Genomic DNA, 141,357 nt, shown 5'->3' with positions numbered 1-141,357 from the left:
TGTTTTTAATGAGTTTTGCCTTTCACAGCATGAGTGTAGAAGATATACCCATTAAATAGATGGACAGAATGAGGCTAAAATGTTTTAGGGCTTTCTTTCAAAGTAGTTCATTCATTCATTCATTCATTCATTCATTTAGCATTCCTCAAAAGCCCACTAAAATCCAGGACAGTAGGCACAGAGATGCAATGCCCACATTCCCCTTCAAGGAAAGAATTGGTGCCCAGGAGAGGAGGAAAGTCAGGGTGAGGCAGTGGCAGATGCTGGATCTGGTCCGGGCTACCTGGTGGGGAGAAGACAAGGGGCCAGCAGGGAACAGGCACAGGATCATGGTCTTGAGATACCACCAAGTCATAAAATGTCAAGGCAGTCAGGAAGCTGTAAGACTCTTTCCTGCCCCGACACCAGACAAAGTGAAAGAAATGAGGTCTTCAGCAGAGGTACTTTCCTAAGATCCCACAGTGATGGGAGCAGAGTGGGGTCCCCTGAAGTGTGGATTCTTAGGTGCTAAAGATCAGCCTTGGGCAGAGGAGCACAACACAAGGCCCTCAAGGCCAGCAGAGAACTCTTGGAGAAGGCCCAAGGAGAGAGAAGGAGGGGACAGAAAGAAGTCCAGCTCTGGGACCTCTCTCTGGGACCTCTCCTGGGGCCTCAGCCTTCTCTCCCAACTGACCCTAGTGGACTACCTAGAGAAGGTGTCCATCACTAAGAGCAGGGCAGCAGCTGAAACAAGCCAGCCTTGTGGCAACTCCTGGAAATCATGTTGGAGAAATGCTGACATGGTGAGGGACAGGAGTAAAGAGTCCGAGGTGGGAAACAGCCTGTTCAAGGTTGTACTTGAACATTTTGATTGGTGAGGTTATTCTCTTGGAGCAGAGAAGCCATAAAAAGTGCTTTCCGTACCAGACTCCTTGGTTTTGAGCAAGGATGACTCATCACAGAGTGCACCATGGGCCCCACAATCTTCCACCCGCACAAGGAGGAGCAGCGGGAGGGGGCAGAAATGGACTGGGCACAGACTGTGGCTTTGAGCCTAGTCCAGGATGGAGGGAAACCACATTAGAGAGTTTAGCCAGGCCACAGCTCCACCAACTCTGCCCCTGAGACAGCACAGGAGAGGGATGGAACCCAGCCATCCATGTCTTCTAGGCCAGGCCCAACTCATGTTCAGTTGTAAACACAATTAAGGAAACTAGTAGCAAGGGCTGAGGGCTCAGTCTGCAACCAGCATCACGACTGTCTGTGACCAGGATCAGGGCTCAGCCTGCAATGGCATCAAGTGCCCTCACATTAAGGATCACACTCCAGGTGGGGCTCAGAGCCAGAGAAGTTGTAGACAGTGTCTGAAGGCAAGGGGCTGCCAGCTGGGGGAGAGGGCAGAGGAGGAAGCATGAGTGCTAAGACTTGGCTGGGCCTGAGGTCAGCTGAGGGAGAACAGGACAGGGGGTCAGAACTCCAGCTCGGCCACTACCTGGCTGTGTGATGGGGGGTGGGGGTCTCTATTTTTGTGTTTGTAAAATGAGGCTATTTCCTTCTGTCATGCCTGATATCAATCATCTGAACAACATGCAACTTCCTATTTTGCAAAGCACCGTCTCCTGACTCTCACAAGAACCCTATCAAGGCCTACCTCCCAGGAACATTCACGAGGGCGAGAATGCACCTTACGGCACAACTGAAAAACTAGACAAAACTGTTTGCTCGGTCTTAAAAGGGGAATTGCTTCAGAGGACAGGAAACTCTCAGAAGGGAAGACCCTTATTGTTGTCATGGTTTCTCCTCATACATCTTTTAATTAATTTTTATTTTCCCAAAGTAATACAATCAAAACATTTACAGACTCAAACTGTGGTAAAGGGCTAAAACAAAAATAGCACTCTCCTACCCCACTCCATTCTGCTCTCCCAAAGCAACCACCCCAACTCATTTGGTTATTTCCTCTGGTTTTTAGCTCTGCAATAAAGTATTTATTGCTATTATTGCTATCTCCAGAGAGGTCTGATTTAGATACTGTCTCTTTGGTCTTCCTACCATGACAGGTGAAGTTCACTTACATCCTTCCACCTCTCGTTTCAGTATCACAACACCACATTTCTTAGTCATATTCTCAATCAGTAAATAGTGTTCATTGCTGTCGACACAAAATGAACAAAGCTTTTTTTTTTTTTTTTTAAGATTTTATTTATTTGAGAGAAAGAGCATGAGCAGGAGGGGCAGAGGGAGAGGGAGAAGGTGAGCAGGGAGCCCAACAAGGGGCTCGATCCCAGGACCCTGGGACATGACCTGAGCTGAAGGCAGATGCCTAACCGACTGAGCCACCCAGGCGCCCTATGAACAAAGCTTTTAGAATTTCTAAAAAACAAAAGGAAGAGAGTTTTATTGGAGCCCAAGTTAGAACATCTGCCCAGGATACACAATCTTCACAAAACAGAGAGTGCTCCAGCAAAGGAACATTTGGTGTAGGGTTATAATTTTTTACATGAAAAGACAAAGGATGGGGGCGCCTGGGTGGCTCAGATGGTTAAGCGTCTGCCTTCAGCTCAGGTCATGATCCCAGGGTCCTGGGATCGAGCCCCACTTTCGGGCTCCTGGCTCAGCGGGGAGCCTGAGCCTGCTTCTCCCTCTCTGTCTGACTCTCCCTCTCCCTCTGCCTCTCCCCGTGCTCGTGCTCTCTCTTTCTGTCTGTATCTCTGTGTCTCAAATGAATAAATAAAATTTAAAAAAAAAAAGTTAAAAAAGAAAAGACAAAGGACGTTTCTGAAAGTTGCAGACCTTATCTTAAGTTTCTAGTATATGCAGGGCTATATGACTTTAATCTTATGGGGGCCAGAGAGATTGATTCCTTGTTCTTATTTTGTGTTCAGAATGCTCCTTTTTGGTTATTTTCTTTAATGAAGGAGATGTACAGAGTGTGCTCAGGGCAGATACAGAGCCCATGCTTGGAGGTTTGGCTGAGTCATTTTTGACCTTGGTAAATGTTAAAGTACAGTTTCTCTGGGAGCCCAGGGGCAGTGCCCACAAACATTAAATTTTGAAAATTTTCTTTATCACTGCTGAACAACTGATACACCATAACTACCTTTCCTTTCTTTGTAAAACTTCTTTTCCCCTTCAGAGTTAATCGACTCATTTTGTTTTTCATTTGCTTATATATATATTTTTGACTCATAGTTAAACCTTCCCACATCCTGCAAAAGCCCTACAAAATGACTGTCAATACACATTTTCACTATCAGTTCCAGTTCCTTTAATATATATATATATATATATATATATATATATTTTTTTTTTTTTTTTTTTTTTTTTTTTTTTTTTTCCTCTGATACACCCCTCCTGGAGCCTTTGGTTCTCCTGCCTCCACCTGAACTAAAGGCTCTCTAGATCAGCTACACAACTGTCATCCTGGAATTTTTCTTTGCCATATCCTGAAACTTTTTTTTCTTCTCTTTCCTTAATGGATCCCTGGGTTTTCTGGATTCCATTTCTTTTTCTTCATTTATGCACATCCTCCAATAGCTTCCTGAGGAACTTTTGCTTGGAAGATAATTTTTTCAAACCTTGCATATCTGAAAATATCTATATTCTACTTTCACGCTGTATTGATACTTTGGCTGGGTATAGAAGTCTCAGTTGAAAATTATTTTCCCTCAGCATCTTTAAGGCATTGTTTCACAGACTTCTAGCTTCTATGTTGCTATTGAGGGGTTTGATGCTGGTCTGATTCCTGATCATTTGTATAAGATCTGATGTCACTTTCTGGACTTTTCTAGGATCTACTTTCCATTTTTAAAAATAACTTTATTGAGGTACAATTTGCATACCATAAAATTCACTCATTTAAATTATACAATTTAATGGTTTTTAAGGTATTCATAGAGTTGTACAACTATCAACACAATTGATTTTAGAATATTTTCATTACCCATAAAGAAACTGTATCTATTACCAGTCACTTTCCACATCCCCCAAAATCATTCAGCCCTAGGTAACCTCTAATCTACTTTCTCTATATATAGATTTGTCTATTCTGGACATATATATAAATGAAATCATATAATATGTGGTCTTTTGTGACTGGCTACTTTCACTTAGCACGTTTTCAAGGTTCATTTACAATGTATCATGTATTGGTACTTCATTCCATTTTGTGGCTGAATAATATTGTATTGTATAGATATATCACATTTTATTTACCCATCTGTCATTTGATGAACTGGGTTTTTTAACTTTTTGACTATTATAAATAGAGCTGCTATGAGCATTCTTGTGCAAGTTTTTGTGTGGACATATGTTTTCATTTCTCTTGGGCATATACCTAGGAGTAGAATTGCTGTCATATGTGGTAACTCTATGTTTCACCTTTGGAGGAGCAGTCAAACTGTTTTTCAAAGCAAGTGTATAATTTTACATTCTCAGCAGCAATATATGAGGGTTCAAATTTCTCCAAAAGCATTGCCAATACTTGTCCTTTATATTATAGTGGATATGAAGTGGTATGTCATTGTGGTTTTGATTTGCATTTTCCTTCTTTTTTTTTTTTAAGATTTTATTTACTTATTTGACAGAGAGAGAGACAGCGAGAGCAGGAACACAAGCAGGGGGAGTGGGAGAGAGAGAAGTAGGCTTCCAGCCGAGCAGGGAGCCCGACGCGGGGCTCAATCCCAGGACCCTGGGATCATGACCTGAGCCGAAGGCAGATGCCTAACGACTGAGCCACCCAGGCGCCCCTTGATTTGCATTTTCCTAACGGTTAGTGATGTTGAGCATGTCTTCATGCACTTATTGGCTATTTGTATATCTTCTTTGCAGAAATGTCTATTCATATCATTTGCTCATTTTTAACTGGATTGAATTTGTCTTTTTATTATTGGGTTGAAAGAGTTCTTTATATATTCTAAATACACGTCCCTGATTAGATACATACCTTTTAAGTATTTTCTCCTATTCTATAGACTGTCTTTTCACTTTCTTGACAGTTTATGTTATGGGTTGAATTGTGTTCCCAAAAAGATATGTTGAAATCCTAACCCCCCAGCATCTCAGAATGTGGTGACCTTATTTGGAGAGAGTCATGGTAAATGTAATTAGTTAAGCCAAGATCAGACTGGAATAGAGTGGGCCTTAATCCAATATGAGTGGTGTCCTTATAAGATGATGTAAAGACACACATAGAATCCAAAGATACACACTATATCCATTACCAGTCACTGTGATGCCAGAGAATACCAGGTTATGACAGAGGCAGATTGGAATTCTGCAGTTGCAAGCCAAGGAATGCAAAAGATTGACAACTAGAAGCTAGGAATTGACAAGGAAGGATTCTCTTCTATAGGTTTCAGAGGGAATGGCTCTGTCAACACCTTGATTTTAGACTTCCAGACTCCAGAACTACAAGACGATAAATTTCTCTTGTTTTAAGCCACCTAGTTTGAGATACTTTTTTTATAGCAGCCCTGGGAAATTAATATAGTGTCCTTGTAGTGTAAATGCCTGACATTAAGCTTTTTTTTTATTGTAATATAAGTCTATGACATTAAGCTTTTGATGGCTGAGGCATCCATTTCAAAGACATCCATCTTGAATAAACACATTGCCAGCTGTATGATGCAGCTACTAGCTAAACAACTAGATATGGAGAGGCGCCTGGGGGGCTCAGTCGATTAAGCATCTGCCTTCCACTCAGGTCATGATCCCAGGGGCCTGGAATCAAGCCTGGAGTTGGGCTCCCTCCTCAGCGGGGAGTCTGCTTCTCCCTCTGCTTTCTCCCTGCTTGTGTGCATGCTCATGCACGCACTCTCTCTCTCAAATAAATAAGTAAAATCTTTAAAAAAAAAAAAAAAAAAAACTAGATAAGGAGCCAGGCCACCCCTACCTGTGAAGTTTCCCTTTCAGAAAGTCCTGAGTAGGGACACCTGGGTGGCTCAGTCCATTAAAGGGCTGTCTTTGCTTGGGTCATGATCCCAGGGTCCTGGGATTGAGCCCGCATCGGGGTCCCTGCTCTGAGGGGAGCCTGCTTCTCCCTCTCCCTCTGCCTGCTGCTCCCCCTGCTTGTGCTCTCTCTCTCCCTCTCTCTCTCTGTCAAATAAATAAAGTTTTAAAAAATTAAAGGAAAAAAAGTGAACCCATGAAACCCTAAGCACCCACTCTCAACCCCAAGGGCAGAACCCCAGGTCTGCACATTCTCTCTCTCTCTCTTTCTCTCTCTACCTGCAGCCTTGCTGTGTGACCTTCAGGGAGGCCACGTACCCTTAAAAGCCTGTAAGTTATAAACCTTGTTTTTTTCAAAGTTCCCTGATGGTTATTGCTGAGGTACATCTCAATATCATAAGACTCACAAAGGCCAGTCCAGTCTCAACACTGGCTCCAGATGGAGAAGTGTCTATGGGAGGGTCAGTACAGTAGTATCGGCTCAGGTAAGTGCCTTGGGCCTTTCTAGTCAATAGTATCACTACTGATAGACTGAAAGCAACAGAAAATGGCCCTTTGAAGCAAAAAGGATTTAATTTTGAAGGTCTAAAGTATATATTTTTTGTTTTGTTGCTCATGTTTTTAGTGTCATATCTAACAATACCAAATTCGTGGTCATGAAGATTTACCTTATATTTTCTTCTAAAAGTTTTTTAGTTTTAGCTCTTATATTTAGGTCTTTGACCCATTTTGAGTTAATTTTTATATAGGGTGTGAGGTAAGGATTCAACTCCATTCTTCACATGTGGATACCCAGATTCTCAGAACCACTTGTTGAAAAGACTATTCTTTCCCCATTGGATGGTCTTGGCACCCCTGTGGAAAATCCTGGACATATGGGTTTATTACTGGACTGTCAATTCTATTGCATTTATCCATATGTCTATTCTTGTGTCAGTACCACATTATCTTGATTATCATTGACTTGTGCTAAGTTTGAAAATCAGGAAATGTGAGTCTTCCAAGCTTGCTCTTTTTTCAAGGTGGTGTGGTCACTCTGGATTCCTTGAATTTCCATATGAATTTTATAATGAGCTTGTCAATTTCTTCAAAGTTGCCAACTGTATTAAACCTGCAGATCAGTTTGGGGAATACTGCTATCTTAATTAATATTAAGTCTTTGAATTCACAAACACAAGATGTTTTTCTATTTATTTAGGTCATCTTTATTTTTTTTTAAGATTTTATTTTTAAGTAATCTCTACACTCAACATGGGGCTCAAACTCACAACCCGGAGATTAAGAGTTGCATGCTCCAGCGACTGAACCAGCCAGGCACTCCTAAGATCATCTTTAATTTCTTTCAGCAATGTTTGTGTTTTCAGAGTATAAAATTTGCACTTTTTAAAAAAAATTTACTCTTAAAGAGGTGCCTGAGTGGCTCAGTCAGATAGGCATCTGACTCCTAATTTCCGCTCAGGTTATGATCTCAGGGTTGTGGGACCAAGCCCTACATTGGACTCCACACTCAGTGCAGAGTCTGCTTGTCCCTCTCCCTTTGTTCCTCCACCCACTCTCTCTCTCTCTAAAGTAAATACATTTTAAAAATCTTAAAAAATAATAATAATAATAGGGGCGCCTGGGTGGCTCAGTTGTTAAGCGTCTGCCTTCGGCTCAGGTCATGATCCCAGGGTCCTGGGATCGAGCCCCGTATCGGGCTACCTGCTCAGTGGGTAGCCTGCTTCTCCCTCTCCTACTCACCCTGCTTGTGTTCCCTCTCTCACTGTGTCTCTCTCTGTCAAATAAATAAATAAAATCTTTAAAAAAATAATAATAATAAAAATAAAATGTACTCCTAAATATTTTTTTTTTGTCCATTGAGGCATTTTATTTACACATACGTATTACATCCCTAGAAAAAGAATCCCAGGATTTTCCCTCCTGTGTATTTGCTTGCTTCTTGCTTCTTCATGGTCCATGATGCAAGCTGAGGTTGTCAGTACAATGAAACCACTTGTTGAAAAGACTATTCTTTTTGCTTCTTCATGGTCCATGATGCAAGCTGAGGTTGTCAGTACAATGAAACCAAACTGGCGGGCCGGGAGCAGATTATTCTGCCATTTTTCTAGATCTTTCAGTTGTACATCAGATCTGGGGCTGATCACTCCACACAATCAATCTGGCCCTTGCCACTAACCACAACTCATTTCTGGGCCTGTTTTCCCCTCATCTGTGTTGGACCACAAGATGTCAGGTTCCTTGTAAATATGAAAGCTAGAAACTTTGTTTAACCTGCCCGTGAGGTTCACAACAATTTTTCCCGCTCTGTAATCATCAGTGATTTCAAATTTGCCAATGTAACCATGCTTCATCATCACAGTGAGAAACCAGACGATGACTTTGGAGCACGGCCTAATAAGAATCCAGCGTTTGCCTCTCTTTTCAGCATTGTTAATGCTCTTGAGAGCATCTGCCAGGACATTCATGCACACCATTATAGCAACACAGAAAGATGGTGGAAAGAGACTCCTAAATATTTTATTCTTTTTAATGCTATAGTAAATAAGATTGTTTTCTTAATTTCACTTTTACATTGTTTATTGTTAATGTGTAAAAAGACAGTTGATTTTTGTATATTGTTATAATACTCTGCAAACTTACTGAACTTGTTTGTTAATTCTAGCAGTTTTTTGGTGGATTCCTTAAAATTTTCAGTATTCAAGATCATGTCCTCTGCAAATAGAAATTCCTTTCCAATTTCAATGTCTTATATTTCATTTTCTTGGCTAATTGCCCTGGGAAAACCTTCAGTACCATGTTGAATAGAAATGGTGAGAGTGAACATCCTTGTTTTGTTCCTGATCATAAGGGGAAGTTTTCAGACACTTACCATTAAGTATGATGTTAGCATTCATAGATGCCCTATATCGGGTTGAGGCAGTTCCCTCTCCCAGTTTACTGTTTTTTTAATCATGAAAGGTGTTGGATTTTGTCAAATGCTTTTTCTGCGTCTATTGAAATGATCGTGTGGTTTTTGTTCTTTATTCTATTAATATGGTGTATTTTATTGTTTTTTATATGTTGAGCAAACCTTGCATTCCAGGAAAAATTCCACTTGGTCATGGTGTTTCGAGATTTTTTTTTTAAAGAATCTACGAAAGAATCTAGACTCTTTCCATGTTTCTAGATTTAGTTTGCTAGTATTTTGATGTTGATTTTTTGCATCTGTATTCAAAGAGATATTAGTTTGTAATTTTATTTTCTCATAATGTCCTTGGTTTTGGTATCAGGGTAAGACTGGCTTCATAGAATGAGTTAGGAAGTTTTCCCTCTTCTATTTTTTGTAAGAGTTTGTGAAGAACTGGTGTTAATTCTTCTTCAAATGTTTGGTAGAATTCACCAGTGAAATCTGGGCCTGGGCTCTTCTTGTGGGAAGTTTTAAAATTATTGATTCAAATCTATTCATATTTTCTATTTCTTCTTGAATCAGTTTCAGTCATTTTTGTCTTTCTGATAGTTTTTCCATTTCATCTAAGTTATCCAATTTATTGGCATACAGTTGTTCATAATATTCACTTATAATCCTTTTTATGTTTCCAAGGTCAGTAGTGATGTTTCCTCTTTTATTCTTGATTTTAGAATTTTGAGCATTCTTTCTCTTTTCTTGGTCAGGCTAGCTAAAAGTTTGTTCAATTATGTTGGTCATTTCAAAGAACTGACTTTTTATTTCATTGGTTTTCTCTTTGTTTTTCTACTCTTTATTCCATTAATTTCCACTCTATATTATTTCCTTCCATCTGTTCTCTTTATGTTTAATTTTTTTTTTTTAAAGATTTTATTTATTTATTTGAGAGAGAGAGAATGAGAGAGAGCACAGGAGAGGGGGGAGGGTCAGAGGGAGAAGCAGACTCCCTGCCGAGCAGGGAGCCCGATGCGGGACTCGATCCAGGGACTCCAGGATCATGACCTGAGCCGAAGGCAGTCGCTTAACCAACTGAGCCACCCAGGCACCCCTCTTTATGTTTAATTTGTTCTCCTTTTTCTAGTGTTTTAAAGTAGAAAGTGGGGTTATGGATTTGTGATCTTTTTTGTTGTTTGTTTTTATTTATTTTTAGAGAGAGAACGCATAGGGGTGGGGGGTGGTAGGGGAGGTGGGGAGGAGAGAGAGAATCTTAAGCAGGCTCCACACTCAGTGTGGAGCTGGTCTGGGGCTTGATCTCATGACCCTGAGATCCATGACCTGAGCTGAAATCGAGTCGGACGCTTGACTGAGTCACCTAGATGCCCCTCTTGTTAACATAGGCATTTAAAGCTATAAATTTCTCTTTGAAGCATTGCCTAGCTGACTCCCAATTTTGATATGTTATGTCTTCATTTTTATTCACTTTAAAGTATTTTCTAATTTCCCTTGTGATTTCTGATTTGGTTCATAGGGGGTTTTTTAGGAGTATGTTCTTATTTTCCACATATATGTGAAATGCTCAAATTTCTTTCTGCCATTGATTTCTAATTGTATTCTATCATGGTCAGAGAACACACATTTTATAATTTTAATCTTTTTACAATTATTGAGGCTTGTTTAATGGCCTAGCATATGGTTTATATCAGAGAATGTTCCATATGCATTTGAGAAGAATATATATTCTGCTGTTTGGTGGACAGTTCCCTTAACATCTGTTAGATCTATGGGGTTTATAATGTTGTTCAACTCTTATTTCCTTGTTGATCTTATGCCTAATTGTCCTACCCATTATTTAGAGTGGGAGATTGAAGTCTCCAACTATTATTGCTGAATTGTCTATTTATCCCTTCAATTCTGTTAGTGTTTGCTTAATATATGTTGGTGCTCTGTTTCCAGGTGCATATATGTTTGTAAATGTTATATCTTCCTGATGGATTGGCCATTTTATCACTATAAAATGTCTAGTTACATGTTTTGTTTTGAAGTCTATTTTGTCTATTAACATGGGCACTCCAGCTGTTTGTTGTTGTTTTACATGGGATCTTTATCTATACTTTTACTTTCAATCTATTAGTACCTTTGATTCTGAAGTGTGTCTCTTATAGACAGAATAGAGTTCGGTGGAGCTTGCTTTTTTAGACCAGTGTGATCATCTCTGCCTTTTAATCAGATTGTGTAATCCACTCACATTTAGTGTAATTTTTTAAAAAATCAGTTTCATGCTGTATAGTTTACATACAGTAATAACTCCTTTTTAGATATACAATTCAATGACTTTTTTAAAATTTTGATTATAGCTGACACATTTAGTGTAATATTGACATAGCTGGATTTATGTCTAGTATTTTACTTTTTGTTTTCTCTACATTAACATCATTTTTATTTCTCTCTTCCTCCTTTAATACTTTGTTTTACATAAATGAATACTTTCTATTGTAACATTTTAATTTCTTTAATAATTTTTCACTATATTTTTACTATTTTTTTAGTTATTTTCTGAGTAGTTGCTCTAGGATCTTCATATACATCTTAACTTATCAGAATCTATTTCAAATTTGTTCTACCTTAATTACAGTGAGATATAAGAACATTACTCCTATACAGCTTTGTTCTCTTTTCCTTGTGCTATTATATATTATATATATTGTTATGTATATGTTAATATGTTTATAAATTATGTGTTTAAAAATGTCTATGTAAGTTACAAATTCATCACTACATTGTTGAGATTATTACATTTATGTATTTGTATGTCTTTTAAAGAAGCTGAGAGAAGGAGAACAAGTATATATTTATAGAGTTTGTTATTTACCAATTTTGATCTCTTCATTTGTTCCTGTGGATCCAAGTTACAACCTGTTGTCATTTTCTTACTCCAATACAGCTTTGTTTCCACCCACCTCCTTTCTGCTGTTATTGTCAAATTTATTTCATTTCTATATGTTATAGACCCAACAATACAATCATAGACATATTGTTCTATACAATTTTTTTTAAATCAGTTAAGAGAAGACAGAAGAAATATACACTCAGGCTGTCTTTTACAATTACATAATTACCTTTACCAGCACTCCAATTTTTCATATGGTTTCAAATTACTTTCTGGATTCACTTGCTTTCAGGCTGAAAGAACTTCCTTTAGTATATCTTATAAGATAGGTCTGTTAGCAACAAATTCTCTCAATTCTTATTTGTCTTTATTTCACTTTCATTTTTGAAAGCTAGTTTTGCTGAATATAAGATTCTTGGTTAACAGGTCTTTTTTTTTTTTTTTTTTTTTTTTTTTTTTACAGTTTTTTTTTTTTTTTTTTTTTTTTTTTTCTTTTAGCATTCTGAATATGTCATACCTCTGCCTTCTGACCTCCAATGCTTCTGATGAGAAGGCAGCTGTTATTTTTATTAGGGTTTCCTTGGACATGACGAGTTATTTTTCTCTTGCTGTTTTCAAGATTTTCTTCGTCTTTAACTTTCAAAAGTTACTACAATATATGTGTGTGGATCTCTTCATGTTTTTCCTACTTGGAATTCATTAAGCATCTTAGATGTGTAGATTATAATGTTTTTCATCAAATTTGGGAAGTCCTATTTCTTCAAATATTTTTTATGTTCTGTTCTTTTTCTCCTCTCTTTCTAATACTCCTATTATGCTTATGTTGTTGCACCTAACAGTATCCCACTTTTCTCTAAAGCTATGTTTGTTTTTCTTAAACCTTTTTTCTCTATTTCAGATTGCATGTTCTCTATCAATCTGTCTTGAAGTTTGCTGATTCTTTTTTCTGCCAGCTCAAATCTACTATTGAGCCTCTCTAATGGATTTTTCATTTCAGTTCTTATATTTTTCAACTTCAGAATTTCCATTTGGTCCTTTCTTATAATGTCTATCTCTTTATTGATATTATCTATTTGATGAGGTATTGTCATCATACCTTCTTTTACTTCTGTATAGATGGTTTCCTTTGGTTCTTTGAACATAATTTATAATGACTCCTGTGAAGTCTTTGCATGCTATGTCTGACACTGGACCCTCTAAGGGGCAGCTTTGTTGTTTGCTCTTTTTTTCTTGTGTATTGGTCACACTTTGCTGTTTCTTTGCATGTCTCATAATTTTTGTTGAAAACTGTAGTTTATTTTTTATTTACTATATAGTAACATAAATATATGATATATTGGGGCGCCTGGGTGGCTCAGATGGTTAAGTGTCTGCCTTCGGCTCAGGTCATGATCCCAGGGTCCTGGGATCGAGTCCCACATTTGGCTCCCTGCTAGGTGGGGAGGCTGCTTCTCCTTCTGCCTCTCTCTCTCTCTCTCTCTGTGACTCTCATGAATAAATAAATAAAACATTTTAAAAAATGTATGATATATTTGTAATATAAAAATATATTAACATTTTAGATAATATATTGCAGCAACTGGATACTAGCCTCGACTCCAACACAGAGTTTCCTCTTGTAGTTTGCTTGTTTATTTATTTATGATTTGGCTGGGTTATTTTGAAAAGTGTTTCTTTTGCAGTGTGCATGGTCTGATGTCACTCCTAAAAGGCACAGCCTTGGGCATGCGCACTGTCACCTTGGGATGACTGGTTTTAAGAGGGCTTTCTTTGTCTCTTTCCTTGACTTTTCTGTTAAGCTGTCTCTATTGGTATCACACCTAGCCATTAGTCTCCACTAATTGCTGACTATTGTTTTCAACAATGCCCTATGGCATAAATTGCTTCACAGTCTAATCCAATTAAATTAAGCCCCTTTGCAGGGGCAATCTTTAAGGGTAGACTTTGAGATTTGTTCTGAACCTGGAAGGGCTCTTCTCAAGGGTCTCTTTCCTTGCTTCTCTCTGGCAAACTTCTAGCTGGTTAAATAGTTTGTTTTTCTCATGGAGCTACCAGCTTTCTCTTTATTGCTTACCACCAATATCTCCATTGTTTTTGGCAGCACCCGCAGGCTTGAATTTCCCCACACTCTATTCCAAATAAAGTCAGTTCCCTTGGGGAGAGAATCAGAGTTCTGTTCTTAAGGCCTTCCTCCCTCCCTGTACAAAACCTCTATGCCACTGCTCTGAAGTGTGTGTCTTGGGGTAACACCCTACTTTATAAGGGTGCTGGGTTGGCACAGTAGCCTCTGGTTTTCTAAACTGACCTCTCCTTTTGTGGAAACCCCATTCTATGAGTGAACCAGGGTGAAGATCAGGGCCTCCATATTCTCAGCCTGCCATGCTTGGGGTAAAGGTTCCACCCTATGAGTGGGGATGTGTTGAGGAAGAAAGTCCCAGTCCTCTCAGCTACTCTTTTCTGGAATAGAACTTCTGCAACACAGGGGTGAGGGAAATGGAAATGCTGGTGGTCTGTCACCCCCAGGGAGATACAGTAGCCCTCAACTGGGAGCCAAGGGTAACAAGAACCCTGTGTTCTTGGTTGTCCCTGCCTAGGATGGACCTTCTCTTACAATGAGCTAGAAGGGGAGAGGAAGGAAGCAAGTCATAGCTCAAATGCCAGTCTCTTACTCTTCTTACCAAGTTTTAGTAGGTTTTCTTGAATAAATGTTTCTTTTTTGCTGTATGCCTTTAAGATAGTTTCTAGAGAATTTAATTTTTTAATTAAGTTTCATCAGTTATTGTTGTTTTATAGGGGAGACGATCTGCAGAGTGCTTGTCACCATTCCAGAAATCATGTCCCTAAGATTTCTTAAATCCTGGTGTTCTAAGATTGGTGAGAGGTTTAGCTTTGTTTTGTTTTCATTTATTGTGCTGGAGAGTCAGTGGACTCTTAATCTGAAAATGTTTACTGTGGGTTTTGATGGTATATAAATATAGATATTTGGTATCTATCTCTATATATAAGATATATATATCTTCCCCCACCCCGACATTGTCTCTGTCCTCTCTTTCAGGAAATAGAATCAGTCAGATGGTCAATCTCAGATTGATCTAATTTTCTTATCTCTTATATTCTATTATCTATCTCTGTTTCTTTCTGTTTAATTTTCTGAAAGATTTCCTTGACTATCTTTTTTATCACTTAAATTTACTTGTTCTCTGTTCCTTCTTTTGGCATCTTGTTCTTGTTTCAGGATGCAATATTTTTTTTAAAAGATTGTATTTATTTATTTTAGAAGAGAGAGAGGGGCGCCTGGGTGGCTCAGTCGTTAAGCGTCTGCCTTCGGCTCAGGTCATGATCCCAGGGTCCTGGGATCGAGCCCCGCATCGGGAGTAAACTGAGAGTAAATCCCCTGAGCATCCGTTTCTCTTTTAGTAAAATAAGGATAATAATACACCCTTGCAGATCCCAGCCTTTCCCATTCATAAATTGGTCTAAGGTACTTTAGTTAATCCTTATCATCTGCATTGAGCACTGATGTGCTCTTCTCTTCCTTTTCTCCCTCCTTTCCTATCTGAATTCATATGCTCATGATCACGCCTCTACCAATTATGGAGGGACAGGCCATCCCTGATAATAAGACTTTGCCATCATGCTGCCTTAAGCAGAGTGGTTAATAAGACAAATTTTGGTGTCAGGTGGACCTGGGATGCAAGCCCTGCACTGAGCCCTGAAGTAACAGATATGACGTAAAAGCCAAGATTCACCCAGTGTCCCCCAGCCTTATGTGAGACCTGTATTTACTACAGTCAAAAAGATGAGAGGAAATTGGAACAATACAGTCTGAGGGACACAGAGCCCACCCAAGGGGAAGACCCTCAATGACAATTGGCATCTGGACCCCAGAAAAGAGGTCCCTCTCTGCTCCCCAAAGAACTGGAGAGTTAGAACAAAGAGCACATCTTCAAGTCTCAACAGCCTGAAGACACAGTTCTCCAGGACAGCTGTTGGACTTCATGTACCACATACACATGCCGCCCTGCCTCCCCACTTCCCTCCAACTCCTTCCTGCTGTTCCCATTTTGCTGCTCAAGCCCAGACCTCAAGGTTCTATTTTCTTGCAGGTATGGTCTCCCAAGCAAGGTTATGAACTAAGAGGAGGGAAGGGACAAGCTCTCCCAGGGAAGGGCAGGGAACAGGGGTGGTCGTGGCCTCCAAGTGAGAATCTGTGCTCTCTGACCTCCCTCAGGGCATTCTGCACCAGGCATTCAAAGTCTCCTCTGAGTTGGGTCTGGCCCTATTACTTCAGGTCTCTGAACCAGCCATGGTGAGTGCTCAAACCAGTTCTCTGGGCCCAGGTTGGGAGCTTGACTAGCTCCATGCTGTAGCCAGTGCCCTCTGGGAAGGGCATTGCATACAAGGAGTTCCACACACCTGAGCCCTCTGTTGTGAATGTGTGCCTCCACACCTGTACCCATCGTCCTGGGGGTGGCAGGTCACCTGAACAGAACCAGCACACTCGGTGCTCAGGGATTCTCCTGCACTCCAGTGACCCCATCCTTCATCTCTGTCACCTCTCCCACATTTCTGAGGGACAATTGGGCACATAGTCTGAAACATATTTGGCAAACTCTACACCCATCCATCTAATGGGCCTCAAGGGGCACCTCCTATGGGCACTGCTCTGTGTTAGGCCAGGCAGGATGAGGCAAAAACAGTAAACAGGATGCATTCCTGTCCTCCAGTTAGTTGGAATAAAAGGCAACACTTGCCAAGTGTCCAATAATAATGCAGTAGGAGCCTAGAGGATGGATCTATTTTAAAAGGATGGACCTGGAAGTGTTCTCTAGCTTGATCTGGGTGGTAGTTACACAGGTGTATGCATACGCAAAAATCATCAAGCTGTACACTTAAGACATACACACTTCAATTACAAAAAATTGCAATTGGCCCCAACCCCAGAACTCAGCAGAGAGTAGACAGGCCAAGTGGGGAAGAGAAGGCAGGTGGCAGGCCATGGGAAAGAACAGGTCTGGAGGCTCTGGTGGCAATGGGAAGGAGCTAAGGGCATAGGTTGGAGCTCTTGTCAAGAAAGAAGACCAAGGCCTGGGGACTAACAGAAAGTCAGAGACAGAGGGGATCAAGAGTGAGAGTTCTGGGGTATGAGAGCCACAGCAGCCCTCTCTTTAGGGAAACAGGGAGTTCTGGGAAGTCTCAGTATGCACACAGTTGGTGGGGAAGCTGGGGAGGGATTTGTTGGCTTCTCTTAGATTCTGATTGAGTGGGGACCATATGACAGACAGCTGGAATATCCAGGGTGCCAGACAATATTCAAGATTCTGGAAGAGGTGCCCTGGGAAACGACTTTAGGTAGCAACCAGCAGCAGCCAGCCCACAGGCCTAGGACCATCACCATCCCCAGGGCCTGGTTTCCCCAAAGCAATCTAAACAGAACAAACCCAGAGCCCACCTGAGGCTAGCTAAGGTCAGCCCACCAACATCTTGGCCCAAGACCCTGTGTCCTGGGGACATGCGTGGTGGGTCTCCAACTCAGAGGTGGAAGGGAGAGGGCAGACAGTATGTGCAGAATCAGTGCTAAGAACCGAATCTAGGCCACCCATTAAGCTAAGCAGGGTCCCTCTCCACTTCTCTGATCCCCCAGAGCAGGAGGCTGAGTGCCTCACAGGAGCTCACTCCGTTTTTCATAAACCCTAAGTGCCAGGATGTTTTTCTCTCTATGGGGTTGAACTTTGTCTCAGGGAGATATCTTGGTGGTCTAGCACACTCTCCTGTCCCCTGGGGCTGCTTTTCTCTGCACATCCAGCTGTTTTTGTGCACCTGTTCAGTGTGCTGGCTCTTTTCCTGCAGGTATTGGGACAGTGAGGGCTGTGAAAGGATCACAACCCTTCAGATGCAGTCTGGGCCGAAAAGAGGAACAATCACCTCTTCTGATCTGCATGCTATGCCATATTAATGCAGCCCAAACTTCTGGGGAAGCTACAGGCTTTGTTTTGTGTTCTCATTTAGCTCACAACAAAGAGAGGAAGCTCTCATTTCACAGGCGCCTGCCTCAGTTTCCCACAGCTACTTGCTGTGGCCCCCCAGACCCTGCCCCATTGGGCCTCTACCCATCCTATCCACCTTTACCCACTACCCTCTGCCCTATTCATGACCCTTCTTTCAGTTTCCCAGCTAGCCCTCTCCTTCCTACCTTTGCACATGCAATAACTTTGGCCTGGAATGTTCTGGCTCATCTTCCCAGCTAACTACTGGTCATTCATTTTTCTTCTGCTCGTTTCCTCCAGGAAGTCTTCCCTGAAACCCCCCCTTCCGCCCTCGCGAAATTAGGCCCTGTGGTTACCACTCTCGTAGCGCGTTCTGTACTTTTCTTTCGTGATGCTTATCAGAGTGTTTCCTCTTCCTTATCTGATCAAGGTCTGTCTCTCCCACTAGATAGTTAGCCCCTGAGGGCAGGGAGCATACCTGCTTCTGCTCTTCACAGTGGCCCATCCCCAACACCGAGCACAGGGCCTGGCAGGAGGGGTAGGTACAATAAAGAGGGATCGAGCGAATGAATGAATGAGGCACGGTGTTATTTTATTTGATTAGGCCGAGCCCCTCCGTTGCCGCGCCACTCCATCCTGCCCAGGTGGAGCAAGAGGATGCAAGGTAGAGGGTGGGCTTTAGACACAGGAAGACCTGGGCCTGTATTCCAGCACGGCCACTGACCAGATTATGCCTTTGGTGAGTCACTTCACGTCTCTGAGCCTCAGTTTACTCACCAGCAGGATGACAGATGAAATAGTCATGGACGCAAAGAACCTGACACACGATGCTCAGAACATGAGTCTCCTTGCCAGGACGCTGGTGAGAGGGGCGTGTTCACAGCCTCGGACCTCCAACAGGTACGTCCCATCCCCCGTGCAGAGGTCCTCTGCGGCAGGCCCGAAGCAGGGGCGGCAGGGAAGAGGCTGCCCTCGTGGGGAGAATTGTTCTGGGAATTCTCTGGTTCGGGACCATCTTCGCTCTCAGATGGCCTCAGAGCCCCTTCGTCTTCGCCTCTCTTTCAGCACAGGGAAAGGGCACACCGGACTGTCTCCATTTGCTGACCAAGCAAGCAGAGGCTGAGCCCCGGCTGCGTGGGGCACCCTCACCTACTGCGGGCCTGGCCGATGCCCCTGGCAGGGGACTCCGGGGGCTAGGTGACTCTGGCTGTGCCTCAGGCTTGCTGGGGAGAGGGGTCCAAGTCCTTGCCCTCTACTGCCTTGTTGGCTCACTCTGTTAGAAAGAGGTTTTCCTTTTTCTTATGCCCCTTTCCTAAAACCACCACCAGGGATAAATAAATGGAGAAAAACTGACGTGATCCAGACTTGTGCCTGGTGGGTCTTAGCTGCTTCTCTGGGAGATGAGACTGTTGGTCAAGGCCCTTTCTGGGCAGAAGGGAAGGGGGCCTCGGCCCGTGGGCCATCAGAAGGATGACTCTGCCCTCAAGGGGCTGGCACTTGAGGCATCACTGGGAACTCCTGAAGCATCTTCAGGACACATTTAAAGCCACAAGTCGCACAGTCCAGTAGCTGAGTTTTCACAGACTCTTTCAAGGGTCGTCGCTGGCCCCACCCATACCAGTAAGCCCCTCCTGCCTGCTCCGACCCGCCGGGACCCTTTCTTCTCAAACCAAACCCCTGAGCTTTAGGCTCTGCAGGATGGCATTCCCCCTGCCTCCACTTACCACACCCAACCTCAAAGGCAGCCCCAAAGCCTGGGTCAGGTGTGCCAGCTGGCCCCAGGCCTCTGCACACACTGCGCCCCACTGCTGCCCTCCCTGCCCTCTTTGCTAATGCCTACACCTCTCTTAGAACTCAGCCCGCGGAGAGCCTCCTTACAAAGCTCCTCATTCATCAGAGCACCCCTGCAGGCCAGGTGGGTTGTTCTGCAGAGCCCCCTTGGCACCCTAGGATTACTTACCCCCACCCCTTACCCCCTCCCTGGGTGGTCTGTCTGCTCTCTGTCTACTTCATTAAACCAGAAGTGCCTTGAAGTCCGGGCTGGGTCTTGATCCAGGACAGTGTCTGGACACAGAGTTCGAGAGATGAATGAGTACGAGGAGGCTGTGCATGTGTTGGGGTTCAGGTATCCGGGAACTCACTATACTTTCCACTCAATTTTGCTGTGAACCTAGAAAGTAAAGTCTATTCATTTTTTTTTTTTAATTTTAAATGAATGAAGAAACATGATCAGCCTTTGATGACACAACATTGGCTTGCGGAGGCCTGAGGCATTGCACTTGTGTGAGGCACCCCAGACGGACTGGTCCTCCCTAAGGGAAAGGACTTCCCTTCCCTTGTCAGCCCGGCCAGCCTGCAACCCGCCCAGGCGTGGGTGCTACCAGATGGTGCGGTTGGCCCACCTGGACGACCGGCGGCCAACCCTGCCCATCCACCCGTGATGCAATATGCCGAGGGGCCCGCAAAGGCCATCTGACCTTTGCACCAGGCCCTCCATGTCTGCTGCCGACCCACTCCTGGAAGGCCAGCCCGGCTGGTGAATATAGGAGGAACTAACCAGGAGCCTCACAAACCCTCCACCCACGTATGATCTGACCCACCTTCTGCCCATAACCTAGAGTATCCCCGCATCCCAGACCACCACGTCTCTCCGGGAGTCCCAGAAGGACAGAGCTGGAGCCCTGGCAGGATCTGTAGCCCCGAGGGGCCAGTCCTGGCTCCAGGAGGCGTGCTGGGAGATTTCTCAGTGTTCCTGTTCACCAATTGTAGAAATGGGGCGACTCGGTGAAGACTTTTTTCCCCCAGAAATTCCCTGCCTTGGCCACTGTCCCCCTGGAGGTCCAGGATGATCAGGGAATGCTGAAGAAGGCTTTGGGGCCTCCACCCCGCCCCAGCCCCCCACCACACCCTCACTCACCTGCTGCTTCTCCAGCTGGTCTCGTCCTCTGGTCGTCCTCCAAAGGCTCTGGGCCTGAGAGGCAGCAAGGGCTTGGAGCTGACCCGTGCTTTCCCACTTCAAAGCCGTGGGTCCTTGAGGAAGTCAAGCCTCAGTGTGCTCATTTGCCCAATGGGGATAATAGCCACCTTAGGGATTGCCATGAGGGTTACAGTATAAACAGGGGCGGTTACTTCTGAGCAGTCTCCCCTCCACTGCTCTGCATGTAGGGTGACCACACATCCTGGTTTACCCAGGTCAGTCCCAGTTGATGTCTGTGATCCTGATGTGTTTATTGCCCCTTTTTACTCTCAGAAGTGCTCACTCTGGATGACAAAATACATGGTCAGCTTACCTGCCCCTCTTCTTATTCCCAATGCAGGCCCAGCCTGTGCGAGGAGCACCTCCCATTTCTGCTCTCCCCTCCAAGAGGCCTGGTCTTGGTTTGTAGGTCTCTCTGAGCCTCAGGTTCTTGATTTTAATGGGATAGCAATGCCTACCCTGAAGGATGGTGAGGAGGAGGAAATAAGGTAGGCAAAGCACACTCCAGGTGCCAGATAGAAGCATGAGTTCCCTTCTAGGGCCTTCTCTCCCCGGTTCCCATCATGCCAATTTCCCAAGAGCGGAGCTCCGGAGCTCAACTTCTCCCCTATCCAGAGAGTGATTTTTAGAAGTTGCAGGTGACATGTGAGCTGCCAAGCTGTGCTCTTTCCGGAGAGCAAGAAATGATCTTCACCCCCACTCCCAAGCTCCCCTGCAGGTTCTGGGGGGCACCCCAGCCTCTCCTCCCTGCATGCATGCCCGTGCTGTTGCTTCCAAGCCCACTGCTACAGCCGGAAACCCTCAGGCCTCAGCCACAGGGAGTGACGGCACCTTTGAACTCTCCCCGCTTTTCCAGGAATCCAGAGGCCCAAAAGGGAGTTTGTTGGGCCTCCAATCCCAGGGGACCTGCTATCTGGGTCAACAGGCAAAGGGTAACCATGTAACTTCAGCAGATAAAGCCACCATGCGGCCAGCCGGTTGCAGCAAGGGAGTAACATGCTCTCAGATCATAGCTGGATTAGCAGCATGTCCTCCGAAGGCCCCAAAGTCCCGATCTCCTGTGCCTCTTGCCCTCACACCCACCCACTCCTGACATTCCTTTGCTATTAGACAACTGGCAGTTCTTCTGGCCCGGTCTTTGCCTTGCCCCAGGTCGTACCAAACCTGCCTTGACTATTGTAGAAGATTTGGTTCCATCAGGAAGCTCTTGGTGTAAACAACGTGTCAGTCACTGGGATCGGATTCCAGGCCTCTTTGTTCAGAGGCATTTGCGTGACATTTCAGATTTTTGTGCTGCCCTAGAAACCGCAATGTATGTATGAAGGAAGCTATGGGACAAAAAAGGTAATGAGGCAGCTGCTAAACTGGGACTAAAAGAAACAGGTATCTGGTGGTAGTCGCGGTGTGTGGTAGACGGAGCGTTTCAAAGGACCCCAGCGCGGTAAATGCTCATGAGGGTGGAGCTCTGGTTCTGGGGCAAAGCCAGCGTGGAGGTGGCTCCCGGGCAGGGGGACCCTCACTTTCCCATCTGCGAGGTGGATGAGATACGCTAGCTGACTCCATGGCGCAGCTGTGGCGTCAGGAGGGTGGAATGAGACCGAGGACACGTACAGGGCGCACCCACCCCGGGACGTAACCCGAATGTCATTATAGGGCGCCGCGTGGCTCAGAGAAGCACACACTGGCCAAGGAATTTAAAAGGAACCCCAATCCTTACTTGGGTCTCTTGAAGAACCTTAACGTGTGTCCAACTCACAACCCTCAGCAACATTCCTCAAACACCCCTTTAGTCCCCACCTCCATCTACTTGAACCCCCAGCAGCTCAAAGACTATGAAGCCAACTCCCAGACTGTACCCCAACTCCTGGCCCACAGCCTGGCTCTGCTGCCCGCCCCCCCGCCCCACTCAGGCCTCTCTCAGCTCTTCATTATGGAGGTCATCGAGTCTCTCTCCACTCCTTGCTTTAATTTCCCTCCCCCTTCGCCCAGGACCAGAATTTACCACACAAAGGAGACACAATATAAAAAGTAAGACTCCCTTCCCCTTTCTTCCCATCTCCCCAGTTCCGTTAGCTTGGTCTGTTTTTTCTACTTCCACACCACAGAATGCCCAGGAACCATGAAGGCAGACTAAACAATCCTGAGAGAAAAAAACTGTGGTAAGCAAAGCAGAATTCTTTTTAGTGGGTGGCACTGGGGACTGTTAATAAATCTGCAGCAACACGGGGCGCCTGGGTGGCTCAGTCGGTTAAGCGACTGCCTTCGGCTCAGGTCATGATCCTGGAGTCCCGGGATCGAGTCCCGCATCGGGCTCCCTGCTGAACAGGGAGCCTGCTTCTCCCTCTGACCCTCCCCCCTCTCATGCTCTCTCTATCTCATTCTCTCTCTCAAATAAATAAATAAAATCTTTAAAATAAAATAAAATAAATCTGCAGCAACACACACACAATTGTCACTAAGTGCCCCCCCACCCGGCCCCCCACCCTCTAGCCACAGGACAGTGGTTCTTACGCTTTCTAACCATGCTGGGTCTTCGTCACATCGTCACTCACTTTTGCACCCCCTTCCTCTCCAGAACCACAGGTCTGGCCAAGGCCTTCAGCACAGCCTCGCTTCCCCCGCTTAGCATCTGGCTTCCTCCCCGACTCCAGGGTCTCAGTCCTCCAATCTGTCCCGAGAACCACACAGCTGACCTCTACCACACTCCACGCTCGCCTTGCTCCCCTGCTGAAGCTCCCCAGGTCCCTAGCCCCTGGAGCCCAAGTTCCTACCCAGGTGTCCCACATCAAGCACAGGGTAGCACATCTTCAGCCTTCCCATCCACTTCTCACTCCCCCGGTCCTCCAGGAAGCATCGGCGTGAGCTCTGCGCCCTCCGACAGGCCCACCCTTACTACTTCTCGATTCTGAGCCTCGCACTGAGTCTGTACTACACAGTCTCACGCTTGATTCTCATGGTCATTTGATTGTTTTAAGGCCTTGAGTCTTCTGCCCATAAGACCGTAAGCTGCTTGAGATCAGGGGCCTCAAAGGCTTCTAAGTAGCACCCAGTGGTAGTCAAAAGTCCTCCTCCTCTATTAGCTCATGACAAGAAAAACAGACCCATTTCTACTCCAAAGGCCTTGATGGAAATCTCCAGATGCCCCTGCCAAGCCCTTTGCATGTTCTCTGCCAGGTCATTTTTAGGAACTTCTGGATAAAGGACAGAAGAACCCTTTTTAAAATGTGTGTATTTACTGCCATTGTGGTAGATACTATACTCATCTGCCTCACAACTTAAAATGAAGTTGGTCGGGGCGCCTGGGTGGCTCAGTCGTTCAGCATCTGCCTTTGGCTCAGGTCATGATCCCAGGGTCCTGGGATCGAGCCCCGCATCGGGCTCCCTGCTCGGCAGGAAGCCTGCTTCTCCCTTTCCCACTCCCCCCTGCTTGTGTTCCCTCTCTCGCTGTCTCTGTGTGTCAAATAAATATAGAAAATCTTTAAAGAAAAAAAAAATGAAGTTGGTCTCCCACCTTTCTCAACCACCCAGTTCTGCTGCCAAGTGGCAAAAATGGACTGGTTTCTTGTTTATTTTTCAATAGGTATTTGATGCACCTACAAGGCAATGGGAACACATCCTCTTTTCCGCCCCTCACTTGTTTTGCACATAAACTAGGATGCAATAGACATCGTTCTTCGTCTCGCATTTTCTGTTTAGCAGCATTATCTCAGACAGCATCCCACACGGGCACCTAGAGGGCTTCCTCACGCTCATCTTGTGGCTGCATAGTGTCCGGGTGTAGGAGCGACCCTAACTGATGCAACCAGTCTCCGGTTGTGACATAGCGAGGGTGTTCCCAGCCTTTTACCGACACATACAATGCCACGATGAACAGCCTTATTCAGACATAATGCGCTCTATGCGAGTGTATCTGTGGGACGAATCCCTGGAAGTAGAATTGCTGGGTGAGAGGGTAAAGTACATACGTAATTTTCATAGATATTTCCAGATCGTTCTCCAGCGAGGTTGTATCAAACCTGCAGTCCTGCTGTCCAGGTAGCAGGTGCCCGTCCCCTTGCCCTCACCGAGCTAACAGACGAAAACCTGCCCTGAGGTGCAGTTTGCTTTGTGTCACTCTCCCCATGAATGTGGTTGAGTAGCTTTTTATGTTTAAGAGCCATGTGGAGCGTGTGTGTGTGCATGCGCATGCGCGTGCACATAAACATGTGGACTCGATTTTTTTTATCCTCTGCTCACCTTTCTTTTGTATTCTTGGTCTTTTTTGAATCAATGTATAGCTCTTAGGGGAATTAGTCCTTTTATTTATATTAGGGGAATTAGTCCTTTGTTATATGAGCTGCAGATAATTTCCCATTTATGTTTGTCTTTGACCTTGCCTCTGGGCTATTGCTAGGCGGAATTGTTTATTTTTCTGTAGGCAAATTTATCAGTCTTTGCTTTTATGGCTCCGAGGTTGTGTGTCTCGCTCAGAAAGGAGCAGGACTGCCCCTCCTCTCCCCACCACATACACACACACCTTTTTTTGTCAGTACAAGCTTGGAATGACATACCAGGCTTTGTGAGGAACAGGACAACTCCTGCCCTCCAGGAGATCCCTGTTTACAAAGTAAACAGGCAATTGCAATTCCGTGTTATAATAAATAAGAGGGGGCACAATGGGAACCTGGGCAAGGACCACCTGATCTAGCCTGAGTCGGCCTGGGAAGGCTTTCCAAAAGAGGTGGCACCCAGGTATGTCAGAGGCATGAGTCGGAGTCAGCCACATGAATAACAGGAGTCAGCCGGGTGAAGTGACAGCAAGTGCAAAGGTAAGAAGCAGCAGGGCTTTGTCAAGGCTGTCCAGTCTGGCAAGAAGATGGGGAGCCTGGCATGGTGACATGTAATAGGGGTGGAGCTGGAAAGGTAGACAGGGGCCAGCTCACGGAGGGCCAGGATGTGTACTGCCCAGGAATCAGGGCCTTACCCTGAGGCAGTGGGGAGAAATCAGAGGGTCACAGAAGAGCTAGACACAGCCAGTGTGGGGGTGGGCCCTGGCTTGGAGACTTGCACCTCTCACCCAGCAGTAGCCACAGCAGCCCGGAGAGGCTCCAGGCTGCCGAACAAGAGTGTGAATTTCAGACCCAAATGTTCAATTTTGTCAAACTTCCAGAATTTGATAAAAATAATGAGAGATGGGCGCCTGGGTGGCTCAGTCGGTTAAGCGTCTGCCTTTGGCTCAGGTCATGATCCCAGGGTCCTGGGATCGAGCCCCGCATCTGGCTCCCTGCTCAGCCGGGAGCCTGCTTCTCCCTCTCCCTCTGCCCACCCCCCCCAACTTGTGATCTCTCTCTGTGTCAAATAAATAAAATCTTTAAAAAAAAAATGAGAGAGACTAGCATCTTCTCTGAGAAATACTTCTAACTTCAATGCTGACCACTTTCAGAGTTTTGACTCTTGGTGGGGAGAGCTGTTGCTGCCACTCCCCTCCCCCTGCAGTTGGGGCCAGGTGGGTACAGCCTGATGCTAACTGCCCTCTCAACTCCAACCTCAGGGGCTCAGGGGACACCTGGGCTCTTCAGCCCCAGCCCATTCATCCAGAACCCCATTCAAAATGGGCAACAGGGATGCAGGATTGCAGTGACGGAGTGATGGACCCCAGGGATGGAGCCTCCAGCTGGCCTACATCCATGGGGGACATCTCTCCTTCCAGCCAACAAGCTCCTCAGTCCCGCTCTGAGGAGCCACAGCTGTTTGCAGAGGTATTGGGTAGAGTCCTATCAACCTCTCTGCTCCTGTGGCCTTCAAGAACCAGCATTGTGTAGCAGGTCTGAGCAGCTGTCTTTCCTAAAGTGCCCAGCACAAGGTCTTGCATACAGTAAGCACTCAGTAAATGGTAGCAGTTTCTATTAAAATTGGAGAGCCTCACTACTCATTAGCAGGTTGCTGAGGGAAAGAAAGGGCAATGCGGACACAAGGAGGGACGTTGGAAACCATGTAAGTGCAACTTTGGGATTGTCTCTGGATTTCAATGATCCAGGCCCTCCCCATCCCCCAACCCTCAAACCTGTCAGAGGTTGGTCTGTGATGCTACCATTTGAGGTAGATTTCCTTTATTGCCCTAAGGCAACTGTATCCCAAAGGGTCGCTTGATTAAGTCAAGTGCTGTAGAAAGAAAGGCTCTTGGAGGCCTGGAAGCCGTGGTCCCAGCCAGCAGGCTTACTGGTGCCCCTCAAAGGTAACCTCTACCCTCAGCGGTCCAAGGGCATGCGGGGAGTGCCCACACACCCCTGGCCTGTAAGGCAGGAAGCCAGCCCCAACCTCAGCTCCAAACAGGCCCACAAGCCCCTCACCACTGCAGCTGCCAAACAGCAATTAGGTCAAAGGCAGGGTGGTGGGGTATTCTAGGGCAGAACACGTGTCTCTCTGGAGTCTACTTCCTGAATTCCCGTGTGCCGTTGGGTGGGGTCGGAGGGGAGGCACAGACACCCAGGTCCCGGCCTCAGGTGCAGCACAGCTGATGAGGACATCAGGAAGCAAGGGGCCTAGGTTCCAACCCTGCTGGCTGTGTGCCTGTCATTTGCATAAAGGCCACGTCAGCTTAGGGCTGGGGATTTTACTTTTCCCAAAATGAGAGGGTCTATTTCAGTAAATGTTAGCAAAGCTCACTGGTATGAATACATACCTAGCTTTAACTTCCCTTTAGTTGACATTTATTACTATGTAAGAGGCAGGGAGGCAGGTACCTGGCACACATAACCTCATTTCATTCTCTCAACAACTCCATGAAGGTAGGATCATCCAGATGAGGAAAGCAAGAGTCAGAAAGGCTGAGAGCCCTGAGCCATGGTCCCACTGCTAGCACATGGCAGAGCTGGGATTTGAACTAGGGTCTGTCTTAACCACCACACGAGATTGGCAGGAAGACACGCCAGTCAGCTGTCAGCCCCGACCCTTCACCAGCCACACCAAGCAATGCCCCTGATCTCTGAGACCACAGACAGAGGGAAAGGAAGGACACGGACTCCTACAGGTCACTCTTCTTTATTCCCCATTACCCCCCGATCTCACCGCATGGTCTACAGAGAATCTCAGCGCCTTGCCAATCACAGGCTTCTCTGACTCTGCATGGTGCCGGGGCAGCCCACCAAGGAGCTGAAGCGGCTCCCAGGCACCAGGGAGAATCAAGGTTTCTCTGTCATCCCTCAGTCCCCCTCCCAGAGCACAGGGACATACAGCAGCCTGCTGTGCCAATCCCAGGGAAAGGGGAGGAGGGTTCTGGAAAGCAGGCATCTCTTAGCTGGAAAGAAGTCGGGACCTGGGCCTTTGTTCTAATTGAACCTGAGGCAAGTCAGGCCCCCAGCCCAGGACAGACTCCTCCCCAGTAAACGCAGAAGTCTTCAGCGTATTTTGCCAACATCCACCTTCTTCATAGACTTGGCCTGAAAACACGCTGAGTGCAGAGGGACACACATGACAGAAATCCTGGGTTCAACTCTGCTGAGAGCCACCGTGCCGGAAGAGGATTTCTTCCACTTTGCCCACAATGGTGCCCACCTCGGCCATGGCCCCTAGACCTAGGGAGCAAGGTTCTGCTGTGGCCTGCAGACTGAGGCAGGGGCCCAGCCCCCACCCACCCTGCTCAATGCTTCCGAGTGCTCCACCCAAAGCCCAACGCCTGGAAGGCCAGGACCATGTCTGCAGGAGCCAGACCCATCAAATCCCTTCCGAGGCACCCCCAGGTCAGGTCCCAGGAACAGTCACAATAACCATTGTGTACTCGGGCTGCCTGCCGGGGACACCAGGCACTTGACATATACTATCTCGTTTAATCCTACCAAGTCTGAGAGGAATTAGACTTCCATTTCCCAGACGAGAAAACCGAGCCCAGAGAACAGTTTTGCCTGAGGTCACGACAGGCTGGGATGTGGACCCAGATCTGACCCCGGAGCTGAGCCCTGCTGTGACTCTGGGCTGTGGGGATGGCCTATGAGCCTGGCCAGATGCCCACCTTGGTCTCCACACACCAACTTCTTGGCCACACAAGGTATCTCAACATAGCCGAAGGCCTTGAGCTGGCCCACCTGCTGCGCTGTGATGGGATGCTCCCACATGACGGTGTTCATCGCTGGGCAGAAGAGCAGGGGCTTGCGGCAGTCCCAGGCTCGGATGACACAGGTCTGTGAAGAAGGGCCCAGTGGGGTGAGTGGGTGCCTGCCGCTCTGCCTGCCACCCCTCCCCAGTGCTCCCAAATCCTACCCACCGTCCTCTGGGTCACAGCCAGAGGGCTTGGGATGACTGGGTGCGACTTGTCCGTGTCCCCCCGTCTCGTGTCTCCTCAGCCTCTCCACCTCCCCACAGGGCCTGACACACAGGAGGTCCTCCCCCAACACGCGCAATGGCCCCGCCACCTCCACACAGACCCCCACTCCTGTGCAGAACACGCTCTCTGAGCCAAAGCACAAGGCTTCTCCACTGTGGGACACACCTCACAGACAGAAGCCAGCCAGGGGAGCAGTTACCCCCAAAGCAAAGGCCCAGACCACTCATCGGGTGGGGCCCATCCACCCCAACCCCGGCTCTACTTTGAAGCCGGCTAAAGCTTGGCATGAGAACACCTTCCACATGACAAAAACCCTCTCCTCTGCAGTATCCCACACACCTCACTGCAACCCTGTAAAGAAGGTGCTGTCCGTGTCACATGGGACAGCTGCACTCCCCAAGCTCCCACGGAGACGATGATCCAGGGCATGAAGCCCTGCACGCCGCCCCGTGGGGTCTTCCACCGTCCCACACAGCCTCACTACCTCCCGAGTTCCAGGCCATCCCACCAAGTCACACACCAGAGGAGCTGTGAAAGAGACCCACCCGCCCAGTGGGTTGTGAAATCACATAGACCTGGGTTCAAATCCCGACTGTGCTATCTACTCTTACTCTTACTTCAAGCCGGGAGAACTTGGAGGAGTAATTTAATGTTGGGAGTCTTAGCTTCCTCTTTGCAAAAGCCCCCCTCAGCGGATGGTTGTGAGGACAGAGGCTGGAAATGCTTACAGCTCTTCCCACGGGGCCTGGCATCAAGGTCAGGCTCCCAAAACAGGAGCTCCTGGTACCACTAGAGTAGCACAGGCTCCCCAGGCCAGGGGCCGCCCCGAGGTTCCCCGACTGCTCTGGCACCTCCTTCCCAGCTGTGGGCCCCTTGGGGAGACAGTGGTCAGCACACCCCATCCCTGAAGTGCAGCCCGTGTGGGAAGAGAGGGGGCAATCCAGAAAACAATGCCGGGAGCAGGCCCGAGCCGATGCCTGGCGCTCTCGGTGCCCCTGCCCTCTCCTGGGGACAGGAAGGAAGTGGGACGGCCCACGGCCTCAGGACCTGGCTGCTTGTGTAGTCCCAGACACCAGCGTCTGTTTCCCACCGAGTCCTCTCAATGTGGCAACCAGGCTGAGTGGACAGTTTCAGTCACACTTCCTCTTGGCCCCATGCCACCTGCTGCTTCTGTAAGGGTCACGAACATACCTAGAAGCGGCCCCCTGACAGTGTGTGGAGTGTGGTGGGCGCTGGCTTGGGGTTTCTAAGCGTCTTCGAAGCACAGCACACCAACAACCAGAAGACAAACCCAATACCTCCGTGTCCCATGCCTCTCTAGCTCTTCCCACCTCACCTCGCAGCTCAGCCCTTCGCAGACAAACCACAGCTCCTCTGAACCTTCTGGCAGCAGGAGGGATGAGAGGAGGCCTCAGTTCCCACGGTCACGTCTGTTTGGTCAGTGCTCTGTTCAGTACCTCAAGCTCTGCCCCTGGGAAGCTGCCTGGGCAGAGAGAAGGCCTAGATCCAGATCAGGAGACCAGCTCCCAGCTAGACTGGCGACCCAGGGAAGTCACTCCTCTTTCTGGTTCTGCTTGGCTATTTTTTTTTTTTTTAAGTAATCTCCACACCCAACATGGGGCTCAAACTCATGACTCCGAGATCAAGAGTTGCATGCTCTACCAACTGAGCCAGCCAGGCACCCCTCTGCTTGGCTATTTAGCACAAAGAAGGGGCGAGGGCCCAAGTGGGCCAGAGGGCAGATGGTGATGCACCTCACCCAGGCCAAGGGCCCAGAGATCTGGCGCATAGGTTCACACTTAGCACGCTGCTCCTCTGGCACCCCAAGTTTTAGACACTAGAAAGGGAGATCTGAAGGAAGGGGGCAGCAGGGCGACATTTTCAGGGATAAAAGGACAAAACATCTTTTAAGTGAGTACAGAGCCATAGGGCAAGGATGATGACAATTTAAACTTTATGAGAGGGATGCCTGGGTGGCTCAGTCGGTTAAGCATCTGCCTTCGGCTCAGGTCATGATCCTAGAATTCCGGGATCGAGCCCCATGTTGGGCTCCCATTCAGCGGAGAGTCTGCTTCTCCCTCTACCTCTGCACCTCTCCTCGCTCCTGCTCTCTCTTGCTCACTCTAAAATAAAATAAACTATGAGATTTGTAATTCCTTGAAATATCTGTGCCTTCAAGTGAAACCTTTTGAGGCAAATGGCCTCAGTTCAGCCAATTCAGGAGGAGGGAACCCTGAAGATTTCAGGGAGTGAGGGCAGCTTTGAAGGAAAAAGGGAAGCAGAGTTTTGCAGGGGAAGAAAGGAGCCAGCCCAGCCTGGGGCATACCTCCTAGAGGTCAGTGTGCTTCATCACATCAGCTGGTGCTGGCCAGCCAGTGGGAAGCCTGGAGATCTGCTGAGATGGTGCAGGTCACATACCACTCAGGCCTACAGGGGTGAAAGTGGCCTGGAGCCTCACCTGCTCCAACTGCCCGGTCAGCCACACACCAGCCTCACTGGGAAGCCTTCTGAATAACACCGCCCCCAGGCTCGCCCTTCTCTGTACTCCCCTACCCCTGCTCCTGGCTACATCATCTGTGTGCCGCTCTTCCGGTCACCCTGTGCTCTTATTCAATCACTAGCAGATTCTTCAAGAAGTGCCTTACGCACCCATCAATAAGCATGCAAGGAGACTAACCTCCTATCTGACCCACCAACATTTTGACCCAGCTTCATTATTTACTTCTTCGTCCTATTAAACTCTGAAAATCTCCTTGCTCTTTGCCAAAGTAGAGTGACTAACGACCTCATACATACAGTTAAGTATTTATTGAACACTTACTATATGCCCAGCACTGTCCACTGTCAAAGGACCAACTGCGGTCACTGAAGACTTTACCACACACCAGAGCATACTTCCTTCTCACCTGTGTGGGTAACCAACAACCCTCTCCTTCCAGACTATGAGTTCCCCATATCCTGTGTGTCTCTCAGCATGGGGCTCGGTTCATGTTAGGGAAACGTTCAATGCATGAGGGACGTGGGGTAATAATGGAGAAGGAGGGAGGACAGAGATGACACACCTAGCTCTTCCCAGGAGGATCATATAAACAAGGCCTTTTAGGACAACAGCTCCCTGGAGGTCCCTTAGGCCGAGGACGATCCCCACTTTGTGCATCTGGACTTCTGTTCCTCTCCTCCACCAGCCATCGGCTGGCACCTCTCACCGTCTCTCCTCCCTTCCCCTCTAAGCTTTCCCTAACACACAGGAAAACCGCATTTCTGCCTTGTGGCCAATGCTACAGGAGAGATAAGTGTGCACAAGAGATCCATGAGGAAGTAAACACTCTTATCAGATCGCCCATGTGGATATCCAGATCCTGGGGAGAAGGCAGGGCTAAGGGGGGCAGGCAGTGGGGCTGGGCAGGGAGACCAACAGAAGAGCACATTAAGGGCAGCCCATGAATGAGGGACAAAGGGAGAAGAGCTGAGCATCAGGGGGGCAGGTGAGAGGTGGACACCCTCAGAGAGCACACACAAGCTGAATCCATCCATCTGTCCACTGGCCGGAACACAGGTGACACCAGGTGGAGGGGAGGGGGTCCAGGGGGACAGTGTTCCAGGCAAATCAGCCCACCATAAAAAGAATTCCAAGGCAAGAACCCCATACAAAGGCAGTCTGCAGCTCAGCAAACCAGGAGTGAGGCCCAGGGAGGGAGGAGGGTAGAGTCACTCACAAGCAAGTTGTCACATATGCCACTGGCCACCTTCCCCAGGGTGTTGGCATCGAGAGGAGCCACCAACATGAGGTCGGCCCACCTCCGCAGGTCAATGTGGAGAACTGGGTCGGATCGGCACTTCCACATCTGGCAGAGGGAAGGAAATGGGGTCATTAAGCTGGCTACTCTCTGAGTGCGGAGGGAGGTATACGTAAGTCAGAAACCAAGGGAGACCACCTGAGCAAGCCCTGTCCAAGTCCACTACTGTTCCCTCTCACAGCTAAGCTGGTGAGCACCAGCTGTGGAGCCGACAGCCTGAGAGAAACCAGGCCTGAGGAAACAAACACCCCTTGTCTCTCCAAGCTATTCCCTTTATGGTTTGGTTTTCAAGAGAACTGACATCTGGCACGGAACTCCTGGCCTGTCTGCTTGAGGCGGATGCTTGGGTTGTCCAAGCCCGTGGAAGGGCTCTGGGGCGGCGAGAATGGAGGGGGTGGGGTGGAGAAGACAGGCCAGCCAGAAATGTTCTAGGCTGAGAATGTTTCGAAATGCCTGGCAGGGCACCCCTGTGAGGCCCACACTCGATGTCTGGTGAATCGGCCGGTGCTTGCCCCGCTGCGGGAGAGCAGACGCAGAGCCTAGCGGCCGTGGGAAGCGAGGCGCCCTCCACAGCCCTGACACTGGGAGCCACATGGACAAGGGTGGTGGGAACGGAGCTCCTCTGTGGTTTCATCAGCCCAGATAAGTGCAAGGACACTCAACCTGAGGCACGGGGCCAGGGCCGAGCTCTGCCTGGGGTGGGAGGAGACTTCAGGCCTCCCGCAGGCCAGAAGCTACAGATGTTCTCCTCATCGCCTCTGCCCAGAGGGTCTTGACCACTGACTTGAGCCTAGCCCGTCTGCTCTGGCCTCCAGGACCACAGGCAGCAGCGAGGACACTGCTGTCCTGCTGGTAGAAACACGATGGAACTCAGCCCTGGGGCCCCCGTGCACTGACCTCCCATTCATCAGCGTCGCTGTAGAGAGTGACAGGAATGTCCTGGGGGCTGTAGAAATGTTTGGCTCTCTCGGTTGTGACCACTGCTACTTCCAGCTGTCACCGAGAAAACAATGGAGGTGGAGAGGGAGAGGGAAAGGAAACTGTTACCAGAGCCACTGGCCTGGAGGCCACACGGGGCCAGGCCAGGCAAGTGCTTTCTTCACAGTCTGGCTGTGGAAAAGACTTCTCTCTCCTCGGCAGTGAGCCCCATGTTTGCATAGCTACTTCCGATGTCACCCAAAGGTCAGGCCCCACCAGATGTGGCCGTTTCACTTCCCTATCTGAGAGGTTGTTGAGGAATGAGTCACCAACTGCCCAGTGCATATAAAGCTGCAGGCTCCTGCCACTCGGGCTGAGAGGCAGAGGCAGACAGGAAGGAATGCAGGGTAAGAGGAGCCACCCCAAAGAGCTCTAATCCACACCGCAACCCTGCCCTCTGCAGGCCAAGGTACTGGGGAGCTGGGGCCTGGCACGCGGTGGCTGCATCCATGCCCCAGCGAGAAAACAAGGCAGAGTCCTTTCTCGTACTTCTAGGAACAAGGCCTCGTGGGCTCTGGTTGCAGACAGACTCCAGGGAAAAAAAAAAACCTGTGTACCCTACACTCGTGGGGCAAGAATGAAGTTTACCTTCACACTCCTCATTCACAAGTAATTCATAATGCAAACAAGGGTAAGGTTAGTTGTGTGGACAGCACTAGACCCAGTTGCCATCCTTCGTAAAATGACGTGTTAAACCAATACACTGGCAGAGTAAACGAGCTCCAAAGAAGTGGCTGGGAGGGGAAGGGTGTAGAAAATCACATCTCTAGGGGACATTTATCCAGGAGACAGAAGAGTCAAGGGTGACAAGGACAGAATCATCAACTGGCTAGAACAGGAATCCCGTGTGGCATGTAGGCCAGATCCAGCCTGCAGACATGCTACTTGGCCTGCATGAGGTTATAAACATTCTTGAGCCAATATATACAGATTGGGAGATTTCACATAGAAAATCCAATTTCTTGGCTTCTCTTGAAAAACTAAAAGCTCTGGCACTCTGGGGCCCACATTCCTACTTGATAATGGTGGTGTTGCGTCACAGCTGCCTCTTGGGATGGAGCGTGCCCATGCCAACTCACAGAAGCCCCATCCCTCCCTCCCTGCGGCAGCGACAGCATTCCGCACAGCACGTAAGAGCAAAGCTGGGACCAGGAAGCAGACATCTCAGAGAAGCAAAATTCGGTACTTCAGAAGGTCTGCTATTTCTAGCTCTACTGGAGAGCTCTCAGACATGTCCACTCTCCCTCACTCTCCCTTAGAATCTACCATCCCCAGAACTCGCACAAGACCTCAGTGACCTTTTTAAAGGTCATTTAAACCAAACTCCCACTGAGCACTGGTGCTCCCTCCAGGGCAGCTCTGAACAAGATGGCGGAGGAACAGGGCCGCCTTCTCTCCACGGCACCGAGGCCTGGAGCCCACCCGGGACCAGCACAGGCACGGAGAGAGCAGAGGGAGGCAGGACAGTGCCAAGACTCTCAAGATACAAGACAGTGGCAAGGTAAGACAGGGGAACGGTAAGTTAGAGCTAACCAGAAGAATAGGTCACTTTCAAACCAGCAGAAAACTCAAGCTACACAATAAAGGATCGGAAAGGGAAAAAAAGCAGAGAGGACACATGACAAGTAAAAAGCATTGAGTAAGACAGCAGAAATTAAGTCCGAACATAATAGTAATTAGAGTAATAGATAATGAGCTAAATTCCCTGATCAAAATTCAGACTCTCATACTGGATTTTTAAAGCCCTTTATCACATCAAAATGTGTCTGAAAAGACACTTTTTTTTTTTTTTCAAGATTTTTTATTTATTTGACAGAGAGAAAGACAGCCAGAGAGGGAACACAAGCAGGGGGAGTGGGAGAGGGAGAAGCAGACTCCCCGCTGAGCGGGGAGCCCGATGCGGGGCTCGATCCCAGGACCCTGGGACCATGACCTGAGCCGAAGGCAGACGCTTAAGGACTGAGCCACCCAGGCGCCCCTGAAAAGACACTTTTAAAACAAAAGGATATATCGGGGCACCTGGCTGGTCAATTGGTGGAGCCTGTGACTCTTGATCTTGGGGGTTGTGAGTTCAAGCCCCAAGATGGGTGTAAAGATTACTTAAAAATAAAACATTAATGGGCGCCTGGGTGGCTCAGTTGGTTAAGCGACTGCCTTCGGCTCAGGTCATGGTCCTGGAGTCCCGGGATCGAGTCCCACATCGGGCTCCCTGCTCAGCAGGGAGTCTGCTTCTCCCTCTGACCCTCCTCCCTCTCATGCTGTCTGTCTCTCATTGTCTCTCTCGCAAATAAATAAAATCTTAAAAAAAAAAATAAATAAATAAAAAAATAAAACATTAACAAAAAAAAAGGTGGAGCGCCTGGGTGGCTGAGTCAGTTAAGCGTCTGCCTTTGGCTCAGGTCGTGATCTTGGGGTCCTGGGATCGAGCCCCACATCAGGCTCCCTGCTCAGTGGGTAGCCTGCTTCTCCCTCTGCCTCTGCCCCTCCCCCCGCTCACACTCTAATAAATAAATAAACCTTTTTTAAAAAGAAAAAAAAAAGGATATATAAATGTTAAAAGAATAAACTTTCAGTTAAATAAGGTACATTCAAACTCTGCTGCCCCCCAAAATAATCCCAGGACCCTGGAATCATGACCTGAGCCAAAGGCAGACGCTTAACGACTGAGCCACCCAGGCGCCCCAAAAGGGATTTTTTTTTTAATGATACGAACCAAGAACGGAGAGAAGAGGACCAAAAAATCAAATAAAGTGAAAACAAAAACAAACCAACCAACCCCAGAAACCAGCAGGTAAGACATGTCCACACATTTCTGGAAAATGGAAGTAGAAGGAAGCATTAGCAGATTAGATAAGATGCTCATGTTTTTTTATGAACATTCAGGGAATAAAAAAGAACTCCTGGACATCAAAATTATAAACAGTGAAATAAAAAACTCAGAATAAGTGTAGAAGAAATCTTGCAGAAAAAAGAAGACAAAGATAAAAAAGATGGATAATGTTAGCAAAATAGATGAGAAAATCAGAAGATCAATTCAAGAGGTCCAAAATCTGCCTGAGTTGCAGAAAGCAGAAAAATGGAGGTGAGAAAAATCACGAAAGAAATGGAATGGAATCTCCCAGAACTGAAGAACTCAGAGACAGGAGGCATCTCTTCTGCCTGCCTGCTGTCGCTGGGTCAGGCTCAGGGCACCCGGAGCATCACGTCCCTGGCACCCACTGAGCGTCTGTCTGTGGAGCCTGAGCCCGCAGCCCCTCTTCCGGAAGCCACGTCCTCCTGCTGACACATCTGTGGTTTGCAGTCAGCAGGCTCAGGAGTCCTTCTCACCACGTTGCTGCTAAGCCGCAAACCCCAGCCTGTACCTGCACAGCAACTCTTCTGGTCCCAAACGCAGTCTGTCACACTTGCCTGGTAAGTTCTGTTTTCCAGAGGTGGCCCACAGAGTTCCTCAGATCTGAGTCCTGCTCTTAGCCAGCACCACCATCAGGAGCCCGCTACCCCCACCCCGAGACAAGAACCAAATCATGAACAGAACAAGGTCAAGAGCAGAGCTCTTCCCTAAGGTCCACGGGGTGGGGGTGGGAGGTGGGAAGGAATCAAGAAGAGTCCTTTCAAAGTGGGATCTTTCACTGTTTATAAACATGCTGACATCACTGTCAGGTGGTCCAGGGGGATGTCCTAAGACTCTATTAAAGGCCTCACCTCCATCCAGAAGTACTTTGAGGTCCAAAAAAATAAACTGAAATTGTTAGGCCTTGTTCCCAATGAGCCTGATCAAGCCCCAGTGACAACCACTTTCTGAGAGCTTTTCTAAGTGTTTGCAGACCTCGTCTATGGTAATTTGCCTTTTTGATAAACAGACATTAGTCATCTCTAGCCCCCAGGCCCTCTGCTGTTTCCCACCCATCCTGTAGGCAGCCAGACAGACAGAAATTTGCCCAGGAGATGAATCACCCAACTTGGGTTCAAGTCCCTTCTATCACCATTTGTCCTGCTTTTTCAAGCTCAAAAGATGGAAACAAAATGGGACACAAGAGTCTCTCTGGTTTCTTTCTGTTCCCTCCTAATATTATACCATTGGCCTCCAAGACCAGGCCCTGTTTCCCCGTTCCTCTCCCAAATATATGTAACAGCCCTGTTGGTCGTCCTGAGTTTCAGGGCAAGGTTCAGCTCACTCTGGTGGCCTCTGGGCCACGCTCTTACCTCCGTCTTTGGTTACATGTCCTCCTTTCCATTTAACTGTTTTCCAATCTCCTTCAACAGAGAGCTTCCCAGGTAGACATACTGGTTTCTGGATACTGCCTTCTTTTCCTCATGGGGACCACTGTCTTTCATCTCTAAGAGCTTCCCAGCCACCCTGAACAATGTGCCACGTAAGAATATCCCAGTTCAGGGGTGACTGGGTGGCTCAGTTGGTTAAGCGTCTGCCTTCGGCTTAGGTCATGACCTCAGGGTCCTGGGATTGAGCTCCGCTTGCTCAGCAGGGAGCCTGCTTCTCCCTCTCCCTCCTGCTCCCCCTGCTTGTGCTCTATCAAATAGATAAATAAAATCTTAAAAAAAAAAAAAAAAGAATATCCTAGTTCAGGGTAGGGGCAGAAAAAAATAAAAAAGAACACCCCAGTTCATCCTCTATTCTGAAACCTAGAAAGCTACTTCCTGAAGATCTAGTTCCCCTACTTTCCCTAACTCCCAAACTGCCTGTCAGTTCTCATAAGGACTGTGCCTAGGGCTAGTCAGAAACATTCCCAGTTTGGTAATGGCCCTGTTCTGGGGCTCCCTCCTCCCTCTCAGCTCTTGGCCTGAGCCTCCCCTGGCTCCTAGGGAGTTCGAACCAGGGATCCAGGTGAGCCTCCCACCCTGGGCCCCTGCTTGAACTCTTCCGTCTGAGCTCCTCCCCCAGTCTCGAAGTCCATCCTTCTCTGGCTATCCTCCCAGGTTATACAGTCATCGTTAGGGAGCTTCCTGGGGCCAATATCTTTACCTCAAGAGTAATGTGAAGAGTATGTGATGAGCCAATCCTTCCCGATGCCCGTCCCCTGACCCCACTGAAGCAGCTACCTCTCCTTGATCCTCATGCTGTCCAGCAGGCCCAAGCCCGTTTTTCTGGTTTTAGAGGGATGTCACTTGATCTAATTCATCAGCCCTATGGGCTTTGTTCTTTCATTTTCATTCACTCTGCCAAATGTCCTGGGAGCCAAGGACTAGGCCCTAGGTCTGCACACTTTAAAAAAAAAAAAAAAAAAGGAAACAAAAAAAAAGGACATGTTGTGTTACCTTCTGAGATACTAAATAACTCAGACTATTCACTCATTCACCCTGATCTTTCCCCTAGCAAATGTCAAAAAGCCCTGGCGGGGCAGAAAACTCTTAAGGACAGGAACCCACCTTGGCTTTCTTACACCCCTCGTGGGTCCTGGTAGAAGCAGAGCTAGGATTAAAACAATCTCCCACACACTGGAGAGTTCCTGAAAAGCAGCCAGAGCTTGGTCCCCTGGTGAGGCCCCTGCCAGGAGTTTTTATATCTAATATTTAAAACCTGAACTTCTCGGGGCACCTGGGTGGCTCAGTTGTTAAAAGTGTCTGCCTTCGACTCAGGTCATGATCCCAGAGTCCCGGGATCGAGCCCCACATTGGGCTCTTTGCTCCGCGGGAAGCCTCCTTCTCCCTCTCCCACTGTCCCTGCTTGTATTCCCTCTCTCACTGTGTGTCTCTCTGTCAAATAAATAAAATCTTAAAACAAAACAAAACCTGAACTTCTCTGTGTGATGTGACCAAGGCTTGGCCAGACCTTATTATATAAGCTGTCTGCATTTTGCCTGGCATTTAGAGAGGTTCCTTCCTGAAACCAGTTGGCAAGTCTAGTTTCCTTTTCTCTACTGAAGGTACATTAGCAATCCCATCTGAGGTTCCTGGAGAGTCAGGGAGGGGGAAATGGAAACAGATTTGGGAGTGATACCTCCACATCTACTTTTAGGCCTAGTCTGGCCCAGGCTGCCTCTGGGGCAGACTACCAAAGGGACTTGGGGAGAAGCACTTTCACAGCCATAGGATGAGATAAATCCCATGGCCTGCATTTCCCCCTCCCATCCTATCTCTGGCCTCTACTTACTATCACCAGGAGCCAATAGCACCCCCTGCCCAAGTTTGACGACCAAAAAGGTCCCCGAACATAGTCCAGTGTCCCCTGGGAGGCAAAGCTGCCCGGGGTGAGAACCAGTTCTCTACAGGACCACCCAACAGAGCTCTCCAGTGACAGAAACATGTCACACCTGTGCCGTTCAGCGCAGCAGCCCCTTGCCATAGGCAGGCTACTGAACCCTTGAGGTGTGGCTAGTGTGACCGAGGGACTCAAGTTTTGGTTTAATTTAATTTTAATAATTTAAATTTAAATGTGGCTAGTGGCTACTGTATTAGATAGCACAGCTCTGGCATATACAAGTAAAGGAGAGACCCAGCCAGAACCCCCAGCTGAGTGGCCCGAAAAGAGCAGGTGTTCCTAGCAGGGCAGGCGATGATAGCTTCACAGGAGGCTGCTGAGGAGTCTAAAGAGGAACACCTGCCATGCCTTACGCTGCCACAGAGCAAGGACCCCAGCGCTTTGGTGGCTCGCGCCTCTGGGCTGGCACACCCAGCAGAGGCCCGACACTAAGCTGACCAGTGTTGACACTGGTTGCGCCCAAAGCCTGGGAACCAGCCAATAAGCTGACACGAATCTGAGCGTGGGGGTGGTGGGTATACTCTAGGAAAAAGTACTCTTGGTGCCCAGGGCAGTCAGCACATAGGGTGGGGAGCTGTGGAGGAGGTGGCCTCATTAACAAACCCCTGAGGGTGTTCCGGTTGGCTGGGTGGCTGTCCCAACTCATAATGTTCCAGCTCATAATGATATCTTGACTTTTTTAAAAAAGATTTTATTTATTTGAGAAAGAGCAAAAGTGGGGGCAGGGGTAGACAAAGGGAAGGGGAGAGCAGACTCCCCGCTGAGCAGGGAGCCCCACATGGGGCTCGATCCCAGGACCCAGAGACCATGACCTTAGCCGAAGGCAGATGCTTAACCGACTGAGCCACCCAGGTGCCCGGTATCTTGACTTGTCAAACATTTACTGAGCCTACATATACATGGGGGCCGCAGCTGGTAAGATACGAGATCTGCCCTCAGCAAAGACTCAGTCTAACAAGTAGGTGCGGTATATATGACCTTGACCATGAAGCAAGGCAGACCAGGTAAGAGTCCACAATGTCCTGGGAATTCTCATCCTCACAGCCATGGTTAGCTTGAGCAGAGAATGCCTATGCTCAAGATCTGAGCTCCTCAAGTTCACTTGCTGACAGGAGTCAAGAAACCTGGCCCCAAGCACCAGTTCTGCCAGCTCACTGGCTGGGGGGTGGGGGGGGGGCAGGTCTTGGGCAAATCCCTCTTCCTCGCTGGTCCTGGTTTCCTCCTCTGAGCCATGAGCCATTTAAACCACATGGCCTTCAGGGGCCCATCCAGCTCACTACGCCATCCCAGCCCTCTTGCCCTTTCCCACCAGGCTCTCTGGGGAAAGCCATTCTCCATCAGCCTCCCAGTGGGCCTCCTGGGGGAGCTGGTGTTCTGGTCTCAACAGCCCTTCCTGCCATTCAAGCAGGACTGAGCTGCCAGTCCCTCTGTGCCCTTCCCCAGCTAGAGAAAATTCTCAAGAAAGGAACTCGAAAGGCAGACCACAGCGCTCACTCCCTGGAGGAACTGGCCAGGGCGGAAGGGGCCGGCCAAACCAGCAGAAACCTAAATAAATGCCTCAGAGCGGTACAGCTGGACAGACCAGTTTCCACAACGGGACCATAGGGCAGGCAGGTAGCGCCGCCCCCCCCGCCCCGCCCATCCGCCGAAAGAAAGGAAAACCTCAAACCAGGCCTCGTTTCTCCCGCTTCCTTTTCTCAGCGAGCATTAAAAAAAAAAAGCATAAAGTTGCAAAGAATGTTCCATCATTTTCCCACCAAGAGTCCCACTGACTTTAAAAATAAATATACACAGAGGTTAAAAAATGAAGATTGAACAGAATGATACAAAATGCAAGCCTCCCTTCCTGCCCCCATTTCTGCACAAAGGTGACTACCTCCAGAGGAAAATTTGCAGGCTCAGATATGTGAACATATAAAAGGAACCATACAATATACCAGCGGTCAGCAAACTTTTTCTCTAAAGGGCCTGATACTATTTTCAGTTTTGTCACAACTACTCAGCTCTGTAGTAGCGAGACTGCAGTCATGGGCAATACTTAGATGATCGTGTGGCTGTGTTCCAATAAAATGTTATGGACACAGAAACTTGAATTTTCACGTAATTTTATGTGTCTCAAAATATTGTTTTTAATTTTGCAACCACTTAAAAATGTAATAACCATTTTTAGCTCACAGACCATACAAAAAGAGGTAACGAGACCAGATGTGGCCTGCGGGCCCGTCTGCCAACTCCTGCAGCAGGCTCACTTCATCTACATCTTGAGGACTGTCCCACATCGACACGGAGATCCAGCCACTCTTCTGAACCGCTGCCTTTATCCATCTCGAGGCTGGACCCAAACTGCACCAGAGCGCTCTTTATCCTTGGATGTTTTGTTTCCAGTTTTGGTTTTGTTTTGAAATGATAAACAATGCTTTAATGAACTTCCTTGTACATACAGTGAATCTCTATACCCTACAGGATTCAATCCTACAGGTGAATAAGGGCTATGAACACTTTCTCTCTCCAGACATTGCCAAATGGTCCTCCAGAGAGGCAGAATTTACTTCATATTGCATGAGAGTGGGACCATCTTTCCCCCATCCTTGACAGTAGTCAATGTCCTGACAGGCATTCTAGAAACTTAACCTTTGGGGTGCCTGGGTGGCTCAGTCTGTTAAGCATCTACCTTCGGCTCAGGTCATGATCCCAGGATCCTGGGATCAAGGCCCACATCAGGCTCCCTGCTCAGCGGGGCCTCTGTTTCTCCCTCTCCCTCTGGTCCTCCCTCCCCCAGCTTGTGCTCACTCCTCTCTCGCTCACTCTCTCTCAAATAAATAAAATCTTTTTAAAAAGACAGAAAATGGGGTGCCTGGGTGGCTCAGTCGTTAGGCGTCTGCCCTCGCCTCGGGTCATGATCCCAGGGTTCTGGGATCGAGCCCCGCATCGGGCTCCCTGCTCTTCTCCCTCTCCCACTTCCCCTGCTTGTGTTCCCTCTTTGGCTGTCTCTCTCTGTCAAATAAATAAATAAAATCTGAAAGAAAAGAAAAGAATGGAAACTTAACCTTGTCCTGCCAGCTCTCCAAATGGGAGACTTTCTCCACCTTTCGAAATGCCCCTCTGGCTGCAGCCCTGCTGACGCCTGCCCGGGCAAAAGCTAGAGAGCCGTCTGTCTCCTCCATCCAAGTGAGGGGGTGCTCAGACAGAACTTCCACCCAATTACATGACAATTGTGGAACTGCAAACACCCTGAAGCTCCCGCATCCCAGGACCTTCCCCCAGGCTGCCTTTGGGTCCTATTCCTTTATGCCCTTATCTCTAGAATCTTTGACCACTAGTGCCAGAAGAGGCCTTGAAGACAGATCATTCTAGTACCTGCTGCCCCCCCTCTTCATCGCAGGGCTAAGAAGACCGAGGCCATAAAGAAGACCTGAGCTGCCCAGAATCCCAGCATGAGAAATCCTCTAGGCTTGGCTGCCTCTCTTGAGGTACAGCCGGCCCCCACTAACCAACTCCCCCCCACCACAGAAAGTATCCCAGGATTCTTGGCAGTGGCACTCTGCCTGACTGCTGGTGTGTGAGTCATGAGGCCAAATCCACCCCTCTCCTGCACCCCTCCACAGTCTCCCTGGTCTGGCTCTAGCCAGTGGCTCTCCTGGGATGCCTGGACACACCTGTGAGTCAGGAATAGAGGCCTACCTTGGGACATAGCGAGTTTGGTTCCAGAACACTGCAATAAAGCAAATATCACAATAAAACTAGCCAAGTAAGTTTTTTGGTTTCCCAGCACATATAAAAGTCACGTTTACGCCATACTGTAGTCTCTTAGGTGTGCAATAGTATTATGTCTAAAAAAAGCAACCCGCGTACCTGGAGGAGTGCAAACAACACTGACCCCATACTGGACTCTCCATCTTGTTCGTGCCCGAGCAATGACCTCCCTCCAGACTGCATGTGGCCTTGTGGTGGTTAATGTCCGCCCTGACCAGAATGTGAGAAGGGTTGTTCTGACCTTCCCTGAGGTGGTACACAGACAGCACCACGTTAGAGAACGACTCGTTGACCTCATCACAATGCCTCAGTCTATAAAAGCTGTAGACTGAGGTGCGGACTCGGCAGAGCATAGCTGCGCAGCGCCTCGACCCTCACCCACCCAACCTGCCTGCCCTCCCACTCATCGGCAAGTCCCCTGCATAAGTCTCTGTAATGGAATGGACTGGCTCATTTCTCAGTCTCAAAGTGCCTTCTCAGGCTGGAGGATACCTTACTCTCCCTCCCCCCACTTCTAACAATACCTCAATTAAAAGTGGTTTATTGTGGGGCACCTGGGTGGTGCAGTCAGTTGAGCATCCAACTCTTGGTCGTGATCTCAGGGTTGTGAGATCCAGCCCCGTGGTCTTGAGACTCTCTCCCTCTGCCCCTCCCCCCCTCTAAAATAAATAAAAATAAATCTTTAATAAATAAAGTAGTTTATTGCTAAAAAAAAAAAAAGGCTAACCATCATCTGAACCTTCAGCAAGTTGTAATTGCTGATCATAGGTCACCATAACAAATACAATAATCAAAAAGTTTGAAATATTATGAGAATTACCAAAAGGTGACACAAAGTGAGCAAAGGCTGTTGGAAAAATGGCACCGATAGACTTGCTCAATGCAGGGTTGGCACAAATCTTCAATTTGTAAGAAAACTCAGTATCTGCAAAGCACAATAAAATGAGGTACACCTGCAGTTATGAGCCAGATCTGTAGAATCACCCAGCTCCCTGCAGCCCACGCTTCAGCTGCTTGTCTGCTGGCCAAAATCTAGAAATGCCTCGGGAGCTCAGGAAAGCCCTGAGCATGCGAATCCATGATGTAGGCAAGCAGCTGAGAAGGACCGTTCCAAGGGACAGACTGCTCCTGGGGGTGACCCAGAAAGAGGGCAATGGGGAGATCAGTACCATCAGGGAGTGTGGGGAGGCCACGGCATCAGGCCAAGCAAGGGTCCCCCTCTGGTTGTCTCACAAGGACTCCACCAAGGAAACCCAGGCTCCTCGGAGAGCCGTTCTACCTGCGGGATGAGCTGGCCAAGAAATGAGAGGGCAGCGGGCCCCTCCATGGGAGCAGCTGGACTGTGGATCCCACAGCTCTTCCCACATGGGCTATCTCGCCAACCCCAACAACCCCACCGCGTGGCTGGCCCAAAGGACATGACAAGGGGAGAGGAGAGGGTGAAGGACAGGAAACAAACATTGTTAAGCAGCTAAGCACAGCTCCTGGCACAGGACGACAAACTTTCATTGGTGTCCCCTCCCCAAGCCTTGACAAGAGCCTGAGGGGATGGGTGGTTGTAATCCCCTTTATTTTAAATGAGAAAGGCAGGCTCCAAGTCCTCCCTCCTAGGTCAGTGCCCTTCTGGCTGCCTAACTTTCAGCTGGGCTCCAGCCAACAAGAGAGAGCCAAGTTCCTGTTCCAGACAAGGCCTGTCCCTGTCAGAGGGCCAGGGCCTGGGGTGGGCTGGAGAGCCTCCCTACTTCACGCAACCCTTTCCTCACACCCCTGTAAATGCTGGCTGCACGGGTCGGCAGGAAGCGGGGGAGTTGCCATTTCCCCCAGCTCTGAGGCTGCCCATCTGTTTCCTGGGATAGGACGCCCTGCCCCCCCTCCCCCAGTCCGGAAATCCACTTGCTCTGGGGCTATGGGAAAAGGGAACTGCATGGCTCCCTGCCTCCCAAGGGGATAGAGGCTGTCACTGCTGCAACAACCCCTTCCAGGCCTCCAGGCCTCCAGGCTTCCCGCCCTCACAGGTCTAGCGAGCCAGCTCCTACCAACGGTTCTGGGCCTATGGGGGAGAGGGGGCAGGCCACAGGTGGGGCAGGCCACAGGTGGTACTGCCCAGCAGCACCAGTGCCCAGCAGCCACGAGACTCACCTCCCTTCCCCCTTCTAGCCTGGCTGGCATCTCTGGCTGCCTGCTTCACTGCTTGTCCCAGCACGAGGGGTCAGGTGAGGGGGTGACTTTCCGGGTAGAAAGTTTGTGGAAAGTAAGGGGAAAAAAAAGATTTCTCACCCCTGCCTTCAGTCCTGACATAGTCATCTGCAAGTGAGCACTGCCCCCTGCTGGACACACTGGGTACATGCACCTGTGCCACTGCGAAAGGTACCGCGTAGATACAGGGAAAAAGCACAGCCTGGGGCCCAGCGGCGCACCCAACAAAAGTAATGTGCAACATGAGCAATGTCAAAGACAACCTAAGATTCCCCACACCTTGGTCAAGATTCTCTCCCAGACCAAACTCTCCTCTGGCTCCTCTGCACCACTTTTTTGACTAAGCCTATCCTGGGGCCTAGTCCTTAAGTTCCTGTTAAGTGGGTTTAGCCAGAATCCCCCACTCTCGATATCCGATCAGCCTGGATATCTCATCAGGCTCCTCATCCCTCAACAACCCCCATGTGATGATTGATCACCTTGGCCTGCCTGCACTAAGAATCCTGTCAGGACAGTTTAGCCAGAAACCCCTAAGTCCTGGTATTTCCTCTTAGTAATTTTCCATCCACCGCCCTCCACCTGCTCCTTGCCTATAAACCCCCACTTTTCCCTGTTGTATTTGGAATCAAGCCCAGTTCTCTGCTGAGGTCTCTTTTCCCTTATTGTGGTAGTTTTACTTAAAAAAACATGTTTTTACCACTTTACTGCCCATCTCAGGTTTTTCTTTAATACATCAAATGAGGGCACCTGGGTGGCTCAGTCAGTTAAGCTTCTGCTTTCGGCTCAGGTCATGATCTCAGGGTCCTGGGATCAAGTCCCACATCAGGCTCTCTGCTCCGTGGGGAGCCTGCTTCTCCCTCTGTGCGCTCTCTCTCTCTCTGAAATAAATAAATAAAATCTTTAAAAAATAATAATACATCAAATGAGTTTTATTTTGTTTTTTTTTTTTTAGGTATTTTATTTAAGTAAATTCTATGCCCAATGTGGGGCTCGAACTCACAACCTGGAGATCAAGAGTCGCATGCTCTACCAACTGAGCCAGCCAGGTGCCCCTCATCAAATGAGTTTTAAAAGGAAGGGAGCAATGCCACATGGGCTGAAGCAGGCCAGGAAGGCTTTCTTGTAAAGTGTTTGTGCAGAATTTAGAGAGGCAGAGGAATAGGAGGGCAGCACAGCCTGGCAGGGGCCAGGCCAAAGCAAAGGCCATTAGGGTGGAGTGTAGGCAGTGGGAGTTCAACAGACCTTAGAGACCAGACAAGGAAATGAGGTCAGTACCTGCTGGATTTCACATTGTTTAAAGCCTTGAACTTTTCCCGAAGAAGAATCTGCCCCAGGACCCTACTATATAAAAATATATATAAATATATAAAATTGATCAAAATGGGGGTACATTTTGATGTATACACTGTGGAGGCCCCTGGGCATCTCTGAACACCTGAAGGAGCAGTTTGAAACCAGAGCCGCAGGCAATGGGGTACCCCTGACGTTCCAGTGCATCTGGACAGACAGGACAGCCACGGTGTCTAACAAGGGGGGAAAACAGCCGCAGTGTTCAAGATGAAATGGGGGTGGGGTGCCCAAGGCAGCAAGGGGACACCGCAACTGTGCTGCATTTCTCCGGCCAGCCCTCCTCCCACACCAGCACCTCAGGGAACCAGGATCAGTATATGGGAACCCAAACCCTCTATTCAGCAAAGCGTTCCTTTCCCAGTCTCCCCTCACACTGTCCACACCCTCTCATCTAGTTCCCGGTTATACTGAACTGTCTCCTGCCTCCCCTACACACTAATGCACACAGAGGGCTTCCACAAACACCACCATTAACAAAAAACCCCATGCACTGCATAAAAATGGGCCGGCCCCAGAAGCAGCAGCTCTCCACCATCAGACTGCTACGCTGTCTAATAAGCATACTCACACCAGGAATGTCCAAAAGCCTAGACACCAGAAGAGGCAACTTCAGGGCTGCAACACTCCCAGTGACACCCACGAGAACATGGAACTGTCTCTTCACCAAGGGTGCAGCAGCCGGACTTGAGGCACTGGATTCCATGTGGGGTCTAATGGCTTCGAATCCCGGGAGCCTGCCAGGACGGCCTCCACAAAGCTCTGTCAGGACTTAAAATCAAAAAGCAGAATAAGGGGCACCCACTTCATTCATATGTTCGACCAGACTGTCTTGAGTACCCTGGGCCAGATACTCAGGTTACTGAGGGGTGAGCAGTCCCAGCGGCTGGGGGCACACAATTTGATGAGAAGGTCAGGTACCATGTAATATGGCCCAGTGCTGTGAGGAAGGTGTGCACTGGGGGCTTTGGCTGCCCAGGAGTAACTGTCTGAGGAAGTCAGAGACCCAAACAAGGACATTCAGCTTGAGTCCTGAAGGACCAGTACGCTTCCCAGAGAAAGAAGGAAATAACCATGCAAGAAGGAATAATCCCACAAAGGTGAAGAGGCCTAAGGAGGGTGGCAGGTTTGGGGAACAAGGAGCAGCTTAGGAGTGAGGCTAAAGGGTGGTGGGAGGTAGGGGGTGGCAGGAGGTAAGGTTGCAATCAGGTCAAGGGCAGTGTCAAGAGCAGTGAGGGCCAAGGTGAGTTTTCATTTTAGAAAGATAGTCCTGGTGCCAAATGTGGACAGGACCCTGGAGGTGGAGATGGGAGGAGGCTGGACTGACTGAAGGGAGTAGCAGGATGGCACGGGTTCAGGGACGCCTGAGAGGTGGTAAACCCTAGGCAACAGGAGGACTTGGGTGATCCAGGGAGTGGAGACATTTGCCTCTCTGTCACTGTCCCTTTAGATCAAACCAGACACCACTCTGCAAATCTAAGCCCAGGAAGAAACAAGCATTAAAGGGGATGTTGGGCACCCCCATGGGACCAGATGCTTGGTTTCTTCCTCTGGCCCTCAGATGTCGCTAGGAGTGAGTGCCCAAGATAATATAGCTGACGGACACACCAAAACCTACACTCTGCAAGCTGGGTCAGCAAAACGTACCCACTCCATCAGCAACAATCACTGAGAGCCAATGACATCTAGCACTGGGCAAAGGAATTGTGCAAGACATGCCGCTGTCTTTGGGGAATCTGTAGATGAGTTGAGAAGACAAGAGTCACACCTGAAATCATTTGAGATGGGCCCTTCTCTGGGATGCACCTGTCTGGTAATAAGTGATTCCACTGTTCCTGTTTCCTTGCCTCTCCCTCTCCACCTCCCCACCACCACCACTGCCACCAGCAAGCTCCCTTGAATGTGGGACCAGGTCTGATCACCAAGAGCCAGGCACCTGGTGGGCCCTGAACCTCTGCTGGAGGAATAATAAACTGTACCTTCTGAAGCAGAGTGAGGTGTGGGGCACAGGACACTGGCACAGAAGCCTGGCTGGTGCATCAGGAGCCCTGGGCCCTGTCCATGGTTGTTTTCCTGAGCTCGTGTGTGACCCTGGCCCAGGGTACTTCTCTCCCTGGACCTGTCTCTTCATCTGAAAAATACAGAGGTAGGACCAGGTGATCTTTGAAGCTCCTTCCAGTAGAAACTTCTGAGTCAATGTATGAAAGACACCAGTAAGAGCTCTCTGTACAAGAGTCCTGGAAGAGGCGCCTGGGTGGCTCAGTTGGTTAAGCGACTGCCTTCGGCTCAGGTCATGATCCTGGGGTCCCGGGATCGAGTCCCGCATCGGACTCCCTGCTCGGCAGGGAGTCTGCTTCTCCCTCTGACCCTCCCCCCTCTCATGTGCTCTCTCTCTCAAATAAATAAATAAAATCTTTAAAAAAAACAAAAACAAAAAACAAGAGTCCTGGAAGATGCACTCAAAATGGGCAGAATCAGCAGTGGGAGGGGAAACCAAGGCAAACCCCAAGGAGGAAGTTATCTGTGAATCACCCAGTGGCTAAATCTGTGGCTGCACACCCACAGGGGCTTCCTCTTCACTCCAGAGGCTCCTTGGTTTCCGAGGGCCTCTTTGCCCAGTATTTGCCTTCAAGACTCAGGCACACACCCACATGAGCTGAGGATCCTATTTGGATCTATTATCCCACTCCTACCTGGAAAGATCCTAGATGCCCAGACCCAGGAATTAATAAGCAGGAGTTAAGCACAGACCAGTTCCCTAGAGCAAGACTCCCCCAAAGTTCCGTTTGCCAGCTCCGTTTCAGTCTCTGCTCTACATCAGGGCCTCAGCCGGGGCCATGCTTGCCCAGGGCAGAAATGAGTCTACTCCAGGGCTTGGGGAGCCCTGTTAGCAACTGGCAGGATCTAGAGGGCCTATCAGCCAGCACCTTCCCAGATCAGCATGCTGATTAGCACCCTCAGTAGGTGAGGGAGGCATATTCTTGATTCTCCAGGGAAACCTACCTGCCAGAGCTCAAACCCTGACCCTGTCCCACCCCAGCTAACTGGTGCCAGGACAGGGAGATTCCTGCCAAATCAGAGGCTGAACTTCATCTCTGCAGCCCCTAAATCTCCTCTACATTCAAGCTGATATCATTCCTAAGGAACTGGTTACTGAAAGCAATCAGTTAAACTGAGGGCACGGGGCGCCTGGGTGGCTCAGCTAAGCGGCCAACTCTTGATTTCAGCTCAGGGCATGATCTCAGGGTCCTGGGATCGAACCCCGAGTCAGGCTCCACACTCAGCAGGGAGTCTGCTTGAGGATTCTCTCTCATCCTCTCCCTCTGCTCCTACCCCTGTTCATGCACTCTATTAAATAAATCAATCTTAAAAAAAAAAAAAAAAACCAACCTAGGGCATGAAGCCATGTTGGGGATTTCAATTACTTCCCCACAGTAGGTGATACAGCCCAAGATTTACAACTTAGCCTGCTGAGCAAGACTTGCTAAGGACCAAAGCCTACCTACCTTTAGAGAAAAGTGAGTGTGGGCTGGGTGTTGAGGGTGGGGGACATAGGTAGTTGAGTAACAGAAAGTGGTTAATTTAACAAACATTTGAAAGTAAGGTCAAATTGGGTCAACCTAACAGTCTTGTGAAGTGTGATAGCTGGCAGTTCTTCATGTTTACGTTCAAAAAAGATCAAATCCCAAACCAGTAAGTCTGTTACTCTAGCCCATTCCTGTTAGAACCACCTACTTGCACAGCCAAGGTGCTGTAGATAGTGCCTGATTTTTCTGGGCTTTGCTGGACTCATAGGAACTCTTGAGCAGCAGAAAGAGTTAGCATGCAGAGAGGTTATAAGGGCTGAAGGCTATGATTACTGAGCCTCAAGCTCCCAGGACACCAGTCATGCAGGTAAGTCACAGCCAGAAAAATGGCAGGTTCTCTACCCCTTATAAAGACAGGACCAGACAGTGGCGCCTGGGTGGCTCAGTAGGTTAAGTGTGGGACTCTTGGTTTTGGCTCAGGTCATGATCTCAGGGCCGTGAGATCAAGCCCCACGTCAAGTCCTGCATCATGCTACACGCTGAGCATAAACTGCTTAAGATTCTCTCCCTCTGTCCCTCCCCTGCCTGCTCATGCGCGCGCTCTCTCAAAAAAAAAAAAAAAGAAAAAAAAAAGGCAGAGCCAGAGCTTGCTTGTGGCAAGCTTGCGATGTGTAAACCGCCTCTGATGAGTTTAATTAGGGCAGAGTTAAGGTTTCAGGAATACCTGCCAGTCACAATAGGGGCATGTGTGGAGCCACACAGAACCAGGGCTAAAAAAGGGCCAGACAGTACAAACGCTGCCCAACACAGGAACAGTGAGGGGCTGGGGCCTAGGACAAAGCAGAACCAAACATGGGGGGTTGGGGGAACAGGGATCCAGGATCCATTAAGAGCTTATAATCTTTAGCCTAACGTTAAAGCCCCTCACTCCTGGCCCCAAGCTTTTGCTCTGGCCCTATCTCCCACCAGTCAACACACTCTATTCTGCCCTCCTAATAATGAGCAACTTCTAGCTCCCCAAAATGTCACCTTGCCCCCAAATCCAAAGACATTAAAAGGCCAACAGGGTACTTTAAATCCCTGTCCCCAAGGTAAGGCAAGGAACTCAGGAGAGAGCTCAAGGCCTTAGCATTCTGCTAAAACTGCTCTTCTCTCACTAGAGGCAGGCATGCTTGACTCTGCAGCTTCTGCGATCCAATTTAGGCACTCCTCCTCAAGCCCACATGTTGGGGATATATACATATATTATACATATTCTATACATATTTGTATTATATATATTGTATATAATATATATTATGTATTTATATATATTGTATAAAATATTAACTAAGTATCATATTCACACACACACACATGCACACACACTGGCTACTAGCAAGGTAGTTACAGCCACTGCGAGAGACGTGGGGAAAACACCCTACTCCCAAAACATTCACCAATTCTCCAACTATAGCAATCTCTCCTGCTTATCGCCTGGTACAGGCCTCTAAAGGACAGGAGAAAGTTTTTCTCTGGTAAAATTTAGCCTCATTCTAATTTTTAAAAACCATCAGCACTTTTAGGCGGATCTAGAGGATATAATTCCAACATACCAAGGCTTTCCTTTTTCTATTTTACCGATTTTTAAAATAAGGGGAACTGATGGGGCCACCTTTTAAACTAGTTTAAAAAGCACTGAACAATCGCAGTGCAGCACAAAGCAGGGGTGGGAACACACAGATACAAATCCCCCACTCCAGACTCGAGCCAGGAAGAGGTCCCAAAGGCGCCGGCAGACAGGTAAGTACAGTCCCAAAGGCGCGACAGTCCCCACACAGACACGGCCGCCAACCCACAGTGGCGAGCTGAGCTTCACGGGCACAGATAGGAAACTGAGGTCACACACCCCCGCGGACCCACAACCTTCACACACATACACACGCGCGCGCGGGTCAAAGTGAGGTCACGCATAAACAGTCGCGGACCGACAGTCGGCGTAGCTCCCAGGTCCTCCCTACCGCCGGGCCGAGAGGACACAGCCTCCAAGGACCCCTAGCCTCCTCACCCACGCCTGGCGCGTCTCGGGCAGCCCCAAATATCGCGATATCTCAGCCGCCCCTTCCTGTTTCCGCCTAGCACGTAGTCTCACGAGGGCGCCCGGCTGCCTACATGTCGCGCAGCCTTCTGGGAGCTGTAGTCCATGTATCTGCCTCCTGGTAGTTGTAGTCCACTCGGGAGAATCCTGCCGCGAACAACCCGGTTGCCGTTCTTAGTGCTGGTGCCCTCTTCTGGGTCTAGCCTAATTGTCTCACCTCCTCACCCCACACCCTCATCCCACATGTACACACTGCCCATCATTGGGACACTTTATACTGAACATTTGCCGAGCCTCTCCTATGTTTTAAATGCACAGGATACGGAGCTAAATCAGACTCCTCCCTGCTCTTCAGACTGGCAGGGGGACAGGAAATTACAGAATAAGATCCTCCATGAGGAAGCAGAGGGACCAAACAACGAGAGGCAGGGAAGCCCTCTCAGAGGAGTCACTCAAGCTGAATCTTGAAGGATGACCAGAAGCTTAGATAAAGTGTCAGCACAGCAATACAAATGGAGGGCACAGCATTGGCAAAAGGAAAGCAGCAGGAGAAAACATATTGGGTACACTTTGCTGCCTTCTTCATTCTCTAGCATCGAGACCCCAACAAGCCCTGTGTTTGTTGAGGCTGCTGAATCTGCTGCCAGTCTCCATCAGTGAGAGCTGAGGTGGGGGCCCTCTGTGTTCTACCCTTGCCCTTGCCTGCAGCGACCATCTGGACCAAACCACCCCTCACCCATTAATCCAGCCTTCTAATTCCTCCTCAGGCAACTCAGAACTCCTTCTAACAGTCAGGAGGCCTTTGTGGCAGGAGGCCGACTCAAGGCTGCCTCAGAAGGAATCACACAGAGGTGTGTAACTTCTGGCCCCAGGGAATGACAGGCCACAGACCCACTTGACCCACCCTACCTCCAAGCCCCACAGCCCACAGTGAGGCTCCACACAGGCCCACATGAAGACACATGACGCAGCAGGACACACAGGGCCAAATGTTCCCCTTTATTAAGGTTCACTCAGTTACCACAGACAGACATTAGCTCAGGCAGGTCAACTGCCAGTTGGACAATGGTCTGTGTCTCCTAGAAACAAGGGGGAGCAGTAGGCACCAGCAAAATGCGAAAACAGGTCACTGGCTGGCCAGACCTGAGGATTCCCAAAAGTGACCTGGGCCTTCCTCCACCACACCCCAAGACAGACCATCCAGCGGAGATGAATTCATGCCCAGCCCCCACTTCTCATACTGGTTCCCTCCCTAGGAAAGTGCATAGTTGCCTGGAGATGCAGCATCCCAGGGCCTGGACAAGCTGGGTCACATACAGGTAGCAGGCCTTCCCAAGAGCAGAGCTAGGGCATGGCCATATAGGTCTGGGCCAGGAAAGAAGAGAGGCAGGTAGGACAGGAAACTGACTGCAGGTGGCATCCAACAGGAGTGAGCGCTACCACAGGCCTCCCGGAGCTACCAGAGACTATGAGAAAGGGAGCCAGAGGTCTAGGGTATGGGAAAGGAAGGGTGAAGAAAACCTAGACCTAGGGTCTCTTTTTAGGTACTAGAGGCTGTGACAACTGCTTTCTGGAAAGAAAATGGTAGAGCAGAGAGTCAATCATACTCTGGCCCAAGTGTAAGGGACCATTAGGAAGAGAACTTTTCAGAGGACTTGGCTCTCCTTACAGGAAAATGACGTGCCTGGAGCTCAAAGCTCAAGATGGCACCTGGAAGCCCAGTTGCTGGGTTCCAAGCTGGAGCCAGCCCAGAGTGACCAAGCAAGGTTGGCCAAAATTTTCAGGCCAAATAGCCCGGGCAGGAGAAGGGAGGATGGAAAACAGGCAGCTGCTCCTTCGGTGAGAATCCACTCCCTCCAGGCCTCAGAAAGAGCCAGGACCTCTACCAGTGACATTTTCACAATGCTTGGAACAGAACAGCCCCACAGGCCTTAAATCACTATCCTGTAAGGGAAAGCGGGTTCTGACAGGGTAAGGAAGGGCCAAAAACCAAGTCTAATAGGCAGACGGGAGTAGGTAATCTTGATTTGGGAAAAAAAAAGTCAGAGGCTTCCCCTCCCACCCCGCCTAACCTGAAATCCCATTCCAGCCATTGTGCTTATGGATAGGACTGGGCATGTGCTTCTTCCTGGGCCCTGAGTTCAAGTGCCCAGAACTGTTCTGTGACCAAAAGCAAGCTGGGGTGGGAGGAGGCAGGCTCTCCTCTTCCTGGGCCCTGCCTGCCTTCTCCTCCAATCTTCCCTCCAGGCCCAGCCCTCTGAGCCTGCCCCTCTACCAGACCCAAGCAGAACAGCTGTCTGCTCTCAGGAATCCAGTGGTCATTCAGAGATACCTAGTACCTGCCCAGTGGGCTTGGGCCAGTCAGATCTCACTCAGGGACCAATAATTATTTACATACCCTATGCTCGAGCTATACCTTTATACCTGAAAATTACCTGGACACCACCCAGCTCTTCAGAGAAGGCAGTGGAATCAGCCCTCACAGATGGCAGATGCCACCTAGCATGGGATGGGGGTAGGCTAGCAGCTGGGGGTATGGGGAGGAACATAGGCAGAGGGATTCAAGGGGGCTCTGGGAAGAGGAGGGGAAGCAGGGCAGAAAAGAGAGGAGCCCCCCTCCCCCTGCAGGCCAAGCTCTGAGATGACCCTGCATTTCCACTCCCTGGGAGTCGGGTACCAAGGTGGGCTGTGCATCTCCAGCTGTGTGCCCTCCCACATCACACCTAAGGCTCAGCTCCTGTCTACGTCCTTGATCTGAGAATGGGCTCAGTCTCAGAAGCATATACAACTGGGACACTCAGCCTTGGGGAAGACAAAGAAAAGCCACATGGGGAAGAGAGAGACCCTGCGCAAGAAAAGAAGCCACAGGGAATCTGACACCAAGAGGAGAGGAGGGAGGGGAAGGAGGGGGAGGAAACCAGATCAGAAGGAGCAAAGGAACATCCCTGGCCTGTCCCCACCCTCCTAACTACCACACCCCCATGAGTGCTAAATACTGTTGCTTCCCAGTGAGACCAAAAGTGGAGACAGTTTCAGCTCATAACCCTGGGGAGGGGGCCAGGCTTTCTGCTATGCCTCCCCCTGGTCCGTGAGGAGTCCCTGGGCCAAGGTCAGAGCGGGCACCCTGGTGGAGGGTGGGGGCTGGTTTAGTTCTAAACATACATCTAGCACCACAACAACAGAGACCTCCACTGCATACTATTCACAAGGGGACATGGACATAGCTACCACCGCACGGGACAGCTGCACGTGCAGCCCACAGCTCTCAGAGTACTGAGAGCAGAATCCAAAGGAGCAGGGGAAGGGGGAAGACGTATACATATATATATGTATATATATATATATAACTCTGATTCTTTGTACAAAGTTGGGGAGGAGAAAAGGGAGGAAGGAACCCTGCTTGGTCACCACAACAGACAATGTGGCTTGAGTCCCCGTCCCACGGACCCCCAGCCCTGCCCTCCTGGTAGGCTCGGCTGGCTCACATCTCATTGGAGTATGTGTAGTTGGGGGTGGCGGAATACTGAGTCTGCGGCTGATTCATGGCACCCTGGGCCGCCCCCATGGCTGCATTCTGGGCCGCCTGCTGCACGTGTGGGTTCTTCCATGCCCCCGTGGTCCACTCCTCCTGAGCTTTGCTGAAACTCCCCCCACTGCCCCGGTAGAATTTATGAACCTGTAGGAGGAGGAGCACAAGGAAGGATTAATCAAAGGGAAGGGCAAGCCCATCCAGGAAAGACCTGGACACCAGAGACAAGTCCCTGTAAGCGCCAGTCCTCCCTCCCACACCCGCCTGTGTACTAGGGAGCAAAGTCCGCCAAGCCATTCTAGAGTGAGTCCCTTGGAAGACCTCCGGGCCTCCTGTAACTTGGAGGAGGGGTTGTTACAGATCGTAGCCCCTTCCCGAAGCCACCCTCTCAACCTTGCACATACCATGCTGAGGGCGATGAAGGAAAACACAGCCACAACCGTGAACATGATGGTGGGAATGAGCATCACCACTGCTGAGCCAACGTTTGTTCCGAAGAAGGAGATGGTAGCAATCCAGCCGCTGCAGGAAGAGGCCAGCTGTGGGGCTGCTGGCATGTTGAGGGGTAACCGGGAGCCCCCCCACCACAGCCAGGAGCCATCTCATTGTCTCGGGGAGGGGCCATATCATCGGATGCAAAGAGATGAGCCACCGGGCCTGTGGCAGTGGTTCAGAAGAATCCTTTCCCGTGGCTCAGGAGACAAGCTCCTCAGACATGAGGCTTCCTTGCCTTGCATTCTCCCGTGATGCTTGACACCCCTGGAAACCCCCCAAAGCCACTGCGAGGTTCTTCCCCTCTGCTGCTGTGCCTGTGTCTACTACCCTACCCTGAGTTCTCTTGCAGGCCAAGCAGCTAACACACAGACATAAACAAAGGACACACCTTAAGGTGCCACCCATGCCAGCCCTGGGTCCATCCCAGACACCCCAATCTCTTACCAGACGCCCCAGCCTGGGATGCCCACGGCCTGGATGATGCTGATGACCAGCTGGGCCATGAAGGTGAAGAAGAATGCCATGAAGCTGAAGGAGCTGTCAGTCCTGTAGCAGAGGAAATGACTCTCATCACCTGGGCAGAGGGAGAAGGCTTCCCCTGTCTTCAGGAGCCCCCAGCCCTTCCAAGTTTAAATGAGTAAGCAATGGACAGGAGACACTTAAAGGCCTTAATTGAGAGGCAAAAATGGAAGTGTTTACATGAATCTTTGCAAGTTTCCATGTGTTAGTCTTGTGTGAGCAACATTACATAGGAAGAGATCTCCTCATAAATGGACCACTCACATGCATGGTACATGGATGGTTGGCCCCATTGGCATAGAAATAGATGGGTCAATTACGACAAGAATAAATGACCCCATTGTCAAGGGGATGGACAACCTTACTGGCACCACGATATCCAGCTCCACCAGTACATGGATGGACATTCCCATAAACAAAGAGACAGAAAGTCCCATTGGTATAAGAATGGAACCCTACTGGCACCAAACAGTAGCCTAACTGGCATACAGGTGGATGATCTGGTTGGCAAAGACATTTGAGGCCCCATTAGCACTGAGATGGATTCTCCACTGGCACCAAGACAGATAGCCTTGTTGGTACATGGATGAATAGTTCCATTAGCACCAAGACTGAAAATCCGTTTTACACAAGGTAGACACCCACTGGCCCCAAGACAGTTAGCCCCACTCGTACATGGATGAGTGGTCCCTTGAGCACAGAGTTGGATGACATCATTAGCACATAGTGTCAGTAGTACATGGATGACTGGTTCCATTAGCACATGGATAGATGGTCCACTTGGTACCAAATCAGCTAGCCCCACAGGTGTAAAGATAGGCAGCTCCACTGAGACAGGTGGCCCCACTGGCAAATCTGACATACAGCTGCCTGGGGAAGGCAAAACTAAGCTAGGCCTCATCTCCGTTATGCCCACCCAAGGAAGTGAGAAAGGAAGTGAGGAGTGAGGAAAGAGGGAACCAAGGCTCTGACTCCCAGCTCTCTCATCCCCAGCACTGAATTCGCAGGAAGCCCACCTCCTACCTGGCAGTTTGAGCTGAGAGTGAACAAGTGAAAGGGAGTTTGGGGGGTGGTCAAAAAAAAGTGAGAAAATATATAGAGAAGAAACAGGGAAGATGAGCAAAGACACAAGGTTAGGAGCTGGGGTCAGCACCAACCACTTACTTGAAGGCCTTGTAAATGGGCCGAAACCAGCAGACGTAGGAGCAGGGTGTGAAGAGGATGAGCCAGAGAAAGGCGAGGCCAAAGTTGGTGGCTCCCCCGCCTCCGATCAGCCACGCGAGACAGCCCACCAGGTTCACGGCCAGCGTGACGCTGTTCACTGCAGACCCAGGAGCACATGCACGCACAGAGACAAACACCAGACATGCACACAGACACCCAGGCCCATGCAGAGACATGTGACCACCCAGACATGGACACACACACCCATAATTCAACAGACCCACAATCAAACACATGCAAACAGCACAATGCACAGAGAGGGAGATACACACAAACATACATGAAAGCCACATTTACAGATATTCGCACCCACAACCCACATCAGTGAATACACACACACACACACACACACACAGATACATGAGATACACATACATACACACACAGAAGGAGTACAGACTGTAAGAAAGAAAGCTGGGAGCTTAGACCAATTCCCCTCCCCACACCCACTCCGAGGGATCTGAGAAATCTAGAGAACAGAGAGTCTCCAGAGCAGGAACCCAGAACCTCGGTCCAACAAGCCCCACTGAAGGGCCCCAAAGCCTCCAGGTGGTAGAAATGCTCTTCTCCTTATAAGAATGGCCTCAGCCCCTGGCCCTCCCAGACTCACAGCAATCACCAAGCCCAAGGCACAAGAAACCCTTATATCTTCTCTTGCAAGGGGCACAAAAAGTGGAAAGTAAAAGGCCTTGTAGAAACTTCTCTTCAAGACACTGTACCATCTGCCCTGCTCTTAAATGGGGCAGGAAGCAATGGCTGGGATCTCAGTCTTTATCTAATTCATTTGTTAGACAACTACCATGTCACTTCCTCCACAAAGCCTTCCTTCACTACTGCAGCCTTATTCATGTCCCATCCCTCTGACCTCCTGCAGACCTGGGCTGCTCTCATGCACGGTTCCCCAAGTACAAATCCTAGCCCATCAACCACACTGGAAGCTCCCCAAGAGCAGAACCCGGCTCCCACCCTTCTGTGCCCACATACTCTAGTTGAACTCAGAATCACAGGATCACCAAGTCACAGCGAGCAGAAACCTCAAAGACTTGTGCTGGCACTAACACACACCCAGGGCTTCTGACATCAGGATGCTCCCTTCCTCAAACATTAGGTTGAGTCCCTTTAAGGCTCCATAAAGACCTGCTGAATAAACAAAGGCAGGGGGGCTCAATCTTAGTCTCAAACAACCAGGCATCTGGTCGTGGCTTCTGAATAGAGCCCTTAAGCATCTCAAGGGTCATATGCATTTCCTTGGGAGCAAAGCATCTGGCAGGTGCCTAGTGAGGACTTAGGAAGGTATTTATAGCCCTTAAATCCAGCTCCTGGATGAGATCTTCTCAGGGGCAGAGTTCCCAGAGCCCCGGGACAGATGGGGTGCTCCCAAGTCTGATGGGACAATGCTGTCACCTGTGCAGGTACACCCATCTCAGGGCCCCTCATAACAAGGGTGAGCATTTCTTCCTCTGCACTTCAGCTGCATTTCCTCCATCTCTGTTTATTGCCCTCCAATTTCCCAGAACTCTGGAACTCCCAGAACTGATTTTATTTGCTCTTTACATAGAACAGACATTAACCTGTTTTTATATTGGTTTATATCTCTCCTTCCAGTCCCATCTCTCTCCAGCTCACTGGTTCTAGTGCTTCTATTGTAATTATTCTATCCCCTGTTTGGAACAGACATCTATTAACGCGGCCACTCAGTTTTTTTCCATCTCCACTTCTCTCCCTGTCCAGCTTAGATTCCATAATTCATTACATGTTTTCTAATGCTCTCCCCTGCCTCGTCTTCTGCTCACACTCCCCCTGGATGAACAGAACTCCCATCTGTACCTGAGCTGAACATTGCTAGGAAAGAAGGAGCCTACGGAAAAGCCCGGTAGGACTATCAATTCAGCCAACATCGAATGGACCCTGTGCATGGTCCAGAAATCTTAGGGGTCACATGTCTTTGGATAGTGTCCTCACCCTCTGTCCACAAAGGTGCTCTCATTCTAATCCCACTTTCCTTCTTCAAAGCTCCCATCCCCACTTCTACATCACATTTGATGGGAAAGAACAGAAGCCATCAAAGGCGACCTCCTCATTCTCTTCCCAAAATCTATAGACCTACCTGCACCTGCCCCCATCTCTTCCTTCCCTCACGTTACATGGGGAAAGATGCCTTCTCCACTCAAAGGCCAAGCCAGGACTTGAAACAATCTGTCTACCCCCACACTCTTTCTACCACCCCATGAAGAACCTGCAAAGACAGCATCCTTTACCTCCTTCTGGGCACAAGCAATCACCTCCCCAAGTCAGCAGCTAAGTGTGAGCTGACTCAAGGCAACATCACCTGTGACAGACCCTGGCTGTGGTCACACAGCAGGTCTAAGATTCCTTGAGGCCGATACCCAGCACGGGAAAGCCAGTCTGCCCTCCCTGTATACTCCTAAGAGGTACCTTTGACTAGCCTGGGCACAGCCAAGTCCCATCTCTCTACGATGACACTTTCCTGCCAACCTGCCACTGACCATCAGCTACTAGGGCCTTGACACTCTGGACCTCAACATTGTAGAACATTAGAACTCTAGATTATTAGAGAAGTACAGACCACAAAACACAGAACTCCTTGGAACCATAGTGATCACTGAGTGAACACCCTCTTTCTATAAGTGAGGAACCTGCTGCTTGGGAAGTAGGACAACCAGCCCAGTTTGATCCCATATCTCCCAACTCCCAGTTAATGCTCTTTTCTCTGAGCAGTTTTACAAAGAAAGCAAGACAAATGTGGCTTTGAGACAAGGATTCCTCTATGAATCCAGAATCCTGAGGTCCTGGCAGCCACCAGAGGCTCCCTGGAAAACCACCCCAGTGGGAAGGGGAAGGGAGAACAAGAAAAGAAAAATGATCCAGTGGACAGAGACCCTCATCCAGATGCTCTGTGAATGGAAAGTAGAGGGCAGGGGGATGAGGGAAACTGGGGCCCAGATCGGGGGTCGGCCCATGAGAGGAGGCTGCTGGGAGATGGCCCATGCAGATACTGCAAGTGTGGCTGAGGGGCAGCCAGGCCTACAGGCCTCCCACCCCGATGCCCAGCACCTACCAGCCTCCCTCCCTCCTCCCCCAGCCCACCACGGCCCACCCCCATCACATAGCACTCACACATCCAGAGGTAGTAGAGGCGCTTGGTCATGCTGAGATGCTGGGGAGGAATGTCTGCCTCAAAGTCTTGGTAGAAACATGGCTTCAGGGGGATGAATTTGGGCAACGGTGGGAAGTTGTTCACTTTCTCTGTGGGTGAAGCATATAGCATGGCATCACCGTGAATGTTCCCCTCCCCAACAACCCAGTATGATCCTCTTGCCCTGGTTTCAGCTGCCCCCGGCCCCTGAGGTCACAGGCTGCACTGCTAACCCCACCCAGCCATCCCTGCTTCCTCAAGTCTGCTCTGAGGTTCCCAAAGTAACCAAAGGCCCTGAGGCAGTGTTGCTGTCTCTCAGAAGAAAAATAATAAATGCTGTCCAGTTCCAGGCAGATGAAGCAGGATAGGTGAGCCTGGACACAGGGCTTCCCGTGTCCATCCAATATTCATGTTCTCCGTTTAGCCGGTGGGGTGGGGCCTGAGCTAGACAGTCTCTAAAGGTCCCTCCAGCTCTGGCATTCTGTACCTGAGCCTTTGGAAACCAACAACTCAGAAATCTGAAGGAAAGGGTCTCAGGGTATTAAAGAGCAATGGGGACAGAGGAGACAGGGATTGAGCCACCTGTGCTGCTTATCAGTCAGGTGGCCAGCAGGACCAGGGCATCAGGACGCTCAATCTCTGGTTCCCACGGTCAGAGACCTGACAGAGAGCTAGACAGTGTCAGGCTGAGGGTCTTGGATAGACAGGCCTCAGTGGGGGACCAGGGAAAGCCTGGGGACAGGAGGACAGAACAAACTTGACCTCCAAAAACTAAAGGGGATAAGGAGACTAGGAAGGGGGCCACCCACCCTCTGCTCACTTGCATGTCCTATCCACATGGCCCTGTCCTTACCTGCCATGATGGCACGGATGGCACCAGCCGGCCCAGCGGCCTGCCCACGCCTCTTTGTCCTGACCTGGAAGGAAAGAAAAGCCCGAGCAGGATGAGGATCAGGCCCGGCGCAACCCAGACCCTCTCTCAGCCCCTGCAGGGCTGGAAGCTCCCTGGGGCAGAAACTGTTCTAACGCCCACAGTGGGATGAGCCCAGTGGAGAAAGCTCCGCCGGCTACCTCCTTCCAGGACCTCCCGCCGTTTGCCTCAAGGCACAGCGTCTATCTTCAGAAAACCCTATCCGAGGGTGGGGAAGGGACCTGGGAAGGGACCCCATGAGGCAAAGGCAAGTGACAGAGAAGGCCTGAGGAGACGAGAGACCTCTGAAAGAGAACATTCTATTCCTTGACCCTGAACATGACAGACCTAGCATCAGTCACAGGCTGGCCTCCCCTCTCGCTGGCCTTTGCCTTCAGTCATTTGTTGGGGATGTGTAATGTGTCAGGCACTGGGGAGGCAGCGTAAGACAGATGTGGTTCCCGGGGCGCCCAGGTGGCTCAGTCGTTGAGCGTCTGCCTTCAGCTCGGGTTATGGTCCCAGGGTCCTGGGATCAAGCCTCACATCGGGCTCCCTGCTCTGCCAGAAGCCTGCTTCTCCCTCTCCCACTCCCCCTGCTTGTGTTCCCTCTCTCACTGTGTCTCTCTCTGTCAAATAAATAAATAAAATCTTTAAAAAAAAAAAAAAAAAGACAGATGTGGTTCCTGCCCTCTGCATGAAACCTGTGCAGTGCATACTCTAAAAGGGAAGGGTGGCTATCATGAAAATATGCATTATATATAGCAAGGTATTAAAAGTGAAGATGCGGGGGAGCAAAAAAAAAAAAAAAAAATTAAAGTCAAGATAGTGTTAACCTTGAGGAAGCAGGGAGCATAAGCTGAGGTATTGGTAATGGTCTGTTCCTGGGTCTGGGAGCTGGTTACACAGTGTCAACTTTGTGCAAATTCATCAAGCATGAGATTACAATTTGTGCACTTTCTTGTGTGTTATACTTCAATTAAACGTTTGCTTTAAGGGCACCTGGGTGGCTCAGTTGGTTAAGCAACTGCCTTCGGCTCAGGTCATGATCCCAGAAAGTCCCACATCAGGCTCCCTGCTGAACAGGGAGTCTGCTTCTCCTTCTGTCCACCCCCACCCACCGGCTTGGGCTCATGCACGCTCTCTCACATGCACGCCCTCTCTCTCTCTCTCTCTCACACACACACAAAATAAATAAATAAAATCTTTTTTTTTAAGTTTGCATTAAAAAAAACAAAAACAAAACCCTCCCAGTCAAATTTCTCTGGATCCAACTAAAGATTTGGGCAGTTGTAATCTTTTATGGCCCCTTTGTGATATGAAATCAAATATAGATATAAAAACCCAATAACATCTACCACAAAAGGGAAAAAGACAGGCATGGTAGAAACCTACATGAAATGATCCCCTTACACAGCTGCGTTAATTGTAGCATTGTTTGTAACACCAAAAGACTGGAAAAATCTACACATCAATTGGGGATGATGAAATAAACAGTACAGTCATACAATGGGCTGTTCTGCAGTTTTTAAAATGCTCTCTGCTGTGGAAAGATCTCCACGATTACTAGTCATTGAAAAAACTACATAGATATAGAACAGCCTAGACAATAGGCAACAAAAGACATAGAACAGTCAAAACAGTATGTTATCTTTCATAGTAAAAATAAAAAAAAGGAGAGGAGAGGAGAATAAAAATATTTTTTCCTTTTGACCCAACAATCCTACTTCTGCTTTTTTACCCGCAAATAAGAAACAATAAATACATGTCATCCAACGTGATACTATTTTGCAATAGCAAAATGTTGGTAGTAACCTAAATGCAACTGTTTGAATAAACTATGGTATATCATTCAATGGAGTACTATATAGATGTAAAAAAGAATGAAGAGGATCTCTATTAATTGCTGTGGAATGATTAAATGGAAAAAAAGCAAAGGACAAACAAGTATAAATACTATGCTACTTTTTATGTAAAAAAAGTGGGGGAGAAGAACCTGCATACGAATTTGCTTATGTTTGCAAAAGAAATGCAGGAAAAGTAAACCAGACACTATAAAATGGTCACCTACATGATAGAAGGGCCACAATGACTAGTGACACTTCCCTGGGTAAAGATTTACACATACTTTTGTACGTATAATATCTTACATGCTCAAGAACTTACACCAGAAAGAAAAGCAAACCCTAAAATTGAAATAAACAAAAGCAAATGACACTAACTGTGCAGGACATTGAGAACACGACCACATAGAGAAAAGAACTGGCCAAGTACCTTGATCAGAGCACTCTGTGTTCTCGTAAAAGGATATATCTCAAGGATAAAAATAACTGGAAAGAAAGCTTAACTATAAGCAGGTTTATATAGTGTGGTGATGCTGAAACTCTGTCATGTGTCCCATAGGACAGGACATAGGAGTGTACGGGTTATTGTTGGGACCTGGGTTCTCACTGTTAAAATATGGGGTGAGAATATGCAACATGGGACGATAAGAGCCCTGCTCTGTTGGATTTGAAATGGAGGAGTCAGTACGAACCCATGGCTTAAAAAACATCTATGGCTGGTCTCAAGCCAGGACAAGGAAATACCAGGATAGCCTAGAATATCTTGTGGTACCAGAAACAAGCAGGTATTCAACAAATGGACGCACGTCAAAAGGACAACAGTTTGAAAGAGCTACCACCAGCAAAATCTGAGACAATTAAGAGTCTCAAAAATATGAATGACAGTAACATATGACATCCTGAATGTTAAACAATAGTCCATGATACACCAAAATGCTCTCAGGAATTTTCATTTGATGGCAGGGATCACAGGTGATTTTAATCTGCTCCTTTATCCTCCTCTGTATTTTCCTAATTCTCTATAATGAATATACATGACTTTCTTAATAAGATGAATAATAAGTGCTATTTAAAATGTAAAAGTCAGGGACACCTGGGTGGCTCAGTCAGTTGAGTGTCTGCCTTCAGCTCGGGTCCTGGGATCGAGTCCCACATCGGGCTCCTTGCTTGGCGGAGAGCCTGCTTCTCCCTCTACCTGTTCTCCCTGCCACTCCCCCTGCTTGTGCTCTCTCTCTGACAAAAAAACAAAATCTTAAAAAAATAATAAAAATAATAAAAATAAAAATTTTATTTATTTTTACATTTTATTAATAAAAATAAAATGTAAAAGTCAAAAATAAGTATCATTATTTTGTGGGAAAAAATAATAATCCATGAGTTCCAAAGGAATAGTCTTATTTTTAAAAAGAGAGGGAAGAGCTCTTCTTTCTAGAAGAAAGGTAGCCATAAATGTAGGAGTGATAGAATTAAAAAATCTCCCAGTTCCACAATCACAAATGTAACTGCTGATTCAGGCAAGGATCATCAATGGCTGCCAAAACCACTGGACTAGAGACTGTGGGGAGGAGAGTCACAGTCTCAACGTACCAGTCCAAAGATGACTTGCTAACTACAAAGGGGGACAGGCACTTTTACTGTGAAGAAGGCTGGCAGATACAACCTTAACCAAGTGATCAAACTTAATATTACCGATAACGGGACAGACAGACATTCTGGCCTCCCACTATGATGCACCAACAAGGACGCAACATCACCTATGTAGTATTCCTGCCCCAAAATGTTTAACTTGAATTCAATCATGAGAAACAAGCAGACAAATCCAAGGTGTGGAGCATTCTAAAAACTAAACTGGCCTGGGGCGCCTGGGTGGCTGAGTCAGTTAAGCCTCCAACTCTTGATTTCGGCTCAGGTCCTGACCTCAGGGTCCTGGGATAGGGTCCTGGGATCAAGCCCCATGACAGGCTCCCCACTCAGCAGGGAGTCTGCTTGTCTTCCTCTCCCTCTGCCCCTCCCCCAGCTCATATGAGCGTGCTCTCTCTCTAAAATAAATAAATCTATAAATAAAGAAAATGAGTGACGATTAATAATAAAATAATAATTAATAAAAATAAATAAAAACTAAACTGGTCTGGGCTGTTAAAAAATGCCAACATCCAGGGGCACCTGCCTGGCTCAGTCGGTGGAGCAATTCTTAGGTTACTTAAAAAGCAGTGATTGTGGCTCCCCGAGGGACAGAAGAACTGAATAGATATGGAGCAGGTGGGAGGAATAATTTTTACTATGTATCTTTATACCAGCTAATTCAAGACACCATCAATTTTAAGATAAATCATTATCTTATTTACCAAAAGAAAGAAAATACACTGCCAACTTGTAATTGTTCAGATGCCAAAAATTTTTAAGACACAGATATTAAAACATTTTCAGAAATATCAAAATGGTGATCTTAGAATCAGTGAAACTTGGAACGTCTTTCTGAATTAAAAAAAATCATGTAAATATATTACCTGTTCAAAAATACAAAAACAAACAAACAAACCAGGCAGAAGAGAATGGGCTGGCAAAGAATGGGAAGGAGCAGCCACGGAGGCAGGAGGAAAACCAGGAGAGCATGGAGTCTCCAAAGCCAGGAGTGGCCAATGGACAAATATGACAGATGCCACGGAGAGGTCTGGCATAAGAAGGGCTGAACACTGAAGTGTGTATAACACTCAATAACAACCAGTCATCTGTGACCCCGGCAAGAATTGTTCTGATGGCCACGGAGCGGGGTTGGGGGAGGGGGAGCAGGAGTAGAAGTCAAATTAGAGCTAGTTGAACATGCAAGCTGAGAGCAGGTGTAGACAGCTCTTTGAAGAAGCCTGCCTAGGAAGACAACAGAGACAGATACTACCTAGGTGGGATATGGGTCCAGGGAGGGCTACAGCTGACAGTTGTTTGTTTAAGATGGAAATAAGCTAGAGATGGGAAAGATCCAGGGAAAAGGTGCGATTACAATAGAAACAGAGGTTAACCGATGAAGCGAGCCCCTAAAAAGGGGAGAAGCACGAGGTCCAACTGAGCCACCCAGGCGTCCCAAAAATGAGATCGTTTTATACATGCTGTTTTATAACCTGTTTTTTTCCACTCAACAATATCTCTCAAAAATTTTTCATGCCAGTGATTCAGGTTATCTCAGTATTTTTAGCGACTAATCGACTGGATCAACACCATCAGGGCTGTGAAGCAGTCAGGTGTGTCACGGGCCAATCTGGCAATTCCGAGGGCACAGCTTCAGGAAGTGGTGGGGTAGAGGCCAGCTGCCAAGAAATGAAAACAGGAGGGAGAGGAAGAAGGGACAAGTCTAGCAGACTCATCTTTCAAAAAAAAAAAGAAAAATTGGATGAAATTTTAATACACACACACACACACAGAATATCAGTGACAACACTGAAACACCATGTACCAAAGGATGAATAGTAGTCATCTCTGGATAATGAGATTGTAAGTTATTTGTTTTCTTTCCTTTTATCTTTATTTTCTAAAATTTCTACAATGGTCTCGTATCACTTTTGCAGTAGGACAAAGCAATAGGTTTAAAACAGCAGCAGCCGGAGGAGGACATAGGGTTAGAAAAGTTTATTGAGGTAGAATCCTTGAATATATATGTATATATTTAGAAATGGGAGGAAGGCATTATGGAAAACAGTGGAGAGTGAAGCTACAATAGAGGGGAAAACAGCTGATGGGCCCCGGGACCCTGGGAGACAGGAAGGGCCAGCATCCATAGCACAGAGTAGGCACATTAGACTGGAGCCCTCTTTCCACTGCAATTTAGGAAATCGAATTCAAGAAATGGGGAAACCTGGGTGTAATTTCACTTCCCACACACCCACCCAAGCCCCCCCTCCCTGGGAATAAAGGCCTTTGGGGGAGTAGTCCACTTTGGGATACTTCTCCCACAAAATGGAATGGGGAGCTGATGGGAAGAGGGGAAGGATTTCTACAAGTGATAGAAGAACAGCTGAAGCTGGAGACCGGGCACAGACATAGAACCAGACTGCCCTGGTATGTGATAGCCCCCAGTATGTGCATTCTGAGTGTAGAATCCAGAAATGAGGGGTCTGCTGCTGGAGTGGGACACACAGGCAAAGTGGTATGGCTGTTGAGGGCACGAGCCAGAGAATGGTTAAAATCCTGCACCATGGGGTCCAGGAAGGACACGGAAAGTGTCATGCTCATGGGACAGAGGAAATGAAGGGGCCAGAGAACTAGAGGTCTCCTTGAGGTCACAAAGCAGATAAAACAGAAGTTGGACGGTGCTCAGAGGATACTAGAGTTTAAAATTTCAGAGGTAGTCACATGCCAGTGATGACCAGATTCAAATGTGGCTGGGAGAAAGGGTGGTAGAGGGAGGCAATGAAGTGAAAGACCGTGGTCCAGCACTAAAATCCTCCATGAAAATAAGGAGGGACGGGGGGAGGGGGGTTGCAGGTAATAACTTAGATTGTGGAAGACTCAAAGGAGGAGACTCTAACCCTGCTCCAGCCTGACCCCCATCCTGCTCCCACGCTGTCTCCAAAAGGTGTGCCCATGGTTACAAAGAAGTCAGTGTAGCAAAGTATGGATGCCTCAGTGCAGGAGAAGCCAGAGCACAAAGCAGGGCTGCTAAGATGGAAGTTCCCCACTCTTGCTCTACCTCTGGTCCCCTTATCCCACCCCAAGCCACATCCCCAGTCCTGGAGTCCCAGAACTATGAATCATCCTCAGAAAACAGCACTCTCAGGGGCGCCTGGGTGGCTCAGTCGTTAAGCATCTGCCTTCGGCTCAGGTCATGATCCCAGGGTTCTGGGATCGAGCCCCGCATCGGGCTCCCTGCTCAGCAGGAAGCCTGCTTCTCCCTCTCCCACTCCCGCTGCTTGTGTTCCCTCTCTCACTGTGTCTTTCTCTGTCAAATAAATAAATAAAATCTTTAAAAAAAAAAAAAAAAAAAAAAAGAAAACAGCACTCTCCTTGCATTGCTATCACTGTCCTATGATGACTCTTCAGTACCCCTGCTGATCCTGAGCCTGGCATTCAAGGCCTTGTGTCAATCAGCTACAAACTTCCCAAACCACCACCTTTGCTTCTCTACCACCGGCTGATCTGCTTCCCACACAACCCAGTTTCATGCAGGAGATCATGTCTAGCCACCCCCTCGATTTCCAGTGCCCCTAAACCCTGTCAACTCTAAGTCCTACTATTTGCTCACATCCCACCTCTTCTGGGAAGCCTTTCCAGACAACCATGCCATACATCCCACTGCTTAAATTCTGAACCAGTTATTGGGCAGCAAGTGCTCACTCATTCTCATCCAATCTTCTCCTCACTCCCTGATGGATGAGACTTCCAGGAGGGACCCAGCACAGGGCAGGGCACAGAGCACAGTCAATCCCTGTTCTTGCTTAAGACTGGAAAACCCTCCCAGGGGGTGCAAGTGGAGCACCTGCTGCGCTCCCCCAGTCAGGCTAAGCCCACAACTTCTGTCAACCCTGCATGTACCAAACTTCCTCCAGGCAGCCTTCAGAGATTCCAGGCTGTCAGCAGTGAAGGAACTGCAGCCTGTAGAGGAAATGCTGTGGGAAGGGGGCAGGGACGCAGAGGGAGGAGGGAGGAAAGGAAAAGGAAGAACTGGGAGGGACACTCTAAACTAGAACAAGCAGCTTCCTCAAGGGAGGACAGTACTTAGTCCTATTATTTCATCCCCAGAGAAAGGTGCTGGCAAAGAGCCGCCCAAGAGGGGAATCAACTTGTTCAGAGGCCCCTATCCAGAGCTCTCCTCCCAGAACCCCACTAACTCTCCACAGGGTTTGCTACACCTAAGACCCTCTTTCTGTGACCCATTCACCGGAGACACCCTCTCTCAGCTCTAGGGACTTTGCCTTCAGGCCCACTAAGTAAGCCCAGGTCAGATCTAAACTAGCAAGATTTGTAGCCCCAAGCAAAATCTCTCTTGTCCGTCATGCCCCTGCAAGAACCATCTCCCTCTTTCAGAGCCCTGCGCCTGTGCACGTAGAACAGGCAAAGCACAGGCTGCAAAATTCTCCAGACTTCCCCTACCCCATGGGCACAGTCACATGGCTGGGTCACAGGCAGGCCTCCCCAACAGCTGTGCTTAATTCTTACCTCTTTGCCCATACCACTCCCAGGGAATGCCCTCTCTTGACTCTCCCCCATCCAAATCTCCCCTCCCCCAGGAAGTCTATTTACTGGCTCTTGCCTCCCTTTCTCCTTCTCTCCCTGGGAAAGTCTGCCAGGCCCTAGCTGATCTCCCCATCCCGCAGCTGGGGCATTACCGGTTTGAACCGCCAGAGATGGTGAATTCTCCGTAGGAGTCTCTATTTGGTTTCCCCAACCCCCAAGCCAGGAGCTCCCCGAGGCAGGGACAGGGATAGATTCCCAAACACCTCACCCCCCATCCTCATAGCCAACTCCTGCCAGTATTGGAATGAGCTACATCCGCCACTCCCAACTCACCACCCCAAAACCCTAGAGGAGCCCAGGCTCCGTCAAGCCAGGGCACCCATCCCCCGCCAACTAAAGGTCGGCAAACCAAGGGAGGCGACGGGGGACACAGCCTGGGTCCACCTGCAGGCACCTCTTGTGAGGAAGGACCCAAAGGAGGCCACTGTCACCCCGCCACCAGTCGCGTGCGCCATCCCCAGGAGAAGGAGGCTGGTTTCCAGGGAACACCAGGTGGGGCTGGGGGGAAGGAGGGCCCAAGGCCCAGGCTCCAGAATCCAGGGGTCTGACGTCACCCAAGACCCGGGTTCCCTCTGCGGGAGCCAGGAATGGGGATGGTGGGGGTTGGGGGGCCTGGGGGCACCTGCGACGATCTTCTCCCGCCCCAAATTGGGAAGGTCACCTCGACTCCCCACCTCTCCAGCAGCTCGGCCTGCCCCTGCATGCAAAGGTGAAGCGTAGGGGGCACAAAGCTGGAGAGTGGGTGACCACATCTCGCCCTACGCCCAGCTTCCCTGGAAAGCCCTTCTCCCGGCCTTCAGGCCCAGGACTCACCCGCCGCTGCCGCTCGGTTGCCGAAAGGCCGCCGCGCTGCGCTGCGCTTCACCCAGCGATGCGGCGCGGAGCCTGCCGCTAGCCGCTCGGGGGCGGGGGGCGGGGAGCGCGCGCGCGCTCCTCGGGCCGGCTCCTCACGCGCCCGCGCCACCCGCGCCCGCGCCACCCGTGCCCGCAGCAGCAGTCGCTCTCGCGAGACTCCCGCGCCACCTCTAGGGCTGCTCCTCCTGCGCTCGCGAGAAGGAAGGCTTGGCCACCCCCTCACCTTACAGGAACTGTCCGAGGTGCTAAGTTCCCAGGCACGGCCCGATCAGGTGGTTGGTGGGCACGGAGAGGACAAGAGTACACAAAGAACTAGAACGTGGAGAAAAAGACCCAGAGATGGAAGCCTGGTACCAGTAGCCAGAACCTCAGCTTCCAAATCTGTAAACTGGGGAGAATAATGGCGATCCTAGGGGCTGCTGGAACCGTACCAGAAAGGAAGAGGGAGAAAGAACTTTGTGAGCAGGATACCTGATGAAGGTCCTTCAGATCCACAGGCCTGAAGTGACAGAGAGAGGATGGAGGATGGAAAATCATAGATGAAACAGAGATAAGACATAAGGAGAATGGACACAAAGATCCATGGAAAGATGGACATAGAAAGACGAGAGGAGAGCCACGAACATAGAGACATACAAACACGGACAGACAGAGATAGAGAGACATGGAGAGATCAAGATTTGGAAAGAAAAAAGACATGGGAAAATAGGAGAGAGAGAAAAAACATGATGAAGTGTGAAAGAGATGAGAAATAGGGACAGGCAAGCTACACAAAGGAATAGAAAGACAGAAGTTTAGAGAGACACAGAAAAAAGAATGAAAGAGATTGTGATAGGCAGAGATGAACACCTAAAGAGAGTAGAGACCAGGGTAAATATTTAAAAACCTGGAACTAATGACAGTTAAGAGACCCACTTGGAGAGATGGGGTTGGGAGTGAAAGACAAGCTTTTATTGTGAACAGTGTTGACATTGCAAACCTCCTGTGGGATCTCAACAACCAGGGCCACCCTCTGTCCTCCCAGCCAATGGCTCCTGCCCTCCACAGTGCCCTCCACTCATACCATCCTGGGCCTGGAAGGGGGCCTCAGTGGGTGGGAGACACTGAGGGAATTCTTTGCCCAGAAAAAGGGCCCATTGTCTGGCTCTAGCCTGCTGGGAGTGGGGCTGCACTCCCACAGCTGGGATGGAAAGGGGGTGAGAGGGAAGAAAGGCAGACCAGAATTGGTGAGGGAGAGGGAAGAGAAGGAAGGGAGTCTCAGGGGTTATGGAAGGTTGAGTAGGAAGTCTAATCTAGCTACCAAGCCAATCAGGAGGGGAGAATCATGTGCTACAGGGCAGGACCCTGGGTTCTGCTGTTAGTCCTGTCCCTGGTTCACTCACATGGTCACTGTTCTCTGTCCCTGCTATAATGCAAGCTTTAGCTGGTTTACAGAGCTGTGGGGAGGACCCAATAAGATGAGGAATGGGAACCTGAGGACGTTGTCAAACATGGCTCCTACAGGAGAGATGTTGGGAGTTCACGTGAGCCTCGGGAAAGATATAGGGGTTTACATGAGCCTTTAGAAGAGGGGTATGAGGTCCACATTGAAGTTTACAAGGTATATGTCTGGGATCCACATAGAATTCACAGAAGATATCTTGTGGTTCATGTGGATCCTACAGGAGAAATGTTTGGGTTCCCATCTGATAACCTCAGATGGCTTTTTCCCAGTCAGGTGAATCAGAAGGGCCTCTTATTTGTCCAACAATGAAGGCAGGAAAAGTATCCAAGTCCAAAGTCATAAGCCCATCTTTGTCCCAGTGGATTACACCTTCAGAGTATGGGTAAATGGAAAGGAACAATGTTGTCAGTGATGACAATCATTTAAAAAAACTTTTAGACAACAAGCATTTGCTGATCACCTACAATGAGAAAGAGCATAATGCAGTGTTTAGAATATGGACCTAGAGGGTCGCCTGGGTGGCTCAGTCGTTAAGCATCTGCCTTCGGCTCAGGTCATGATCCCAGGGTCCTGGGATAGAGCCCCACATCGGGCTCCCTGCTCCGCGGGAAGCCTGCTTCTCCCTCTCCCATTCCCCCTGCTTGTATTCCCTCTCTCACTGTGTCTCTCTCTGTCAAATAAATAAATAAAATCTTAAAAAAAAAAAAAAGAATATGGACCTAGAAAAAAATAATAATATGGGCCTAGAAAGCAGACTGCCTGCCTTTCCCCAGCTGTGTTAATTTGATCAAGGTACTCATTCTTACCGAACCTTAGTTTTCCACATATATAAAACAAGGGTGGTGATAACAGGACCTGTATCTAGGTTTTCTCTGACAATGAAATGAATTAACACATGTAGACATGTAACACAAGGACAGTGCCTCTTACAGTTAATAAGTGCTTGTTATACTGTATGCTAAGCCCTGGGAACATGTCTTTCTCATGGTTAAGGGCAGGAATGAAAAAGCCTTAGACAAACCATGCAATAATATATTTAGAGCTTCTTCTCACATGTGGAGAATGTCATATGCCACTCACCAAAGCATGTCATATGGCTAATATATGAGAGACAGAAGACATGCTCTCTCTAGAGGATGCAAGGCATGACAAACAGTGGGGATGTCTAATTGCAGGGAGGCAGCAAGTAACTGGGAGCAAGAATCCAATCACTCATAGGGCCAGCTCCAGGCTGCGTGTCTTTTCTTGCCTAGCTATGTTTGAATGAGGCATGTCCACCAAAGGGTCTCTGGGATAGTATCTATGTTACAGGCCAGTAAGCAACTGAAAATAAAAGAAGATTTTTCTAGCATTTACTAAACCCTTAATATGTCTGAGTGAGATGCTAAGCCCCATGACTATTCCATGAAGTTGTGTTATTATCCCCAATTTGTACACGAGGAAAGGGAGGTTCAAAAGGTAAAGTGCTCTGCCCAAGGAAATGAAATGGATGTATCTAAGAAATGGAAGAACCAGTATTTTTAGGTTGGGTTTCCCCAGAAGCAGAGACCAGAATAAGGATGTGAGTACAAATGGTCTTTTTGAGAAATCATCTCAGGAAGCACTAGTAGAGGAGTGGAGGAAATTGAAACAAATAAATGAATGGAAACCAATTTGGGGTGCAATAATGAGCAGGTTACCACTGTGGGCAATGGTGGGGGGGTAGAGGGCATCCTACTGGGGACCCCTGGGACAGAGTGCAGAGTGCAACACAGCTGTCCCACCAAACAAATGAGGAAACTAAGGGTTGAGAGATGCTCCTGTCACTTTCAGACTTTCCTGTGTGCTTTCTGAGCAGAGAAAGCCCTCAGGCAGAAAATCCCAGGGGCTTGCAGTAAGAAGTCATCAGAAATGGTTAAGGAAGAATGGAGAGAGCACTATGGAGTAGCATCTACTACAACCAAGATCTAAACCCAAATCCATCTGGCTTTCAAGCCACATCTCCAAGGTAACCCATTAGTCCTGTGGCAGTTTGCAATATAGAATCTCCTTTCTTAAGAAAGAACCTCCTGCTCCCCCCATCCCACTCCATGCTCCTGGTCTTGTAAGATGTCAGGTCCCTGACACTTAGCATATATGCCTGATCACATAGCACTGCGTATACAATGACACACATTCTTGCCTGCAGAACCATGGCAATGTCAGAGCGGCTCATCCAGTCCACTTACTACTCAGGTGGACAACCCCGAAACTCAGAGAGTTCACCCTAGGCTTCCCCATACAGTGCCTCTCCCCTCCACACCTCCTCCCTACCACCCATTCCCTGTGTTTGTCTTCTCTCCCCAATCAGACTGGAAACTCCACCAAGGCAACCCACAGAATGGGAGAAGGTATTGACAAATCACATACCTGATAGACGACTTGCAGGTAGAATATATGAAGAATTCACAAAACTCAATAATACAATGAAGAATAACTCACTTTTAAAATGGGCAAAGGGGGGGGACGCCTGGGTGGCTCAGTCAGTTAAGCAGCTGCCTTCGGCCCGGGTCATGATCCCAGGGTCCTGGGATCGAGTCCCACATCGGGCTCCTTGCTCAGCAGGGAGCCTGCTTCTCCCTCTCTCTCCCTCTGCTTGTGCTCTGTCAAATAAATAAAATCTTAAAAAAAAAATTAAAAAAAAAAATGGGCAAAGGGATCCTGGCCTGGTTCAGCTGAGCTATGACGGGCATAGATGGGCAGCTCCAGGCTGAAGGTCAGGTATGGGTCTGTTCTACACTGTTTGCAGTGTCTCTCATCTGCCTTTGACCAGTTGGCTAGCCAGGTGTGTTCTTTTCATGATGACAGCAGGGGCACAAGAGGGCAAGCAAAACACCCAAGCCACCTTACAACCTAGGCTTGGAAGTGGCACAGTAGGAAGAGGTCGGCTTCTGCCCACACGCCCCTGGGCCAAAACAAGTACCATGTCTGAGCCCCAAATCAAAGGGCAGGGTCCTGCATCTGCATTTAGCCACGTTACCTGGCAAAAGGTGTGGTTAGAGGAAGGAGCAAAGAATTAGGACCAAAGATTCTCAGGCACACACCTCTCTTGGGAACATCCTCAAGAGTAGAGGCATGGTCTAGGGACAAAGGGGCCTTACCTGGAGCACCCACCTCAAATTTGAGCTCACCTTTGACTAGAGATCTCCAATAAGGAAGCAGTTGACTCCGTATTAATAATTTTTTTTAAAAGCCAATATTTGAATCACTGAATTCTACTCCAGAAACCAATATTGCTGTGTATGTTAACTAAGCATAATTTAAATTAAAAAAAAAAAAGCTAAATAAATAAATAAATAAAATGGGCAAAGGATCTGAATAGAAATTCCTCCAAACAAGGGGCGCCTGGCTGGCTCAGTCGGTAGAACATACGACCCTTGATCTTAGAGTCGTGAGTCAAAGCCCCACATTGGGCACAGAGCTTACTTGGAAGGAAGGAAGGAAGGAAGGAAGGAAGGAAGGAAGGAAGGAAGGAAGGAAGGAAGGAAGGAAGGAAGGAAGGGGAAAAGAAAAGAAAAAGAAAGAAGGAAAAAGTCTCCTAAGAAGATATATAGATGCCTGATAAGCACATGAAAACATGCTCACCATCATTAGTCATCAGAGAAATGCAAATCAAACCCACAATGAAACACCATTACATATCCACTAGAATGTTTATAATCAAAAAGACAGATACTAAGTATTGACAGGGACGTGGAGAAATTGAAACCCTCATACACTGCTGATAGGATTGTAAAATAGTGTAGCCACTTTGGAAAATAGTTTGGCAGTTCTTCAAAAAGTTAAACATAAGAGTTACTGTTTGACCTAGCAAGGTATAAACCCAAGAGAAATAAAAACATAGGTTCACAAAAGAGCAAATTTGTTGCAACTTCATTCATAGTAGCTAAAAACTGGAAACAGCCATCAACAAGAGAATGGATAAACAAATTATTATATATTCATACAATATAATATGACTCAAGGAGAAAAATGAATGAGCAATGAATACATGCAACAATATAGATGAATCTAAAATACATTATATTAAGCAAAATAAACCAGACCAAACAAAAACAAAACCATACTATATGATTCCACTTATATGAAGTTTAACAACAGGAAAATTAATGTGATACAAACGAGTATAGGGGTTGCTAATTGGGGGTTTGGCAGGCGGGTGGGTAGACTTACTAAAAGGGGACAGAAGAAAAATTTCTGAGGTGATAGAAATATTCTAGATCTTGTTTTGGGTGGTAGTTACAAGTTATATAAAATTATCAAAACTTATTTTTATTTTATTTTATTTATTTATTTGAGAGAGAGAGAGAATGAAAGACAGAGAGCATGAGAGGGGGGAGGGTCAGAGGGAGAAGCATACACCCTGCCAAGCAGGGAGCCCGATGCAGGACTCGATCCCGGGACTCCAGGATGGTGACCTGAGCCGAAGGCAGTCGCTTAACCAACTGAGCCACCCAGGCGCCCTATCAAAACTTATTAAACTGAAAACTTCAGATCTCTGTCCTCTATTGTTTGTAAATTATAACTCAGTATTGTTAGCTTTAAAAGATCAGGATCACTGGAACAGCTTGAGTCTAGGAAACAAGTATGGTTCCCAACCCCAACCTCTCGCCTGTGTAACAAGCCCTGTCAATGGCCATCCACAGTGCTTCCCTTCTATCAGCAGTGCCTCCAGCAGACCACTTGGGGGCAGCCACGCCTGCCATGGCTAATATTTGCAAGAGCTAATTTTCCACCAGCTAGGTTGTTCTGCTGGCAGCTAGAAGTGCTGGGCGCTGCTGTGTAGCCCATTGCCTACACAGCTCATATTCATCACCACCACCTCTCATAGCCTAGCCAGCAGCTCCGAACATGCAACACCCACTGGTTACTACTTGTTGAGGTAGAACAGAAGTGTCCATCCAAACCTGCTCCCACTCACTGCAGGCATAGCACGCCCTGGGTCCCTCAACTTCCCATCCTCTGTCCCTATCATTCCTGTCAACAGCTGGGCATTGCTCATGGTGTTCCTTTGGCTAGCTGATTCCTACTCATCCTCTGAGTGCCCACATGAGTCTCAGATCCTCTGGATACCTCCCTGGACTAGATGCCTCGGTGCCTTCCTTTCCCACCACCCTGTGCTATGTTGTTAACTAGGTATCTGTCTCCCCATCAGACTGAGTTCAGGGCCGGGGTGAAGGAGCAGACCCACATCTGTGTTACACACCATCACCCCACTGCCAGTCTCAGGGACAAGGGACCTTGGTTGAGTAGTGTGTTTGGTAAATGTTTAACAACTGGCTCTTCGGGAAAAAATGTACATATATATGTTTATTAGGAGTTTTACTGATATAAAGGATGTGTAACACACAACGTATACATAATAAAATATACAATACAGTTTATTGTCAATTCCATATAGCCAATTGATTCTCAAAGAATGCTTTCATCAGTTTTTCCTTTACTCTTGCCTGCATAGCCGACAGTTACAATTGATGAATGAGCATAGATAATTAAAAAATAAATAACAATAAATCAAGCTCTGTATCTGTAATGTTTGCAAATTTCTGTGATGTAAGTACTTCCACCATGGCTGATTTCAAGCTACCAATATGATGTTACTGAATGCTGCATTGGGCAAAGCTGTCCCACAGCACACCCTTACATAGTATTACCACCACACAGATACAAGAAGCCTAAATTAATTCAAGAGCATGAATAGTAAAATGCCATAAAGTTATTAGAACGTGATGAGTTTTGAATGATGAGTTGACTATTTATTACTTTTCTTTTAATGCAGCATACTTAATTATAAGCTGATATAATTAAAATTTTAATAATGGTTGTAGTTTAACAACCAGACTACAAAATGAAAAATTTAATAATTGGCTCTCATGGGCCAGTATGAGCTGCTTCTAGCACTAGTATTATGCTTTTCACTTTTGATTTCAAGGATCTGGCTGTTTTATTCTTTTGTTTTTATATGCAACTTACTATGAGAATAAAAACTTGGTTATGCATATTCCTCCAAAAAAATTAAATCTTTTTGGGCCAATTAAAACAATAAGTAGTTATTATCATACATGTCTATCCCAGGGCACCTGGGTGGCTCAGTCGGTTAAGCTGACTCTTGATTTCGGCTCAGGTCATGATCTCATGGTCGTGAGTTCCAGCCCTGCGTTGGGCTCCATGCTCAGTGTACAGTCTGTTTGAGATCAGATCTCTCCCTCTCCCTCTGTCCCTCCCCCCACTTGTACTTTGTTTCCCAATGAATGAATGAATGAATGAATAAATAAATAAAATCTTTAACAACAACAAAAAATATCATACATGAATGTCCCTAGAACATTTTTGGTTATCACCAAACTCAGAGACTTATTGCCCTGGCATTGTCCTCCAAGGGTGCATGGGCCACTGTAACGCTTGGCTCCTTTGCAAACTTCAACTCTTCCCTGGGTCCAGGTCCTTCGCCTCTTCCCAACCCTCACCTCTCTCTGGAACTGCTGATGATCAGCTCCAAAATCCCCAATTCCATAGCATGAAGAATAGTTTAGCCTCCACTTTCTACTCTCTTAAACATTTTAGTCTGAAAATGATTTTACATTTTTAAAAATTATTCATAACACCATAGAACTTTGTAAACATGAGTTATTTACCAATATTTACTATATTATAAATTAAAATATTTCTCTATAATTTCATTTAAAATAACAATAATAGGAGCACCTGGGTGGCTCAGCTGGTTAAGCGACTGACTCTTGATTTCAGCTCAGGTCATGATCTCAGGGTCGTTAGATCGAGCCCCATGTGGGGCTCCACGCTCAGTGGGGAGTCTGCTTCTCTCTCCCTCTCTCCCTCTCTCTCCCTCTGCCCCTCTCCACCGTGCTCATGCACTCTCTCTAAATAATAATAATAATAATAATAATAATAATAATAATAATAAACATAAACTCATTACATGGTAATGTAAAAAAAAAAATCTTTATTTAAAATAATTACATTTTCCAAAACAAACACACAAAAAACGTAGTGAGAAATGTGACATTGCTTTACAATTTTGCAGATCTCTTTAATATCTGGATTAATAGAAGACAGCTGAAGTCCCGTATCTGCTTCTGAATTTATTTTTTAATTTTGGTGGGGGGGGTGGGACAGAGGCAAAGGGAGACAGAGAATTTCAATCAGGCTCCACATCCAGTGCTGAGCCCAACAAGGGCTCTATCTCACAACCTTGAGATCATGACCTGAACCAAAATCAAGAGTCGGACTCAACCAACTGAGCCACCCAGGTGCCCACTTCTGCATTTACTCTGTTGCAATAACACATATCATGAAACCCTTGGAAAATTCCACTGTACCTTCATGAAATAATAAGAATGAAAAAGGCAAATAATGTCTTACTATTGTTATAAAAACAATTTTGACCTCACAGCCCCCACCCCCACCAAGAAAGGATCTTAGGGACCTCCGAAGATCCCTGAATCCCACTTTAAGAACCACTCACTGTTCTAGACTATGTCCTGGGAGTGGGATGCTGACTTTTCACACTCAAAGAAGCCCATCATTCATTCATTCAACAAATACTGTGCACTGAGTATCAGACACTGTTCTTGGGTGCTGGAGATGCAGCTGGGAATAGAACAAAGTCCCTGCCCTCACGGAGCCTACATTCTAATGGGAAGAGACAGGTAGTAAACAATAAACAAATATGGTTATGTCAGGTGATAATAACTGCCATGAAGAAAAATAAAACCAGAAAAGGGAACAGAGATTGAAGGAGGAGGAGTGTTATTTTAGGGTGGTCAGGGAGGCCTCTTGGAAAAGGTGACATTTGAGCAGAGCCTGAAGACTATGAGACAGAGCCGGGGGGATGCGCCTTCCAGGCCGAAGGAGGCACAGGTATGTTCACCGTGTTTGAGGAAAAGCAAGGAAGCTGGTGAGGCTTGAATGGAAGCACTGAGGAGAGTGGGAGATGAGGCCAGAGGAGGGAGGAGTGCTCATATTCTGTGTATACTTTCAAGGGATAGTGTTAATTTCACTGAATCCATGCCCCTCTTTGAGGCTGCAGCAGGTTATATTCTCCAAAAATAGTCACAGCAATATTTCTAGCCCCACATGCTCTCCCAGAATGTTGCCATTCCCCGTCAAGAAGTAAAGAGTACTTCCTTTCCCCTTGAACTTGGGCAAGGGCTTAGTGACTTCCTTGATAAACAGAATGTGGCGGAAGTGACACTGTGTGACACCCAAGGCTAGGTCATAAAGCATAATCTGGTTTATGCCTGGTTCTCTCTCTGTCATTGGGTGCTCACCCTGGAATCCAGTCACCATGCTGTGAGGATGCCCAAACTAATCCAAGCAGAAAGACCACATGGAGAGGGCCACGTGGAGATCTGAGGCTTTCAGCTGACAGCCAGCAAGAACCAATAGACAAGCAAGTGAATAAACTTTCAGATTGTTCCAGTCCCCAGCCTTCAAGTTCTCCAGCTTGTCTCATGGAAAAAGAGACAAGCCATCCTCGAGATGCCCTGCTTAAATTCCGAACCCACAGAATCTGTAAGCATAACAAATGATTGTTTTACATTACTGAATTTTGAATAATTTCTTATGCGGCAATTGGTAACAAGAACAGAGGCCTCTTGGCATTCTATGTGACCTTTCCAAAGTACTAATCTAATCAATATAGGCCTGATTAAAATCCTGCAATGATTTATTAGGCTAAAGTCAAAGGTGGTGATCCCACCAAGGCATCAAAAAAGATCTCAGCAATCGCTCGGCCTTCTTCCCTCCAGGTTATGACTGGGCAGCTTTGGGGTTCAGGCTGATGGATGGAAGCAGTCCCAAAAGCAGGTTAATACAAAGGAAGTAATAAGGAGCGCCTGGCTGGCTCAGATGGTTAAGCGTCTGCCTTCGGCTCAGGTCATGATCTCAGAGCCCTGGGGTTGATCGAGCCCCGCATCAGGCTCCCTGCTCACTGGGGAGCCTGCTTCTACCTCTCCTGCTCCCCATGCTTGTGCTCTCTCTCTCTCTCTGTCAAATAAATAAATAAAATCTTAAAAAAAAAAAAAAGGAAGTGATAATAGTCTGTCAGGGGCAGTGCCTAGTTCTTGACATTCTTCTCCAATGAACAGAGACCACATAAACACAAGAGAAAACCCAAGGTCTCCTTCCCTGGCTATGCCCCACCCCTTCCTCCTGCCATAAAAAAGCTCCTGGTCATAAAGGATTTCCAGGTGAATTCCTTAAAAGTTTCAAGTAGAAACTGCAACCCTGAGCCACCTGCAGATATGTGTGTTTTAAAGCATGACTTGGTTGTTGTGGTAGACTGTCCATAGAATGGTTGCCAACTCTATAAAGACTCCCATGCCTATATAGACAGGTCAGACCTTCTACCAAGAGGAGCAGCTTATTTCCCTCCTACTAGAATCTAGGCTGGATATTTATCTTGGTTTGACCAACAAGATGCAGGGGAAGTAATAATGTATGACTTAAAGGCCTAAGCCTTCTGAGGCATCGCAGCCCCCATTTTCATCTTTTGGGGATCAAGCCACTCAAGAAATAAGCTTGTGGAAAAAAGCGCAGCCAGCAGCACTAGCCGTTCCAACCAGCCCAGCTCAGGCACCAGACATGTAAGTGAAGCCACCTTGAGTGTTCCTGCCCTAGTCAAGCTCCCAGCTGAATGCAAAGGAGTGCACCCAGCCAACACCGTGTGGTATGGAAGAACTGCCCAGCAGAGTCCAGCCAAACTACAGAGGCATTGGAAATAATAAACTATTATTTGTAGCCATGATGTGTTTTTGTTGTTGTTGTTGTTTTTAGAGATTTTATTTATTTGACAGAGAGAGAGTACAAGCATGGGGAGCAGGAAGAGAAGCAGGCTCCCCGCCGAGCAGAGAGCCCGATGTGGGGCTCGATCCCAGGACCCCAGGATCATTACCTGAGCTGAAGGCAGACACTTAATCGACTGAGCCACCCAGGCGCTCCCAGCCATGACGTTTTAAGGTGATTTGTTACCCAGCAGTAGGGACCTGAAACAGGTTAACATTTTAAAACATGAAACTGTCATGCAAAACCATGAAATGTTTTAGCATGTTTTCTTGAAAACAGCTGGACTTCAGGGCAGAATCTGAAAGGTGTGCACCCCCAACCCACAATGAAGATATGTGGGCACAAAAGACAACTACTGGGGCGCCTGGATGGCTCAGTCAGTTGGGCGTCTGCCTTCAACTCAGGTCATGATCCCAGGGTCCTGGGATCAAGCCCCGCATCAGGCTCCTTGCTCAGCAGGGAGCCCACTTCTCCCTCTGCCTGCCGCTCCCCCTGCTTGTGTGCTCTCTCTCTGTGTCAAATAAATAAATCTTAAAAAAAAAAAAAAAAAAGGTAACTACTTCAGAGATCTACCTCTCTCCATGACTTCTCCTGGAGGCAGGAATGATGGGAGCTCGTGACATCCACTCATAATTCTATTACCTTTTCCAAGGCAGGTTCACCAAGAAGATCATTAATCAGCAAATACACATAATTTCTAGGCAGAGAGAGTCCTCCCAGAAATTCTGCAAACAAAACATGTTCTTTCCCTTGTTGAAATATATACAATTTATCTTCTGGGACAGTATGTACAGGGTACCTTGTGACTTACTTCAGAACAATAGATGGCAGGCACACTTGGTTAACTTCATCTTTTCCTCAAAAGAAGGAAAGACATAATTAATTACCTGGTGGTAACAGGGAATTCTCATGGCCATAAAGAGGAATTGAGGGACACCTGGGTGGCTCAGTCGTTAAGCATCTGCCTTCGGCTCAGGTCATGATCCCAGGGTCCTGGGATTGAGCCCCACATCGGGCTCCCTGCTCTGCGGGAAGCCTGCTTCTCTCTCTCCCACTCCCCCTGCTTGTGTTCCCTCTCTCGCTGTGTCTCTCTCTGTCAAATAAATAAATAAAATCTTTAAAAAAAAAAAAAAAAAGAGGAATTGACCAAGTAGCAACCTGAACTGGAAGGAGCTCCAATTCATCCAGCTTGATATGGGGGCTCTGTTCTGGACTGGTAGGATGCGGGATGGGGTGACAGGGGTGTTATGTAAAAAGACCTGTTTCTAGTCTCACCACCATAGAGAGGTAGGGAAGGGGCAATTGCCAGGAAGAGAGGTGAAGGTGATCCGGGGAAGAGAGAACTGTTTCCTGGCTTCTTCCCAGTGCTCCAGACCCTACGTGGCTCTCTACAGCAACAAAATGACACAGCTCTTCATGAGCGTGACTCCAACAGGACGTGATGGGAGAAAGGCTCTCTATATATGTAACATTTAGAAAAGCTGATACAGCCACTCCCCACCGAAACAAAGCCAAAAGTGTTAAATCACACACAAGCAAAATAAAACCACTGGGCCTGCATTCCTGCCTGTCAACAAACAGCTGGGGCCCAACAGCTCTGGTGGCCTCATGGAGGTTAACATTCTGTTCTGCCTATTTTTTTTTTTTTTACCCCACCTTCTGTTTGCCCATAAGCTTTATTGCTCAGTAGCTGAATGGGCAAGGGCAAGCTTGTCTCTGAAAAGTGGGAGTGATGATCCCACGGCAGTATTGGAGGGATAACCTGAGACTATTCCAGGAGTTAAGCACTTACATCACCATTTCCATTTAACAGGAGAGGAAACTGAGACACAGAGAAGTTCCAAAGCTTGACCAAGGGCACAGCTAGCAAGTGGCAGAGCTAGGATGCAAACTCAGGCCATGGGCTCCCGAGTCCATATTCTTAACCACCCCACTAGCTGATTCTGGGTGTTGGATGGGCAAGCATTTTATAACTTGTCAAAAAACTCAGTGCACCTCTGAAGGATAGTTTTAATTCCGGGAAGGCATAAACTAAGCACTCTGCCCCAGGTCAGAGCTGGAGAAGGAAGAGCAGCCCTGGTGCCCCCCATCCCAGGCAAGCACTGGCAGGGCAGAACTCTACCCTGGAGTCCCAGGACCTTTGTTCCAGATAACTAGAGAGGCCTATAGCTGATGCCTTTCACCCTGCTGCCCTTTCCTCCTCTAGCGGGGGCTAGTGCCAGGATTAAGAACAGATTTGGGGGGCACCTGGGTGGCTCAGGTGGTTGAGCATCCAACTCTTGATTCAGCTTACGTCATGATCTCAGGGTTGTGAGATTGAGCCCTGCATGGAGACTGCTTAAGATTCTCTCTCTCCCTCTGCACCCCACAGGCTTGCACGCGTGCGCTCCTCTCTCTCACTTAAAGAAAAAAAGAAAAAAAAAAAAGAACAGATGCTGAAGCCAGGCTCTCTGACTTTGGATCTGGCTCTACCTTACTTACGAAATGAGTGGCAGCTATTAAATAGTGTTTGTATGAAATGAGTTAGTACATGGTGAGTGCAATGCTTGGCACATAGTAAGTGGTAAGTAAATGTCAGCTATAATTGATAACTATTCCCTCACCTTATCAGCTCTATACCTTCCTCCCACCCCAAGGTTCTCAAACATCCTGTTTCTTTGGTTTTAGGTCAATTCCCACCTTAGACTTAGAAGTATAATCTTATCTTCTGAGTGCAAAGCTGATCCAAAAGTAGAAGCAATAGGGAATTTCAGGCATCACAGCAGGCTCTTGGAAAGTCTCTTGGGGACCAGAACTCTCCTGGGAACTCTAACTTTGCCCAGGTGAGTAGCTTTTTACTACACTTGTCTCTGGATTGTGGCAGGAAGATGGGGGGTTGTGGCAACACCCATTTCTTGTGGAGATGGAGAAGGAGCTCTGATGGCTTTTTGCTTCTCCTTCCCCTCTTACAGTTCTGTCTCCTCACTCATTCTAGGCCCCACATACCCCCTCTCCTCTTCCTCTTGGGACTCAGGTGACTTGGACTGATGGTAGGAAAGCAATTGAATTTCATGCAAGGTTGCTGGCTCACTGGGTCTACACTGCAAACCCCTGTTTTCCATCTCTGGGGCCAGAGCCAGCACAGGAGAAGGAGCAGCCTCAAGGCAGAAGCTCGGCTGGTGTTAGGACTCGTGGGTCCTGTCCTGGCTGGCTCATGGGCAAAAGCAGTAACTGGAAGTGAGACATGGTGAGGAGGCTGGGCTGGTGGGGACAGAGATGGGGAGCTAGAATCAGAGCACCTCCCTAGGGCCTGGGACTCAGTCTGCGAGAAGAGATGTCAGGCCTGGGCAGGGACTCCTCCATGGCTGAGCTCTTGCTCTCTCCCATGCCAAGTTCCCCCACCAAGCTTCATTGCCTAGCAGTGTTAAATTTACAAGGAGCTCTGATAGCTATAGTCCTACTCAGCCTTCAAGAAAGCCCTGTAAATCAGTGACTGCACTTATGCTCAATGACCAAGGACTTGAAAACAATCTTAGAATAATTGTCATTCATGCAGCTGTTTAGCAAATACTTTCTTCCTTTTTTTTTTTTTTAAAGATTTTATTTATTTGATAGAGAGAGAGATAGTGAGAGCAGGAACACAAGCAGGGGGAGTGGGAGAGGGAGAAGCAGGCTTCCCGCTGAGCAGGGAGCCCGATGCGGGGCTTGATCCCAGGACCCTGGGATCATGACCTGAGCCGAAGGCAGACGCTTAACGACTGAGCCACCCAGGCGCCCCTGTTTAGCAAATATTTATTGGCGCTTCTGGGTGGCTCAGTGGGTTAAGCGTCTGACTCTTGGTTCTAGCTCAGGTCATGATCTCATGATCTTGAGATGGAGCCCTGCTTTGGGCCCTGTGCTCAGGGAGGAGTCTGCTTAGGGATTCTCTGTCTCTGCCCCACTCCCCCCCCCCCACCTCACACCCTAGCATGCGTGCTCTCTCTCAAATAAATAAATAATCTTAAAAAACAACAACAACAAAACATTTGTTAAGTGCTTTCCGTATGCCAGGAAATAAATTTGGCTTTCCTGATTCAAGGTCTTTCCACATATTTGCTTCAATATGTTGATTCCTGATTGCCTCTCCTCCTAAATTTGCCTCCCAAATACTCCCCTTCTGCTGTGGTTTTGAAATATCTACAAATTTTTTGACACTGCTCCCTTCAAGAAGTAGAACCTAATTCCTTTTCAGAGGAAGTTGGACTACAAAATGTATTGTGGCTTCCTGCTCGTTTTCTCTTTCTCTCTTTCTCATCACTTGCTCTGGGGGAAGCCCACTGTTATGTCATGAACACATCTATGGAAACATCCAATGTGATAAGGAACTGAGGCCTCTAACCAACACGTGAGTAAGAAGGGGAGCAGATCCGCCAGACCCAGCCGACATCTTGGCTGCACCCTCAGGAAAGGCCCTGAGCTAGAACCACCCTTATAAGCTGCTCTTGGGTCTGTAGCCCTCAGAAACTGTAAGATATGAATTTTTTGTTTCAACCTGCTGAGTTTTGGGGATAATTTTTTATGCAGCAATAGATAACCAATATATCTTCCCCACTGTAGGAACCCCTGCTCTCCCCCAAAATCAACTCATACTTTTAATAGGCAGCTCACGTCATTTGAGGGACTGGTGCTGCATTGGATAGGCTTGGGCTCCAGCCTAGCCACCCTACCACCTCCTCTGAGAGTGAAAGGAGTCTAAGCTGCCACTGACTAGTCCCTAACATATCAGGAAAACTGCTCTTGCCAAGGCTTTGCCCATTTTCCTTTCCTTTCACCAGCTTTCTTTCCCCCTCACCTCCCTTCAAAATCTTTTAAAATGTATTTTAATCTCCAATAATATGTGAAAAATATTAGCCAACATTTCCTGAGAATCTACCAGCCAAGTTTCTAAGACTGCTATGTGTCTCACAACCAGTTTAAGAGATCGGTTCCTATGTCAGCCCCGTTTCACAGCTGAGAAAACCAAGGCACAGAAACTAAGTAAATTGCCCAAGGTCACATAGAAGCGAAAAGGCGGTAATGAAGCTCAGGCTCCAAGGTCAGTACCTCATGTACACAGGCTGTTCCAAGGCTCTGTGCTTAATTCTGTATTCAGTAGTTCTTTTCTTAAAGAGGCTCACAAAAACTGGATGCTGCCTCAGAGGTAACAGATGCAGTATGCTCTTTTCTTAAAGATATTTTAAAAATACATTTACATCTACAAACGCACACATATGGAAATAGATCCTCCCCCCACCCGCGCGCCTTAAAAAAAAAAAAATACTTGTGGTCCTACCCAGCTCTTTTAACAGAAAGCCTTGACTGTCTTTCCACGTTTCTAACCGTCGCGGGGTCTGCGCCACCCGGACGCAAATGTACTTGCCCACCTTCCCAGAGTCGAGCCCTCTACTCCCCTCCCAACCGCGTTCGCCCCTTCTCCAGGGTTCCTCGCCCCCCTCCTTGTCCCTGTTTGCTCTCTCACCTCGCCCCTCCCCTCCCCCGCGCGTATCCTCGCTCCGTCCCCAATCCTAGCTGCCTGCGCATTTCTCCCTCCTTCCTGCCTCGCCCCGGTACATCACCGCCCACCCGTTTTTTCACCCCCACCAGCCCCTCTTCCGCCCCCGCTTCCTCCCGGCCAATCTCCTCATCCTTACTCACAGTTCCCCCACTCCTCGAACCTTCCCGCCCTCCCTCTACCCCACTGCCCAGCTGGAGCGCACAGCCGGTAGGCTGGGACGCGCGCTGACAGGGTAATGAATGGCTTCAGCGGTAATTAGCGACCCGGCGGCTAATCACGATGTACATTTACATTTTAAGTGCTGCAGAGGGAGCGGGGAAGGGGAGGGGGGCCCGGAGGGAATGCGGGCCTTTTCCGCGCTCTCCCTTCCCTGGGGAGCGAAGTGAATCCGAGTGTTCTACAGCTGGAGGTAGGAGAAGGGGGAGGGGGAGGCTTCGAGAGCCAACCCAGGCGGCCGCAGAACAGCCGCGGGCTAACCGGACGCAAACCGGGAGCTCCCAGGCCCCTTCCACCAAATTGCATATCCGGCCTATATCCCCTCCAAGTGAAGGTTCGGCCTAGGCTTGCATACTCCTGCGGATGGAGAGCTCGCTTCTTCCCTAACCAACCCGTTCTAACGTAGATCCCACCCGCTCCAGGACTTTTTCCCAGGCCTAGCCGAAACTGCTGCCCTTTAAGTCCCACAACTACCCCGGTCTTACGGAATGTGAGGTTCCCTGCGCCCCGCCACGCGCTGCAGTCAGTCTTTGTGTTCTCTCAAGGCTGCTGTGCCTCCGCTACTGTGGCTGTTCCTCGTGGGGCCCGCGGGAGCTGGGGCAGAGCCGAAGTCCCGGCTCCAAGCGGAACACGACCCCGAGGGCCCCTGAGCCTAGCGCGCGGGCAGGAGATCCCGGAAGGAGTCGGTCACTCAGACGTTGGGGCGCAAAGTCCACCAGCTCCTGCCATTCCCCAAGGGGCAGTAATGGGATTAGCCGGGGTTCTGAACAGCAAGGGCCGAGAGCTAGGACAAACAAGATGCCCAGGAGGCGACAACAGCTGTGAGAAGGGAGAGGGGACCCCGGCAGCCCCGTCTCAGGACTGGGACCCAGCTCCCCCCAGGCACTGTCAGGCCGCCGGCACTTTAGGTTTCGGGCGCGCTGCAGCTCTCCCTGCACCACCCCGCCCCGCCGGATGCTAGGCACCCCCACCCAGATCAGGTCTGCACCGCTCCCTCTGTCTGACCCTGCGCTTGCGCGAGGGGCGTGGAAGGGTGAAGGGCGAAGCCCGAGGGCAGTTCTGGGGAGGGTCCAGCTCCTTCTAACTTCTCTCCCATCATCAGCCCTTCAACCCCAGCCTCACCCTCTCCGTCCACCTCTCCCGGCAGGATGTCCAGGCCACTCTCCCAGTCCGGTGGCGTTCCCAGTAGCTTCATAACGCCCCCGAGGCTTCAACTTACCACCTTCCTCCCTTCTCCCCCTCAGAACCTGCCTTCATCCAGCCTCCTTTTTGAAAAAGGACCCCACTGGGTCTCAGGGGGCCAAGGCTGACTGACAACGAGTTCCACCTGGGAAGAAGGAGGATCCGCGTTACCAAGGGACAGTGCCTGGCTTACCCTAAAGCATGCAGCTCTAATAGTGGCCGCTCCATGGGTGGAGGGAGCTTAACTCCCCTTGGGAAGGGCTCTCCTTGTTCTCTTCGCATTCGCCTCAGGGACAGCCTGGCCCAGGAGTGTACGGGGGTCCGGGAGCCTCCAGCTCCGGTTAGGCGCGGCGAGCTGAGACCTCAGTCTCCCGCCGCCCTGCGAGGACCACGCCGCGACGTAGTCGTCCGAGGGCAGCGCGGAGCGCAGCGGCAGCCAGCGCCTCCGCACTCTGCTGACCGTGCACAGGCTGTCCTTGAGGCGAGAAGAGCGGCTCGGGCGTGGGAGGGTTCCCCTGAGGAGTGGGGGAAAGAGGCTCCAGCAGGCCTCTCGGAAAGCCCTCCTTGAGAGGGGACAAGGGGCGGCCTTCTGTTGGAACGCTCAAGGGCTCGGGGACCCGGCTTGAAGCGGCTTTTGCATCGCAAACACAGTTTTTATTTAGGTCGCCTGTTTATGAGGGTTGGCTCAGGGAGGGCAGATGGCGATTATAGGGGAACTTCTCCCGGCAGGTCACCCCCTGGCGCTGCCATTACACCTCACGGTGCGCACCGCTCCCTTGCGCCTGTAGCTAGACTCCGGACTGGATCCTGGAGGCGGCCAAGGCTAGGACGCCGGCCGGCCGAGCCGAGTTAGGGGCGGAGCCTGGCGGAAGGGGCGGGGGCTCCCAGGCTCCCAGGCTCCCAGGCTCCCAGGCGGGGCCTCCGCTAAAGGCGCGGAGCACCCGGCGCCGAGAGCGCTGCGGAGAGCAGCGCCCAGTGGAGTGAAGTCGGAGCGGAGGATCGCGCCGTCCCAGCCCGGCCGCCAGCGTCCACGCCGCTCCCTCACCCTTAGCCCTGCCCGCCCTTGCCAGGCGCGACCGGCGGCCATGCAGCCCCAGGGCTGAGGCGGCCCCATGCGAAGCCCGCGTCCCCGCGGTCCGGGCAACGACGGCGCATGGAGAACTTCCGTAAGGTGCGCTCAGAGGAGGCGCCGGTGGGGGGTGGGGCCGAGGGGGGCGGCCCGGGCTCCAGCCCCTTCGCGGACCTTGCGCCGGGCGCTGTGCACATGCGGGTCAAAGAGGGCAGCAAGATCCGGAACCTGCTGGCTTTCGCCACCGCCAGCATGGCGCAGCCAGCCACGCGCGCCATCGTCTTCAGCGGCTGCGGTCGGGCCACCACCAAGACCGTCACGTGCGCGGAGATCCTCAAGCGCCGCCTGGCTGGCCTGCATCAGGTCACGCGGCTGCGCTACCGGAGCGTGCGCGAGGTGTGGCAGAGCCTCCCGCCGGGGCCCACACCGGGTCAGAAGCCTGGCGAGCCGGCCGCCAGTCTCAGTGTACTTAAGAACGTGCCCAGCCTCGCCATCCTACTTTCCAAGGATGCACTGGATCCGTGCCAACCCGGTTACCAGCCCCCGAACTCCCATCCTGGACCCTCGTCCCAGCCAACTGCACCGACGTCCAAGAGGAGCCTAGGGGAACCCGCGGCTGGAGAAGGCTCTGCGAAGCGGTTACAGCCTGAGCCAAGCGCTGCGGAAGAGGAGCGGATGGCCTGAGAGCTCGTGGGTCTGGGCCACGTAGACGCTCTGGATCTCACCCCCAGCGCCTCGACCTTGAGACACATCTCCAGCCTTTCACGCCTCGGTGCTCTGGACATAGCTCCTCAGACGGTCGGCATGGACCCCAGGGCAACAAGAGAGCGACCCCAGGGAAGCTTCATTCCACCACTTGTGTTGCCTGAAGACGCAGAACTCCACCTTAAGCTTTTCTGAGCCATACTGGAACCTTCTTCAGGGAGGGAGTGGTTGGCAGTAGGACTCTTGAGCCTTGCTCAGGACCCCCAAGGGTTAAAGGCATCCAGTATTCATGAGGGGAGCCCCCCACCCCCACCCCCGAGTGTGTAACCTGAGGAGAGCTCCTGGAATCACCTCCACCATTGGCGGCTGGGGGTAAGGGGTGAGAAACAGGCTGCTTGAAGGCAAGGGAGTCTGAATTGGGGCGGGGGGGGGGTTATTCTGCCCCTCACCCCGGGAGACCACTTCCTTTCTAGTTCTCCTTACCCTGCTGTTAAGGAGCATCCTGAGATTGTGGTGCAGGGACAATCCCCTTCCCCACGGACCCAGAAGGAGAGACCCAGGACAGAACTCTCTTTGCCTTCTCCCCTGAGTCTCAGAGCTGGAGTCCTGCTTCCAATAAAACACACAAAAATGGCTCTGGCCCCAGGTTTCTTCCTTAGCACTTAACCTATGTGGAAACTGCTTTGGCCTGCCCCCTAGTGTCTCAGTACCCTCCAGCCTGGAGTCCTTGGCCTTTGGAATCTTCAGGGTCAGGCACAGAGACTGGACAGCTTCAAACTGGAACCAGAGGCACATTGCCCAGTCCCTGGCTTCTCCCTCTCGCAATCTTCCCTGTCTGGCTCTAGCCTCAGGGGCTTGTGGCCAGAAGGGGGCCTTTGTCCCCTGGTGCATTACCACTGAGGGAAAGGGAGGAGCACATTGCTTTTCTGGGAGGGAAGGAAGGCGAGCACCAGTGAACTCTCCTGGGGGTCACTGCCAAGGGAGGCACACCCCACTGGGCTCCCTAAACCTGCAGCCTCCTGCCAATTGACAGCCGTATCCAGAAAGCTGGCACAAAACCCCTCATCACCATCCATAGGATCTCCCCTTCACTGCTCTCTCTCAGAAAGGACAGCACACCCTTGGGAGAGGGGGAGGAGAGAGATTGAGCACAAATCCACTGCTGGAAATTACTATTCAGCAGAGAAGCTGGAACTTGGGCTGTGAATCACTGCAGGCTCCCTGATAAGCTGCAGCCTCCAGGCCTGCACAGCTGTCTGTTGAGAGATAACAGCCTCATAAGCCTCTTTGTCCAAGTCAGCTGGGGCTGGGGGTAGGGGAGGAGTGCTGTGTGCTGGAAGGACTCTAGCGGGTAAGGGTGCGGGGGGGGGGGGGGGGGGGGGGGGGGGGGGGGGGGGGGAGAGGCAGGGGGGCACCTAGCCCCAGGATCTCAGAAACACACCCTACCACGTGCAACTCAACAGCACCTCTGAAAGGAGATGGGGAAGAATGTAAGTCACTTTGCTGGCAGAACCCTGAAATAAATCCTTCCAGCAACAAGAGGTGAGTTTCGGCAGCTGACAGGAGGGGCTCTTTAGGGAGTTCTCCCCTACCCATAACCCCTTGAGCTTTGGATCAGTGAGCCCTGTCATCCAGACTCTGGCACTGTTTGCCCTCCCTAATTTCTTGTTCTTGATGAGTCCCTACGAAGGGCCAAAGGGTTTATGTGTGCTTGTCCAACTCTCATGGGTGGTCCAAGAAGGTTGGAAAAAATGTACTATCCTTTTTTAAAAGATTTTATTTATTTGACAGAGAGAGAGACACAGTGAGAGAGGGAACACAAGCAGGGGGAGTGGGAGAGGGAGAAGCAGGCTTCCCGCTGAGCAGGGAGCCTGATGCGGGGCTCGATTCCAGGACCCCGGGATCATGACCTGAGCCGAAGGCAGACGCTTAACGACTGAGCCACCCAGGCGCCCCAAAAATGCACTATCCTTTTTTTTTTTTTAAAGATTTTATTTATTTGACAGACACAGCGAGGGAGGGAACACAAGCAGGGGGAGTGGGAGAGGGAGAAGCAGGCTTCCCGCCAAGCAGGGAGCCCGATGCGGGGCTCGATCCCAGGACTCCGGGATCAGCTTAACGACTGAGCCACCCAGGTCCCCAAAAATGCACTATCCTGACAGCTAAGGTGCCCTGGGCTGGTCCTGGGCTTGTGCATCTGAAGTAAATGATAAAACTCAGAAGAGGTCCTGCATGGTAGATGCTTATAGAAGACTGGTCTTGGTTCTGGAAAAGGGCCAACTTTCCAGAACCAGGATCTGAAGTCCTGATTGCCCGGTCACCAGGACATGCGAGCAGCAGCTTGTCAGGGGAGGCTGCAGAGGCTTTCTTTTCTTGATGGTAGGGAACAGATTAAGTCCCTTTCCTGCCTAGAAATTGATCCTGCAGTATGGGGAGGAGAAGGGCTTGTTTCCCCACCTTCAGAGCATTAACCTGCCCTGATGGGCTGAGCTTCCGCCTCCCATGCCAGAAGGCAGGTTATGAGACACTTTCCTTTCTGCACCCCCACTCCACCCCAGCAGGTTGAGTTCCCAGGCTTTTGATAGGTGCTCGTGGTGCCAGTGGAACCCAGCACCCATGAGCACCCTACCCCTGCCTTACTGATCCTCTGGCCCTACTGACCCAGAAGCAGGCTCCAAAGGAAGGTGACCGATATCCCTATCCACCCCCACCGCCAAGACTGAGGTGGGAACCTGAGAAGTGTTGGAATAAGTGAGGTGGGGGGGGTGGTTACAGGAGCACCTCAGAGATGGCTCACTGACTACGGGCAGAATGGGAGGGAGCCGAAGCTGCTCTGTGAGACCCCATCATTCCAATAGTGACCTCTATCCAGGAGCTTTCTGGGCCCTGTCTTGGGGCACTTGCAGGCTAGGGGTGGCAGTGAAGGCTCACACCCATAAAATTGTCAGGTCACACAATCAAAATCCATTTGGGAATATAAATGTATATATAATCCAAGGCTGGAGCTCGTGGTCAGATGGGCAGTGGATCTCCAGCGGGGCCTTAAGGGACTTCATTGTTTTTGTGCCAGATCCTAGTCTAGGCACACGGTGGGGCAGGGTGGTGGGGGCTGGGAGATCACAGTAGAATCAGACATTGTTCCTGCTCAAGGATGTCCCAGTTAGTGGAAAGAAAGAAAAGAAAGTTACAACACAATGCAATGATAGTGGGAGAAGGTGGGAGCTCTGAGAAGGGGCACTTAATGCTCCCAGAGGTGCTGATGGAGGTGGCTCCCCGAGGATCAGAAGCCAGCAGAACAGGACTGGACAGGCAGTTCCCGGCAGAGCACAGAGAGGTGATGCTGTGCCTCATGTTGCAGCCACAAGTATCTGAAGGATACGTGGCAAGAGGCAGGTGGGGCTGGAGTACCAGGTTGGAGCCAGGTCCTGGTAGCCTCCCTGAAGTAAGTGGGAGGCCAGTGGGAGCCAGGGAGCGCCCCAGTCTGATTGGCATCTGTAAAGGATCCCTCTGACACCTGTGTAAGTGGGCAGTGGATTGGAAGGGGCCTGACTGGATCCCCGAGGACACAGGAGGTAAGAGATGGTGTTACAGGATTTCTTTTTCTTCGGTGCCGGTGGTTCTTGGTCACGCCGCTTCGAAGAATGAAGAGGTAGATCAGGCAGAGTGGTGGGCACCAAAGCAGCTTTATTGAGAGACAGTACAAAGCTCCCAAAGAGGGACAGGACCCGAGAGGGTTGCCACCAGAGTTTCTAAGCCTAGGGGTTTTTACGGGCCTGTTAGCGGGGGCTGTTTTCATCTGATGAACCCTCCCTGCACCTGTCATCCAATCAGGTTTTTGTCATCTACCTATCACATGGGCAAGGGTGGAGGGCTCCTTCCAGGGTGGTGTAAGATCCTTTCAAGGATGGTTTCCTCTTGGAGGGGTGGGGGGCCTTGTCCCTGCCTACCTGTCTTCCAACTATCCTTCATCAATGGGACCATGGGACTGTGGTAGTAGGGAGGGAGATGGAGACAGATTTGAGAGCTACCCAGGCTAGGTAGGATTTCACTGCCATTACAGCCAGATCAGAGTGGGGCTTCTCCTTGCGGCATTAACCCTACCTGGCCAGGGCTTGGCCTGCTTTCTTGGCATCCCAGGGGACATGCTATGTAAGGGCCAAACTATAAAGCCTTTGGAGGGGAAGAGGTCCACAATTTCAAACTGGTAAAAGCTTTAGGAGCTGTTGTCTATTGGCCATGAATCTGCCAGGCATGTTCACTGCACAGTAGGGGAAAAACCTGAGTAAGACACTCTCCCACGCTTATCCCTTAACAGGAACCTCCTCACCCCGCCATCTCCCAGCCTCTACCCCATTAATCCTGCTCTTTGGGCTGTTGCTATGCCCACACTGCTAGGGATGCTCTAGTCCCCTCTATTTCACTGAGATGTTGCAACACCTCCAGGTCTCCCAAGAGAAGGATAATTGATAAAAGCAAGGGAGGGAGAGAAGGGAAAGGAGGAAGGGAGGAAAGGAGAAAATATAGCCACAGGAGGGTCTCCTTGGTGACACCAGGTTTCTTCCTAGAGCACAGATCTTAGTTTGTAATTGTGCCCTCATTAGTATGATCCTCTGGTTGTCAGTCACCCCAATAAACCAGAAGCTGTGATTGAATGGATCCTGCCTGCCTTGCTCCCCACCCAGCTCTTGGCACATAGGAAGCCCACAGAGCTGTTGACTGAATGAATAAAGTCTGGTTGAGCCAGATTTATGAACTAATGCCACATCAAAGTCCTTAACTGTCAAGGATGGTGGCCAAATCTTCCCCTATGTCCACCAAGCTTCTCTTCCCATCTAGGCCCTTAAGTTCTACCTGCTTTTAGAAAGGAAGCACCACCATGGTGATTGGATTTGTATGTCCAGCATGAGGATTCGGGTTTTGTGTCACACCTATTGATTATGATAGATATTGTGGGTTGAAGTGTGTCCCCCCAAAAGGTATGTTGAAGCCCTAACTCTGGTACCTGTGAATGTGACCTTATTTTGAAACAGGATCTTTGCAGATGTAATTAATATGTAAGAAGAGGTCATACTAAGTAGGGTAGGTCCTTAACCTAGTATGACTGGTGTCCTTAAAAAAGAGGAGAAGACACAGACACACAGAGAGAAGAACAACACAGGAAGATGGAGACAGAGATTGGAGTTACGCAGCTGCGAACCAAGGAATGCCAAGGATTGCCAGCAAACAATAGAAGCTAAGAAAAATGCATGGAACAGATTCTTCCCTAGATCCTTCAGAGAGAACATGGTCCTGCCGGTATCTTGATTTTGGATTTCAAACTTCCAGACCTGTGAGAAAATAAATTTCTGTTGTTTTAAGTCACCCAGCCTGTGGTATTTTGGTATAACAACCTTTGAATCAAATACAATACGTATTCTCACCACGTTCAGTGGAAATAGGGAAGAGGAATGTAGGGTGTTTGCCAAGGTCCTTGTTACCAGAATTTCCAGTCCTATATTGTGAGAGGCTCCCTACTCTGCAGGCCTGTGCTACCAAATATAATGCCTGGCGTCACATTGAACATATAGGCTTTGGAGAAAGTCAAGCTGTGATTTGGGACAAGTTAATTCTTCTTTGAGCCTCAACTTTTTCATCTGCAAAATGGGCCAGATTACTGTGGGATAAAGGATATAATATCTTGCTTCCCAACCGTGGTTCATCAGCAGAATCAACCTAGGACACTTGTTAAAAATACAGATTGCCTGAGCTGACCTCCAAACCAACAGGATCAGAATCTCCTAAGAAGGACCTGGAAATAGGTTTGTTTTTTTTTTTAAGATTTTATTTATTTGAGAGAGAATGAGAGAGAGAGAGCACAAGAGAGGGGAGGGCAGAGGGAGAAGAAGACTCCCTTCTGAGCAGAGCCCGATGCGGAACTCGATCCTGGGACTCCAAGAATGACCTGAGCCGGAGGCAGTCACTTAACCAACTGAGCCACCCAGGCGCCCGGAAATTGGTATTTTAGTAAGATCCTCATATGGGGGCACCTGGGTGGCTCAGGCTGTTAAGTGTCTGCCTTTGACTCAGGTCATGATCCTAGGGTGCTGGGATTGAGCCCCACATCAGGGAGCCTGCTTCTGTTCTGTCAAATAAATAGAATCTTTTTAAAATTAAAAAAAAAAAGATCCTCATAATTTTTTTTGTTTAAAGATTTTATTTATTTATTTAAGAGAGAGAGAAAGAGAGAGAAAGGACGAGCTGGGGGAGGGGCCAAGGGAGAAGAAGGCTCCCCACTGAGCAGGGAGCCCAACACTGGTCTGGATTCCAGTACCCCAGGATCATGACCTGAGCCAAAGGCTGATGCTTTAAGTGACTGAGCCACCCAGGCGCCCCTAGATCTTCATATGATTTTTGATAGTTAATCAGGGTTGACTATTCACTGAGCTAAAATATAGAGAACAGCACTCAGACTGGTAGAAGAGACATAAAATTAAATCCCCTTCTCTTTCCCTTCAGCCAACTTGAACCCTTTTCTGGAGAGAAAACTTAACTGTTAAAGAACTACTGTGAGCTGCCCCCTAGAGGTGGTTCTGGGAAAGAGAGACTGGGCTCCAGGAGCTGGGAGGCGGAGGGGGATGGGCAGCTAATAGACTCAGAGCACAGAGTTTCCCTGCCCTGGGCCTGCTTCCAGAAAGGAAACTGAGGGTGTGGGTTCCAGCTCAATCAGCTACAAAGACTTCGCTTTCTTTTTTAAAAAAATAAAAAGGTATAAGGATGTGGAAAAACTGCAACCTGCATTATGTTGCTGGCAGGAATGCAAAGTGGTAGAGGCTGCTTTGGAATAATTTGGCAATTCTTCAAAGAGTTAAACATAGAGTTACCATTTGGCCCATATGATACTCCTACAGGTATACCCAAAAGAACTGAAAATATACGTCCATACGAAAACATGTACACAATGTTCATAGCAGCCTTATTCCTAACAGCCAAAACATGGAAACAACTCAAATGTCCATAAACTCATGAATGGGTAAACAAAATGTGGTATATCCATATAATGGAGTATAAGTCTGCCATAAAAAAGAATGAGGTACTGATTCATGCTACAACATGGATGAACCTTGAAAACATTATGCTAAGTGAAAGATACCAGACACAAAAAAAACCACATATTGTATGATTCTATTTATATGACATGTCCAGAATAGGCAAATCCACAGAGACAGAAGGCAGATTAGTAGTTGTTTAGGATACGGTTGGTGGGTGCCATTGGGTAGAGAGATTCTTTTTGGGGTGATGAAAATATTCTGGAATTAGTGATAGTGATTACACATCAGAGTGAATATATTACAACTGAACTGTGCACTTCAAAAGGGGGGATCTTATGTGGTATATATATACAATGGAATATTATGCAGCCATCAAAAGGAATAAGATCTTGCCATTTGCAATGACGTGGATGGAACTGGAGGGTATTATGCTGAGCGAAATAAGTCAAACAGAGAAAGACATGTATCATATGACCTCACTGATATGAGGAAATCTTAATCTCAGGAAACAAACTGAGGGTTGCTGGAGTGGGGGGTGGGGTGGGAGGGATGGGGTGACTGGGTGATGGACACTGGGGAGGGTATGTGTTCTGGTAAGCGCTGTGAATTGTGCAAGACTGTTGAATCTCAGATCTGTACCTCTGAAACAAATAATGCAATATATGTTAAGAAAGAAAAAAAGAAGAAGAAGAATGTAGCAGGAGGGGAAGAATGAAGGGGGGGAAATCGGAGGGGGAGACGAACCATGAGAGACGATGGACTCTGAAAAACAAACTGAGGGTTCTAGAGGGGAGGGGGGTGGGAGGATGGGTTAGCCTGGTGATGGGTATTAAGGAGGGCACGTTCTGCATGGAGCACTGGGTGTTATGCACAAACAATGAATCATGGAACACTACATCTAAAACTGATGATGTAATGTGTGGTGATTAACGTAACAATAAAAATTTTAAAAAGGGGGATCTTATAGTATGTAAGTCATATCTCAATAAAATTTATATCTTTTAATGATTTTCTAATTAAAAAGTAATATTTTAGGGGCACGTGGGTACCTCAATCGTTAGGCGTCTGCCTTCAGTTCAAGTCATGATCCCAGGGTCCTGAGATCGAGCCCCACATCGGGCTCCCTGCTCAGCGGGAAGCCTGCTTCTCCCTCCCCCACTCCCCCTGCCTGTGTTCCCTCTCTCACTGTGTCTCTCTGTCAAATAAATAAATAAAATCTTTAAAAAAAAAGAAATATTTTAGGAAATTACTTAGTAGAAATAAGTAACTACACTGTGAAAAAGGATCATTAAAGCCTCCTAATGGGGATGACTGGGTGGCTCAGTCAGTGAAGCGTCTGCCTTTGGCTCAAGTCATGATCCCAGGGTCCTGGGATTGAGTCCCACATCAGGTTCCTTGCTCAGTGGGGAGTCTGCTTCTCCCTCTGCCTGCCACTCCCCCTGCTTGTGCTCTGTCTCTCTCTCTCTCTGACAAATAAATAAAATCTAAATAAATAAATAAATAAATAAAGCCAGCCTCCTAATGGTAGCCCCACAGGATTACTTTTGAAGGCTGCTTCCTTCTACCACCCCTTCTCCCTGATTCTCAGGCAACCAAGGTGGTGTATTTATCCATATCACCTCCATGCCTTGTCCCCCGTATCACAAGCTGCCCTGCCATGGGAAAAGAACTATAATTTTACAACAGCAAAATACCTTTTTAAAAAATATTTTATTTAAGAGAGAAAGAGAGAGTGAGAGAGAGCACAAGCAGGGGGAGCAGCAGAGGGAGAGGGAGAAGCAGGCTCCCCATGGAGCAAGGAGCCCAATGTGGGGCTCAATCCCAGGACCTTGGGATCATGACCTGAGCCGAAGGCAGATGCTTAACCAACTGAGCCACCCAGGCGCCCCAGGAAAATGCTTTTTCTGGTCACCATTTATTGAGACCTAACCGTATGCCTGCCAGGACCATGTTTTCCATGCACTACATGGAATCTTATGAAATCTGCCCTATAACCTATTGGGTAGTTTCCATTATTATTCTCATTTTATAGATGAGGAAAGTGGCTCAAGGAAGTGAAGTAACCTGTCTAAGGGTATGTGGCAGAGCGATAATTCAGTAGCAGCAAGAACGTCATTTTCTCAGGTGCCTTCTCTCATTCACCCCATCCCCCTAGCAGTGGAATCCTCATCACTGGAGGTGCTCAAGGAGGGCCTAAGGAAAGGGAGGCAATGTAGGATCAGTCAGACTACTGGTCTCAAGGGCGACTTCAGCCTGGACAGGCAGCATTCACTTTTTCCCAGTACACACTTCATTCCCACTGGAGAAAATAAGAGCTTTTCTGGACTGTGACCTTCCCTTTACTAGAAATTCCCAGGGTGGAACAGTGCCTTTATCTTCACAAGTTCCTCAGTACCATCATTTGTCCCCTCTGCACACATCAGAAGGGCCTCATTACAGCTCTTCCAGGATGAAGGCTCTGGGCTGCAGCAGAAGCTGATGGGCACATCAGTTGGTGGCTATGACATTCCTGAGGCATCAGGAGCCCAGCGGCTGCTCCTCCAGAGGGACAGAAAAGGATTTCAGGGGAGACGATGATAGGAAGAGACCAAAGACCCTGATGGCCTTGGGCAAGAGCCAGGATGTCTAGCCTCAACTGTTCTGGGAAGGTGCACCCACCAGAAGCAACAGAATGGACTGGAGTCTGGTGACCCAGCTGGGGGCAAACTTGGGAAGGAGCAGCCCCCCCCCCCACCTAAGTGGTGTGGTAGGTTGAATTCAAAGACACCCCCTAAGATTCGTCCCTGCTGGTGTACATACCTTGTATAATTGGGATAGAATCTGTGAATCTGATGGGATATTATTTCCAAAATGAGGCTACTTACCTGTTTACTTTGAGTTAATCAAAAGAAAGGTTTCGGGGCGCCTGGGTGGCTCAGTCGTTAAGCGGCTGCCTTCGGCTCAGGTCATGATCCCAGAGTCCTGGGATCGCGTCCCACATCGGGCTCCCTGCTCAGTGGGAAGCCTGCTTCTCCCTCTCCCACTCCTCCTGCTTGTGTTCCTGCTCTCGCTGTCTCTGTCAAATAAATAAATAAAATCTTAAAAAAAAAAAAAAAAGAAAGGTTTCTCTGGATGTGCCTGACCTAATCAGATGAGGTCTTTAAAAGAGGTAAGCTGAGGTACTGTGAGAGGGCCTATGGAGGGGCCATGTGGTAAGAGCTGAGTGGCTCCTGGCTAACAGCAGGAAAAAAAAAAGGGCACTCAGTCCTACAACTGTGAGGAACCGAATTCTGTCGACCACCTGAACAAGCAAAGGAGAGGACTCTGATTTCCAGATGAGACCTCAGACCTGACTGACATCTTGATTTCGGTCTTGTGAAACCCTGAACAGAGAACCAATCATGCCATGCCTGGACTTCTGACCTACAGAAATTGGGAAATAATAAATGGGAATTGTTTTAAACTGCTTAGTTTGTGGTAACTTGTTATGCAGCAACAGAAAACGAATACTGGTGATGAGGGCTGAGAACTGCCCCCAAGGTAGCAGGGGCTTTGGAATTCACTGAGAAGCTATCAAAGCCTATCTTTGGGGGTGGTGGGGCAAAAACCCACAATTTCTGGAATCAAGCAAACCTGGTCTCAAATCTAAGAATCGATTAGCTGTGTGATTCTTGGGCAAGTGCCCTTTGAGTCTATTCCTTTATCCGTAAAACAGGGATAAATACTTCTCTCACAAGGCTGTTATGAGGCTTAGATGGGATAATAGTTTGCAGGGGCGCCTGGCTGGCTCAGTCGGTAGAGCATGTGACTTTTTTTTTTTATTAACATATAATGTATTATTTGTTTCAGGGGTACAGGTCTGTGATTCATCAGTCTTACACAATTCACAGTGCTCACCATAGCACACACCTCCTCAATATCCATCACCCAGCCACCCCATCCCTCCCACCCCTCTCCACTCCAGCAACCCTCAGTTTATTTCCTGAGATTAAGAGTCTTTTATCGTTTGTCTCCTCTGGTTTTGTCTTGTTTAATTTTTCTCTCCCTTCCCATATGATCCTCTGCCTTATTTCTCAAATTCCACATGTCAGGGAGATCATATGATAATTGTCTTTCTCTGATTGACATATTTTGCTTAGCGTAATACTCTCTAGTTCCATTCACGTCATTACAAATGGCAAGATTTCATTTTTTGATGGCTGCATAATATTCCATGGTGTGTGTGTGTGTGTGTGTGTGTGTGTGTGTGTGTGTGTATACCACATCTTCTTTATCCATTCATCTGTTGATGGACATCTAGGCTCTTTCCATAGTTTGGCTATTGTGGACATGAGCATGTGACTCTTGATCTTGGAGTTGTAGGTTTGAGTCCCATGTTGGTGGTAGGATTTATTTTAAAAAAATATAAATAAAAAAATAGTTTGCAGCATGCAGTGACACATAATAAATTATAGCCCTAATTGTATTAAATAACACTCTAGTAGCCAATCTAAGGAACTGGAGGCAAAGTGGAGAGACCAGTTGGGATTCAGGTGCAATATACCCCATCTAGTACTTTCTTAATTATGGGAGCCCTGACCTCATCCTGAGCTTCCAGCTCTTGATTTGATGAATACTAATTGAAATGTAATGAGGTTAAAGCTTCTCCAAGTGTCCTTTGGTTTGGCTGGTGGGAGAAGGTGAGAGCAGGTGCTTTGAAAAGAAAAGCTTTTTTACCCTTTTGCCAGCCAGGATCATACCCCCTAAAGCCACACTGCTAGGGAGGGAAAAGAGAAAGGCAGATGCTCACACCCAGGAGAAAGGGCCTGGAGTGAGGAAGAGGAGACTGAATGTCCATTTTTTCTTTCCTCAGTGAGTCCAGGGATAGAGAATGAAGGATACCAAGACAAGAGACTATCTCATTAACTCTGGGTGGCAGTGTGGTAATTCAGGACTGGGGAAGTGGCCCCACTGCCCAGGAGCTCAAAATCAGGATGTAGTTAATAAGGCCAGATTAGATGTTAAGAGCCTTGGAATGTGATCAACCCCATTTCAGAGCAGTCTGCTACAGGAGCCCTCCTGTAGGGACTGGGGCAGGCATCTGGCCAGAAATACTATTTTATTTGAGGCAAATTATGCTCAGACTGAGATTGTTTTTGCCAATAATTTACTTAACACAGGTTCACTGTGTTAATTATAATTTATAATAATATTTCACAAGCCAGTAGCATTCAGGATAATGTCTCTTATGGAGCCAATAAAAAATAACATACTCTAAACCAGTGACAGATTTATTACACTACTATTCCAGACAAAGTGATGAAAGAAATAAAGTCCAAATTTAGTTGCGGTGTATCTTTCTACCAATTGGTTCTTGGTAGAGTCAGTCCTTCCAACTAAAAGCTGGGTATCAGCTGCCTGCCTAGATCCCTCACTATTGGGGCACAGAGTAAGCAGGCCAAGGCACTGGTGTTGGTAAGCAAAGTAGGGTGTTTTAAAGGTTATTATTCCAGGGAACATCACATGGTTTGTGCCACTACGTACAAGGAGTAGCCTTGCCAAGGCAGGAACAGATGTTCCTACGTGAGACTGCTGTGTGGTTTAATACCATTGCCAACCAAGAGCAGCCAGCCTGGCCATGGCAGGAGCAAGTGTCTCAAGTTCTTCCGAGAACAGCAAAGGGTAGTCTTGTCCAGACGGGATGCTCTTGGTAAGTCCTCACAAATTCTTTATAAAGTTTAAAAGTCCATCACGTGATAGACACCACTGCCCTTACTATGCTGCCAACGACCTAAGGGTCTTTTCTGCTCCAGATGCAACTGTTCCATTAGAAAATCTTAATATCCAACTTCAAAGCAATTTCATTAAAATAAGTTATTCTAAACAAATTCAAGCCACGGACAACTTTGTCCAAAACAAGCTTTCAAAACATGGATTTGAAATCATAAGTCGGCATACGACAAATATCCAGGTAAGTCCTCAGAACTGAGGATTTGAGAGCCTTGATTGCCAGCAAGCAGCCTGCTTTCTGAGCCTGTTTCCTTATCTGTAGAGTGAAGTGGCTGAACTCATTTGTTAATGCTTGCGGATTTGTGATCTAAGAATAGTTACTAATAAGATCCCTGACAAGTACGCAGTTGTGTTTTTCCCCATTTTCTTTTTTTTCTTTTTTTAAAGATTTTATCTATTTATTTGAGAGACAGAGAATGAGAGAGAGAGCACGCATGAGAAGGGGTAGGGTCAGAGGGAGAAGCAGACTCCCTGCTGAGCGGTGAGCCCCATGCGGGACTCGATCCTGTGACTCCAGGATCATGACCTGAGCGAAAGGCAGTTGCTTAACCAACTGAGCCACCCAGGCACCCACCCATTTTCTTATTTTAGGCTCCAACAGGGAAAGGAAGAGGTTAAACAAAGAAGGTATTTTTTATTATAACTTGTCGTTGCTATCTTTGTTAACACTCCCATTTAAATCTCTTTATTTCCTTAATAATCTCTAAGACCAAGGTGGGGCTCCAACCCCGAGATCAACGGTCGCCTGCTTTACCGACTGAGCCCGCCAGGAGCCCCTTATTCCTCCCATCTTGGGTTGATGGAATCGTTTCTCGAGCCGGACTTGAACCACTATACCGTGCCCCGCGGGGAAGTTCACTGACTTTACACCCCGGCTCCACGGAGGCCTCAACCAGACACTGGGTGGGGCGGGACGGGGTGGGGCGGGCACAGCGTGGAAATGGTTTGTCCTTAGCGCGCCGCCGTAGCCCGCCAGCGTCCGCGTGGTGCCCACGCCCGCCAAGGCGCGAGCGCCGCAGTGGGCGGGACCTCACGCTCCGCCCGCCGTGCGTCGATGCGTGAGTCCGGCCCCCGCGAGCTCCGGAGCGGCCCGTGAGTTCACACCCGGCTTCTCTTCAGCCTTGGACTGCGCACAGCCATCGCCGTCATGCTCGGCGCCGCTCTCCGCCGTTGCGCTGTAGCCACAGCCGCAGCCGCCCGTGCCAGCCCTCGAGGCCTCCTGTACTCAACCCCGGTCCCCGGCCCCGCCGCCGGTAAGGCCCCCGCCGCCACTGCTAGCGCCCGCGTGTCCTTGCGGTGACCTGGTCCCCCGCCGCCACTCGAGGGCAGGCTTGCCCCGCGGCCTAGCCCCTGCCCTGCGGGCGGGCGGACGAACCTGGTGACCGCCGGCCGCCCTCCCCGCCACCTCCACTTATGGGGGACTCGAAGACGCGGCCCCCGGGTCCTCCGCCAGCGGCTTCCTGGTGCGGGCACCGCGGACCGATCAGGTGTGGACCTGCTGTGGGCCCCAGGGAAGGGGCGCAGCGCGCCTCCCGCGCCCACTGGACCCCCTTCGGTCCCCGGGCCGTGACCGTGCCCCGGCGCTGACCCCTGCAGCAACCTGACTGGGAGTGTCCGCCGCCGGCCTACAGCGCGTCGGCGAAGGTGACATTGAGCCGCCCGGCGCGTCGCGATCGGTGTAGGGGCAGGGGTGGCCCTTCCGGAGACCTGGACACCCATAGTGTCTTCTGCGGACACCAAATGGTTCCTTGTGGGACACAGTATACTTTTTTATCAGGCCTTTCTCAGCGTTTTGTATGTCACCTTCAAAGACCGATCGTTCTGTCGTTTTAGAGACTGCTGTGCCACGTTCCAATCCTTCCATTTTTACGATAGATCTCCATGTATGATTGTTTCCTGAGGTCTGGAAGAGAGCCTGAATATTGATAGGTCTTAGAATAAGAATATAACTTCCGAAAATTGGGTCCCACACACTTAGGAATACTGGGTTCTACAGACCTAAGGGAAGCTTTATTTTATTTTATTTTTTGCTTCCGGTCAGAAACCTGACTGCTGGAGTATGAGTTGTGCTGCTGCTTCCTCTTTCTTACTGTGCCTTCCCCCTGTGTGTTTGGGGAGATTTTGTTTCCAGCACTGTACCTTTAGTTAGTGTAACTGCACTTTGATCTTGGTCCATGATGGTAGTATATGCTGCAATGTGAAATTTAGGCCCTAAGCATGCAGATTTAAAACGTATGAACGCAAACTCAAAATAAGGTTGTTCTCTTGTCTCTTGAGTGTTGTAACTAGACCCTTCAGAACCTAAGAAATGTGTTTCTCTTCATTCATTTATCGTAGAACAATAAGGCTGGCATGCCCTTCGTGAAGACGGTCTTATTTTATAAAGGAGGAAATTGAGGCCAGTCTTGGGAGACTGATTCCTTTACTAGTGGTGGAACTATTTTCAGTTTCTTAGCTTTAGTTATTTTTGGGCCATCCTGATGTTTGTCAAATTTTATGTTTTTTTGTTTTTTTCCTTATCTAAAATGCTAAAGTACTACAATTTTTTCATATAGATACCTTTTGGGGAGTTTTCTTCTGACCTCTTCAAAAGCATTGCTACATTTTGTGGCAGGCTGGGGAAAAGGCAGAGAATTTTGGCACACTGTAGATTAAGGGGATTCCTCTTAATGAGTTTGAACATGTTGGTTTATCTCCTAGGTGTTCTATTCCCACTCTTGGGTATAATTTATAAACAAAAATCTTTATTTCAGGTGTTTGTACCATAGACGTAAATATTTGCTACAAGGAGGTAGTGTTGGTTACGTTTATGTCAGCTACTTTCTAGTTGTGTGACCTTGGACATGTTAATTAACACTAAAACTCAGTTGCCTTATCTCTAAAATCAGGATCTTTGGTAGTTGTGAGGCTTAAATGAAATAATGTAACTCTTAGCATCTTGCCTGGCACAAATGTTTATATATGTATTTGCTTTATTATAGTATATATTTAATATATATATATTATACTATATATAATTTATCTATTATATATATATATGAAATTATAGATTTCATTTTTGCAAATTACAGGTTAGGATTTGTTATCCGTATAAAACTGAACAGGTTTTATAAATTGAAAGTCAAAAAGAATAAAATTTTTTGGATGAGGCTATTCAAGGCCAAATGAGTATCCTTGAAAGAGAGCTTTGAGGGGCACCTGGGTGGTTCAGCTGGTTAAGCGTCTGCCTTCAGCTCAGGTCATGATCCCTGTGATCAAGTCCCGAATCAGGCTCCCTGCTCAGCGGGGAGCCTGCTTCTCCCTCTGCCTGCTGTTCCCCCTGCTTGTGCTCTCTTTCTTTCTGTCAAATAAATAAACAAAATCTTTAAAAAAAGACAGGGAGAACTCTGGAGGGGTTAACTTGAGGGGCCTCAAGTTGGCTCTAGTTAAGTGACAACCCAAATTCCAGAAGCCTCCAACTTGAAACATTGTTTTCCAATAACTGCTGATGTAAAATATTTTAAAATAGTGGTTAAATTCTTTAGTCAACCCTTAAAACTTAAACAATCCTGGCGCCTACATCCTAACCCTGATAACCCAGGAAGAATGGGAGAAGTTCCCTCTTTCCCTTTCTTGCCATAGGGCTGAATTTAGGTAGCACTTTCTAATCACCTTCCAACCTTCTTTTCTGCACTACTCCTATACTTCTAGATTTCCAGACTTTGGGCCCCAAAGTCCATGGCTGCTCTTCAGGCTTGCACTTCAGCCATCCTTCCTTTGAGCTTGTTCATGTGCCCTCTGCATTATTCATTTCTTTCCCTTTCTCCTAGAATTACCAACACCAAAATGTTCATTTGGGGGGCTTTATCCGAGCTGATTAGTTATTAAGTGGAAAGCTATCTGATTTAACTAAATTTAAACTAAAGGGATTAATTTTTCTAAGAATGTTAGGTTTTTGTTTGTTTGTTGTTGTTTTTAAAGATTTTATTTTTGGGGGATGCCTGGGTGGCTCAGTCATTAGCTGTCTGCCTTCGGCTCAGGTCATGATCCCAGGGTCCTGGGATCGAGCCCCGCATCAGGCTCCCTGTTCCGTGGGAAGCCTGCTTCTCCCTCTCCCACTCCCCCTGCTTGTGTTCCTTCTCGCTGTGTCTCTCTCTGTCAGATAAATAAATAAAATCTTAAAAAAAAAAAAAAAAGATTTTATTTGTTTATTTGTGAGAGAGAGCATGAGCAGGGGGGAGGGGCAGAGGGAGAGGGAGAAGCAGGCTTTCTGCTGAGCAGGGAGCCTGATGGGGGGCTCGATCTCAGGACCCTGCAATCATGACCTGAGCCGAAGGCAGACACTTAACTGACTGAGCCAGCCAGGCACCCCTTTTGTTTTGTTTTTTTTTAACAGCGTGCTTAACTGAATACCAAAAAGTAGTGTTAGAAAGAGCTTTTAGATTGAGTTTATAGAAATGTCCCTTTTCACACACTTCTCTTTCCCTACTCTGGAACCTTCAGGTTGTATGAAAGCACTGAGTTGTTGTTTTCAAAATACTTTGCCTTGCAAACCTCGGACCTAAGTGAAAATGCTAAGTTGGGTTGGTAGGGGAGAAAGAGAATGCCTATATAGTTCACCTAAAAATCAAAATGTTAAATATATGATAGGCATGTGCACAGCTAGGAGAATAGATCCTACTCCTACCCCTTACTGAAGTTAGTAATACAATTTTTTTATTTTTATGATTTTGTTTATTTATTTGACAGAGAGAGACACAGTGAGAGAGGGAACACAAGCAGGGGAAGTGGGAGAGGGAGAAGCAGGCTTCCCGCGGAGCAGGGAGCCCGATGTGGGGCTCGATCCCAGGACCCTGGGATCATGACCTGAGCTGAAGGCAGACGCTTAACAACTGAGCCACCCCGGCGCCACCGTTAGTAATACAATTAAACCATGTGGGAGAGTCTGATTTTGCCATGCTGGAAGGGGGATGTATGTTCCCAGTGCATGCTTGGTATTATAAATAGTTGTTTCATAAAAGTTTTTATGGTAATAGAACCAGTTTGTAATTTGGGACTTCCAGAAGGAAAGTGAACAAATTATTGAAGGTGACCCGTCATTCTCCTTGCCTAGGATTTTGTAGTTGCTGGTCATCTTTATCTTTGGTTAGAAAACAAAACAAAGCTGCTAGTCATCTAGTGAAATCATGCCCAGCAGTAAGCTAAAGGAAATGGGTATTAAACACTTTTCTGGGTAGTAGAAAAGGTACATGTAATAATTACCTCTGGGGAAGGAATACATATTATTTCATTTTTCTTGGGTAAACACTTAGAAGTGGATTTATTGGGCGGTATGGTAGGTGTGTGTTTAACTTGATAAGAAAGCAGTAAAGGGATGCCTGGGTGGCTCAGCAGATTGATCCCAGGGTCCTGGGATCGAGCCCCGCAGGAGCCTGCTTTTCCCTCTGCCTGCCGCTCCCCCTGCTTATGCTCTCTCTCTCTCTCTGACAAATAAATAAAATCTTTAGGAAAAAAAAAGAAAAGCACTAAACAGTCTTCAAAAGTGATTATAACGGGGCGCCTGGGTGGCTCAGTCAGTTAAGCGGCTGCCTTTGGCTCGGGTCATGATCCCAGGGTCCTGGGATCGAGCCTTGCGTGGGGCTCCCTGCTCAGTGGGGAGCCTGCTTCTCCCTCTCCCACTGCCTGCCTCTCTGCCTGCTTGTTCTCTCTATCTCTCTGTCAAATAAATAAAATCTTAAAAAAAAAAAAGTGATAACATTTTATACTGTGCTTTAAGTATTCTAAAAAAATTATTTACTTATCTCTACACTCAATGTGGGGCTCGAACTCATGTCCCTGAGATCAGAGAGTCACATGCTCTTCCTACTGAGCCAACCACCTACCCCTAAGCTAAGGATAATTTTAGTTTTTGAAAAAGGTAGCTTATAAATTTTTGGTAACAGTGGGTTGGAAGGTTGTTGTGACCTGTACTTTCTGATATATTAAATGTGAATATTAGTCTTGTAAGCATTATTAAATATCCACATACTTTTGATTAAATGTTTGTACTTACAAAAGACATTGAAGTCTAGAGATACATTATTTTTTCTTGTCATAGAAATTAAAGCATGGCCAATTCCAGCCCATTCATACACATGTTCTTCTTCATTCTGGGCTTGGATGATGGAGATAATTTATGTCTCTGGGAAGATTGGAACTTGTGTTGTGGTCCTCTGTGACTTAATGGCAGGTATTTGGCTCCAGGCTCAAATGGTAATTTAAATGAGAATCTTTCCACTTGATGTAGCAGTAACAGTCCATTTCCAGAATTGCTAGTCTTTCACCTTTTCATCTTTTTCTGTTTTCTTTCTTTTTTCTCTGCTCTTTCTCCTGTCAGTTATTGCATTAAGGATGTATAGGGTAGGGTCCCAGGCTGGCACAGTCTGTAGGGCATGCGACTCCTTCTTCTCCTCCTCCCTCTCCCCCTGCCCTCCCCCTCCTTTTCCCCCTTCCCCTTCCTCCCCCCCCTCCCCTCCCTCCCAGGATCCTGGGATCAAGTCCTGCATTGGGCTCCTTGCTCAGCGGGGAGTCTGCTTCTCCCTCTCCTTCTGCCTGCCACTCCCCCCTGCTTGTGTGCGCGCTCTTTCTCTCTGACAAATAAATAAAATCTTAAAAAAAAAAAAGATTTATTTCTTTATTTGAGAGAGCACGAGTGGGGAAGGGGCAGAGGGAGAGAATCGGAGAGAATCTCAAGCCAACTCCCTGCTGAGCTTGGAGCCAGACATGGGTCACAGGACTCAGGGGATTCAGGGCTCCATCCCAGGACCCTGAGATCATGACCTGAGCTGAAATCATGAGTCAGATGTTCAACCAAGTGAGCCACCCAGCCGCCCCATATAGGGAGCAGAATTCTAAATGTGTCCTGTTTTTCTTTTTTTTTTTTAATCCCTATTTGCGCACCCCCCACGCTCCCTTCCCTCTGGCAATCACCAGATTGTTCTCTGTATCTGAGTCTCTTTTTGTTTTGTTTGTTTATCTTTTAGATTCCATATACAAGTGAAATCCATATGGTATTTGTCTTTCTCTGGCTCATTTCACTTACCCTAATACTCTAGGTCCATCCATGTTGTCATAAATGGCAAGATTTCATTCTTTTTTATGGCTAAGTAGTATTCCATTGTATATATACATACCACATCTTCTTTATCCATTTATCTATTTATGGACACTTAGTTTGCTTCCACGTTTTGGCTATTGTAGATAAAGCTGCGATGAACATAGAGGTGCGTGTATCTTTTTGAATTAGTGTTTTTTGTTTTCTTTTTTTTTTTTTAAAGATTTTATTTATTTATTTGAGAGAGAGAGCACATGAGAGGGGGGAGGGTCAGAGGGAGAAGCAGACTCCCTGCTGAGCAGGGAGCCCGATGCAGGACTCGATCCTGGGACTCGAGGATCATGACCTAAGCCGAAGGCAGTTGCTTAACCAACTGAGCCACCCAGGCGCCCTGTTTTCTCTGGGTAAATACCCAGAAGTGAAATTGTTGGATCATATGGAAGTTCTGTTTTTTTTGTTGTTTTTTTTTTAATTTTATTTATTTATTTGACAGAGAGAGACACAGCGAGAGAGGGAACACAAGCAGGGGGAGTGGGAGAGGGAGAAGCAGGCTTCCCGCTGAGCAGGGAGCCCGATGTGGGGCTCGATCCCAGGACCCTGGGATCATGACCTGAGCCGAAGGCAGACGCTTAACGACTGAGCCACCCAGGCGCCCCTGGAAGTTCTGTTTTTAATATTTTGAGGAACCTCCATACTGTTTGCATAGTGGGTGCACCAGTTTGCATTCCCACCAACAGTGCACAAGGGTTCCCTTTTCGCCACATCCTCACCAACACTTGTTATTTCTTGCCTTTTTGATAATAGCCATTCTGACAGGTATAAGGTAATATCTCATAGTGATTTTGATATGCATTTCCTTGATGGTTAGTGATGTTGAGCATCTTTTCATGTGTCTGTTGGCCATTTGTATATCTTCTTTGGAGAAATGTCTATTCAGGTCCTCTGCCCATTTTTAATTGGATTGCTCTTTTGATACTGAGTTGTGTGAGTTCTTTATATATTTTGGATATTAAACCCTTACCAGTTTTATCATTTGCAGATATTTTCCCCCATTCAGTAGGTTGTCTTTTCCTTTTTCTTTTTTTTAAGATTTTATTTATTCATTTGACAGAGACACAGCAAGAGAGGAAACACAAGCAGGGGGAGTGAGAGGGGGAGAAGCAGGCTTCCCACTGAGCAGGGAGCCCAACGAGGGGCTCTATCCCATGACCCGAGCCGATCCCATGACCAGAGCCGAAGGCAGACGCTTAACGACTGAGCCAGCCAGGCACCCCGCCTTTTCCTTTTGTTGATGGTTTCCTTCACTGTGCAAAAGCTTTTTAGTTTTATACAATCCCATTTGTTTACCTTTGCTTTTGTTGCCCTTCTCTGAGGAGACAGGTCCAAAAAAATATTGCTCAGATTGATGTCCAAGAACTTATTGCCTATGTTTTCTTCTAGGAATTTTATGGTTTCCAGTCTTACATTTGGGTTTTTATTCCATTTGAGTTTATTTTTGTGTATGGTGTAAGAAAGTGGTCCCATTTCATTCTTTTTCATGTAGTTGTCCAGTTTTCCCAACACCATTTATTAGACTGTCCTTTCCCCAGTGTGTCCTGTGTTGTTGTTGTTTATATATAATGTTATATTTAAAACTATCACTTCTTAGGTATCTTACAGAGCAGTTTTTTTCCATCGGGTGTAAGTGAGAGGGTATGTTTCCTCAGGGGATTTATCAGAATTTGCAATTCTGATAAAAAATTGCAAACAATTTTTTAAATTACTGTTGCTTTGGGGCGCCTGGGTGGCTCAGTCGTTAAGCGTCTGCCTTCAGCTCAGGTCATGATCTCAGGGTCCTGGGATCGAGCCCCGCATCGGGCTCCCTGCTCCGCAGGAGGCCTGCTTCTCCCTCTCCCACTCCCCCTGCTTGTGTTCCCTCTCTCGCTGTGTCTCTCTCTGTCAAATAAATAAATAAAATCTTTAAAAAAAAAAAAAATAAATAAATAAATAAATTACTGTTGCTTTGTCAAGTTGTGTAATTTATTTTGGAATATAATTTAATGGCGAGCATAAGATTTCATTTTAATTTATCAAAAATACATCTTATAAATTTGCTTAAGAACTGGAATGGGCATTTTTTTTTAAAACTAGGAATTAATACTGTGCTTATCATAAAAATTCAGACATTATGGAAGTATATAAAGAAATAGTTTTTCCTTCCAAAGATGACCACTTTTAATAATTTGAAGCTACATTACACATTAGGGGGAAAAAGTGAACATACATACATAATGGGATGCCTGGGTGGCTCAGTCGATTAAGCATCTCTTTTTTTTTTTTTTTAATTTTTTATTGTTATGTTAATCCCCATACATTACATCATTACGATTAAGCATCTCTTTAGCTCAGGTCATGATCACAGGGTCCTGGGATCGACTCCTGCATCAGGCTCCTTTTTTTTTTTTTTTTAAGATTTTATTCATTCATTCATTTATTTATTTATTAAATATTTTACTTATTTATTTGACAGAGATAGCGAGAACAGGAACACAAGCAGGGGGAGTGGGGGAGGGAGAAGCAGGCTTCCTGCTGAGCAGGGAGCCCGACACGGGGCTCAATCCCAGGACCCTGGGATCACGACCTGAGCCGAAGGCAGACGCTTAACCGAGTGAGCCACCCAGGCCCCCCTAAGTGCCGCATTGGGCTCCTTGCTCAGCAAGGAGCCTGCTTCTCCCTCTGCCTGCCACTCCCCCTGCTTGTGCTCTCTCTCTCTGACAAATAAATAAATAAAATCTTAAAAAAAAAAAAATGCGTAGTACTTTTTGTTCTACTTGCTTTTCTTTGCTTCGTTTTTAAGATTTTTTTCATATCAATACATAAGATTTGTTTTACTTGACTTGCTGAGTAATTTTCCTACCATGATATATATAGTTGATTCAGAATTTAATGCATTGAATATATTTAACACCCCTGAGCTGTACACTTAAAAGTGGTTAAGATGGTAAATTTGATGTTGTACATATTTTAACACAATTTAAAAAGAGCAAACAAATAACCTTAATGTATTGACAGGATATGTCAAGTATTATTTCTTCCTGTACATTGAAGACATTGTTCTTTCTTCATTGTAGCTGTCCAGTCACTTCGCTGCTACTCCCATGGGTCACATGAGACAGATGAGGAGTTTGATGCTCGCTGGGTGACATACTTCAACAAGCCAGATATTGATGCCTGGGAATTGCGTAAAGGTAATTGGAACATAGGCATATTTGTCTACTTTGGCATAGAATTGGCAACTACTTTGTAGTCTTTCACTACTGTGTTGAAAGCAGCTATTTTGAAAATATGCCTCATGTAAACTAGGTATTGTCATGCAACTTGCAGTTGGGAAAGTTTGTAGCCTTCATAGTGTTTCTTATAAAGCAGGCACAATTGACTTTTTGGGCCAGATAATTCTTTGTTGCAGGGCTGTCCTTTGCATTGTAGGATGTTTAGCTGCATCCTTGGCTTCAACCTACTAGGTGCAAACCACCATCTCACCCCACCCCGACCCCCGGTGTGACAACCAAAAATGTCTGCTGGGGGACAAAATCACCCTATTTAAAACCACTGCTATAATGATAGATCAATATGAGCAAGAGTTAACAGTTTTGTACCTTTTAGATAAGTTAAGCAAGTAGTCATTTGGTTCTCCCCCCAACTCTTGGTATTAGTTTGGGTTTTTTGTTATTTTTATTCTAATTATGATTTGTCTTGCCCTGAATTAGTGTTCAGTCTAAGTAACCTAGAAGTCATTTTTCCTAATTTGCAGATGTGCACTGAACATGAGTAGGTAACATTAATGATAACCAGTCTATTAGTCAAGTAGATAACTAATTTTAAGTGTATGTAATTTGTCTCAGACCAGGAGTTCAGTCTCTGACTATATTCTAGCATAGTAGTCACTGTGTCTTTTGTTTATATTAAAATAACTAAAAGCAGGACACCTAAGTGCTTCAGACTCATCTGCAGTAATATAATAATGACTCTTATTTTGCCTCAACCAGGAAAATTCTTACTGAATAATCTTGAGTAGCAGTAATGAAAAGAACAGTAATTCTGCATTCCCGTTAAGAGAATCTTAAATTTTATGATGTGTCATTTTGTGCAGAGCTGAAAGGAATCATGCCCAGTCATTTTCTGGTTGAATGTGCACTAATGCTTCTCTATATCTCCGTAATGTCCTCATTTGGGCTTCATTAACTCTCCTTAAGCATTTCTCGGGTTGTTTTTAGATTATTTTCCAATCAAATCTATTTTAAAGCAACCAAAGTATGTACATTGTGCTAAGGGTTAAGGATATGAGTTGAAAATGACCCTCTTGTTTGAAAAGAAGCCAGCTAATACGAAAATAGTATTAGCATTTAAGAAAACTCTTGTGGTTTTTTTCTTTTTGTTTTTTGGGGTTTTTTGTTTTGTTTATCTTCAATCTGCATGCTACTGCATAGTTCTTTCCACTAGTTCACTGTGGAAGATCCACTATGATCTTACTGTCTAGAATTTGTTAAAAGTAGATTCTCTTATTTAATTTTATAGACAAGAGAATAGAGGTTCAGACAGACAAGATCAAATGTCTATGATTCAGTAAAAATGTAGATAATTAAATTGTAGTTTATATGAGGATATTCCAGGTTGATATGGCTCCTCTTTATTTTGACAGGGATGAACACGCTCGTTGGCTATGATCTGGTTCCAGAACCCAAAATCATTGATGCTGCTTTACGGGCATGCAGACGGTTAAATGATTTTGCTAGTGCAGTTCGCATCCTAGAGGTTGTTAAGGTCAGTGAAATATCACTGCTAAAGTTGTTCCAGATGTGGGTGGGCTGTTGTTAGGTATCAGCATATCCTGTGTTTTTGAATTTGTTAAAATACCTAAAATTAGTTCTTATAGCTGTAGGAAATGTGCATTGCAATTGCAATCTTTCTGGAGAGCAGTTTGGCAGAATTTATGCAAGGTTTTAAAAAATCATGCTTGAGGGGTGCCTCAAGGCCCTCAACCTGTGGCTCAGCCGGTTAAGCATCTGCCTTCAGCTCTAGCCCTGAGTTGGGCTCCCTGCTCAGCAAGGAGTCCGCTTCTCCCTCTCCCTCTGCCACTCCCCCTGCTCGTGCTTGCTCTATCCCTCTCTCTCTGGCAAATAAATAAATAAAATCTTTTAAAAATTTTTTGCTTGAGAGGCACCTGGGTGGCTCAGTCATTAAGCGTCTGCCTTCGGCTCGGGTCATGGTCCCAGGGTCCTGGGATTGAGCCCCACATCGGGCTCCCTGTTCGGCAGGAAGCCTGCTTCTCCCTCTCCCACTCCCTCTGCTTGTGTTCCCTCTCTTGCTGTGTCTCTCTCTGTCAAATGAATAAATCTTAAAAAAAAAATTTTTTTTTTTTTTTTTTTGCTTGATACCCCTTTGTTCAGCAATTCCATTTGAGAGTTTATCTTAAGGAAATAATTAAGGATGTACAAAGGTTATTTGTGCTCTTTGTGTATGAAGTTAAATGTTGTTAGTGGTTTAAGAAAGATGGGACTTCCCAGAAGAGGTTATCTATTAATGTTGTGGAAATGTATTCAACATTAAACAATTCATAGTGTATTATTATTATTATTATTATTATTTTAAATTTTAAGTAGGCTCCACACTCAATGTGGAGCTCAAACTCAGGACCCTGTGATCAAGAATCACACACTCCGGGGCGCCTGGGTGGCTCAGTTGTTAAGCATCTGCCTTCGGCTCAGGTCATGATCACAGGGTTCTGGGATTGAGCCCCGCATCAAGCTCCCTGCTCTGCGGGAAGACTGCTTCTCCCTCTCCCACTTCCCCTGCTTGTGTTCCCTCTCTTGCTGTGTCTCTCTGTGTCAAATAAATAAATAAAATCTTTAAAAAAAAAAAAATCACATACTCTACCGACTGAACTGGCAGGCGCCCCAACAATTCATACTATATTAACTGAAGAAAATTACGAAACGATTTTTATGGTGTGACCCCATTTTATTAAAAAAAAAAAAAATACATAGATGAGGGATGCCTGGGTGGCTCAGTCAGTTAACCGGCTGCCTTCGGCTCAGGTCATGATCCCAGGGTCCTGGAATCGAGCCCCGCGTTGGGCTCCCTGCTCAGCGGGGAGCCTGCTTCTCCCTCCCCCTGCTGCTCCCCCTGCTTGTTAAAATACCTAAAATTAGTTCTTATAGCTGTAGGAAATGTGCATTGCAATTGCAATCTTTGCTCTCTCTCTCTCTGACAAATAAATAAGTAAAATCTTAAAAAAAGAAAAAAAAAGTCTTGGTTTATTAAAACTAATCATTTAAAAAAAATACATAGATGAAAATGTAGGAGGATATATACTTATCCTCCTCTTTTGATTATGGTTCCTGGTTTTTCTGTAATGAAAAATGAATACATTGCATTTTAAACAATTTTATAATTTAAAACAATACAATTAAGGGGTGCCTGGGTGGCTCAGTTGGTTGAGCGTCTGACTCTTGATTTCAGCTCAGGTCATAATCTCAGGGTCGTGGGATCGAGCCCCGCTTCAGGCTTCCTGCTCAGCGGGAAGCCTGCTTCTCCCTCTCCCACTCCCCCTGCTTGTGTTCTCTCTCTCTCGCTGTCTCTCTCTCTGCCAAATAAATAAAATCTTTATTTAAAAAAATGCAATTAAAGAGACCTAGAATTTGTTAAAGGCAGAAGAATAGCAGCTTGGCACTCTCTTAGTCCATTTGACTTTTTTAGATTTCACTTATTTATTTGAGAGAGAGAGAGAGGCACGAGTAGGGGTGGGAGAAGCAGAGGGAGAAGAAGAAGCAGACTCCTTGCTGAGCAGGGAGCCTGACACGGGGCTTGATCCCAGAGCCCTGGGATTGCGACCTGAGCCAAAGGTAGGCGCTTAACTGACTGAGCTACCCAGGGGCCCCCATTTGACTTTTTAATATTTGTCCCTGAGGAAGCTTGTGAAAATATAGGTATAATTATATTATTATGGTGAGTATTTGTCAAAACTCTTTTGCCCTGAAGAACCATGAGAGACGATGGACTCTGAAAAACAAACTGAGGGTTCTAGAGGGGAGGGGGGTGGGAGGATGGGTTAGCCTGGTGATGGGTATTGAGGAGGGCACGTTCTGCATGGAGCACTGGGTGTTATGCACAAACAATGAATCATGGAACACTATATCTAAAACTAATGATGTAATGTATGGGGATTAACATAAGAATAAAAAAAATTAAAAAAAAAAAAAAAAACTCTTTTGCCCTGGGAATAAGTATTCTTCAAGTATAGCTCTCCACAAAGGGACATGGTCTATAAGAAAGAAATTCAAGTCTGTAAGAGGGAAAGTGTGACATTACTTTATCTACAGTGGGTAAGATAATTAAGGGTTCTGTAGGCTATCAATCCATTCAGCACCAGTACTTAATTCAGTTATGATCTCAAATTGGAAGCAGATTTAAAAACTTTTCTTGTGTTAACTTAATTATTCCTGTTGCTGCTGGGCATGTTTAATTATCTTCACAAAATTCTGTCATCACCACCTTTTCTAGTAACTTGAGGTTTTAAAATGTTTTGGTTTGGTTTGGTTTGGTTTTTTTTTTGGATTTAATCTAACGGTCTTAGTTATTCTCGAGGTGCCTAAAAACCTACTTTGAATAGTGCCTACATAAGTTGTTCTGTTTGTTGAACTAATATGTTAAAAGTAGGTGACGTGTTCTGCTACTAACCTCTGCATATGTAATTAAAAGCATTCTCAAGTTCATTTTTTTAATAGAGACAGCTTTTCAGAGAGCTAAATGTCAATATTTTCTTTGCCATCAGGACAAAGCAGGACCTCATAAGGAAATCTACCCTTATGTCATCCAAGAACTTAGACCAACTTTAAATGAACTGGGAATCTCCACTCCAGAGGAACTGGGCCTTGACAAAGTATAAACCCCATGGGTAAGCAACTTACCACTGAATAAGGCAGGAAATGAATCCAGAGAGTGGGGAGTAAATGACATTTCAATTTCTCAGAGTAAGACCTTTTAATGGCCTCCTTAGAGGCCATGAACATAAAGATTTAGAGAGTACTAATGATGGTAAGTTTAAGGAACTAGAATTGTCATTTCTAGTTATAACTGTTCTCTTACTGGTGTAAAGGCAAGAGGAAGCCTCCTTATTTAAAAATCTATATTAAATATTTCAAACATAAAATTCCATCCCTTTTACCTCACCCAAACTAAAGGTAGTCCACTGCATACAAGGTGTTCATCACATAAGCTTTTATACATCTGTTTATTTTAACAGGGTTTTATTAATTTGATGCATTCATTTTTGTGTGCCCACGTTAGAATTTAACAGTCAATAAATGTTCACTGATAATAAAAACTTATTTGATACCTGTTCTCTGTGGGAACGCAGGTAATAGAACCAGCCACAAGACTTTCTAGGTAGTGAGGAGTGTGCAGAGAATCCTTTGTATTTTTTTAGATTTTATATATATTTTTATTTATTTATTTATTTGAGAGAGAGAATGAGAGATAGAGAGCAGGAGAGGGAAGAGGGTCAGAGGGAGAAGCAGACTCCCTGCTGAGCAGGGAGCCCGATGTGGGACTCGATCCCGGGATTCCAGGATCATGACCTGAGCCGAAGGCAGATGCCTAACGACTGAGCCACCCAGGCGCCCCGAGAATCCTTTGTAAAACAGAAAATATGTAAGCAGTGACTTGTTTTTATTTTATTTAAAGACATATAGCGTATATAACTCTTTCTATGTCAGGCACTGTTTTAAGTGCTCTATAAATCATTTAACCCTCATAAACCATGCCTTGAGGTAGTTACTATTATTATAATTATTCCCATTTTAATATTTTATTAATGAGGAAACTGAGGCACCTTGTCCAAGGTCATATAGCTAGTACTGGAACCCACACTTAAAGCCAGGCAGTCCAGCCCAGAGTCCATTGCTCTTACTATGCCACACATCCTGTGTAGGCATTTACTAAGGCTATATTCATTTCTCAGTGTTAAACAATGAGGCTTAGAGGATTTGCTTCCTAAGAGTAAGAGGAAATTCATTTTTAAAATAGTGGAACTAAACTATCTTATAAAGGTTTCAATAAAAGTGCACTCAATGGGGTAGCTGGGTGATGGACGTTGGGGAGGGTATGTGCTACGGTGAGCGCTGTGAATTGTGTAAGACTGATGAATCACAGACCTGTACCTCTGAAACAAATAATACATTATATGTTAAAAAAAGAAGAAGAAGATATTAGGAAGGGAAAAATGAAGAAGGGGAAATTGGAGGGGGAGACGAACCATGAGAGACTGTGGACTCTGAGAAACAAACTGAGGGTTCTAGAGGGGAGGGGGGTGGGGGGATGGGTTAGCCTGGTGATCGGTATTAACGAGGGCACGTATTGAATGGAGCACTGGGTGTTATACGCAAACAATGAATCATGGAACACTACATCAAAAACTAATGATGTAATGTATGGTGGTTAACATAATAAAATAAAATTTTTTTAAAAAAAAGTGCACCCAAAATTATTGAAGGAGCTGATAGCAGATCCCTCACAAGATAAAGGTCCAGTGAGCCTGGTTAAAGATTGCTCTGGAGCAGGAGTCTTGATTTTATCTTTGTCCACCCCCATACCACCACCACCTCCCTGAAGTCATTTAGCTCATCTTCGTAATACATGAAAGGTTTTTTTTAATGTGTGTACTAATGATTTCTGTGAGAAAACTAGGCATTCAGAATAGAAGATTTCCTCCTTATATTTTTGAAGCTCTTGTGTGTGGTTCATATTTCTTAGTGGACTCTTACAAGGATATCTATAAACACTTCAGCTTAATTTTTATTTTATCAAGTAGTATTCCAAGGAGTCCAGAAGATCTTTGTTACCTAGGATATATTCTAGCTGCGATGACGTATTTCTTTAAAAAAAAAATTTTTAAAGGGCAACTCCCCAGCACTTTTATGATTGGAAAAGAGGACCACCCCAGTAAGTACTAGGCATATAAACAACAAAAAAGACGCAGAGCTACCCTTGTGAGTTAGCTATAGGCAGGATTAAGTCAGAACAGAAAAGGCTACACAGAGGCAGTGATTTCTCTGGGCTGTTGCTGTAAAGAAGGTTATTCTTAATAAGATTTCTACCTTTCCTTTATTTTCTGGCTAATTCTTCATGTTTTCTCTTACAGATGGGCTTCTCAAGGATTTATTCATAATGCTACTTGATTGTAAACAATCACCTGGAAATACTGATGATAACATATTACTTTATTTGAACAAGTTTTCCTTTATTGAGTACCAAACCATGTAATGGTAACTTGGACTTGAATAAAAGGGAAATGAGTTTGAACTGAAATTAGGTATTGTTCCATGTGTTTGCTTTGAAAAGCAGAAAATGAGCCCTCATAGAGCCATTGATTTCATGGTTTTGTTGCCACTATGTGCTGAGAAAACTGCCTTAATTCTCTGGAAACCATCTCACATGAAATAAATTTAAAAGTGGTTATTGAGATAGTCTTGAGGATGTGCTATGTGGTACCAGCTTCTCTCTTAGTGACCTTTTCCTTCCCTACCTGTTCTTCTCTAGCAGTGCAGTATTAGCCTTGGACATCAAATACTGATGTATTTGATATATGAAAATCTATATGATAGATTTTCAGTGCTTCAAGAACTAAAGAAATGGGTTTACTTCTTGAGAGAATTAATAGAATACACAAATCCCATCTTAGTTTAGGAGTCCCATATTATTGGAGACCAGCTGTTGGAGAAAGAGGTTCCAGGTCTGAGTGACTTCTAGTATAGTCATTCAGACTGCAGCGTCAGGAAATAGGATTAATATTAGGTTGAGGTTTAGATGTCTTTTCTCTTAAAGCGAAGTAAGGAAATGTTAGTAAAATCAGTTTTGGTAAGGTATCAACACAAATAACCTTTTATTAAAGACTGGTTCCCTACCAAAAAGTCTTCCTCCCCTTTTTTAAGAAGTAGAAATGTAAATAAACTAAAACAGCCACATACGTTTATTCAATTATGTAGCTGATAGGTATGGTTCTTAGGTTTGACCCCTCTGTAGGCAGCTCTTTTCCCTCCTCATTCCATGTAATACAATGTCCCATTCACACTGCTCTGTTTTCCTCCAGATTCTCTTCAGGTTGCTTCCCCCTAGAGATGACATCATCGTAGGTCTGCCTCCCAAATCCTAGAGATGGGGTGGGGGGATGTAAACAGAAGAATCACCTATATAAGGACATCATGGCAGAGATTTTTAAAGTTCTGTGAACATACATATGGGTACTGTGAGAGAGGAAATGACATTTAAGTTGAAGCCTAAAGGATTGGGGGTGTTTGTTTATCCACAGCTTTATCTAAAAGGTAGTTTTATTTTTTATATGACATGTTTGGCCTTTGCGCCACTGGGGAGGAGGGATTTTTTTTTTTTTTTTTGGATAGTTCCCCTATGTGCATACATAATCACCTTTAAATCTGCTTTTTCAATTCCCCAGATCTAAAGGATTTACTATTACTAGCTGAAAAAGGGCCATGTCAGTATCATGGGCTCTTACCTTATAGGAGGAATGCAAAATGATGGAAATGGTTGCTGCTCTTAAGATCATAGGAGGGGCCTGAGGAGGGAACATAGATTTACAACTATCTACAAGGGTAAGAAATGAGTGCTATGATGGTTTTCACGCCATGTTTATTGAATACCTACTATATACCAAGCGTTGTGCCAGGTACTTGATAATAGAGCAGTAAATAGGAGAAACCGATTTGGAGCCTGAAGAAATTGGAGTTAGGATCACAATTTAGGAAGTTATCTGGTGTAATTATAACTTAATAAGGATTTTAAATCAGGGTGGTAGCTATAGAAATGGGAAGAGATGACTTTGAGAATCACATTATTTAGGTGTAATTACTAAATCAGTGAGGGAATGAGAACTCTTAGGGCCATTTTACAGATTTCAGTGATGGTACCATTTGTGGGACAATTGGAGTCAGCAAAAAGAGGAGCTTGGTTCAGAAAGTACTGCATTTGGGGCACCTGGCCTGCTCAGTTAGTGGAGCACATGACTCTTGATCCCAGGGTTGTGAGTTTGAGCCCCAAGTTAGGTGTAGAGATTACTTAAAATCTTAAAAAAAAAAAAAAAGTACTACATTTGATTCTGGACCTGTCAAATTATAGGCATCAGTGGGTAGGATAGGCCTAGAGTTCTGAAAAGAGCCTAAGACTAAAGAATTTAAGGTTTGAAACAGCAAAAAGCGAGATTTCTAAGGAAGACCATTTGGAGGCAAATGTAAAGTAGGCTAATGGCTGAAATTGCAGGAGCAGGTACACTGAGAGGGAAAGAGAGGAGTAACTTTTATAGAAAATGTCAAACATTACAAAGATACGAGTAGTACTCCCAGGTCTACTTCAGCAATTATTAGTACATGGCCACACTTTTCATCTATATCCTCATTTACCGCCACTCCAAATATTTTGAAGATCTGTTTATTTATTAGAGAGAGGGTAAGCGGAGCAGAGGGAGAAAGAATCTTCAAGCAGGTTCCGTGCTGAGTGCAGAGCCCGATGGAGGGCTCAGTCTCAAAACCCTGAGATCATGACCTGAGCCAAAATCAAGAGTTAGCAGCTTAACCAACTGAGCCACCCAGGCGCCCCTCCAAATATTTTGAATCAAATCTCAGGTATCATGTCATTTCATCTGTAAATAAATATTTTGGAATATCTCCAAAGTATATTTAGGCACAACTGCAATAAAGTCTTAAACTTTTTTTTTTTTTTTAAGGAATTTTTGGTGGTGGTCTTTTTTCCTTAAAATAAAAATATCTTTACTGGGTTTTCTCTATTTTATTTGTGTGTGTATGTATGTATGTGTTTATTTATTTATTTTTGAGGGAGGAGGGAAAGCACGAGAGACAATACACAAGTCCGGGGTGAGGGAGAGAGAATCTCAAGCAGGCCCAGTGCTGAGCTGACATGGGGCTGGATCCCACAACCCTGAGATCATGACCGAAGCCAAAAAATCAAGAGCGGATGCTTAACTGACTGAACCACCCAGGTGCTCCTGGGTTTTCTCATTTTAAAGATGATACACGTTCATGAAACAATGAAAGTACAAGAATAAAACACCTGAAATTCCCCACCCAGTTAGAACCACTACTAGTATTCTGATGACCCATCTTTCCATATGTTTCTCCTTTGTGCATGTGTAATACTTTTGCATGCTGTTTTACAAACCTGTTTATCTCCCCTTTGCTAGGTCTATACTATTGTAGACAGTTTTCTATATCAATTAATACACATCTGTCTCTTGCTTTTTTTTTTTTTTTAAAGATTTCACTTATTTATTTGAGAGAGAGAGAATGAGAGAGAGAGAGCACATGAGAGGGGGGAGGGTCAGAGGGAGGAGCAGACTCCCTGCAGAGCAGGGAGCCCGATGCGGGACTCGATCCCAGGACTCCAGGATCATGACCTGAGCCGAAGGCAGTCGCTTAACCAACTGAGCCACCCAGGCGCCCTGTCTCTTGCTTTTTAAGGGGGCATAATATTCCATGGTTTGGGTGTTTCAGCTTGGGTGATGACTTTTATAATGAACTTGTGGCTGAATTAGAGGTGGTGAAGAAGTGATTTTAGGAAATTGAGGCAGGAGGGAGGAGTCCTGATAATTGAGTCCTGGGACACCTGGGTGGCTCAGTTGGTTAAGTGTCTGCCTTAGGCTCAGGTCGTGATCCCAGGGTCCTGGGATCGAGTCCCACAATAGGCTCCTTGCTCAGCGGGGAGCCTGTTTCTCACTCTGCCTGCTGATCCCCCTGCTTATGCTTGCTCACTCTTGCTCTCTCTGACAGACAAAAATCTTTTTTTTTTTAAAGATTATTTATTTGAGAGAGCGAGAAAGAGAGAGAGTACATGAGAGGGGGGAGGGTTAGAGGGAGAAGTAGGCTCCTCGCTGAGCAGGGAGCCCGATGCGGGACTCGATCCAGGGACTCCAGGATCATGACCTGAGCCGAAGGCAGTCGCTTAACCAACTGAGCCACCCAGGCACCCTGACAGACAAAAATCTTAAGGAAAAAAAAAAAGTCACAAGAGGGTAATTGGAAAGATGGTGGTAAAGAAAGTTGGGGGCGCCTGGGTGGCTCAGTTGGTTGGGCGACTGCCTTCAGCTCAGGTCATGATCCTGGAGTGCCGGGATCGAGTCCCACATCGGGCTCCCTGCTCGGCAGGGAGTCTGCTTCTCCCTCTGACCCTCCCCCCCTCTCATGTGCTCGCTCTCTCATTCTCGCTCTCAAATAAATAAATAAAATCTTTAAAAAAAAGAAAAGAAAAAAGAAAGTGTTGGCATTTCTTTAACATACTGGAGATTTCGTATGGAGCTGGAAAGAATTGGTAGCTAGCTGGAAGTTACTGTTTTCTTTACATCTTTTTTTTGGAAAATTTTATTTATTTATTTATTTGACAGAGACAGCTAAAGCAGGAACACAAGCAGGGGTAGTGGGAGAGGGGGAAGCAGGCCTCCCGCTGAGCAGGGAGCCTGATGCGGGGCTCGATCCCAGGACCCTGGCATCATGACCTGAGCCGAAGGCAGACACTTAACAACTGAGCCATCCAGGCGCCCCTGTTTTCTTTACATCTTAAGTTCTGTTGAGATTTCTAAATTTTGTTTTTGCCTAAGTAAGTCATTTGTGCTACTAGAAACAGATGGGTGCTCGAAGTTTATTGTAAATGCTAACTTTTAGGCCCCTTAAAGTTTGTTACAACAGTACCTTAGACTGCAGAAGTGAGCACTGCCTTTTAAATTGCTCTCAATGGGGCGCCTGGATGGCTCAGTTGGTTAAGCATCTGCCTTCGGCTCAGGGCATGATCCCAGGGTCCTGGGATCCAGCCCCGCATTGGGCTCCCTGCTCAGCGGAGAGCCTGCTTCTCCCTCTCCCTCTGCTGCTCCCCCTGCTTGTGCCCTCTCTCTGTCAAATAAATAAAATCTTTTTTAAAAAAAAATAAATTGCTCTCACTGTGTATCTCCTTTATCTCCAAGATAAGGGTGGCAAACTATAGCCCTTGGGCCAAAGGCCATCACCTGTCTTTCTCCTGCCCACAAGCTAAGAGTTGTTTTGTACATTTTTAAATGGTTGGAAATCAGTAAAAAGATTTTGTGACAGGAAATTATATGAAATTCAAAATTCATTGCCTGTAAGCAAGGTTTTGTTGGAACACTGCCACATACTCATTTGCATATTATCTATGGCTGCTTTTTGAGTTTTTATTTTTTAAGGTTTTTTTAAGATTTATTTAGGGGCGCCTGGGTGGCTCAGTCGTTAAGCGTCTGCCTTCGGCTCAGGTCATGATCCCAGGGTCCTGGGCTCGAGACCCGCATCGGGCTCCCTGCCCAGCGGGGAGCCTACTTCTCCCTCTCCCATTCCCCCTGCTTGTGTTCCCTCTCTCTCTCTCTCTCTCTCTCTCAAATAAATCTTTCTTTTTTTTTTTTTTTAAGATTTTATTTATGTATGGGGCGCCTGGGTGGCTCAGTTGGTTAAGCACGTCTGCCTTCAGCTCAGGTCATGATCCCGGGGTCCTGGGATCGAGCCCCGCATCGGGCTCTCTGCTCAGCGGGGAGCCTGCTTTTCCCTCTCCCTCTGCCTGCTGCTCCCCCTGCTTGTGTTCTCTATCTCTCTCTCCTCTGTCAAATAAATAAATTAATTAATAAATTAATTAAAAAAAAAAAAAAAAAAGATTTATTTATTTATTTATTTGTCAGGGAGAGCGCGCACAAGCAGGGGGAGCGGCCGCCAGAGGGAGAAGCAGACTGCCCACTGAGCAGAGATCATGACCTCAGCTGAAGGCAGACGCTTAACCAACTGAGCCACCCAGGCATCCCATTAAGTTTTTGTTTTTGTTTTTTTAAGATTTACTTATTTGAGAGAAAGTGGAGTGCATGTGCAAGTGCAGCGGGGAGGAGCAGAGGGAGTCTTAAGGCAGATTCCATGCTGAGCATGGTGCTTGATCTCAGGATTCTGAAATCACGACCTGAGCTGAAACCAGAAGTCAGATGCCTAACCGACTGCACCACCCAGGCACCCCTGTTTTTTTGAGTTTTTAAAAAATTGTGGTTAAAAACACGTAACATAAAATTTGCCATCTTAACCATTTTTAAGTGTGTAGTTCAGTGGCATTAAGTACACTTGCATTGTGCGGTTTCTATGGCTGCTTTTGCAGTACTGTGGCAGAGCTGAGTAGGTGGGATAGATATCCACAAGTCCACAAAGTCAAAAATTTCTATCTGACCATTTACAGGAAAAGTTTGTCAACCCCTATTCTAAAATAATGGAAATTATTTTCAAAGCAAGCAAACTTCTGAATCATAGGACTATTACTAAGAGGCAGAGGTGACTAAATCTAATAAATCTCTTATTCCTATCAAATGCCTGTTTTGTCATGCCAATTACCCCACTGTCTATAAATCAAATTTGATTGATTACTATGCTGGAGAAAACAGGTTATCTTTTAGCTTAATGGACCCTAGTTCTACCTAAAAGAAGTAGATGATAATTAATGTTCACAGTTTAAAGAAAAATATGCTTCCAAAGCTTGATGATGGAAGGGGCTTCTACCCTAACAGAATGGGGTCTCGAGCTTTTTCTTTCCTTATTCTCTATTTTTAAAAATTAAAAACTAATTAATAGTTTGCTACATTTGTTTTATTCCTAGTATATATACACTTTTTTCCTCAACAATTTTTTTTTAAGATTTTATTTATTTATTTGACAGAGAGAGACAGCGAGAGAGGGAAAAGCAGGCCCTCCACTGAGCAGGGAGCCCGATGCGGGGCTCAATCCCAGGACCCTGGCATCATGACCTGAGCCAAAGGCAGACGCTTAACAACTGAGCCACCCAGGCGCCCCTTCCTCAACCATTTGAAAGTAAATTGCAGACATGGCATTTTACCCCTAAATACTTAAGCAGATATCTTAAAATAAGGACTTTCTCTTCCTACATTACCACAATACTGTTAATATATTTCAAGAAGTTTGCCATAAGATATATACAGTCAATTTTTCTGAAGAGTCCAGGCCAGTGGTGGTGTAGAATGCCTTACAGTCTGCACTCTTGTTTCCTCATGATTAAAATCCAGTTAAACATTTTTGGCAAGAATACTACACAGATAAGGGGTGCCTGGCTGGCTCAGTCAGTAATGTGTGACTCTCAGGGTTGTGAGTTTGAGCCCCACATTAGGTGTAGAGATTACTTAAAAAAATTAAAAATTAAGGGGCGCCTGGGTGGTGAAGTGTCTGACTTCAGCCCAGGTCATGATCTTAGGGCCCTGGGATTCAGCCCTGCCTTGGGCTCCACACTCAGCGGGGAGTGTGCTTCTCCCTCTCCCTTTTCCCCTCCCTCTGCTCATGCTGTCTCTCAAATAAATAAAACCTTTTTTAAAAAATAAATAAAAATTAAAAAGAATACTACACAGATGATGTGAAATTCCAGTTAGATCCCCTCAAGATGGATGTGATGTCAGTATGTCCTAGCATCTTTGTATATTTACCCATCAGCTGATGGGAGACAATAATGTAATAATAAAATGAAGAAATGGGGCTTTTTTCTCTGTGGTACATCCCTGGTGTGTCTTCCTAATAAGGATACCAGTCCTATTGGATTAGGGCCCCACCCTTATGACCTCATTTAATCACTTGAAGGCTTTATCTCTCAACTGTTACACTGGGGGGTGAGAGCTTAAACATATGAATGGGGGTTGGGGTTGGATAAAATTCAGTCTATAACATTAAACGCACACACCTGACTGGTACAAAAACAGGACAGGCTTTTGAAGCAGATAAGGATTCAACCCTCACCTCTACAACTTTGTGGTCTTCGGCAGATCAGTTAATCCCTGTGACCCTCACTTCACTTTCCTTACACATATGTGAAATGGGTATGATAGTGCCACATAAGGATGTTGTGAGGATTGGGAAATAAATCTTCCCTGGAAGGAAATGACATGAATTAATGTGGGGATGAAAGTGAAGCTGGTGACTTGGGACCTCACAAAAGACCCGCAGATTCATGTAGTTATCTGCTCTACCAATAATGGGAGAAGTCAAAGGTTAGAGTATGAAACGTGAGATGTGAAAAGAGTTTCAGAGGGAAGTAGCAGGATTGAATTGAATAAGACACAATGGAAAGATATACCATGCTCATGGATGGAAAAATTAACTCTCGATGAACATGATGCAGAAATCCTCAACAAAATATTAGCAAACTGAATTTAAGAATACATTAAAAGGATCATGTTCCATGATCAAGTGAGATTTATTCCAGGGATGCAAGGAGATTCGACGTCTGCAAATCACAATCAACCTGATACACCACAGTAACAAATTAAGGATAAAAATTACGTGATCATTTCAACAGATGCAGGAAAAGCATCTGGCAAAATTCAAGATCTATATATGATAAAACCTCAACAAGGTGTGTCTAGAGTGAACGTACCTCAACATAATAAAGGCCATATATGACAAGCCTGCAGCTAACATCACACTCAAAAATGAAAAGCTGAAAGTAAGATCAGGAACAAGACAAGGATGTCCACTCTACTTTTATTCAACACAGTATTGGAAGTCCTAGCCAGACCAATAATAAAAGGCATCCATATGGGAAAGTAGAAGTAAAACTGTCACTATTTTAAGATGATCTATTATATATAGATAATCCTAAAGACTCCCAACAAAATCTGCTAGAACTAATGAATGATTTTGGTAAAGTTGCAGGATACAAAATCAATATACAAAAATCTGTTGTTTCTATACACTAACAACTATCAGAAAGAAAACAATCCCATTTACAATTGCTTCAAAAACAAAATACCTAGGAACAAAGGAGGTGAAAACTTTCTGAAAACTGCAAGACTTTAATGAAAGAAATTGAATAAGACACAAATGGAAAGATATACCATGCTCATGGATTGAAAGAATTAATATTGTTAAAATGTACATACTACCCAAAGCAATCTATAGATTCAATGCAATCCCTCCCAAGATCCCAACGGCATTTTTCACAGAAATAGAACAAAGCATCTTAAAATAAGTATGAAACCACAAAAGACCCTGAATGGCTAAAGCAATCTTTTTTTTTTTTTTTTTTAAAGATTTTATTTATTTATTTGACAGAGACACAGCAAGAGAGGGAATACAAGCAGAGGGAGTGGGAGAGGGAGAAGCAGCCTTCCCGCAGAGCAGGGAGCCCAATACGGGGCTCAATCCCAGGACCCTGGGATCATGACCTGAGCCGAAGGCAGACGCTTAACGACTGAGCCACCCAGGCGCCCCTAGCTGAAGCAATCTTGAGAAAGAACAAAGTTGGTGGCAACCTGCTCCCTGATTTCAAACTATATTTCAAAGCTGTAGTAATCAAAACAGTATGGTATTGGCATAAAAACATTCTAGGTCAATAGAACACAATAGAGAGCCCAGAAATAAACCCACATATGTATGGTCAACTAAGTTACAACAAAGGAGACAAGAATATACCGTGAGGAAAGGACAGTCTCTTCAATAAATGGTGTTGAGAAAAACCGGACAGCCACACTCAAAAGAATGAAACCAGACTACTATCTTACACCATACACAAAAATTAACTCAAAATGGATTAAAGACTTGAATGTAAGACCTGAAACTACAAAACTCATAGAAGAAAACATTGGCAGTAAGCTCCTTGACACTGGTCTTGTTGATGATTTTTGGATCTGACTCCAAAAGCAAAGGCAACAAAAGCAAAAATAAATGGAACTACATCGAACTAAAAAGCAGAACAGCGGGTGCCTGGGTGGCTCAGTCAGGCATCTGACTCTTGATTTCGGCTTGGGTCATGATCTCAGGATCGTGAGATTGAGCCCTGCGTTGGGCTCCACGCTCAGCAAGGAGTCTGCTTGACATTCTCTCCCTCTCCCTCTGCCCCTCCTCCTGCTCATGGGTGTGTGTGTGCTCTCTAAAATTAAAAAAAAAAAAACAACTTTTTTAAAAAGCTGAACAGTAAAGAAAACCATCAACAAAATGAAAAGGCAACCTATTGAATGAGAAATCTTTGCAAATATTTTATCTGACAATGAGTGAATACCTGAAATATATGAAGAACTCATACAACTCAATAGCAAAAAAAAAAAGAAAGAAAGAAAAAAATATCTGATTTAAAAGTGGACAGGGGCCCCTGGGTGGCTCAGTCTTCGTTAAGCGTCTGCCTTCGGCTCAGGTCATGATCCCAGGGTCCTGGGGTCAAGCCCCGCATTGGGCTCCCTGCTCCATGGGAAACCTGCTTCTCCCTCTCCCACTCCCCCTGTTTGTGTTCCTTCTCTCGCTGTGTCTCTGTCAAATAAACAAAATCTTTAAAAATAAATAAAAAATAAAAGTGGACAGAAAATGGGGTCCCTGGGTGACTAGGTTAAGTGTACAACTCTTTTTATTTATTTATTTATTTATTTATTTATTTATTTATTTATTTATTTGACAGAGAGAGAGCACAGACAGGCAGAGCAGAAGGCAGAGGGAGAGGGAGAAGCAGGCTTCCCACTGTGCAGGGAGCCCGATGCCGGGCTTGATCCCAGGACCCTGGGATCATGGCCTGAGCCGAAGGCAGTGCTTAACCAACTGAGCCACCCAGGCGCCCCAAGTGTCCAACTCTTGATTTCAGCTCAGGTCATGATCTCAGGGTCGTGGGATCGAGCCCTGTGTTGGGCTCCAACGTTGAGCTAGGAGCCTGCTTGAGATTCTCTCTCTCCTTCTCCCCCTGCCCCTCCCCTCTCATTCACACTCTCTCTAATTAAAAAATGGGTAGAGGACCCTAATAGACAATTTTCCAAAGAAGGCATACAGATGGCCAATAGGCACATGAAAAGGTGCTCAAATCACTAATCAGGGAAATGCAAATCAAAACCTTAGAGAGATTTCCACCTTACACCTGTTAGAATGGCTATTCTCAAAAAGACAAGAAGTAACAAGTGTTGGCAAGGATGTGGAGAAAAGAACCCTCGTGTGGGGATGCAAACTGGTGCAGCCACTATGAAGAACAGTATAGAGTTTTCCTCAAAAAATTAAAAATAGAACTCCTGTATGATCCAGCAATTCCACTTCTGGGTTTTTATCCAAAGACAATGAAAACACTAATCTGAAAAGATATATGCACCACCCCCCCATGTTCACCGCAGCATTATTTATAATAGCCAAGATATGGAAACAACCTAAGTGTCCATCGATGGATGAATGGATAAAGAAAATATGGCATATGTATAGAATAGAATACTATTCAGTCATAAAAAGAATGAAATCTTGCCATTTGCAACAACATGGATGGAGCCCTGAGAGGGCATTATGCTAAGTGAAATAAGTTGGACCAAGAGACAAATATTGTATGATCTCATATGTGGAATTAAAAAACAAACAGGGGCACTAGACTAGCTTAGTAGAGCATGTGACTCTTGATCTCAGGGTGCTAAGTTTGAGCCCCACATTGGGTGCAGAGATTACTTAAAAAAATAAAAATAGCCTGGGTGGCTCAGTCAGTTAAGGGTCTGCCTTTGGCCCAGGTCATGATCCCAGGGTCCTGGAATTGAGCCCCGCATTGGGCTCCCCACTCAGCGGGGAGTCTGCTACTCCCTCTGCCCCTCCCCCAGCTCATGCTCTCTCTCTCTCAAATAAATAAAATCTTTAAAAAAAATAAATAAAAACAACAAACAAAAACACCAAGCTCATAGATACAGACAACAGATTGGTGGTTGCCAGGGTGTGGCAAATAGGTGAAAGGGATCAAAACTAGAGTTACAAAATAAACAAGGCAGTCCACCCTTGGGAAGCGTAAAGCCAAGTGAGAATAAACACTAAGTTCCTAGAACACTAAGTTTTGTAAGGTTACTTTTTTTTTCCCTAAAGATTTTAAGTAATCTCTGCACCCACCCAGGGGCTTGAATTTACAACCCTGAGATCAAGAGTTGCATGTTCCCCCATTAAAGTTACATATCTTGAGCTCTTATATGCGAGGTGCCATTCCGAGCACTTTACAATTTAACCTCACAATTCTGTTGGATAGGTACTGTTATTATCTCCATTTCTCTGCTAAAGAAATGGAGATATAAAGAAGTTAAATACCTGGCTAGTAAGTGGCAGAACCTGTTCAATCACATAGTAATTAACTGAGCATTAATGATGGGAGATCTAGGAGGGGCATGAATGAGGGCACTCACACTCTTGCTACAAGTTCCTGGAGACTTTGTGACATCGTGTGGGTTCTGGTCACATTTTCTTTGGCCCTTGGTGAAGTCCCCATCAGTTTAACAGGCAGCATAACCATGAGAAAAACATGTCTTTGGAGTCCACAGGGAGCTGGATTCAAATCCCAGCGTTCCCACTTAACTGGTGAATTTGACCAAGTCAAAGCCTCACTTGCCTAATAGGAATAACAACCGGCTACACTGGGAAGTCATGAGGATTGAGCCATATGGGGGCACCTGGGTGGCTCAGTCCATTAAGGGGGGTGGAGTCTTGATTTCGGTTCAGGTCTTTGTCTCAGGGTCCTGAGTTCAAACCCCTAGATGCGCTCCACCCTTGGCCTGGAGCCTACTTTCAAAAAAAAAAAAAAGTTGAGCCATATGAAATTGCTGTTTCTGGACATCTAAAACGGGGGTCCAGGCTCCTGGGTGGTACAGTCGGTTAAGCGAAGGACTCTTGGTTTCCACTCGGTCATGATCTCAGGGTTGTGGGATCAGCCTGCTTCTCACTCTGCGCTCAGCAGGGAGTCTACTTGGGGTTCTCCCTCTCCCTCTGCCCCTCGTGCTCGTGCTCTATCTAAAATAAACAATTTTTTTTTTAAGGGTGGAATCCACCAAAATAGTTAACGTTCCTCTGTGCTTCTGATTTTTCCAGTCCTAAATTTTTTTTCCTATCCTGCTTAAGGCATAGTACTGCTCAACTGTTTGGGTGGCCCTGGGGACTCAAAATTGCATATTGTTGATCTACCCTGTGGAGGCCAGTCAATTAGCCCCTGGCGGCCTCATGAGATTCGGCAATTCCTACAAGGATCTGGAGCTTCTTTCTAGCCAGTCACAAGCACATCCCTTGGGGGCCAGAGAAGTCAAGAGCCATGACATCTCCGTGCCCTGCCACACACAGACTCAGTGCACTTTCATCCTTCTTTCCACAGCCTGTTTTGCACTTATTTTTCGCTATACGGCGGGCAGTGATGTTGGCTCCATTTTAAAATGTGCAAACTTGAAGGCTAGAGAGAGTCGCGCACCAAATAGTGTTGGAAGTAACGGGGGTTTGACGTTAGATGGATCAGCCCAGGCAATGCCTCTAGTGTCTGACCGGCTCAAAGGCCTTGAACCTCTCCGACCTGTTTCTTTTTCTGGAGAAGGGCGCTTAATATCTCCTTTCCTCATACAGCTCTTTTGGGTTCAACCCAGGTTCTCCAGGGCTCGCCTTTGGGAGCTCGGGATGTGGCGAGTTGACCCACGCGGAGACACTGCGGAGAGCGAGTGCGCGCCGCGGGGGTGGGGGGAAAGGGCTCCGCCCAGCGCGCGCACATGCATAAATATCGGTATTTTCTTCCCACTGGAGCCAGAACTGGCCTCGACATGCCCGGGTTCCGGCCGACTATAAGTACAGCGGTGTATCTCAAAAGCCGGAACTGAAAGTACCCAGACCCAGGCAGTGCGGAACAATTGTGCTATCCCCACGGCAGGCGGGGCCGGAAAGCTTGGACGGATAAGGCGGTAAGGCCCGCGCCTGCGCGTCTCCATCCTTCTCGGAAGAGACCGCCTCCCTCCCTGCCCACGACTCGTAAGCCAAGAGGCGGGGATCTGCGTCGCGGCGGGCCGTCGCCGGAGCATGGCGACCGCGGATTCCAGCGGGTCCGGGGTACGGACGTCTACCCCGGGACCCCGGCCCGGCGGGACCCCGGACTGCGCAGCGGGAGCTGCGGGGCTGCCCTTCGGGCGAAGCGGCAGTGGAGTCTCCCTATTGGGGGAGCGGCCCCCGGCGGTTGTGGAGAAGAGGGGACCGTACATGGTGACGCGCGCGCCTTCCATTCAGGCCAAGCTGCGTGAGTGCGGCCCGATGGGGGGTGTCTCTGCCTGGGCGGGCTACCTGGTCCCCTGGGCAGGCTCCGGAGCCCTGCAGGGGCGACCCCGAAGGGGCAGCTGCAGCCCGCTCGCGTCCCCGAAAATCTGTTCGGAGAGAGGGGGCTCCTGGCGTTTGGGAGACACGGCAGAGTGGGGAAGACCCCGCTGACCCGGGCCCTTTGACTTCCAGAGAAGCACCGGGACCTGGCCAAGGCTGTTCTGCGGAGAAAAGGCATGCTGGGGGCCTCGCCGAACCGCCCTGACTCTTCAGCGAAAAGGTCTCAGCAGGCGCCACCTCTGTGCAAGCAGTTCCCAGAAAAGGCCTTGGTCCTCGGGCTGGGAGACAAGAGCTCTCACGTTTTAAGACCAAGCTAGTGATTCACCTGACGCCAACCCGTCTTTTTCACTATTTTAAAATGGGAAGAGGAATGACCTTTTCTTTTCCTTTAAGGATGTAATGATGTCAAGGAAAGGGCTTTGGAATAACAGTTTTGTCAGTGCATGGGATCATTCTCTGGGAGCAGCACAGTGGCTGGGTTCCCTAGGAGTGAGGATAGAAAGCGGTGTGGGAACAGCCAGTGCTGTATTTCTTTTTCAACAGAATGGTAAACTCTGAGGGCTGGATAGGACCTTATCCAGCGCCTCTTATAGATAAGAGCTCAAACTCAAGAGAGGTGAAGAAGAGATTTGCCCCAGGACTTGCAGTTTTTCTGTTCTCTGGTTAAAGTAAGGTGAAGTGGGGGAGCTTTCGCGTACTCGAAAGAGTAGGTGTTTCCTCAGGAGCAGTAGGGGGAGTGGTGTGGGGAAGTGCATATTCCCAGTGGCTGTAGCCAGATACAGGGCAGGCAGCGGTGGCTGTGTGACAGGTAGAAGGCAAGACAGGAGTACTACAGTCAGTTCTTTTTCCATAAGAGCAAGGACTCTGGCTTTCCCTGTGAAATGTTGCTTTATCTATGCTTGGTCTCTTCCCCATCTCCTCTCAGGTCAGTGAAGTTTAACAAGGGCTATACTGCCCTTAGTCAGAGTCCAGATGAAAACCTGGTGTCCCTCGACTCTGACAGGTGAGTGCTCTCCTGGAGAGTATCCCTTGGGGAGTGACCTGGGTAAAACTGCAGATCTCTTCCAAGACCCTTCATGCATGTTCCAGAGCTGTCTTCTTCAGAGCATTATCCCTTCCCAGGATAGCTTGGTTAGAGGACTCAGGTGATCATGCTGCTCTTCGATTTGGAACACTAACCTTGTGTGGGGGAATCCTCCTCCCCTGTTATATCTTCACTGTTAGTGACAGTGACCCCGTCCCTACTAGAGCCAATAGAACGAGTCAGTGGTACTCATGACAGGTTCTGGGCTTGAGTTCTGTGATGGTCTTTGTCTCACAAGTCCTCCAGACCCCCTTGCATGCTCTCCACCTTGCCATTTGCAGCTGGGCTCCACAGGCACCCCCCTGAACTGACTGTTTTCCTCTTCTCCTAGTGATGGGGAGCTGGAATCCAGATACTCCTCCGGGTATTCCTCTGCAGAGGCAAGTCCAGAGCGCCTTTCTGCACGGGGCCAGGCTGCAGGCAGCGTCACCGCCACTACCAAATGCTTGTCTTGTGCCTGCTGTATGCACGGCACTGTGCCAGACTTCCGGTCTGTTCTCCAATCTTCTATTCTGCCCTGCTCCCCCAGCAGAGGTATAGGTGTCTGAGGAAAGCTGTTGAAAATCCAAGAGACCATAGACCCTTAGGGCTGAAAGGACCTCATAAGTCTTCTAGCGCAGGTGACCACTTAGAAAAGGAATCCTCTTGAAAAATCCCACCTAAGTGTTTACCAGCCTCTGCTTGCTTGAATGCTTCTTGTAACTGGGTACTCACTCCCTCCAAGAAGCCCTGCTGCCTGCCCTTATTCTAACACACACACACACACACACAAATTCCTTCGTCAGGTAGCTCTTAGAGAAGTCTTCCTTATTAATTTGAAATGTCTCCTGCAGGATGGACTCAGTGGTCCTAGGCCTGCCCTCCAATGTCACCCAGTAATTCTAGTGTCCCTTCCTTTGATTGTCTTTTATCTGAGATCAGCATTCCTGTCTCTCCCCTGGCCATTCTCCACCAAGCTTGCTTTCTTCCAGGCCAAACAACTTGTGTTCCTTCAGTTGTTCCATCAATGGGAGCTCAGACTGAGATACCAGTGGGCTGGCCTTTTGCACACATTTCCAGAGTGACGGTCCCAGACGGAGACACAGGGACGGAAAGATCTGTCATGTGTAGCTTACTGCCTTAGATAGAGGCAGAGTGCTGGAGACATGACTGTATGCCACTGGTATTTTTTCCTTGTTCTGGAAACCCTTGGCCACACCCCGAGTGTCTGCCAAAGAGAATAGAAGCAGTTTGTAAATTTTATTCTCCTTGAATATCTGGGTGCCTGAGATTGTTAAAACTAAGAAAAGAAAAATTAGCCAGGAGCCAGAGAAAGTCCTATGCTATTCCCAATCTCCTGTTTCTTCTGCTCAGCGGAACTGGTAAAGCGAGGCTGACAGGTTCCACTTTGCAGGGAGCAAGCTCTGCTGGCATAAAGGCTAACGTGTTTAACCGGCAGTGCGGACAAAGCTGCTCCCCACCCTGTTCCTACATAACTCATCTTCTACCCCATTGTTCTGGTATCGTTGTCCCATATTCTTCAGCCTTTACAGGGACCAGCGGGTCAGGCCATTGACTTTCAAATGTAATGTGGAATCTGATATTTACATCAGATGCCTTAGGATTCTTTAGTGAGAACAGCTCCCCCGGGGGTTAGTGACACTGCAGCCTGGACAGTACTGGCTCGGGCTGCTTGGGGCCCCTCATTGCTGGGTGGGGGCACTTCCTCATGTAGTCCAGTGATGCATGGAGTTGGCCTGAGGGTGGAGCGTGGACAGGAAGCTCTGGTAAGGGAATGTAGGTCTGCCCTTTGGGCAGCAGTTATTTCTGCTTTGCCACCTGGCTTATAGTTCTCTCCTCTTCTGCTCTTAGCAGGTGAACCAGGATGTGAGCCGGCAGCTGCTCCAGGATGGGTATCACCTGGATGAGATTCCAGATGATGAGGACTTGGACCTCATTCCTCCCAAGCCTATGGCCTCTTCAACGTGCTCCTGCTGCTGGTGCTGTCTTGGGGACTCTTCCTCCTGTACCCTCCAGTAGACATAACCCCCTAAGATGGGCCCTGCTCACCATGCCTGCAGAGCCCTGTTGGCCCTTCTTAGGTCACAGAGTGCAGTGGGGACTGCTGTGAGCCCCAGAATCACTGGCGGCACTGACTCTCTGGGAAGGTCAATGACCTGCAGTTATGCCTTACCTGGTGCTTCTCAGGCCAGAGGCCCCCATCTGGGCCATAGGGTGACAGGTGGAATTCTGCAGTTTTCCTCTGCTATTAGAGCAGTTTGGAAAAACCACTTTAATAAGGGCAGGAACAGAGGAATCCTGATGCTTGTGGTGACAGAGTTGGCTAAGGAAATCTTGCAGACATCTTGACTGGTATTTGTCCTGCTCAATGGAGGGAGAAAGAGCTTTTGTGCCCGGGCTATGCTGGACGGTGTTGTATGGAAGCAGAAAATAGCATTTTATGGCTTGCAGCTGGGAGTCTTTGGAAACTAGCTGAACTATTTGGGACCAGTTTAAGAAATTCCATAATGCTCCGTCTTCCTGGCTCCACAATGGGACCCTCAAGAATGCATAAAGCAAGGCCCTTTGGCTCTCTTCCCCTTGCACCTGTTTGGCACTGGCAGGGAATACAGCCCGCTGCTTGATGGCACAGCAGGATCAAGGCTTCCAGAATCCCTGGACCCAGAGCATCCCCAACTGGCTCAAACTGGGTGGGTTTAGTGACTGTGGTCAGCCCACCCCTAGTTAGAGAAAAATTGCTCCACTATGTACATATTTATTTATTTGTCTTTCCTTGTCTTGGTCTTAGCTGGTTCAACACCCAGTCTTTGAGTGTAAAGGTTGGGTGAAGGGACTGGAGTTCGCCCCAGAAGCCTGCAGGTTTGGGTGACCAGCAGAGGGAGCTGCAGGGAGCGGTCAGGTGCCTTCCTATTTAGCTTTTGAAACTTGAGAATAGCGATGGGTGAGAAGTGTATGGCACAGCGGTGTGGGCTGTACATCCTACATGCCAGCATGCCAGCATGCGGGGGAGGGACGTGTGCCAGCTCCCAGGCCCCTGCCTGAGGAGATAATCGCCCATTGCAGAGGGCTTCTCTTCGCTCCAGCATGGGCCTCCCCGCAGATACTGAGGATTGGGCTTTACAGTAAACCTCTGGGGCAACCCCGCCTCAGCCCTCAGTGTGAACACAGCTGAGACAGGCATCATCTCCCCAGTGACCGTGCTAGTTCACCCCACCCCCGACGGTATCTTGCTCTACCAGTCCTCTCTAGAATGGTTTTCAGTGGTTCCTTTTTTTGGCCTCACCTAGAGCCGTGGCGAGGACTGGAGGAGTGTGGACACGGTTCCCAGCCTGAGGGGCGTGGTAGTTAGGGTTGGGGTGTGGGCCCCACATGGGAAGTGCCTGATCTGGTGATTTATTTGATGTCCTGTGGCCTCTAGAGGAATGAGGGATCACATGGACTCTTGTTTTACCCAATGAGGTGACTGGAAGGCTGAGGTCAGTTAAAAAGACCTTGTCAGATGACGAGGGTAATCTGTCAGTGCTTGATTGGCCTCTGTCTTGGTGCTGCTGGCAAATCTAAAAGTTAAGAATATATGACACCCAGGGGGCTGTGGTTAACATTTTAGAATCTAGCAGCATCACAGGAGGGAGATGGGACAGAGGCCACGGGCACCTCAGGTTGGGGTCTGGGGCATCAGGGACGCAGGCTGTTCCAGGAGTGGGACTCTGCAGTGCCACACGGTACCTCACCTGCTGAGCGCTTGGTGCCCATGCCTGCAGGCAGGGAAGACAGAAGAACATCTTCATCCCGAACCCCTCGCCCCTCCACAGAGACTATTTTCAGGCCTTTCTGGTTTCTGCAGAGGTGCCGAAGTGCACATGAAGAGAGGGCACAGATGCGGGGCAGTGTAGAGAGACGGTGGTGGTAGCAGGGAGCCGTGTGGGGCCACATTATGTGTGGGGGAACTGGACAGAATAGCCTGAGCATTTAGCAGCAGCTGTGGGTGAAGGTGGCAGCAGGACCCCAAGACCGAGGCCCCCAGATGGTTGTTACTTTAAGTAAACACTGATCCTGGAGAGGATGTTCCAGAACTGGCTGACTCCGTGCAGAAGGCATTATCTTTATGGGGAAATTTGGAGGAACAGGGCAGCTAGGCAGGGTAGGAATGGTCTGTTGTTTAGGGCGAGAGGTCCCAGGCTAAAATGTCACCAGTAAAGGCATCAAGGTGCCTAGGGCCAAAGTGCCTTAATTCAGAGTGCTAGGTATTCTGCAGGTGACAGTGTCCTGGGGAGAGAGGGGTGTATTCACAGTTAACCTCACAGAGGGGAGTATGTGTATGGTGTTTACACAGTACAGAACTCTTGGCTTAGGCTTCTACAGCTCTGGAAGTTTCTAAGAATAAATACAATCATGCTAGTTGAGCTGTCTCTGTGTTGCAATAGGATTTTAAGCAAGGCCTAGACCACAGCCCTCTGATTCTGAAATGAAACGCCTAACAGCCCCAGCTGTGGCCATTCCTCCTAGGATCTCCCTCTCCCTGCTATTCCCAGTGGGCATCATTTTCAGGCCTGCATCATTGGAGGGAGCACACCTTTGTAGCATTTCTCTTTAGATGGCATTTCTTTTGGCAGACCCTTTGTTTTTCCAGGTCATCTTTTGTTTTTTAGTTGAACAAAATTTGGAGGCCAAAAAAACCGCAGAACAGATTGGCCAGAACTTTTTTGAAGGTAGTTTCCTGGATTTCCCTTGT

The 141,357-nt window shown here is 47.4% G+C and overlaps 5 protein-coding genes across 14 annotated transcripts in view; 3 read left to right on the top strand and 2 right to left on the bottom strand.

Annotated features, from left to right (window-relative positions):
- Positions 1-26,790: 26,790 nt before the first annotated feature.
- PPCDC (phosphopantothenoylcysteine decarboxylase) lies at positions 26,791-53,746 on the bottom strand. 5 transcript variants are annotated; one of them, XM_032417177.1, is made up of 7 exons: positions 52,697-53,746; positions 49,230-49,381; positions 47,822-48,021; positions 33,657-33,752; positions 32,679-32,807; positions 28,651-28,819; positions 26,794-28,216 (listed from the first exon to the last, which is right to left on the bottom strand). In XM_032417177.1, exons 2-7 carry the CDS (start codon positions 49,288-49,290, stop codon positions 28,131-28,133), a joined length of 741 nt encoding a protein of 246 aa, XP_032273068.1. In that variant the 5' UTR covers positions 49,291-49,381; positions 52,697-53,746; the 3' UTR covers positions 26,794-28,130. The 5 variants fall into 5 exon arrangements, with proteins under 5 accessions (XP_032273071.1, XP_032273070.1, XP_032273068.1 ...); XM_032417176.1 differs by having other exon boundaries at positions 52,745-53,746; XM_032417178.1 differs by having other exon boundaries at positions 52,825-53,746.
- An 86-nt stretch (positions 53,747-53,832) lies between these two features.
- Positions 53,833-90,251, bottom strand: SCAMP5 (secretory carrier membrane protein 5). 3 transcript variants are annotated; one of them, XM_032417182.1, is made up of 7 exons: positions 89,976-90,251; positions 62,632-62,695; positions 61,760-61,888; positions 58,562-58,718; positions 57,323-57,424; positions 56,788-56,905; positions 53,833-56,530 (listed from the first exon to the last, which is right to left on the bottom strand). In XM_032417182.1, the coding sequence occupies exons 2-7, from the start codon at positions 62,636-62,638 to the stop codon at positions 56,336-56,338; spliced, it is 708 nt and encodes a 235-aa protein (XP_032273073.1). In that variant the 5' UTR covers positions 62,639-62,695; positions 89,976-90,251; the 3' UTR covers positions 53,833-56,335. The 3 variants fall into 3 exon arrangements, with proteins under 3 accessions (XP_032273073.1, XP_032273074.1, XP_032273072.1); XM_032417183.1 differs by lacking the exon at positions 89,976-90,251 and adding an exon at positions 89,086-89,490; XM_032417181.1 differs by lacking the exon at positions 89,976-90,251 and adding an exon at positions 71,565-71,687.
- A 251-nt stretch (positions 90,252-90,502) lies between these two features.
- On the top strand, positions 90,503-92,899 carry RPP25 (ribonuclease P and MRP subunit p25). The gene has a single exon (XM_032417184.1). The coding sequence runs from the start codon at positions 90,936-90,938 to the stop codon at positions 91,533-91,535; it is 600 nt and encodes a 199-aa protein (XP_032273075.1). The 5' UTR covers positions 90,503-90,935; the 3' UTR covers positions 91,536-92,899.
- Positions 92,900-105,356: 12,457 nt separating this feature from the next.
- Positions 105,357-121,748, top strand: LOC116640637 (cytochrome c oxidase subunit 5A, mitochondrial). Its single transcript, XM_032417770.1, has 5 exons — positions 105,357-105,585; positions 114,515-114,631; positions 116,083-116,204; positions 119,215-119,337; positions 121,582-121,748. The coding sequence occupies exons 1-4, from the start codon at positions 105,480-105,482 to the stop codon at positions 119,326-119,328; spliced, it is 459 nt and encodes a 152-aa protein (XP_032273661.1). The 5' UTR covers positions 105,357-105,479; the 3' UTR covers positions 119,329-119,337; positions 121,582-121,748.
- A 13,473-nt stretch (positions 121,749-135,221) lies between these two features.
- The window catches only part of FAM219B (family with sequence similarity 219 member B), a 6,317-nt gene continuing 181 nt past the window's right edge, over positions 135,222-141,357 (top strand). The window contains exons 1-5 of one of the 4 annotated variants that reach the window (XM_032417621.1): positions 135,222-135,464; positions 135,674-135,761; positions 136,467-136,544; positions 136,957-137,005; positions 138,480-141,357. The exon at positions 138,480-141,357 is cut by the window's right edge and continues 181 nt beyond it. In XM_032417621.1, coding sequence (XP_032273512.1) covers positions 135,251-135,464; positions 135,674-135,761; positions 136,467-136,544; positions 136,957-137,005; positions 138,480-138,644 — 594 coding nt within the window. In that variant the 5' untranslated portion in view covers positions 135,222-135,250 and the 3' untranslated portion in view covers positions 138,645-141,357. Of the gene's footprint in view, positions 135,465-135,673; positions 135,762-136,466; positions 136,545-136,956; positions 137,160-138,476 lie in introns of all 4 variants that reach the window. The other 3 variants (XM_032417620.1, XM_032417622.1, XM_032417619.1) reach the window with 3 other exon arrangements.

Source organism: Phoca vitulina, unplaced genomic scaffold (assembly GCF_004348235.1).
Source record: "Phoca vitulina isolate PV1807 unplaced genomic scaffold, GSC_HSeal_1.0 scaffold20, whole genome shotgun sequence".
Lineage (NCBI taxonomy): Eukaryota > Metazoa > Chordata > Mammalia > Carnivora > Phocidae > Phoca > Phoca vitulina.
This window is presented reverse-complemented; position numbering and strand designations above follow the sequence as displayed.

Coding starts and splice junctions, on each gene's coding strand:
- PPCDC (XM_032417177.1), bottom strand. CDS start 49,290: ATGCACCAGCCAGGCTTCTGTGCCAGTGTCCTGTGCCCCACACCTCAC. Junction 48,022..49,229: donor ACCTCACTCTGCTTCAGAAG/GTACAGTTTATT, acceptor TTTGATTTTAAG/TCCTGACAGAGCTTTGTGGA. Junction 33,753..47,821: donor GGCTTTTGGACATTCCTGGT/GTGAGTATGCTT, acceptor TCTCGGTGACAG/CTGGAAGTAGCAGTGGTCAC.
- SCAMP5 (XM_032417182.1), bottom strand. Junction 57,425..58,561: donor CCCATTTACAAGGCCTTCAA/GTAAGTGGTTGG, acceptor CCTCTGCTACAG/GACTGACAGCTCCTTCAGCT. Junction 56,531..56,787: donor CCTTCATCGCCCTCAGCATG/GTATGTGCAAGG, acceptor CTCCTCCTACAG/GTTCATAAATTCTACCGGGG.
- RPP25 (XM_032417184.1), top strand. CDS start 90,936: ATGGAGAACTTCCGTAAGGTGCGCTCAGAGGAGGCGCCGGTGGGGGGT.
- LOC116640637 (XM_032417770.1), top strand. CDS start 105,480: ATGCTCGGCGCCGCTCTCCGCCGTTGCGCTGTAGCCACAGCCGCAGCC. Junction 105,586..114,514: donor GGTCCCCGGCCCCGCCGCCG/GTAAGGCCCCCG, acceptor TCTTCATTGTAG/CTGTCCAGTCACTTCGCTGC. Junction 116,205..119,214: donor GCATCCTAGAGGTTGTTAAG/GTCAGTGAAATA, acceptor CTTTGCCATCAG/GACAAAGCAGGACCTCATAA.